Source organism: Bubalus bubalis, chromosome 2 (assembly GCF_019923935.1).
Source record: "Bubalus bubalis isolate 160015118507 breed Murrah chromosome 2, NDDB_SH_1, whole genome shotgun sequence".
Classification (NCBI taxonomy): domain Eukaryota; kingdom Metazoa; phylum Chordata; class Mammalia; order Artiodactyla; family Bovidae; genus Bubalus; species Bubalus bubalis.
Window position 1 is genome coordinate 40,602,943 of NC_059158.1, and position 144,179 is coordinate 40,747,121.

Genomic DNA, 144,179 nt, shown 5'->3' on the forward strand with positions numbered 1-144,179 from the left:
GGTATTTGTCTTTCTCTTTCTGACTTACTTCACTTAATATGATAATCTCTAGTTTCACCATGTTGCTGCAAATGGCATTATTTCATTCTTTTTATGCCTTAGTAATATGCTATTGCATATATATATACACCACATCTTCTTTATCCACCAATGGATGAATTTTATGGTGTGTGAATTATCCTCAACAAAGCTATTAATTAAAAAACAAACAACTTTAGACTCTTTCCTTTGATTCTCCAGCATAGTCTGGTAACTGCTCCCTGTAGTAACTACGTCTGTTAATAACTCAATGCCCCCTTTCATCTTTTAATTTTTCGGTATGTGGTTAACAATTTTCTTAAATTCTGTTGGCAGAAAATATGTATACTAAATAATGAATCATACAAAATGAGATAGTAAATGGCTAACACATATTGGCCTTTTATACAGTTCATGAGATTCTCATGGCAAGTATACTGGGGTGGTTTGCCTTTCTCTCCTCCAGTGGATCATATTTTGTCAGAACTCTCCTCTGGGACCTGTCCATCTTGGGTAGCCCTTCATAGCATGGCTCATAGGTTCGTTGAGTTATGGCAAGCCCTTTCACCATGACCAGGCAGTGAAGGAACTAGAGATCAAATTACCAACATTCGCTGGATCATAGAGAAAGCTAGGGAATTCCAGAAAAACATCTACCTCTGTTTCATCAACTACGCTAAAGCCTTTGACTGTGTGGATCATAATAAACTGTGGAAAGCTCTTAGAGAGATGGGCATACCTGACCATCTTACATGTCTCCTGAGAAACCTGTATGTGGGTCAAGAAGCAACAGTTAGAACCCTATATGGAACAACTGATTGGTTCAAGATTGAGAAAGGAGTACAACAGGGCTGTCTGCTGTTAGCCTGTTTGTTTAATCTATACATTGAGCACATCATGAGAAATGCTGGGCTGGATGAGTTAGAAGCTGGAATCAAGATAGGCGGGAGAAACATCAACAACCTCAGATACGCGGATGATACCACTCTAATGGCAGAAAGTGAAGAGGAACTAAGGAGCCTCTTGATGATGGTGGAGGAGAGTGAAAGAGCTGGCTTACAACTAAATATTAAAAAAATGAAGATCATGGCATCTGGCCCCATTACTTCATGGCAAATAGAGGGGCAAAAGTGGAAGTAGTGACAGATTTCCTCTTCTTGGGTTCTAAAATCACTGTGGATAGTGACTGTAGCCATGAAATCAGAAGACAATTGCTTCTTGGCAGGAAGGCTATGACAAATCTAGACAGTGTGTTGAAAAGCAGAGACATTACTCTGCTGACAGAAGTCTGTATAGTCAAGGCTGTGGTCTTCCCAGTGGTCACATACGGTTGTGAGAACTGGACCGTAAAGAAGGCAGAATGCCAAAGATTTGATGCTTTCAAACTGTGGTGCTGGAGAAGCTCTTGAGAGTCTCTTGGACAGCAAGGAGATCAAACCAGTCAATCTTGAGGGAAATCAGGCCCGAATACTTGTTGAAAGGACTGACTGATGCTGAAGCTGAAGCTCCAGTATTTTGGTCATCTGATGCAAACAGCCAACTCATTGGGAAAGCCCCTGATGCTGGGAAAGATTGAGAAGGAGAAGACTGAAGATGGCATCACAGGATGAGATGGTTAAATGGCATCACTGATGCAGTGGACATGAACTTTGGCAAACTTCAGGAGATGGTGAGGGACAGGGAGGCCTGGTGTGCTGTAGTCCATGGGGTCACAAAGTGTCAGACAGGGCTGGGTGACTGAACAACAACAATAATATTTACTGAGAGCTAAGTGTCAAGTTCCAGGCCAAGCACCCTATGCACTTTATCCTGTTTGCTTCTCATATAATTTCTACTTTAGGAATGATGAGAAAAGGGGCACAGAGAGGCTTAATAATCTTCCCAGAGTAACAAATTACATAGTGGTGAAGGCTGCCAGTTCGGGTCTATTTCCAGAAACTGGTTTCCTAACTAGGTTTCAGTCCCAGCCTGGAACATTTTGTCTGTGTGCCTTTGAGTCAGGAAAATTGGTGGGAGATGCACCTGCACTCATGGAGATGCCTCCCTAAGCTTTGAATGAGTGTCTGTCCCCCCTTCTCATCTTAGTGTTCTGTCCCAGGAGCAGCAAGTGCACCTGAAGGCCAGCCTGACATTTAGTTATCACGTCTCCTTAGGCTCTTCTTGGCTGTGACAGTTTCTTGGACTTTCCCTATTTTTGATAAATTTGACAGTTTCCAGGAATATTGGCTAGGTATTGTGTAGGCTATTTCTCACCTGGGACTTGGCTGATATTTTTCTCATGATTAGACTGGGGTAATAGGTTTTGGGGGGGATGACCACAGAGATAAGTTGCCGTTCTCATACCACATTAAGGGTACATGCTATCAATGTGAATTATTACTATTGATGTTAATCTTGATCACCTGGCTGAGGTGGTGTTTGTCACGTTTCTCTACTGTGAAGCTACTCTTGCCTTTCTTTTCTATACCCATGTTCTTTGGAAGGAAATCATTGCAAAACCCATACATGCATTGAGAGTTATGCTCCACTTCCTTAAGGGCATGGTATCCACATAAATTACTTGAAATTCTTCTGCAAGAGAAATTTGTCTCTTCTCCCCCACTTATTTATCAAGTAATTTTTGACATCAGTATGAACTCGTGAATACTTATTTTATACTTCGTGCTATAATCCAATACCACTTTGTTACTCAAACTGTTCCCACTTTGGCTGTTGAGAGCTCTTTCTACTGGCTACATTGTTCCTTTGGCATACTTCCATCATTGTGTTTTACTGAGCACTTGACTTCCTAGTGTAAGATGCTCTCAACCTGGTATGAGCCATTTCCCCAAGGAGCGCTGGTTCCTTTTATTGGAATATGGTGTTAGAAACCAGGATCTAGGCGCCAGGTATGCTCATTGCTACTGGGATGTTCTTGGCTTCTAGGTTCTCTCAACTGGCAGAGCAATGAGTATATGTCCTGGGAAGCCATACATGTGAATACTAACCCTTTTATATCCATATAGGCTTCCCTGATAACTCAGTTGGTAAAGAATCTGCCTGCAATGCAGGAGACCCTGGTTCGATTCCTGGTTCAGGAAGATCCCCTGGAGAAGGGATGGGCTACCTACTCCAGTATTCTTGGGCTTTCCTTGTGGCTCAGCTGGTAAAGAATCTGCCTGCAATGTGGGAGACCTGGGTACGATCTGTGGGTTGGGAAGATCCCCTGCAGAAGGGAAAAGCTACCCACTCCAGTATTCTGGCCTGGGAATTCCATGGACTGTATAGTCCAAGGGGTCGCAAAGAGTCAGACACGACTAAGCCATTTTCACTTATATCCATATATCAATGAATATGTATGAATGCAAGCATGTATGCTGTGTGTCTATGTAATAACATATGTATACACATAAACATGCATATAAACACAAACATACATATAAACATAAACATACATATATATCTCCATCTGTGAGTTAAACATGTGCATATTGATGTCTTACAATGCTAATGCATTACTGCTGAATCATTCTTGCTTACCTGTGACCTTCCACTACTCCAAAAGTGAGAAGCCTGGCTCCCACCATGTGCCATCCATTTACTTAATCATCAGTTCCCGTATACATGTACAGTGGTTTCAAAATTGTAAACCCATACACCCATGGAAAACAACTTTATCAGTTACACTATACAACTTACATGCAGGTCTTTTGCCTTTAGTCTCAAAGACTTAACTCATTTCCAAAGTTACTTAGGTCAGCACCCTTTTCCCCTACCCCCTTCAGAGAGGCTGTTTCATACAGTTAGATTCTTTTGCCACCATCTGCATTCTATCTGACGGAGAAGGCAATGGCAACCCACTCCAGTACTCTTGCCTGGAAAATCCCATGGACGGAGGAGCTTGGTGGGCTGCCGTCTATGGGGTCGCACAGAGTCGGACACGACTGAAGTGACTTAGCAGCAGCAGCAGCAGCATTCTATCTGAAATCCCCGACTGCCTAAATGATTTTTTTTAATTTATATATATTCAAAGGTTCACTCTTTTGAATGCAAAGTTCTACAGGTTTTGGCAATGTCTAGTGTCATGCATAGCATCACAGAGAATAGTTTCATCACCCTAAAAAGATCTTCCTTGTTTTATGCATTCAACCTTCTCCCACACCTGCACCTTACTTGTCTTATTTAACAATATATCACAGCCAGCACTCCATAGCAGTATATGCATACAGTCCTCCTTCCCCTTTGCAGATGTGTGTTCCTCTACTGTGCTGATATACCACTGTTTATTGAACCAGTCCCTTACTGATAGACAGTTGGGTTATTTTCAGTTCTTTCACTATCACAGATAGCCTTGCAATGAATCAGTAGGTACATTTTTGAGTACCTATTACATGATTTTTGTATATTATCTTACTTGATTCTCATTTACCATCCTGCATCCATTTACCTGTGAGGAACCTGGGGCTCCTGGGTTGCCCTCGATCTCATTACTATGAGCTTCTTGAGGGGTTATGTCTTGTTTTCCATTGCATTCCTGGCATTTTTATTGAATCAATGAGTGAAACTCTACTAATAAATGGCAGCACAGGGGACTGAAGCCAGGGCTGTGAGATTGGATCTATCTAGCCCCAAAGCTGCATTCATTACAGTCCAGCAGCGGTCTCTAAGGTGGGATGTCCATATCTCAGGGAGCACACAAGATGAGCCCATTTGCTTGTGGAAAGAATATATCAGGATATCTAATTAGGATTTTATCCTGTTCTTTTAAAAATGTCCACTTGGGGGACTTCCTGGTGGTCCAGTGGTTAAGAATCTGCCTACCAATGCAGGGGCCACAGGTTGTATCCCTGGGCTGGGAAGATCCCATAGTTATGGGGCAAGTAAACCCTTGTGTCACAACTTCTGAGCCCACACTCTAGCCAGTGAGCCTCAACTACTGAAGCCGGTGCACCTAGGGCCTGTGCTCCGCAAAAAGAGAAGCCACCGCAATAAGAAGCTTACGCACCATAACCAAGAGTAGCTCCCTCTTGCCACAACTAGAGAAAGCTTGCACGTACAGCAACAAAGACCCAGCACAGCCAAAATTAAATAAATATTTTAAATGTCCACTTTTGTGAATACTTTTTACTTACATAAAAGAACGTAGAGAATATGTGTAGACTTTACATGAATAAGTAAATATTCATATGTCAGATTGTATGCTCAGACTTTGTTCTGATACTAAGAGTGCATGGTGAAAACACTTTGGAGTTACTGTCTTCTAAGATTTGAGGAATTTATTAACTCCACTTCTTCTGTGAAGTGAAAGTGGCTCAGTTGCGTCTGACTCTTTGTGACCCCAAGAACTACAGTCCATTGAATTCTCCAGGCCATAATACTGGAGTAGGTAGCCGTTCCCTTCTCTAGGGGATCTTCCCAACCCAGGGATCGAACCCAGGTCTTTCACATTGCAGGTGGATTCTTTACCAGCTGAGCCCCGGGAGAAGCCCCAGAATACTGGAGTGGGTAGCCTATCTCTTCTCCAGAGGATCTTCCCGACCCAGGAATCAAAATACCCTACAAGTCACAAGATAGCCCCCACAATAAGAATTATCTAGTCCAAAATGTCAATAGTGGTAAGGGTAAGAAATTTTGCCTTATACTCATCCCAAGAGGGAGAAATGGAGAGAGCAAGAGAGCAGGATGCAGATAAGGAAGTAGGGTGTTATCTATATCTGTGGATCTAACACCTGTCTCATTACATACACCCAATTAATGCTAACTGAACAGAGTCGAAGAATGTTAGAGTTGGCAAAGGAGAGGTTTGGGGAGTGGGAAAGGAAAATGACAAGAAGAGGAAGCACAGGGCAGGAAGAAGAACGGGAAAAGGAGGGAAGAAATATGGAGAAAAAATGCAGCAGATTGTTTTCCAAGATGATTGCAACAAGATTGCCCATGCCCTGCATTTTCACAATGTGACATTGACATTCCTCACATTGCAAGATGGCATCTCTATTTCCTTCCCTTGATTCTGGTGGGTATGTGACTCCAGCAGAAGTAATGCTATGCCATCAAAGGTGATACAGCTTCCACCTGGCTTTTTGGGATGCTCTTAGAATCCAGTCAACCGTGAGGAAGTGGAGAGGTCACCTGATAAGGCCACATGTACATGTTCTGGCCAATAGGCTGAGGTCTCAACTAATATGCCAGCCACAGGATTGAAGTTACCCCCTAGAGGATACCAGTCTTTGAGTCATCCTGCTGAGGCCCCAGAAGTCATGGTCAGTCAGTTAGTTCAGTTAGTTCAGTCGCTCAGTTGTATTCGACTCTTTGCGACCCCATGGACTGCAGCACAACAGGCTTCCCTGTCCCTCACCAACTCCCAGAGCTTGCTCAAACTCGTTTTCATCGAGTCAGTGATGCCATCTAACCATCTCATCCTCTGTCGACCCCTTCTCCTCCTGCCTTCAATCTTGTCCAGCATCAGGGTATTTGGCCAAAGTATTGGAGTTTCAGCTTCAACATCAGTCCTTCCAATGAACATTCAGGACTGATCTTCTTTAGGATTGACTGGTTGGATCTCCTTGTAGTCCAAGGGACCCTCAAGAGTCTTCTCCAACAGCACAGTTCAAAAGCATCAATTCTTCGGTGCTCAGCTTTCTTTATAGTCCAACTCTCACATCCATGTGACTTTCCTGGTGGCTCAGATGGTAAAACGTAAGCCTGCAATGCGGGAGACCAGGGTTCAATCCTTGGGTCGGGAAGATCCCCTGGAGAAGGAAATAGCAACCCATTCCAGTACTCTTGCCTGGAAAATCCCATGGACGGAGGAACCTGGTAGGCTACATACAGTCCATGGGTTGCAAAGAGTCGGACACGACTGAGCGACTTCACTTTCTTTTTTCTCACATCCATACATGACTACTGGAAAAACTATAGCCTTGACTAGACGGACCTTTGTTGGCAAAGTAATGTCTCTGCTTTTTAATAAGCTGTCTAGGTTGGTCATAGCTTTTCTTCCAAGGAGCAAGCGTCTTTAATTTCATGGCTGCAGTCACATCTGCTGTGATTTTGGAGCCCAAGAAAATAAAGTCTGCCATTGTTTCCACCATTTCTCCATCTATTGGCCATGAAGTGATGGGACCAGATGCCATGATCTTAGTTTTCTGAATGTTGAGCTTTAAGCCAACTTTTTCACTCTTCTCTTTCACTTTCATCAAGAGGCTCTTTAGTTCTTCTTCACTTTCTGCTGTAAGGGTGGTGTCATCTGCATATCTGAGGTTACTGATATTTTTCTCAGCAATCTTGATTCCAGCTTGTGGTTCATCCAGCCTGGCATTTTGCATGATGTACTCTGCATGTAAGTTAAATATGCAGGATGACAATATACAGCCTTGACGTACACCTTTTCCTATTTGGAACCAGTCTGTTGTTCCATGTCCAGTTCTAATTGTTGCTTCTTGACCTGCATACAGATTTCTCAGGAGGCAGGTAAAGGGGTCTGGTATTCCCTTCTCTTTAAGAATTTTCCAGTTTGTTGTGCTCCACATAGTCAAAGGTTTTGGCATAGTCAATGAAGCAGAAATAGATGTTTTTCTGGAACTCTCTTGCTTTTTCTATGATCCAATGGATGTTGGCAATTTGATCTCTGGTTTCTCTGCCATTTCTAAATCCAGCTTGAACATCTGGAAGTTCTTGGTTCATGTACGGTTGAAGCCTAGCTTGGTGATTTTTGAGCATTACTTTGCTAGCCTGTGAGATGAGATGATCCTAAAAGATGACGTTGTGAAAGTGCTGCACTCAATATGCCAGCATATTTGGAAAACTCAGCAGTGGCCACAGGACTGGAAAAGGTCAATTTTCATTCCAATGCCTAAGAAAAGCAATGCCAAATAATGCTCAAACTACCGCACAATTGCACTCATCTCACACGCTAGTAAAGTAATGCTCAAAATTCTCCAAGCCAGGCTTCAGCAATATGTCAACCATGAACTTCCTGATGTTCAAGCTGGTTTTAGAAAAGGCAGAGGAACCAGAGATCAAATTGCCAACATCTGCTGGATCATGGAAAAAGCAAGAGAGTTCCAGAAAAACATCTATTTCTGCTTCATTGACTATGCCAAAGCCTTTGACTGTGTGGATCACAACAAACTGTGGAAAATTCTGAAAGAGATGGGAATACCAGACCACCTGACCTGCCTCTTGAGAAATGTGTATGCAAGTCAGGAAGCAACAGTTAGAACTGGACATGGAACAACAGACTGGTTCCAAATAGGAAAAGGTGTACGTCAAGACTGTATATTGTCACCGTGCTTATTTAACTTATATGCAGAGTACATCATGAGAAACGCTGGGTTGGATGAAGCATAAGATGGAATCAAGATTGCTGAGAAAAATATCAGTAACCTCAGATATGCAGATGACACCACCCTTACAGCAGAAAGTGAAGAAGAACTAAAGAGCCTCTTGATGAAAGTGAAAGAGAAGAGTGAAAAAGTTGGCTTAAAGCTCAACATTCAGAAAACTAAGATCATGGCATCTGGTCCCATCACTTCATGGCCAATAGATGGAGAAATGGTGGAAACAATGGCAGACTTTATTTTCTTGGGCTCCAAAATCACAGCAGATGTGACTGCAGCCATGAAATTAAAGACGCTTGCTCCTTGGAAGAAAAGCTATGACCAACCTAGACAGCTTATTAAAAAGCAGAGACATTACTTTGCCAACAAAGGTCCGTCTAGTCAAGGCTATAGTTTTTCCAGTAGTCATGTGTGGATGTGAGAGTTGGACTATAAAGAAAGCTGAGCGCCAGAGAATTGATGCTTTTTGAACTGTGGTGCTGTATAAGACACTTGAGGGTCCCTAGGACTGCCAGGAGATCCAACCAGTCCATCCTAAAGGAAATCAATCCTGAATGTTCATTGGAAGGACTGATGCTGAAGCTGAAACTCCAATAATTTGGTTACCTGATGCAAAGAACTGACTCACTGGAAAAGACCCTGATGCTGGGAAAGATTGAGGGCAGGAGGAGAAGGGGACAACATAGGATGAGATGGTTGGATGGCATCACTGACTCAATGGACATGAGTTTGAGTAAACTCCGAGAGTTGGTGATGGACAGGGAGGCCTGGCATGCTGCCGTCCATGGGGTCGAAAACAGTCGGACACGACTGAGTGACTAAAGTGAACTGAACTGAGATGAGTGCAATTGTGTGGTAGTTCTTTGGTATTGCCTTTCTTTGGGATTGGAATGAAAACTGACTTTTTCCAGTCCTGTGGTCACTGCTGAGTTTTCCAAATTTGCTGCCATATTGAGTGCAGCACTTTAATAGCATCATCTTTTAGGATGTGAAATAGCTCAGATGGAATTCCATCACTTCCACTAGCTTTGTTCATAGTGACGCTTCCTGAGGCCCACTTGACTTTGCATTCCAGGATGTCTGGCTCTAGGTGAATAACCACACCGTCGTGGTTATCTGGGTCATTAAGACCTTTTTTGTATAGCTCTTCTGTGAATTATTGCCACCTCTTCTTAATATCTTCTGCTTCTGTTAGGTCCATACCATTTCTGTCCTTTATTGTGCCCATATTTGCATGAAATGTTCCCTTGCTATCTCTAATTCTCTTGAAAAGATCTTGTCTTTCCCATTCTATTGTTTTCTTCTTTTTGTTTGCATTGATCACTGAGGAAGGCTTTCTTATTTCTCCTTGCTATTCTTTGGAACTCTGCATTCAGATGGGTATATCTTTCCTTTTCTCCTTTGCCTTTAGTTCCTCTTCTTTTCTCAGCTATTTGTAAGACCTCCTCGGGCAACCATTTTGCCTTTCTTTTTCTTGGAGATGGTCTCGATCACGGCCTCCTGTACAATGTCACAAACCTCCGTCTATAGTTCTTCAGGCACTCTATCATATCTAATTCCTTGAATCTATTTCTCACTTCCACTGTATAATTGTAAGGGATTTGATTTAGGTCATACCTGAATGGTCTAGTGGTTTTCCCTACTTTCTTCAATTTAAGTCTGAATTTGGCAATAAGGAGTTCATGATCTGAGCCACAGCCTCCTCCCAGTCTTGTTTTAGACATCATGGAGTAGATTTAAACCATCCCCGCCATGCCCCATTTGAGTTCCTGACCTACAGAGTTTGTGAGCATAATCCAATGGTTGTGTTAAGCCATTTAGTTTTGGCATAGTTTGTTATACAGTTTTAAAAAACTGGAACAGGAAGGGTGTGTGAGGGCTGCCTTAGGAGAATTGTCTGCTTTATACAGGCTTCCCAGATGGCACTAGTGGTAAAGAATCTGCCTGCCAATGCAGGAGACATAATAGATACAAGTTCAATCCCTGGGTCCAGAAGATCCCCTGGAGGAGGGCATGGCAACCCACTCCAGTATTCTTGCCTGGAGAAACCCATGCACAGAGCAGCCTGGCAGGCTACGGTCCATCGGGTCACAGAGAGTCGGTCATGACTGAAGAGACTTACCACGCACGCACTGCTTCATATACTAGTTAGGGTAATGCTTGCTGCTGTAATGTACAAACTCCAAATTTCAGTGGCTCTACACAGTAAAGGTTATTTTTTACTCAAATAATTATTCAGTGCAGTGTTCCTGATTGGTGGACAGCCTTCCATTAAATCACCCAGGAACTCCAACTACTTCTATTCTGTGGCTTCTCTATTCCCCAGGGCTTGGGTTCATTTGCATCCAGAAAGCAAAACAGGGGAGGAAAAATGGAGAAGGCACACCTGCTTAATTGTCTTGTCTCAAAAGGGACACATATTTTACTGGAGAGAACTAGTCACATGACACCATCTACATCCAAGGAAGGCTGGAAAATGTAGTCCCTGGTTAATCAGCCAGTTTCCAGAAACAGTTATATACTTTGGGAAGGGCAGCATGGATTTTGGTAGACAGCTGTTGCTGCAGACTTTAGAACTCAAGTTAATGAATTAAAATGGTTTGATCATGATGATGAAATTTTTCTCTTTCTCTCCATCTCTCTTATTTCCTTTTTTTTTTTAGGGACTCCCCTGGTGGCTCAGATGGTAAAGCGTCTGCCTACAATGTGGGAGACCCAGGTTCAATCCCTGGGTCAGGAAGATCTCCTGGAGAAGGCAATGGAAACCCACTCTAGTACTCTTGCCTGGAAAATCCCATGGACAGAAGAGTCTGGAAAAAAAAAAAAAAAAGAAGAGCCTGGTAGGCTACAGTCCACAGGGTCGCAAAGAGTCCAGACACCTCCCTGGAACAGAGGTAGCGTAAAAGAATGGAGTGTAAGTGGTTGCCTTTTGTTCTGTGTTTTTTTGTGAGGCCAAAGTGAAAGTGAAGTCGCTCAGTCATGTCCAACTCTTTGTGACCCTATGGACTGTAGCCCACCAAGCTCCTCCGTCCATGGGATTCTCCAGGCAAGAGTACTGGAGTGGATTGCCATTTCCTGCTCCAATTCCTTGGTAAACCAAAGGCTACTGCAGCATGGTAGTGAGGTGTGTGGAGTCTGGAGCCAAGTTGCCCGAGTTCAAATCCCAGTTTTGCTACTTATTAGATGTGAGACCATGAGCAAGTTACCTGACCTCTCCAACCCTCACTTTCCCCATTTATAAGATGAGGGTTATGAAAATAATAGCATTAAACTTACAGGGTTGTTGTGAGAATTGAATTGTTTTTGGCTGTGCCTCTTGCAGTGGAAGTGTGGAGTCTTAACCCTTGGACCACCAGGGAAGTCCCAGATTTGATTTGGTTAATTCCCGTAAGATAATTATGCTTGGTACATAGTAAGTACCAATAATTGTTAGCTGTTGCTATAGAAGATGGGCTTCCCAGGTGACTCAGTGGTAAAGAATCTGCCTGCCAATGCTGGAGATGCAAGAGATTCAGGTTTGATTCCTGGGTTGGGAAGATCCCCTGGAGAAGGAAATGGCAGCCCACTCCGGTACTGTTGCCTGGAAAATCCCATGGACAGAGAAGCCTGGTGGGCTGCCGTCTTTGGGGTCACAAAGAGTTGGACATGATTGAGCCATAGAAGAATGGTCATTTTCTGCAGAACCCAACCCCTGCAGGTAAAAATTTTATCTCCCTACACCTTTTCTATGCTCCCTTGTCCAGACATGAAAACAAGATGTTTTCTTCTCTTTTAATTGGCAAGTTATAACGTAGAAATCCAATCAATTTTAGGTTCTTTTATTACCCATCTCCAGCATGATGGGTTTTTTAAATGTCTAAACCAGAGTTCCCTCTGGGAGCAAGGGTTGATCCATTCTGGGGGCATAGCTCTGCCAACTGATTTGAAGCATGGTTCGCCTTTGAGAGGTTCAGTAAGGGCGAGGTGAGACTTTTTCATTGCGTTTTCAAAAGATAGAGCGGAGAAGAAAGGTGTCTTGATGTAGCATCTAAAGTGAGGTCCTGTATTTCTCTTTAAGGATTCTCTAACCTTGAGATCACAGGTCAATTTTTCAATAGACTGCTACATTTAGTCACCTTGGGGATGGGGTGAACAGTGAATGCACAACTGGTTCTCCTAGACTTGGAGGAATTCAGGGTGTGACTGTTGGAGAGTTAAGGCCCCAGATGGGGAGATCCAGCCTTTGTCTCTGGGGGTAGGGGGGCAGGGGTGGAGAGGTGGGGCTGACAGCTCTACATTCTCTATCATTCTACTTTTTTCTTATTCATTTATCCTCCCATCATCTCTTCTCTGCCCATCTCCAAAATGGAAGACTCAATGCTGAAAGAATCAAGGGAAGATGTCTTTTATTTTTGAAAGGGAACTTTTTAGAAAACCCGAAGTAGGCGAGGAGGGGGAAAGGCACCATCTGCTTTGGATGGCTTGTTTATTAAGTGCTACTTTATGTAAACATGGGGTTTCAAGTATAGAGTTACATGTCTGAAACCTTTAATCGTTTATTATATTTTGGAAGTACTCAGGAGTCATTGAATTTATTATATTCTGCAGTTATCTGTAATCAGTAATTAGGGTGGATGATTTGGAGGTACTTGAAATTAGTACTGTAGGAAACGAACTTCTTCCTTTTTTGTTTGGGCCCTGGCTGTTTCTTTAAGCATCTACAACCTGGTTCAAATATTTATTACCCATCTGATTCTATTAAAGGGGAGCATGGAGGTAGGAAAGAGAGAAGGAAAGAAGGCAGTGAGAATCAGGTATCAATAATTACTGCCTTGTTTTCCTCTCATTGCAGAGTTGGCTTCAGACTGTTTATTTTTGGACGTAATACATGGTATCAAGCATCTAATATAAAATCAGGCCTGGGGTGACTTACCGTTGAATCAGATCACTGTAAGTTGGCTACTCTGGGACTACAAAAATCACCAAGACTCGTAACTTAGTGCACCTTTGCCCAGGGTTGAGGAAAGGGGTGAGAGTGGGGCTGTTCATCATTTGCAGAAGCTTGAGTTCTACAAACCAAGGTAATAATGCAATTTTCATCACGGTTTTGGACTCATAAATTTATTGCACTATCAGCTCTAGTATTTATTATTCAGGACTTATTGAAATGTGGTGACACTTATCACAGCTAGTAGCAGCCTTCTCTATTTCCATAATATTTGGAGTTGTGTTTTTCAAACAGGTTAACACTCAGTAATGAATCTTTTAAAACTAAGTATTAAAAAAAACTAAAGATCATGGCATCCAGCCCCATTACTTCATGGCAAGTATAGGGGGGAAAGATGGACATAGTGACAGATTTCCTCTTTTTGGACTCTAAAATCACTGTGGATGGTGACTGCAGCCATGAAATCAGAAGATGATTGCTTGGCAGGAAAGCTATGACAAACCTAGACAGTGTGTTGAAAAGTAAAGACATTAGTCTGCCGACAAAGATCCATACAGTCAAGGCTGTGGTCTTCCCAGTGGTCATGTGTGGCTGTGAGAGCTGGACCGCAAAGAAGGCAGAGCGCCAAAGAACTCATGCCTTTGAACTGTGGTGCTGGAGAAGACTCCTGTCCCTTGGACAGCAAGATCAAACCAGTCAATCTTGAGGGAAATCAACTCTGGATACTCATTGGAAGGACTGATGCTGAAGTTCCAGTATTTTGGTCATCTGATGTGAACAGCTGACTCACTGGAAAAGTCCTTGAGGCTGGGAAAGATTGAGGGCAGAAGGAGAAAAGGGCATCAGAGGATGAGATGGCTGGATGGCATCACATGAATGGACATGAACTTGGGCAAACTTCAGGAGATGGTGAGAGACAGGGAGGCCTGGTGTGCTGCAGTCCATGGGGTTTCAAAGAGTCGGACCGGACTAGGTGACTAAACAACAAAGACTCTTGACCACTATTTTTGAAAAATGGAATACAATAGAACAGGTCAGAGGCCATCACAAATAGTGAGGGCAGGTGCTGTTTGTGAGATGTTGCTCATATTTGTGTATGTATCTATATGGGTCTTAACGTAAAATGTGTTGTCGGTGTGTTTTTTTTTTTTCACTAAAGGTTGGAAGGGTTTTTGGTTCTGGACAAGATGGAATAAGCCCACTGTAGTCTCTCTGCCAACAGTTACAACTAAATATTCTGGACAAAGTACAACTACCTGATAACTGTGCAAAGTAAACAAGCAAGCAAATCAGGGAGCTTGGAGAAGCTGTCTGTATTGGGTGTCTCAAAATTTTTTTCCTTTTTTCTTTCACAGCTTGGACCAGAGAGTAGGCCCTCTGTAGGGGAGTTAACAGTAGCAGAGTCAGCAAAAACTTCAAGAGAAACCTACAAGAAAACAACTCTTGTGTCTTCTACTCTTCTCACAGCTTTACTTCTGACACCAGACGTGTGTGGGTTTTTTTTCCACACCAACCAGTTCTCTTAACTGTCCAGACACCAACTGGGTGTCCTGCAGTTCAGTTCTGACACTAACTACCTGGAGTTAATGCAGACCTCAAAGATTCAGGGCTTATTCCCACAAGGTTGTCCATTTCAGATGCCAGTCACACGTCTCAGGATACCATCTTTACTTCTGAATAACTAGCTACCAATCAGGGGTTCCCATAACCCACCTCTTCCTCAGGTTTGATAATTTGCTATATCAGAAATTCAAGAAAACAGAACTCAAGGAAACACTTACTTACCTTTACTGGTTTATTATAAAGTAACAGCCAGATGAAGAGGTACATAAATGGAAGTCTGGAAAGAAGGGAGCTGAATGGAGCAATTTCTGTTCCTGTGAAGTTGGGGAGCACCACTCTACCAGCACATGGATGTGTTCAACTGGAATTTCTCTGATCCTCTTTGGTAAGGATTTTTTATGAAGGCTTTATCACACAGGCATAGTGAAAGTGAAAGTGAAGTCGCTCAGTAGTGTCTGGCTGTTTGTAACCCCATGGACTGCAGCCTACCAGGCTCCTCTGTCCATGGGATTTTCCAGGCAAGAATACTGGAGTGGGTTGCCATTGCCTTCTCCAGGGGATCTTCCTGACCAGGGATCGAACCCAGGTCTCCCACATTGCAGGCGGTTGCTTTAACCTCTGAGCCATCATAATTGACCATTAATTCAATCCCCAATCTTCCTCTCTTCCCCAGAGGATGGGTGGTGAGGCTGAAAGTTTCCAAGCTTCTAACCATGATATAACCTTTCTTGTGACCAGGCCCCCATCCTGAATCTATTCCGAAGCCCACCAAGAGTCACCTCATTAGAACAAAAGATGCTCTTACCACTCAGGAAATCCCAAGGGATTTAGGAGATCTGCATCAGAAACTAGGAGGTCAAGATCAAATGTCAGGAAAAAAGATAATCCTAACACCCCTTGTTGTTTTTGGGTTGCTAAGTCATGTCTGATTCATTGAGACCCAATGGACTATAGCCTTCTAGACTCCTCAGTCCTCTACTATCTCACAGAGTTTGCTCAAATTCACGTCCATTGAGTCAGTGATGCTATCCAATAACCATCTCATCCTCTGTCATCCCCTTCTCCTTTTGCCTTCAATCTTTCCCAGCATCAGGGTATTTTCCAATGAGTCAGCTCATCAGGTAGCCAAAGTATTGGAGATTCAGCTTCAGCATCAGTCCTTCCAATGAATATTCAGGGTTGATTTCCTTTAGGATTGACTGGTTTGATCTTCTTGCTGTCTAAGGGACTCTCAAGAGTCTTCTCCAGCAACACAGTTCGAAAGCATCAATTCTTTGGGTTCAGTCTTCTTTATGGTCCAACTCTCACATCCATAAACGACTAGTGGAAAAACCATAGCCTTGACTATACGCACCCCTATCTCTCAAAAAATTAAATGACTTAGAAGCTCTGTGGCAGGAACCGGAGGCAGAGACCAAATACGTGTTTCTTTCACAAACCCTGTCTCTCTGACCAGACTTGGGAAAAGGGTCGTTCCAAGTCAGAATTCTCATTAAAACTTTTTTCTCTCTCTCCTGGACCAGCCCCAAGGGCAGCCCTCAATTCTGCAGCAGCGGTGGCAGCAGTATGGGCAGCTGACATTTACAGAGAAACACTGTCCTTCTGGTTAACTGACTGGGAAACGAAGCCTTGGTGAGCCGAAGAGGACAGGGAGAGTCCCAGAGAGGGGCCGGCTAGAGAAGGGGGCTCCCCTAATTCTGTGTGTGAACTGGCACAACTTTTGCATCATCAGAAGAAATCCTAAACAGCCGAGCAAAGCTTCTGAAAAACTGAAATGACACTGGAACGACAGCCCACAGAAACAGAGACAGAACTTGCAGTTTGAACCTACCTGGATTGATTGCCTGCTAAAACAAAACCAAATCAACGTTTTCCAGAGCAGGGGTCAGCACACGGTTTCCATAAAGGGACAGATATTACATAGTTTAGGCTTTGTGAATCATACAGTCTATCGCAACTACTCAACTCTGCTGTTGCTATGCCAAAGCAGCCATAGGTAATGTAAACAAACAGGCAGGGTTGTGTTCCAACAAAACTTTACTTATAAAAACAGGAGGATGGAACTCCCTTGTGGTCCAGTGATTAGGACTCTGCATTTTTCACCAGGTTTAATCCCTGGTCTGAGAACTAAGATTTCAAAAGCCTCGCAGTGCAGCCAAAAACAATAAAGAACAAAACAGGAGGAGAGCTGGATTTTTAATAAGACCCAGAGTCTCATTCAGTAGATCAGCAGTAAAGAATCCGCCTGCAATGCAGGAGACGTGGGTTCAGTCTCTGGGTTGGGAAGATCCCCTGGAGAAGGAAATGGCAACCACTTCAGTATTCTTGCCTGGGAAATCCCATGGACAAAGAGTCTGGCGGGCAAGGAATTGGACACGACTTAGTGACTAATGACAATAAGAGAGTCTCATACACGGTACTCAAAATGTCCAGGATACAATCCAACATTGCTCAACATAAAAAAAAATTAAGAAATGAATTGAATTATGAAATGAAATGAATTATGAAATGAATTGGGTTCATGAATTTGGGTTTTAGAACCCAAAACCACAATATCTGAAATTAATATTCACTGTATAGGTGTAATAGCAGAATGGAGGTGACATAAGAGGAGTCAATGAACTTGAAGAAGAGAAACTATCCAGTCTGAAGAACAGAAAGGCGGAAAAAAAGATTAAGAGGGAGGCCTGGTGTGCTGCGATTCATGGGGTCGCAGAGTCGGACACAACTGAGCAACTGAACTGAACTGAACTGAATGAATAAGAGCGTTAGGGACTGTGGGTCCAACATTTTTTAGAATCCCAGGGGATGAGTAAGAGATTGGTGCAGGAAAAAAAAAAATTGAAGATGTAGCTGAAAGATTCTCAATTTTGGTGAAAGACAAGATTACAGATTCTTGGGACTTCCTTGGAGGTCCAGTGGTTAAGACTCTGTGCTTCCACTACAGGGGGCACAGGTTCAATCCCTGGTCAGGGAACTAAGATCTTGCATGCTATATGGTGTGGCAAAAATTAGAAAAAAAAAAAAAAAAAGTACAGATTCAAGAAATTCAGTGAATCCCAAACAGGATAAATGCCAACCAAACAAATAAACCCTCCAAAAACCAAAGAAACAAAATGACCCAGTCAGACACATAATTAAACCCAAAGGAAAGAAAAAATATCTTAAAAGCACTCTCAGAAACAAAACAATATGGTGGTTCCTCAGATAATTAAAAACAGAATTACTATATGATCTGTCAATTCTACTTCTGGGTATATACCCCAAATAATTGAAAGCAGGGTATCAAAGAGATATTTATATACTCATATTCATAGCAGAATATTCACAATAGCCACACACACAAAAAAGGAAGCCAACTGGTGATGAATGGAAAAACAAAATATATGCATATAATGGACTACTCAGCCTTAAAAAGGGAAGTCTAACATATGCTCGGAGAAGGCAATGGCACCTCACTCCAGTACTCTTGCCTGGAAAATCCCATGGACGGAGGAACCTGGTGGGCTGCAGTCCATGGGGTCACTAAGATTCAGACATGCCTGAGCGACTTCACTTTCACTTTTCACTTCCATGCACTGGAGAAGGAAATGGCAACCCACTCCTGTGTTCTTGCCTGGAGAATCCCAGACACGGGGGAGCCTGGTGGGCTGCCATCTATGGGGTCACACAGAGTCGGATACAACTGAAGTGGCTTAGTAGCAGCAGCAGCAGCAGCAACATATGCTACAACATGAATGAACCTTGAGGACCTTATGTTAAGTGAAATAAGCCAGTCACAAAGAGACAAGTACCGTATGATTCTACTTATATGATGCACCTAAAGTGGTCAAATTCATAGAGACAGAAAGTAGAATGGTGGTTTCTAGGGGCTGGGCAGAGAGGGAAATATGGAGCTATTAATAAGTTTCAGGTCACGATGAAAAGTGTTCTGGAGATGGATGGTGGTGATGATTGTACAACAGTGTGAATGTACTTAACACTACAATACACACACATACATACACACACACCCCTAGAGAAGGAAATGGCAACCCACTCCAGTGTTCTTGCCTGGGAAATCCCATGGGCAGAGGAGCCTAGTGGGTTACAGTCCATGGGGTTGCAAAGAGTTAGACAAGACTTAGTGACTAAACAACAACAATACTATATATATATAGCCATGCTGTGTGGTTTGTAGGATCTTAGTTCCCTGACCAGGGATTGAACCTGGGTCCTGGCAGTTTTAACTGCTAGACTGCCAGCTCATTCCCCGGAAATGATTAAGATGGCAAATTTTATAATATGTGTATGCACCTTTTACTACAATTTAAAAAAAAAAAAACAGTCTGATAAAAAGTTATTTAGATATAGAACAATGATTTCAATTGCTATGGATCTCTCATCAGAAACCGTGGAAGTGAGAAGACAGTGGGACATTGTTAAAATGCTGAAAAGAAAATAACTATATCTAGAGAGAACAAATTCAGGAATGAAAGCAAAATAAAGTCAATTTTCAGATGAAGGAAAACTAAGAGGACTACACACTTCCTCTAAGAGAAGTGCTCAAGGGAGTTTTTCAGGCTGAAGGGAAATAATAGCAGAGGGAAACTTGAAACAGAAGCAATCAAGGAAGAACATAAATGTAAATGTCTCCTCTTAAGTTCTTTAAAATATGTGTAACTATTAAAAGCAAAAATTGTAACAGTGTCTGGTAAGGTTTTCAATGTATCCTGACATAATTTACATAACAACTCTTACATAAAAGGGGAAGAATATATGGTTGAGAGGCATCTACATTTTACTCGAAGTGATAAAATATTAACTGTAGGGAGTTAGATTTGTGTATTATAATCCTGAGTGCAATGTCTTAAAAAACAGAGTTATAACCAAAAGTGAATAGACATATTACAGTGAAATACTAAAAAATATTCAAATAACCCAAAAGTGGCAGGAAAGGGGAGAGACAGAAACAAAAAACAAAGAGAACAAACAGAAAACAATAAAATGATAGATCTTAAAGCCAACCGCATCGATATCATTTGTAAATGGCCCAAATGCATCAAATTAAGAGACTTTCAGAGTGCACTGGAGATCAAGGCCCAGCTATATCCTGTCTCTAAGAATCCCACATTAAATACAGGTTAAAGGGATGGAGAAGGATGGAGACCAGTGGCTTGAAAAGAAGGTCTGGGTTCTCCTCTCTCGGACAGCTGGGTGGGGTAGGACAGGTGTGTTAAGGTCATTATAGAGACAGGCTTGGTATCCTCAGAGCAAGTAGCGGGGTCTCGGGGTCTGGCTTCCAGATTCCCCACCTCCAGCTATCAGTTCAAGAGGGGACTTTCACATTCATCACTCAGAAGCCACAGCTCACAGATCACCTGCTGAATCAAAATCAACATGGATTCTCCTTGCTTCTAAGAATTCTAATTCAGCCTTTGCCAAAATAAGGAGATGCTCTGATAGGCTCTAGCTGCAGCTATCCTGGCAAGTTGGCACAGGCTCGGAAGAGTGTGGTCACTTACAACATGCTGGATGTTCTCTGATCCTGTGTGAAACTCACCTTTTTCATCGTGAGTCTAATAAATTGACTTCTTGGCGTCTGCAGCAGCTTTCAAATGATCTCCAACCAGGAAGGGAGAACTGGAAGTCCTGAGGAGAGGTATGAAGGGCTCAGTTACTGGGCCTTAGGTTCTGACTCCAATCCTTGAAGCTTTACAAAGCTGTATCTGACGTGCAAAGTCCAATCCAAGACAAGCCAAACTCTCAACATGAGATTCACGCCTCTAGGAGCAACAAGGTGACTAGCTGAGGAATCTGTGCCACTTTCCTCCCCTCATGGATGAATAAAAACAGAAATAGGGCCTAGTTAAGTGGAACGGTAGAGGTTCTGATTGCAGAAAGAACAGATAAACTGCAGGTCAGAGTATGCCAAGATTCGTCTGAAAAGTTTTCACCAATTTCCTAACCATGATTAAACATATTTCAGAAAATGCTTAACTTTCTATATCAATGAAAAACAGAATTTTTGAATGAAGCCAAGTCTAGGTCAGTTATTTTCTCTACCAGCCTCAGGAACAATGAATGACCTCAGTCCAAATAATATATAGAAATACTGTCCACATTTTATGAAAAAAGTTAAATTCTAAGTCTGAGCATGAACAATCACTTGAGATTCAGTCAGATCCATCCCCTATACCCATATGCTTATCAGAAAGTCTGGTCTCCATTTTCACAAGTTCTTATTGTAAATAATGCCATCTGTTCTTCCCTTCCTCCATGGTTTCGAATCCTGATTCTGAGCCAGGCATACAGTGTCCTGGAATAGACTAATCCCCCAACCTCAGGACTAAGTCCTAGCCTGTGAGTTGCAAGAGGAGGTATTACGGTGTGGCCTTCAGGAACCTTATATAAAATACTGCTCACACATTTCCCTGCACTTTTTCTTGTCTCCTTTCTTTAATCCATCTTGTTGCTTGGAAAATGAATGTAGTAGCTGGAGTGCGAGCTACCACCTTGGCCAAGAAGACCTGGAGGAGTCCAGGTTCCTAAAGACTTTGTGAAACAGACTCATCATACCAGCCCTGAGTTGCCTTCTTTTGGACACTCATGGTAGCGAGAAGTAAATCCCCATGCTGTGTGAACCCAGCTGTTGTTTTTGGTTTCTGTTACGTGTAGCTGAATTTGATCCTAATATAGCTCCTAATGACTGAAACCAAGAAACACTCTCCAACGAATCCTAGGGAGATGTTCTTGGTGGAGAAATTACCATTCCAGTCCATTCTTTGTAGAAGAAAAATGCAGTCAGCTGCCTTTCTTAAGACATTTCACAGTAAGGTTACCAAGAGAAAAACTAACTACCACCACCAAAACCTCAAAAAAACCCAACCGAAACAAAATGACCCCAAACCAAAACCTAAGTGAAGGGCCAGGCTGTGGAAGGCCTGTCCTCTACTTCTTGCTCTTGATGACCCCTCCTTGGCCTTGGCCTTGGCCTGGGTGGGTTTTCCTCTGTGAACAATGAGGGTGTTGAACTAGATGTCTCCAGGCTTTCATCTAGTGCTGAACTTCCCATCCATTTTCTAACCTCCATTAGACTATATACTCCTTTTTGCATAAATGAAATAAACCTCAAGTGCTTTTCACAGTGCTTTGCACACGGCAAGGTGCCCTATACACATGAGCAATGAAGAATCACGAATCACGTGACTTGTTTGTGTCCACAGTATCTGCACAGAGGAGGTGCTCGCAAGTGTTTACCAACATTCTCTGAGGCTGCCTTCCGTCCTCCTGTTGATCCTGTGCCTGCCCTACAGAAAGCTCGTCCCCCATGCTTACAGGCATCAGCACGAACAGCCCGAGAAAAGGAGACTTTAGGTTCGGGGTTACGCAAATCCATGGCAGAAAAATCAGCAGTGGAGGAGGAAATACACTATTTATTTACAGTTCTTTCACTTTATCCACAATTTCCCATACAAACATAAAAACTAAAAAAATAAAACCACCACTTGGGAACACAAGTGTCTTTCTTTAATTAGTCCGGTCGAGGGAGGACCACAGCCCTCTCACTCTGTGAAGGAGGCTACTGAGGCACACGGACAGGGAGCAGGAGAGGGCTGGAAAGAATGCCTGAGAAACGGCTCCCGGTGAGAAATGTAAGATGCCGGCGCCGTGGGCGCCACTGGGAGACTCAGGGCCTCCCCGACAGGGGACAGAGCCCGGCTTCCCCAGAGGGTGCCGGCTGCCTGCCGCCTCCCCCTCCACCTCTTCGCTGCTGAACACCCAGCATCCAACACAGGTCAGCCGTCTGGTGAGCTGCGTGGGGCGTGATGGTGACAGTGGAGGGGACAACAAATGCCTCTCTCTGGGAAGAGCCCCAGGGCCCAGGAACACACAGGAAACCCCTCTCCCTTGGCACTGACAGTCAGTCACAGCTTATCTTGAATACCATGCTGCCTTGTAAAAAACGTGAAAACCAAAGCCCTCCCCCAATTCCAGGGGAAAGGCAGGGGGCCAGAAACCTGCAGAGGGGCTTCTGCCTCTGCAGCCCTGTCCCTGGGGGCCGGGGGAGCAGCTGCGGTGAAGAGAGGGGAGCTCTGACTGCTGAAGACGGGGAAGGAACAGGGCAAATGCGCCACGGGGGCCTGGGCCTGGGGGGCGGGAGGCGGGGAGGAAAAACTCGGAGACACTGATGCTCATCAGAGCAGCTCCAGCTGTCGGCTGTGCTCACTCTGGCCAACTCCGTTCACTTCCCTCACAGGAGGTGCGCCTAGGAACCAACCTGGAGGTGCCACCTGCCTGGCAACTTCATCTGTGCTAGTGACCTAGATTGCTTTCACATGTTGATGCACGTTATAAATATAAAAATCATATCTGCTACAAAGAAGACATATTTATACATCTTTACCCATATACATAATAACACAATTTACACATAATAATATCTTGGAGTGGGTCATCATGGAAAAAGTTGGGGGGTTCGGAGAGGTGATAAGCCCCTTTTCCCTCCCCTGACCTGATCCTTCTTAAGGGATGCGTGTATACTTGGTCACTGGGGCCCTTCCCAGATGGCTGTTTGACGGGGCTGGTCCAGACACATTTGGACATTCGGACGTGTAACTAAATGCTGATGGGTGTGTACACCCACATACACACACAGACGCCGGCACATGTACAGACATCTGTGTGAGAAAAGGAAAAATAAAATTCCTAGCCCTTGGGTGTCGGTCTCTCCCCAGAGTTATAAGCATCAGTGCCTCCTCTGACTGAGAACAAAGCTCCTAGGAAGTTGCCCCTCACTGGCTCAGACTTGGGCAGAAGGGGAAGGGCTAGGAGTTAGGGGTAGAGGGGAGGGGACAGGAGTCTTTTGCAAACATAAGGCATTTTTGACCTATGATCAAATCAAACTATGTCACAAAAAAAGCAACGGTGTCAGTTGGGGCTGGGAGGCAAGAGACAGCCAGTCCACGTAGGGCAATGTGAGTTGAGACCCTGAGCCTTCCCCTTCTTCCCTCTGGTTTCTTTTAAAGGGGCAGACAACCCTGTACCTCCTTTTCTGTCCTCTCCCAGAGCTGAGCCCATCCACGTGTCATGGAATACTGATAGCGGTCCAGGAGACCCGTCCAGAGACATGGAGTGGTGGACAGGCACGCCAGAAAGTTAAGACCTGGGCGGCGGATGTGAGCTTTTTACAGCAGGAGTGGTTCCTGGCCAGAGTCCACGGCTCGCACAGTGGCCACAGTGATCAGATTGCCATCAGAGATGGGGGGCGGTCTGGGTCCCCCTGGGGAGACAGCACCTATCGGCGGTAGTGATTGGGGGCGTCGGCGAACATGTACTTGAGTCTATAGGCCTCGGCGAGGAGCAGACCAATCTCTTCGTTGCCCCAGTGTATCGTAGGTAGGTTTTGCAGCAGCATGAGGAGACCCTGGAATGCAAGAAAGGACTTTTATCATTTGATCACTGTGGGACTACTGACCAAGGGACCCGCAGGCCGTGGAATGGAGCCCCTCCTGGGTCACACATCCCCAGGGCCTGGCCTCCCTCCTCCCATGCGGCACACTGCCCTTGGCCCTAGTTCTCCTTCAGGAAGCCTTGAAAAGCCTCTGCTGAGTCTCTGATCCACTAACACCTGCCTCTTCAGAAATATTATAAATAGAGGATGACAACAATAAATAAGCATCTTTAAAGGAGAAAAATAATCACTCATCCAAATATACCTCTCTTAATTTCAAAGTATTCCTGTCTTTTTTTCATATGCACATTTCTTAAATAGCTGTAATCATAATTATGATTTTACATGCTTTTTAATCATCCTTTTTTACTGTAATTTTTGTGTTTTTACGCACAGCCTTCAAAAAATGATTATTCTCAATGTTAGTACTCCATCCTGTGGCTATACTCTAATTTACTAAAACAGTTCCCTTTTATTAGATACTTCATTTATTTCCTTTAAGAAGAAAAAAAAAACCTTCATGGGGAAGACTGCTACGAACCTTTTTGCATTGGACAGTCTTTCTCCTAATCCCAATGTTTGCTTGTTAATCACTGTATTTATCCTCTGCTCTGTTCCCCAAAGACTGTCCTCAACCAACCTATCCAGCTTATTTCCCACTACTCCCAAGGTATGAGCCTCATCCAGCCAGGTCCACTTCAGCCACATTTACCTGTGCCTCCAGGGTTTAATTTAGGTGGTTCTTCTTGCTTGGAACACCTCCTCTTTTGCTCCTCTACCTATCTAAATCCTATTGAGTTCTCAAAGCCCAGCTCCCTCAATCAGCTCCACAGAGATGGCCTATTACAGAGGATATTAGAATAAAGAGTGAATGTGAAATCTTAGGTTATCTCTATAATTTAGTTGCCCTTGCCTCTGCTGCCACTTTGTGTTCTTTCTCCGCCTCTTTCTGAACTGGATCTTATTTTTCTGATTATAAAAGAAACAGTGGCAAGACAAAACCCAGAAAGAGACTGACAGATTTGATACAGTTTTGAAACCTCATTATATCAAGGCACAAAAACAAGGCTAAAATACAAGAAAACTGACTACAGGAAAATATTGATAACATTTGTAAAAGACAAAAGGTTAACATTTACAATAAAAAGGAAGTACCTAAAAATCAGTAAGAAGAAAAGGAAAACCACTAAATGGAAAAAAAAAAAAAAAACAGGTGCAAACAGGTAATGTACAAGATGCCAAAGGCCCATCAACATGCTGTAACCCTGCCACTGGCCAATGCGTGCCCTCTAGCAATGTTTCATAGTTCTTAGTGAAGAGATCTTGCGTATCTTTTACAACATTTCTTCCTTTAGTAACAGAAGTTTAGCTGGGCACAGAGATACTTGGGAACATCACTGCTGTGTATGGCCAGTATGATAAGTTCTGGCCAATCTGGGGGGGGGAAGTGTAACTCCTGGGTTCTGCCCTAAACTACTCCTCCCCTTCCTAGAAAATGGTGATGAATAGAGGAGTTTGAAGCAGTCCTCTTAGACCCTAAGAATAAAGCTGTGTGTTGAAGATGGCAGAGCAACAAGAGAGAAGAAATCCGAGTCCTTGCCACCCTGGAGCCATGTTAGCTCTGGACTCTTACACTCAGCCTCTTAATGGAAGAGAAGCAAACAACTACTTTGTTTTAAGCCACTGTTATTTTCTGGCCTTGGTTTCAGGAGACAAGTTTATATCATCTTAACAAACTCAGGCCACATCTGTCAAAACCAGAGATGCAGGGACTTCCCTGGCAGCCCAGTGGTTAGACTCAGTGCTTACACTTCCAGGGCCTGGGTTCCAGCCCTGGTTGGGGAACTAAGATCCTGTAAGCTGCACAGTGTGGCAAAAAAAAAAAAAAAAAAAAAAACACCCAAACAACACCCCTCTCCCACAAAACAGAACAAAAAAACAAAGGGGAAAAAAATAAGCACACATGGTCACTGATCCAGCAACTTAACTTCTTAGTACTTCTTGGGAAACATTTGCACTCCTGTACAAGGGTCAGCACCGCACCACTGCTTCAAAAATGGGGAAAAGGACATGAAGGAGGTGCCTGTCAGTACCGGGAACTTAGAGAAAACAACTGTCCAAATTACAAAATACAAGCAGCCACCTATAAAAAGAAGCAGGACTACATGTGTCAAGGTACAAAGATATCAAAGACATTTTTAGGGGCGAAACTAAGCAAGTTACAGAAAAAGTTATGATCCCACTTAGGTAAAAGAGAAAACACAACTATATGTTTGTATATGCATGTATGTATGTAAAATTTTTAAAAGGCTAGGTGGTGAAACTGTTAACACTGGTTACCTTTGGGGATTCGAGAACTTTTGCTTTCTCTCATAATATTTCTCTTCATTTTCAATTATTACAATAAAGTCTTTGTATATTACTTATGTTACAGAACATTTTCCCCCTAGTAATACACATTTTCCTGGACATTTGTTTACTCTGTTGAAAGTAATAGAGCACAAAGTAAACCACCCTTAACTTCATAATCAAGAGGAAGCTACTTTTAAACATTTTGGCATATTTCCTTCAAGTCCTTTTTCTGCACGTTTTTACAAAGATGAAACATTTTCTCTAAATACTTTTGAAACTGTTTAGCACTTAACATAAGCATTTCGTCTAATATTAAAAACTCCTTTTAGACATTTTCAATGGTCAAAGAATTTTCTATGATGCAGAAGTATCCTAATTTACTCAGTATCTTCCTGTTTTGAGCATTTAATCATTTCTGGTTTTTCACTATAATAAAATTATAATGAACAGCCTTGTGCATAAAGCCGTATTTTAGATTATTTCCTTGGGCTAAATTCCTAGGAATGAAATTACTGTGTCAAAGGGCATGAACACTTTAAAGGTACCTAAGACTCATCCAGAAAAAAATGCTCATGTCCCTGGATCTCTACCAGGGCTTAATACTCTCATTCAACAAACTTGGCTAATTGTAAACACTGTCCCTGGATTTCCAAGCCCGAGAATCGAACTGAAAGCCACAAGTCAAGGGAATTCCCTGGCAGTCCAGTGGTGAGGACTTTATGCTTTAGCTGTTGAGTGCACAGTTCGATCCCTAATCAGAGACCTGATCAGATAGAGCAAGCTGCACAGTGTGACCAAAAAAAAAAACAACAAAAAACAAAGATAAATCTGTAAAATGGAATACCCTGCACTCAAGTTATTAAGGCTTTCAGTTTTTGTATGAGCATGTATTCATGTAATGTGTGAAAAATACAAAAATGGGAAAAATTATACACATCTACGCATTCTGACATTATGGAACATCTACTATATTTTGTACCAATGATAAAAAGAGGTCACAAAAACAACATATTTCACAACATCATATGAAAAACCTGAACAGGACTTCCCTGGTGGTGCAGTGGATGATGAGAATCTGCCTGCCAGTGCCGGGGACATGGGTTTGATCCCTGTTCCAGAAAGAGATTCCACATGCTGTGGAGCCAACTAAACCTGAACGCCACAAGTACTGAAGGCTGCACGCTCTAGGACCCGCGAGCCACAAGTGATGGGCCCCTGAGCTGCAACTGCTGAAGCCCTGCGCCTAGAGCCTGCGCTCTGCAGCAAGAGAAGACACCACAATCAGAAGCCTACGCACAGCAACTAGAGAGCTGCCCCCGCTCTCCACAACTAGAGCCGCGAGTGTGGCAACGAAGACCCAGCATAGCCAAAAATGAATAAATGAAATACAGTGGTGTGTATGTGTCAAATAAGTAAATAAATAAAAACCTTAAAAAAAAAAAAGGAAGGAAAATCCAAACAAACTTTATGGCCAACCCAATATATGGAATATTTCCATTAAGGGTTACGTACAGACAATATGTATTTATTCACATAAATGTGCATGGCAAAATGTCTGGAAGGAGATATATCAGTATGGTAAGATTTCAAGTACCTTCTTTTTTCTTATTGGTATTTTCTAATTTTTCTATAACGGTTTCTGTTAGTCGCTCAGTCATGTCTGACTCTTTGCGACCCTGTGGATTCCACCAGGAGGACCCCACCACGCTTTGTCCATGGAATTCTCCAAGTGAGAACAATGGAGTGGGTATCCATGCCCTTCTCCAGGGGATCTTCCTGACCCCAGGATCAAACCTGGGTCTCCCGCACTGCAGGCAGATTCTATAATGGTTACATACACTTGAAAAACTCATAAGCAAAAACAACCAACAGTTGATGTGTCTAGAAGAGAATATTTTTTCCTAGGAGAGAATCTACCTGTAATTTCCAGTTTTTCTAGTCTTGCTAGAAACCTTCCTTGCTAGAAACCTGAAATAATTCTACCCTTGAACATGTCAGCTTCCTACTACCTCTCCCACCAACAGTTGAGGCTTAGGTGGGAGGAACCATTCTGCCACCTGGTGGCCGTACCCAGGAACTGCACCTCCCACACACAGCGCTGTGAAAATGGGAACCCTGTCCATGCTTTGGCAAATCAGGGATAAAGAAGTAGAAACTGAATTATTACGGGTGGGAAAAGATGCTGTCAATTACAAATCAGGTACGTCAATCAAGGGGATATAGAAGATACACTGGTGAGGTGGGAAACAACTGAATATGTGTTACAAAGCCAGCTCATGGGAGTACTAAGCATTAATACACAGTCAGGTGAAACACTGCAGGTGTGAGAAGATAGCTTATGGGGCAAGCAGCTGAGAGTGATTCCAAGTGAACGAGAAGAGGCAATGGCTCTCAGAGAAGACAAGCTCGAAATGGCTGAAAAATATTGAGAATCCAGATTCCAAAGGAAAAAGAAGAGGAAGAATGAGTCATGTGTGAGGGGGTCGGGGGAAGACAACAATTAGACAAGGGGGCCGAAGGAGAAGGGGTAGCGGGTAATAAGCAAAGTCCTTGGCAGGGAAACTCATTAGAGAATGTTCAACAGATGGAAGAATTGAAGAACAAGAGGGGGACCATCAAGGATAATCACCATCGTGGTGGTAATTACCATTTATTGAGCACTTGCTACTCACCAAATGGGGGTCTTCACATGTACTCTAGCACATTTAAGCCCCATATCAACTCTACGAGGCACATCTTCTTATGCCCACTTCACATACGGAAAAAAGTAAGGGTGAGGAGTTAAGGAACTTGCATAGGATCACAGAGTAGTGCTGGGCTAGGATTTGAACCTGGGATATGCAGGTCAGGAAGCAACGGTTAGAACTGGACATGGAACAACAGACTGGTTCCAAATAGGAAAAGGAGTACGTCAAGGCTGTATATTGTCACCCTGCTTATTTAACTTCTATGCAGAGTACATCATGAGAAACGCTGGGCTGGAAGAAGCACAAGCTGCAATCAAGACTGCCGGGAGAAATATCAATAACCTCAGATATGCAGATGACACCACCCTTACGGCAGAAAGTGAAGAGGAACTCAAAAGCCTCTTGATGAAAGTGAAAGTGGAGAGTGAAAAAGTTGGCTTAAAGCTCAACATTCAGAAAACGAAGATCATGGCATCTGGTCCCATCACTTCATGGGAAACAGATGGGGAAACAGTGTCAGACTTTATTTTTTTGGGCTCCAAAATCACTGCAGATGGTGACTGCAGCCATGAAAATAAAAGACGCTTACTCCTTGGAAGGAAAGTTATGACCAACCTAGATAGCATATTCAAAAGCAGAGACATTACTTTGCCAACAAAGGTCCGTCTAGTCAAGGCTATGGTTTTTCCAGTGGTCATGTACGGATGTGAGAGTTGGACTGTGAAGAAAGCTGAGTGCCGAAGAATTGATGCTTTTGAACTGTGGTGCTGGAGAAGACTCTTGAGAGTCCCTTGGACTGCAAGGAGATCCAACCAGTCCATTCTGAAGGAGATCAGCCCTGGGATTTCTTTGGAAGGAATGATGCTAAAGCTGAAACTCCAGTACTTTGGCCACCTCATGTGAAGAGTTGACTCATTGGAAAAGACTCTGATGCTGGGAGGGATTGGGGGCAGGAGAAGGAGGGGACGACAGAGGATGAGATGGCTGGATGGCATCACCGACTCGATGGAAATGAGTCTGAGTGAACTCCGGGAATTGGTGATGGACAGGGAGGCCTGGAGTGCTGCGATTCACGGGGTCACAAAGAGTCGGACACGACTGAGCAACTGATCTGAACTGAAAAATACTCTCCTAGTCACACAAGTTTTCTGTGTGTGTGCACGTGCTCAGGGTTCTTTACTTCTCACTGTGAAAAACCACATCTGAGGAACTGAAACCCCAGAAGGTAACCATGACAAAAACATATTAGGTGCTTTTTTTTTTCCTTTTTCTGAAAATGGTGACTCAAAGGCAGACTTGTAGACTTGAAGCTCGTAAGGAGACAGAAGCAACATGCAGCCTCTGAAGGGAATTGTTATAATTATTGCCTAAAAAAGTATACAACTATTGTCAAGGACATAAGACAAAGCACTACTTTAAAACTAGGATGACTGAACAGTTGGGTGAAAAACAGGTGAAACAGAAAAGGGAAACGGACTTAAGAATAATCTGAGTTGGGACAAGGATCCATCAGTCCTGGATGCGTCTGTTACCTGAATATCTTGAATCACAGGGTTTCCTGTTTTACCTTCCACAATGCCTTTGCTGAAATCTCAAATCAGCATTCTTACAGAAGTAACAGCTATCATTTTGTTAGGATTCAAAATTTCATTCCAGAAGCCATCAGGATTGTGAATAAATGCCAGGCCTTTCATTTTACCATCATCAGGTTTCTCTACACACTTGACTCCCAGTTTTTCAAACATTTTACAAGCCCCATGAACGTCAGGAACAGCAATTTCAATGTGACCAAATCCCTGAGGGTCTGAATCACCACTATGGTAACTCTGGTCCCAGTGTCTTCAGCGCTCCAATTGTGTGTCAGTTCAAGGGCAGCTTTTCCAGAGATGGCCCATGATGCAGCTTTTATTTTTGGCCACACCATGTAGCATGTGGATCTTCCCCAACCAGGGATCAAAACCCATGCCTCCAGCAGTGGAAGTGTGGAATCTTTACCACTGGACCACCAAGGAAGTCCTTTCCCTTATCTTCTGGGTGTCGTTTTTACCTTCCTAAGCCAAAGCAGTGAACATTTCCTAGTGGGAAAACCTAATTCTGGGAGTAGTCTCATTCTAAGAATTCTAGCACAAAAATCTAATGACTTCTTAGGATCCCTGCTGCTGCTGCCAAGTCGCTTTAGTCGTGTCTGACTCTGTGCGACCCCAGAGACTGCAGCCCACCAGGCTCCTCTGTCCCTGGGATTCTCCAGGCAAGAACACTGGAGTGGGTTGCCATCTCCTTCTCCAATGCATGAAAGTGAAAAGTGAAAGTGAAGTCGCTCAGTCGTGTCCAACTCGTAGCAACCCCATGGACTGCAGCCCACCAGGCTCCTCCGTCCATGGGATTCTCCAGGCAAGAGTACTGGAGTGGGGTGCCACTGCCTTCTCCGTAGGATCCCTAATTCGCAGGAAATCCTCCCTGCTGGGATCTGGGTCACAGTAGCAGCTGAGGGTGGCCATGTCGGTGAGGCTGCCAGATGCAGGCTGTGGTTCTGCCGAGGCCGCACTGCTGTATCGAGGTCCCTAGGAATGCTGCAGCCACCCACACTCATGCGGCTCCCTAAGTAAGTGTTCTGAAACAAATCCCTCTTGTTTTGAGAACCAGTGAAACAATTCCCTTGGTCTCAATAAAAACTTCCAAAGACATGTCCTTGTTATGTAAACTTTTTCAGCGTCACACTTATTCATAGGTTTCCCGGCGTCAAAAGTACCTAGGACATTTAGTACAAGACTCCCCCTATCGGACGTTTAGTACAGGACTCCGCCTAAAGGACGTTTAGTAGAAGACCCCCCCATAGGACGTTTAGTACAAGACTCCCCCTAGAGAAAGTCAAGTCCCGCTCCGATGTTTGCTTTGTTTCCATGTCGAGGAATCGTGTCCTTTCTCACACCCGCCTGCTCTGGGGGGAACATCTTTAGTTGCCAGGGTACTAAAATCTGGGCACTTTCTGGGGATGATTCAAACTGGCAATTTATTGGATGTCTCTGAAAGTGGGGCCTATGTTTGGGCAATGTTCCACAATCCCACCCTTGAATTCCCACAGAAGTGGTGGGTGGATGCCATCTGGTTCAAGGGCTTTATTTACTCTTTTTTTTCTTATTTTTTTTATTTTTAAACTTTACATAATTGTATTAGTTTTGCCAAATATCAAAATGAATCCACCACAGGTATACATGTGTTCCCCATCCTGAACCCTCCTCCCTCCTCCCTCCCCATACCATCCCTCTGGGTCGTCCCAGTGCACCAGCCCCAAGCATCCAGTATCGTGCATCGAACCTGGTTTATTTACTCTTAGTTGGGGTATCCAGGCCTGGAACAGCTCACGGGCTTAGCACTATTTCATTTAACAACTCTGACCTGTCTCCTGCAAAAGTCACTTTCAGGGTGGGAATCTCTCCAAGGTTTTCTTCTATAAGATGAAAGCAAAGGATTGAGACCAGCTGCTCCTCTGGTTTAAGAGTCATCAGCAGGTCCCATCAACTCCTCTGCCAGTTCCCTTTTTATGTATTTAAAGGAATTCTGGTTATTAGTCTTGGAGCTCCCTGCACGGGGCTTCTGAAGATCACTTCTGAGCCATCTGAGGGCTTGTCGGCACCTGCCCTGACATCTCTGTGGGGTCCCGTGCTCTCCTGGACTCCCAGAGATGCTGCTTTTCCCCAAGGGGAATTTTTAGGTTACTCTCTGACTTGCATTAAATAATGTATCTAGGAAATCATTACCTCCATAATAACGGAGGAGGGGGAGGAGGATGTCAACAGCTCCAGTGGCCCAGGAGGTCCCTGGCCAGGCCCTGAGGGAGCGGCAGGACGCACAGTCCATGCCCAGAGCCCAGCTTCTGGGTCTCCACCATTAGAGTCAACCCAGTACTTGACTCCCCCAGGTGACCTTGGCTTAGTCACTTCATCTCAGGTGTGACTAGGCACACACTGAAGTCATACTCACCATGACTCAGTTTCCCCATTTGTGAAATAGGGGTAGTTATTACAACTTTTCTTGTGGGATGGTTGCAATGAGCTAACACAGAGAAGCACTCAGGATACTGCCTGCTACATTAAAAGTGCTGTGAAGTCTCTATTATTAGATTGAACCTTATTAAACCAATACTTGACTGTGTGACCTATAGACAATTTCATAAAATGCAACTGGACATTATCATCATTATTCTATTCAGCCAGCCCAGGCTGAGGGCCAGAATCGCTGAAGGCCCTTTTACCAGGAAAGGGCCTTGGCCCAGCTCTGCCGGAAGCCCCAGTTTCAAGCGGCCCACAGCCCAGAAGACCGGGCCATTCTGCCCCTACGGCCCCTGTGCACGGACACGCCTGAGGTTCCCTTGCTCAAAGGTCTCTGCAAGGAAGCCTCTTGGAGTGTCCTCCTGTGTCCATTTTCAGTCCTCCACCCCAGGCAGCGTGACCCCAGACTACTGCTCGGCCAGGGAGAAGTGGGTGTCCTTCCCTCTGGGGGCTCACCATGGCTGGGTAGGCCAGTGACGCCCTTTGCCCCTGCACCCTCTGAACACCTCCTCTCCAGCCCCATTTGGTCATCCAGCTTGGTCTTACCCAGGATTAGCCTATCAGGGTTTACTCAGGTAAGTTAAAAGTCACTAAAAGACTTGGGTTCCTGAAGCTATCTTCATTTCACCACTTCCCAGACTCAGAGTACACTGCAGGAACTAATAATATTAGGGTTAATAAGCTCACTGCTTTGAAGGCCACAGGCTAAGTATACTATTCTGACAGCTTCAAGTGCAGCAATTTGTATAATCCTCATTAACAGCTCTAGAAGGTAAGTACTCTCATCCCATTTTACAGGTAAGAAAACTTACAGGGCCAAGTTAGTCAGATGAAGGTTGCAGACCTAGAAAAATGGCAGAGCTAGGATTTGACCCCAGGCAGACGTCCCAGAGACTGTGGCTTAACCACTGGACTATTGTGCATAGTCCCCAACTTTAGAAAGGGGTGGGGTCGCTGGTTCCCCTGATATGTGCTCCACTGGCTCCCTTTACAGCTGGCTCCCCTTCCCTGCTCTTCAAGGGTGATAAATGCCTGGTCTGCTGAAACTGCCACAAACTCATTTATTTCTGCAGCTACTTCACCTGATTCTTCTTTGGGCAGTGTGGGCCGTCTTTCTCTGCAGAGGTCATGGGCCCATATCTCGCAACACCACACCATGTTCTCCTGCCCTTACTGTGTCTCCTAAGGGACGCCACTGGCCTACCCAAGCACAGCCAGGCGCCCTTCTTCTTTCATTATTCATAGAATTATAGATCTGTGGAGTTGCGGGGAACTCTGCAGATTATTGTTTAATCACCACTCCGTTTTGTCTCAAGGAAAGAGGGGAGATTCCTCTACTGAGGAGGACCAGCTGAGGTGTTAATGAGTCAACAAAAAGCCCATTGTCATTCTGTGGGTTACTGCAGAAAGGCCTCAGATCCATCAGATAATCGAATGTGCTGCCCAGCACAGAACATCTCCATGTCTAACATAGTTTTAAAGTCTCAGACTATGGTCCTATACTGTCGATGTTGTGAATTGCTACGCACCATTCCAGGAGTCACCTCCACTCCCCCTGAGCTAATCTGGGAAGTGCTTCTATCGCATGTGACAAGGCCCTCTGAGTCTGGCTCATGATAAACCAAATTAGACTGCGGGCTCCCATAGCTGCGGCACTTCAGCCACAGTATTGAAGCTGACAGCTCACCCAGCGGGTGCCCAGCCCAGCCCATTCATCCCGGGGGCCACACATGCTTCTAGCTGGCAAAAGGCTCAGCGCTTTGCCCGCCACCCTGGCACCTACCCGCAGAGGCCCACTCCTCCCTTTCTCTCCCAAAGCCCTTCCTTGGGCAAGTCGGGTCCTGTCTTTCTACCTATTTGCGGGGCAAGTTTCTTGTGCTTTAACCACCTAACACCAATTACAGAGTGGGCTTGCCTGGGGGTCACGTGGAGAGGCTGCTGTTCCTGAGAACGCCCACGTATTAGTTAGAACTTAGAAAAATACCCAACCTTCTCTGGCTTCCCCGCCCCCTCGCATTTTTAAAAGGAATATATGCCCATTAAAACAAAAACACCCCCAAACCCCTCAGTTCAGCAACGTACAAAGCAGAAAAACAAAAGCCCACTGCCGCCGCCCCGAGAGATTATGACTGTCAAGTGCCCCCGGCCCTCCTCTCCGCAGACGGCAGAGCCCTGCAGCCTCTCCCCTCAGTCCCCACGCCCCGTCCCCCGCTCCTGGGCCCCCGCAGCAGCTGGCGGGCTTCCACCACCTCTTCGGTCTTCCTCGCATCCCTGCCTCGGGCTCCAGGACACTACACTCCCACTGATCACCCCCTCTCTCTCCTTGCCCGACCACCTCTCCTCCTTGACCTCCCATGGGGGGGGTGCGCCGGGGCTCAGGCCCAGCTCTCGTGTCTCCTCTGTTCACTCCCGCCTCCTCTGGATTTCATCCAGGGGCCCGGCTTCAAGGACCATCTAGCCAGAGGCTCCTAAACATACATGTCCAGTCCGGATTCCTGTCTCTTTCAAGCCCAGACTCACAGGATTTATCTCCCTACTCTATCTCTCCATTTGGATGTCTAACGGTGTTTAAAATTCATCATGCCCCAAAACGAACTCCTGATCTTCCTCCACAAACCGGTTCATCCTATAGCCTTCTTGCAAACTGTGGAATCACCCTGACTCATCCCTTTGGTATACTCTATATCTGATTTCTCAGAAATTCCTGTTGGCTCTGCTTACAAAGTGCATCCAAGACCTGGCCACTTGTCACATCTCCACTCCCCCATCCAGGGCCAGGCCACCCTTGTGTAGCCTCCGGGGTGGGCCCCAGCATCCGCTGGCCCTACCTCAAGTCCACACTAGTGGGGTCCCCTGAAACTGTAAGTCAGATGATGCCCCTCTTCTGCACAAGACCCTCTCCTGGATCCTCTTCCACTCGGAGTAAAAGCCAAAGTCCTGACTCTGGCTACAAGGGGCCATGACCTGAGTCCCCTGTGACTTCTCGGGCCTCTTTCTAACTCTTTCCTTGGGCCACTCTGCTCCAGGTAACACTGACCACCATCATGGTTCCACAGACAGCTCTGGCACACTGCAACCTTACTGCCTCTGCATGGCTGCTCCTGCTGCCTGGACACTCTCCCCGCGGATCCCCAGATGTCCACGTGGCTCCCTCACCTTCTCCCAGCCTTTGCTCATGTGACCTTCTCAGTGAGCCTATCCTGACTACTTTATTTGAAACTGCAACCTGTCCCTTCCCTACCACCTAGTAATCCTTTTTTCCTTTAAAAAAAAAAAAGTATCCACCTTAAAAAAAAATTTATCATCCTCTAATATTCTTTTTAATTTACACTGGTTTTGTTTACTATGTCTCTCCCCAACTAGAACTTAAGCTCTACAAGAATAGAGCTCTCTGTTCTACTTTCTATATGTCTTACTCCCTCAGTGGCGCTGAGCCCACTGCAGGCATTCAATAAATGCTTGTCAGCGAATGACAGGAAGGCCTCTTAGACCTGCCCAGGTGCTCTGCAGCCCTTCTGGTGCTAAGACCCTTTCACACTGAAGAACTCTGGGCCCCCAGAGCTTCCTGCTACCTGGGAGGGGCACCCTCTTCTGAACATCCCCTCACCTTTGCTCTTCCCAGCCAGGTACCTGCTGGGGCACCTTCTCCTTGCACAGCCCCACGAGCGGGATAACGCCCACTCTGACCCTCATCCCCAGCACAGGCTGAGCTCAGGCCTCTCACCTGAAAGTCCTCCTCATCCAGGATCTCTTTCCTCCACTTGATCAAGAAAGCTGCACACACGTAGAGATGAAAGTGGGAGAACCCTTCTGGTTCAGACTGGGAAGGGGGTAAAAAACCAGAAAGAGTTAGGTCTCCAAGCCCTGATGAGAAGCTGGCTCCAGCCCTCTCAGACCCATCCTTCTGTGCGGGGGGCAAGCAGAGCAGCACCCCCTCCATGGCTGGGTGCACTGAGGCCCTGCCCTCGAGGACAAGGCAGACACAGAGGCAGAAAGGAGGTGGGGAGGGCTTCCGAGCGGGTGCGGCAGGCAGGGAGCCGGGTGCAGCAGGCAGGGAGCTGAGTGCCTCAGGGACAGCCTGGCATGTGTGTTTGTTGGGGGGGAGGTCTTCCCATACCTGGTACGTGTCCCACAGGCGGATGGTGCAGCGCAGGGGAAGCTCCCGCATCAGCAGGTTGTTCATCCAACGGAAGGCAAACTGTAGGTATTCCACCTCGTACCTCCTGAAGTGATTATGTACCTGCTCTAAAACAGAAAGGGTCATTGGCCCCCTGAGCGCAACCTAGGGGATCAGACCCTGACTCACATAAACCAAAAAGGCAGTTTCTGTTTCCTTTTTTAATTTGTTTATATAGCTGTGTTGGATCTTCACTGCGTCATATGGGATCTTTCGTCGTGGCACTTAGGCTTGGTTGCTCTGTGGCATGAGGGATCTTAGTTCCCTGACCAGGGATTGAACCCATGTCCCTTGCATTCCAAGGCGGATTCTTAACCGTTGGACCACCAGGGGAGTCCCAGTTTCCATTTCTTTTCAGCTCCTCCCCCTGGGGAAGCCAAACCTGCACCTGACTGTCTGGTGTTGGATCCCACCACCTCATAGCACCGCTGCTTGGTTAGCTCAGCCCTGCACGTAGGAGAACTATTTGAACATCCCACAGTGACGTTCTGGGGGCCTCTCTTCCTTTGCAGGGTTGCTCGAGCCACCAAGCGAGGGAGACATAAGGCTCACTTGGCTGCCTGACCTTGTTACGCATCACAGAAGGAGACGCGATGGAAAAGAACTGTGTGGGTCACCTTGGCCATCCTCCCACCGGTGAGGATTCCTCTTCAGCATCTCTGACAGATGGCAGCCAGCAGGGACTTAAACAGCCGGGGAAAGAGGTTCACCGACTCCACTCAAGGGCAGCCTCTTCCACTGATTAAGTGATTCACCGGAAAGTGCTTCACCACATTCAACAGACACCAGCTCCCCCCACAACTCCCACCCGTGGCGTGGGTGTGGTGTTCTGGAGCAACCCAAACACACCTGCCCCCTGTTCCATACGGCAGCCCTTCAGATACTGCTTGATAAGATTTGTTTTGTTTTTTTTTTTAAATCACTATCCTCCTCAGTTTCCTAATCTATAAATGGGGATACTTATTCAAACCTCAGTCAGTCTGGGGGCGAATAAAATGAGAAAATAAAAGTGTCTACAACAGCACCCTCATGTGGAAAATATTACAGCTTTTGAGACAGTAACTATCAATAATGGTTCTATCTAGGGAGCAGAACTTAAAGAAGGGGAAGGATTTTTACTTTTGGGGTTTTTTTGGAATTGTCTAAATTTTTGTAGTGAGTATTACTTCTATAATTCAAAGCACTAAGACATATACATTTAAAAATACACTATATCCTAACATACTATGCCTTTTTTTTATCAGAAAATTTTGATGGCAGAAGAGGGGGAAAAAAGGCTGGACCAGACAGTGGCAGCAACTAGAGCACGGGCCCTCGGGGAGCCGGCCCCCGTCAGACAGCTCAGCACTCGCCTGTCCCAGGAGCCAAGCGAGGGAGGCAGGAGCGCGGGGTGTGGGCTCGGCACACGGTGCTGACCGCTGGGCCAGGCAATGAGGCAGAGAGCTAAAAGCATTCCCCATGCAATGCATGGGGAAAAAGCAGCAAATAATCAAATAAACTCCAGGGACTGAAACCCTAAGTTGTAAAAGGGAGCTGGAGTGAGTGGAACAAATTAGGGAAGGTTTTCAAGGGAAGAGAATCTGCGAAAGGAGAAAGATATGCAATCTCCATATGAGGGGTGGGGGGAGGGAGGGACGAGGAATGCGCTGGTAAAGCAGGAAAATCCATGATGGAAAAACAGTTAATGGGACTTATTAGTTGTGTCGCAACTGATAGAATTAACTGGTGCTGGACATTCCACTTAACAGAAGACCTTGCTGTTAGACCTGTGTGCGATCTTCATGAAACTTAATCTCAACTTCTCTCCCCGGGCCTCAGGTTCCTCATTAGTCAACAGCAGGGCTTCCTGACTTGCCTTCAGTTCTAACACTCCAGGATCCCACGGTGGGGCCAAAGACTTACTGCAGGGCTCCTGTTCCTCAAAGACATTCTGCTTCAGGAGGCCACGACTCCTGTTCCCCACCTAGATGGGTCACAGGGAGCTATGGGATGTCCTGCTGGGCTATCAGGCACACCTGAGGACCCTGCATCGAGCCCAGAAATCCTGAGTCACATCACAGCGGGAAGGACACAGTCAGACTACAGACTTGATGCTAAAAGCAACGGAGAACACAGGTGGGTTTGGGGCAGAAGCGGGATGTGACCGGAACAGAGCTCTGGAAAGACGGAGGTGTGTGACAGATGTGTGCAAGAGAGACGAGGATGGAGGGGGCGAGTGCTTCTAGGAGGAAGCTGCAGAAACTCAAGCATGGCTGGACCAGAGCTGTGGCTAGGGCCATGAAGAACAAAAGGGTGAATTTGAGGAGAGATGCTGAAGGAGGATTGGCAGAACCTGGTGACCGGAAACAAAGGCGAGAAAAGAATGTGACCTAACAGCAGAGTTCTCGCCTCACCTTCCCGATGAGATGTGGAAGGATGTCAGCATTGCCAACAGCACCGAATGAACTGGAAGGGGTCATGGCCAGGACAGGGGCCGAGGAGACACCCCCCACCCACCCCGCACCAGCATAATCACACTCTGTGTGATTCACACTTGTGTCAGAATCCCACTGCTAGAGTGTTCTTCCTCTGAACCTACCATCAATCCGACTGACAAGCTCTTCCAGCGCCTTGACCTTCTTCTGGATCCCTGGTTGCGCAAAGGTGTAGTTATCCTGCAAATGACACAGAACTCAGGCCGAGCAGGGAATGTCACACCATCGGGCCACCCCTCCCCCATGGTCACTGAAACATGTTTCAAAGCAGAAGGTGTTTCTCCAAAGCTGCTGCCAGTATTGTGGGGAACAAAGGAATCTCACAGAACAGCAGAGTGTGGGGGAAAGGCATGTGCTTTGGAGGCAAACTGCATGGCTGGGAGCACAGCAGAATGGGGGGACAGGGCCTAATGAGAAAGGCAGAGCAACATGGGGACTCCCCTAGACTCCAGGGGACATTAGACCATTGCCGGTTTTTTTTTTTTTTGCTGCACAGCACAACTTGCAGGATTTAGTTCCCCAACTAGGGATCAAACCCGTGTCCTCACGAGTGAAAACACAGAGTCCTAACCACTGCGCTGCCAGGGAAGTCGTCTAGGATCACTGCCTTTTGAAAGCTGTAAAACTAACGAACGAAGTAAAGATGGATGGACCAAAAGGGGAGGAGCCATGCTGGGGCCGGAGTCGGGAGGCTGTCTGATCCAGAAGAGCAACAAGGAACCCAAAGGGAGCCCCAAGCAGGGCATCCCGAAAGGGCAGAGTCGCTCACCTGGATCCCATCCAGCAGTTTGCTCATGCACCAAAAGCTGTCGGCTTCTATGCTTCGCAGCATGTCCTGAGACAAATTGGTCACATCAAAGTTCTCCACATCCTCTTCTGTAAAACAAAAGGTGAAGAAAGTCCAGAGGTTTTCTCTAAAAAAATGGATAGAGAAAGACAGAGTCTAGTATCTTCAATGGGGTCCTTAAGGCCCAGAGGGAGCCAGGCTCATGTGAGGCCAAGGAGCAGGGGCCTGCCCGCCACCGTCCCCTTGCCAGGTAGGCAGGCGTGTCCCAGGAAGGCGCTCGAGAATCTCATGACAACACTGCACAGGCCATTCCTCACACCGGGTGGGCTGGGTCCAACACATCTTTCTCTTCCACTGCATTTTTCATTTAGTTTGAGGAAAAAAAACAAAAAAACTTCAGGCTTCATGTTCAATGAGCTATATCCAGCCCCCTGGAGACAGTCTGGAAAAATTCTTTCATTTCAGAAATTCAGTAAACTAACACACTCACTCTTACAGGCAGTGAGAACAGCTGGGATCAGGGAGCCCCCACAGGTCCTTTTAAAGACAGAATCCCCCTGTTCTGACCAGGCAGACCCAGGGCCTCACGCCTCAGAAGTGAGGATGAGTTGTGTGAAGGAAGATGGCCCAAACCCATGAAAGCTTCCAGGATTTCATCTCAACCAAGCTGGCAGTTATCAAGCTGGGTTCTGCAAAAACCTCCATCCTATAGGATACTCAAGTAAAAAAGGTTCCATGGACAAACACAGCAGAGAAACGCTGCATTATATATCCTCATCTTGGAGATTCATAAAAGGAGTCGAGAAGTTATTAGGAATTCTGCATTAAGAAAATCTCCTTCATCTGGCTTACTCAGCACTTCCCCAGTTTCTTTAGCCTTGGCACCTCTTTTAAAGAGGCCTGCCTATGAGCGAGTCTTGGAAACCCCACACTAAGTGACAAGAGTGAGAGGTTGTCCAACTGGTCTGAGGTGCAAGAAGGAAGAACACAGGAGTCTTCTAGAAGAAGGAATGTATGATGTTTCCTTCCTGCGGGAAACAAGGTGGACAAGACAGGCCACCTCAAGCCACAGGCCCCTTGCATGCCCATGAGAGGCCACACACGGAGATGTTCGGGCCCTTGCGCTCTGTGTCAAAGGCAGCTTCTCTCCTTGGAGCCCTGTTTGAAAACAGCATGTTCACTGCAGACCCTGGTGCCGCAGAGACACAGGTATATGACAGAATGTATTCAGAATCCAGACCTTTCCTTTATGAGAATTATCACTCTTTCGAGACTTACAACTGGACCTTCTCAGGATGTTGTGGAACAACTCTCCGATTCTCATCCTATATAACAGTGTTTTTCTAATGGACCTCAAGGGCTGTAAAAACCCTTTTGGGGAGGGCGGGGTGCTTTGTCAGAAGAGCTATGAACTGGCAACAGTGTAAAAACCCCACAGTTAATACAAGTAAAGCGTCGACAACAGACCCTGGCACACGGTAGGCATGATACAGTTAATTTTAGGTGAGGTTTATTAGGAATTTGTAATGACATGGGGAAGCATGTCACAGCGTTGAGGGAGAGGAGTAAAGTACAAAGTTATTTATGGTTTACTATCAACTACTGTACATACAATATTTATGTGTTTGTATAAGCACAGAGGAAAAACAAAATATATCACAAGGGTTTACAGTGCTTATTCCCAAGGTAGTAGGGATAAAGAATTTTTATTTTCTTTAAGCCTTACTATTCAAAATTTCTACAGTAAGTATAACTTTTAGTCAAGAAAAAATGCACATGATTCTAGCAAAAAGGAGCTACCATGGACTACACCTGCCTTTTACTACCAGAAAGAGAACAAGATTTTGTAAAACACTAAGCCTGCAGAAATGAAGACTTCAGATAATATATAAAGGTCTACTTGAGAAACCACACAAAAAAATCCTTCCACGAAATACCATCTTTCTTTTTTTTCTAACTTAACCATTTATGTAGTGGGTGTTTTGCCAGAGTGGGGGGTGGCCAGATGTATACTATTAATTTAATCAAGTGATACTGGGCTCCAAGACCCAGCTCAGAATCTTCCTTTTTCTTTTTGCTTCATCTTACATTTCTAAGATCCTTCTGTGTTGCTGTTCAGACCTCCAGTTCACTGACCCACACAGGCCATCACCTCTTTACCTATCTGTTCCCCACCAAGGATGGATACCCAGGGGCCCCCAACACCCACTACCACAAATAATGGCTGGAGGAACCACACGAGAACTGCTGTGGGCCAAAGGACCTAATCACGGGTACCAGCAGACCACTCTCCAGGAGCAGACTCCCAGCAGTACGCTATGGAACCACGTGGACTCTCCCCTTTAGTGAGTGTGGTGGATCACACTAACCAGTCTGGGCAGTAGCTTCCCTTCCTCTGAAAGAAAAAAAAAAAATGAAGCCCATAAGGAAGGCTCGAGATAAAAGCTCTCCCACTATTTGTACGTGTTTCACAAATGAAGATCCCGAGCTCCACAATAATCTGAAGGGTCTTGTCCTACCTGAGCATTTCGGAACACTGCAGCAGAAATGTCACTGGGAATGGGAACCACATACACCAGAGTAACTGGGAGAGAGCGCCAGGCTCCCTGAGTACGATGGGGAGCAGGCTGCCACATGAGCCCTGGTGACCTGTGGCCTTTTTGTCAGACAGAACAGTCAGCGGTCAGGAGCACAGCCTCTGAAGCCGGATTGTGAGGCTAAAATCCTGGCCCTGTTACAAGCTCTGTGACTCTGGGCAAATGACTTTACTTCCTGAGCCTCAACGCCTCCTCTCTGAAGGAGGTAACATCCTACCACCAGTGGGGCACACTGTAAGGATTAAACAAGTCAATACATGAAAAGTACGAACAGTGCCTGGGATAAAATAAGCATTACACAAATGTTAAGTATTACTGTTATTAAAGCCTCTGTTATTTTAGATCTCTACTATTTGCAGCCAAACCTAACCTAATTCCAAACGTACCTTAAAAATAAAAGACAAATTTCAAAGCTTTCCATTTCTACCTCTGGCTCTTAAGGAAGAAAATCGAACAACATGAGGTTCAAGTTGATAAGAACCTGCTCTCAGTAACTGTGCCAGTTCCCAACCTTAGCTGTCCTCGGGAGAAGGGGGGTCAACAGAGGACGCTGAACCCTCTCTTGGGGCCTCGCGAATTGGGAGCTGTCCTTTGCCCATGTTCTGCCCTCATGCCCCGCCTGCCTGTTAGCTCTTGGCTTTCACAGACAGTAGGGGAGCTCACCAGCACTTCAGAGAGTGGGAGGAGGGTTTAGTTCTAGTGCTCTGCCTGCTGGGATGATAAAATTCACACATTCAGTCAAAAACTGTGAGCTAAGTGCACCAGCAAAAAGCAGCAGAGAAAGGGAGGCCCACATGCTCTCGGGAAGGGCTTCATTCAGCATCAACAGTCTGTTCAGAAGGATCATTAAACATCCCACTTGAGAAAATTCAACATATAATTGAAGCTGGAATGGGAAGCCATGCCAGCAATGCCGTCTCAGATGAGGGCAGCATCTCTGGTTGTCATTATGGAGCATTCAGCAGCCAGGACTCGGACTGGAGGGAATGATATTTTTAAGGGATATTTTATGGCTGTTTTAAGAGGCAAAGCATCCAAAAAGAGGAAACCCAACAGCTCTTTATAAAAATCGAATTGCCCACTCTAGGCTTGACAAGAACATGCTGTCAAGCCTAGCGTTATTACCCGATAAATGTACCCGAGTGGTGGCCCCAGTCAAGTGTTCATTTTTCTTAGAACTCCAGATCTCGGGCCTAAAACTAGCCTCTCCTGTGCCTCAAACACTCCCCAACAGCTTCGGGAAGAACTGGTTTTACTAAAACTGGAAAGAGTAACTTGTCCACTCAGTGCTCGAGGCATTTCCCAGAAAGCATCTGTGATCGCAGGGCAACTGCTAGATTTTGTGATCTGTTGGGTAGGAATCAACCAGCCCAACCCGCAGACACAAGAAGATTCAAGGCATCAGACTACAGACAGCCTTTCTATTTTCCAAAGCCTCTGGCTTACCTGATTCCTGTCTGTTTTTTTTAACTGGACTCATGAGAAGAGCTTACATAATATTTTCTGACCACAAAAGTAAACTGCTTGAGAAAAGGAAAAAAATAAATCTTTTCAGCCATACATCTAAAGAACCTCATAAAACAGGAATTAAATCTTTCATCCAGAAAAACACAGTTTTAAGAAGAGTTCCAAGGAATTCATCCGATCACCTGAATGTAATAATTTTAAAGGGGTTCAGTGCTATAGAAACTTGTTGGGTATTACTCATCTGGCATTTTCCAGGCAAGTATCTGTGACAAGGCCACCAGAGCCAAGTATGGACAAGGCGGAGGGACCCCTTGGTTAAACCCAGCAAAGTCAAACCACTTGACAAAGAAAGGACAGTGAGGAGAGGGAAGAGGTTTCTACAGAGCAGAAACCCACAGGAGCGGGTGGGTCTGTTTCAGGAGAACCCTGTTCCAGACTGTGAGAGGAGAAACGCTATTTCCAAGACAGAGAAGCAGCTGACGACAGAGCCCTCCCCAACACAGTGCCGGTCAATCAACGCAGAACCATCTCTGGCCATCCACTGCTCAGCATGGGGCACCTGGCTAAAACGAACTTTAAAAACCAACACACCACCAAACCGACTCCACTTTTCTGAGGTTCTTGTATTACTTCTACTTTTATTTAATGAACACTAATGGCTGCTGCTTATTTAACTTATATGCAGAGTACATTATGAGAAACGCTGGGCTGGAAGAAGCACAAGCTGGAATCAAGATTGCCGGGAGAAATATCAATAACCTCAGATATGCAGATGACTCCACCCTTATGGCAGAAAGTGAAGAGAAGAGGAGAGTGAAAAAGTTGGCTTAAAGCTCAACATTCAGAAAATGAAGATCATGGCATCTGGTCCCATCACTTCATGGGAAACAGATGGGGAAACAGTGGAAACACTGTCAGACTTTATTTTTTGGGGTTCCAAAATCACTGCAGATGGTGACTGTAGCCATGAAATTAAAAGACGCTTATTCCTTGGAAGGAAAGTTATGACCAACCTAGACAGCATATTCAAAAGCAGAGACATTACTTTGCCAACAAAGGTCCGTCTAGTCAAGGCTATGGTTTTTCCAGTAGTCATGTATGGATGTGAGAGTTGGACTGTGAAGAAAGCTGAGTGCCAAAGAATTGATGCTTTTGAACTGTGGTGTTGGAGAAGACTCTTGAGAGTCCCTTGGACTGCAAGGAGATCCAACCAGCCCATTCTAAAGGAGATCAGCCCTGGGTGTTCTTTGGAAGGAATGATGCTAAAGCTGAAACTCCAGTACTTTGGCCACCTCATGTGAAGAGCTGACTCTGGAAAAGACTCTGATGCTGGGAGGGATTAGGGGCAGGAGGAGAAGGGGACGACAGAGGATGAGATGGCTGGATGGCATCACCGACTCGATGGACGTGAGTTTGAGTGAACTCCGGGAGATGGTGATGGACAGGAGGCCTGGCGTGCTGTGATTCATAGGGTCGCAAAGAGTCGGACACGACTAAGCGACTAAACTGAACTGAACTGAATTGAATTGAATGGCTGCTGGTTAAATCAGCCTCTTGGTGCCTGGATTACAGGAACCCAAACTGTATGAGTATTTGTGTTAGAGGGGCAAGGGAGGGGGCAGGTCCAGCACACACTTCGCCTTCATCTTCTAGGACCTGCCCAAAGACCACCCACAGAGCCAGCAGCACGTCCCCGACACTCTTGTATGCCAACAGGCCCTGGGAAGTCCAGGGCTTGGACTGGTGGTGAGCTGCCCACAGGTTCCTCATCTAGGCTCAAACATCTTGACTATGTTGGCTACCTCAATTTCTCCTGTCACAGTGTCTCATTTATGCTTCGGTCAGATAAGAGAGACAGCAAGTGCACATGTCACTGGCTCACCGCCAGGGAGATGGCAAGCCACAGCTTGCCCTTGGAGAGCTTACCTCTACATGGGAGGAAATCCAGCCCTGGACATCCCACCAAACGCTCACACTGCTCTCAACTGCCCACTGAAAGTAACCCTGCTCAGCACTCTGACTAGGCGTCTCCACATATGTCTGTTGCTGGAAAGAGCCTCAAATATTCCTCAAATTTCTTAGCATGTACGAGGCTCCTTTTCTATGAAGATGGGGCCAGGAGGCACCTTGAGGAAAGGGGTAAAGTGCCAGACAGGGTGAGGGCTAAAAATTCAGCATTAGCCCCACTCCCCAGTTTCCTCCAAACCCAGAGCAGGAGAATGAAAGGTGGAATATTCTTATTCTAATGACTCAATTTATATAAAGTTTAGAGACAGGCAAACTAACTGAGGTGTCAGAAGTCAGTAAAACATCCATAGTTACCCTTGTGTGGGTGAGAAGGACTATATGCTTTTATTTTCTGTGAATAAACATCTAGAAGTGATAGGCAGGGATTTCTGTCCACTTTGTTTATGGTCGTATCCCCTGTGACTAGAGCAGTGCCTGGTACGGTGTAAGAATCAGAAAGTAACTGCTGAATAAGTGATGGTGCTCCATCTCTATCCCTTCCGAAAAAGAGACAAGGAAGAACTTTTGGCTAAATCAACACAGTATCAAAATGCTGTGATTCACTGCCCTCCAGTGGCCAAGGCCAGCAAAGCTGTACTATTTCCTGAATATTTTCATTCTCTCATTCATTCAGTGCTAAAGCATCTGCCTGCCAATGCAGGAGACACTAGAGATGCGGGTTTGATCCCCGGGTTGGGAAGATCCCCTGGAGTAGGCAATAGCAACTCGCTCCAGTATTCCTCCCTGGAAATTCCATGGACAGAGAAGCCTGGCAGGTTGTAGTCCATTGGGCTGCAGAGAGTCAGCACTCACTCTTCATCTAGACACATGTGGAATTTATGGACACCAAAATGAAAGCACTGGGAATGTTAAGATGTTTCAAATAGTCTCTGGCCTCAAAGAATCATAAAACCAGTGGCAGATGGCAGGACGGAAACATACAGTAGTTGGTCCGTCAAAGGGGAAATGCATAGTTATGGAAAGAGTGCCACTGGGTGGTGGTGGGAGGAGGGAGGGAGGAGGTCTCAGGGCAGGCTTCCAGGAGGAAGGGGAGCCGTAAGGAATGCACATGGATTAGCCCAGGGATAAAGAAGTGGTACAGGACCAGGCTTTAGGTTAAAGACTTCAGTTTTGGATTTCTGCCTTTAAGAGGTGAGGCAGAAGCAGAGGACACAGGGCCTTGCACAACAAGCTACAGAATGTGGACTTTTTTTGTCTGTGCTGTGTGGCTTGTGGGGATCTTGGTTCCCTGACCAGGGACTGAACCCAGGTCATGGCAGTTAAAGCCTAGAGTCCTAACCACTAGGCCACCAGGGAACTCCCGGGAATCTGGACATTTTAAACTGTAGGTGATGAGATGCTAGTGAAGGGATTTAAGCAGGGGGGCTGAACAGGCAGGTCTGTGTTTAAATGGTGTGAAAGATGGTTTTGAAGGGGATAAAAACCAGAGATGGGAAAACATACTTGGCCATTTCAGCAATCCAGGCCTGAGCTAGAGTAGTCATAGGAGGAATGGAGAGAGAAAGTGATTCAAGAAATAGTTAGAACACGAAACCATTAGAGCTTGTAACTGATCAGATATGAAAGAATGAGAAAAAAGAATTATTAATACAAACAAGTCTTAGCATTTCTGGGCTTCCCAGGCAGTGCTAGCAGTGAAGAACCTGTCTGCCAATTCAGGAGACATGAGAAATGCGTGTTTGGTCCCTGGGTGTGGAAGATCCCCTGGAGTAGGAAATGGCAACCCACTCCAGTATTCTTGCCTGGAAAATTCCAAGGATTGAGTTTGGCAGGCTACAGTCCATGGGGTTGCAGAGTCGGACACGACTGACTATGTACGCACACACGTAGCATTTCTGACTTAAGAGACAGGAAACGGTGGTGACTGAGAGAAAAGGGTGGCTGGGCACAGGGAGAAGAGGAATTAGTCAAACACTGAGTGTGAGGAGCCAAAGGATAGCAAAGATGTTGTTGTCCATAAATAGCTACTACCACTTCCTCCTCAATGAAATGACCCTTAAGGGTACTGGTCACCTGGGATACAGACTGTGTTTTCCAGGCTCACTTGCCAATGGGAAACGCCGCTAAGTCTAAATTCAGATGAGAGATTCAAAACCAAGTGTTATGTACTTGGGAAGTGTCTTCCAATGGAAAGAGTATGTCTTTCTTCTGTTCCCTCTCCATATTGGCTTGCATATAGATGTGATGGCTAGAGAACAAGCAGCTATCTTGGATCATGAGTAGGAAAACACACGCTGAGAATGGCAGGACAACAGAGAGAGGCTGAATCCCTGATCTCATGGAGCCTTGGACTGCTTACCTCCTGACTTTTAATGCGGGAGAAATAAACTTTTCTCTCTTGCTTACAGTACTGGTACCTGTACTAAAGTATAATAAAGTAGCCAAGCTAATCCTAATCGGTCATTTATGACATGTCATTGTTGTTCAGTCACTAAGTCATGTCTCTTTGTGACCACATGAACTATATGGCACACCAGGCTTCCTTATTTCCCAGAGTTTGCTCAAACTCATGTCCATTGAGTGAGTGATGCCATCCAACTTTCTCATCTTCTGCCGCCCCCTTCTCTGGCCCTCAACCTTTCCCAGCCTCAGGGTCTTTTCCAATGAGATGGCTCTTCGCATCAGGTGGCCAAAGTACTGGAGCTTCAGCTTCAGCATCAGTCCTTCCAATGCTTATTCAGGACTGATTTCCTCTAGGATGGACTGGTTGGATCTCATTGCCATCCAAGGGACTCTCACGAGTCTCCTCCAACACCACACTTCGGCATTCTTTATGGTCCAATACTTAACATCAGTACATAACTCCTAGAAAAACCATAGCTTTGATTAACCATAGCTTTGAGCTCTGTGGACAAAGTGATGTCTCTACTTTTTAATACGCTGTCCAGGTTTGTCATGGCTTTTCTTCCAAGGAGCAAGGATCTTTCAATTTTGTGGCTGCAGTCACCATCCACAGTGATTTTGGACCCCAAGAAAATAAAATCTGTTACTTTTTCCACTTTATCTCCATCTATTTGTCATGAAGTGATGGGACTGGATGCCATGATCTTAGTTTTTTGAATGCTGAATTTTAAACCAGTTTTTTTCACTCTCCTGTTCCACCCTCATCAAGAAGCTCTTTAGTTCTCCTCTTTGCTTTCTGCCATTAGGGTGGTATTATCTGCACATATGAGGTTATTGATATTTCTCCCAGTAATCCTGATTCCAGCTGTGAGTCTTCTAGCCCAGCATTTTGCATGATATGTTCTACATAGAAGTTAAATAAGCAGAGTGATAATATATAGCTTAGTTGTACCCCTTTCTCAATTTTGAACCAGTCCGCTGATCCACGTCTGGTTCTAACTGCTGCTTCTTGACCTGAATACAAGTTTCTCAGGAGACAGGTAAGGTGGTCTGGTATTTCCATCTCTTTAAGAATTTTCCACAGTTTGTTGTGATCCACATAGTCAAAGGGTTTAGTATAGTCAATGAAGCAGATGTTTATTTGGAATCCCCTTGTTTTTTCTATGTTCCAATAGATGCTGGCAATGTGATCTCTGGTTCCTCTGCGTTTTCTAAATCCAGCTTGTACATCTGGAAGTCCTCGGTTCACGTACTGTTGAAGACTAGCTTGAAGGGTTTTGAGCGTTACCTGTGACATATCTGAGCATAAATGTCATGCAGGGAACATGAGTCAGAAATTTTAAGACTTCCCTTCTGGGACTTCAATTGCTACTGTGCTTCTTAGTAAAACCTGAAATGAAAATCCTGCTGTACTATTTCATGCAGAGGAGAAGGGGGAGAGTTATTCGTTAGTGCTTCATTTTGCAATGAAAGAAATCACCAGGCATTGCTCTTCTTTTGAAAATAGGACATGTCATGGGTCCCTCTCTTCCAGACAACTCCTCATTCACAACACAGTTGCTGTTATGCAGCTTATTTTGGTGATGACTATATTATCAACTACATTATATTCTAAATTAGATCAATGGTGCCATCTAAGTCCGAAAGGATCTGAGAGAGTCCGGAGGTGTTTCACTGTCTCAGGGGTCACAGTCCGGAGACTGTGTTTCCCCAGGGCTGAATCCAGCACTGTCACGGCTGGACCCAGACATGCTGGCTTATCCGCAGAGGACCCACTTCAATGTGAGCTGCGGGTTTCAGCTCCCCATTTTCAGCTATTTTACAACAAACATGATACGAAGCATGAAGCAAGCTCAGGTGCTACTTTATAAAAGTAATGGAGAATAGGGACTTCCCTTGTGGTCCAGTGGTTAAAAATCTGCCTTTCAACGCAGGGGATGAGGATGATCCCTGGTCAGGGAACTAAGAGTCCATGTGTCGTGGGCAACTAACCCCCATGCACCTCAACTATGGAGCCTGTGTGCTCTAGAGCCCGATGCAGCAAAAAATAAATAAATACATATTTTAAAAAATGTTTTTTAAAAGTAATAGAGAACAGATAGCAGAGGAGATAGGAGAGAGGCCAAACAAGATCCTGTGGGTCCCACAGCTCTACTAGGGGACATCCTCCGTGCTACAGCTCAGGGAGATGAGGCGGTGGGTGAGGCTGCCTGGGGACACCTGCCTGGGATGACAAGGCCACCGGCCTGGCCTGTTCCCTGGGTGAAGGATCCCAGAGGCCTCCTGTAGCAGGGACAGTCATAACAAAACTCCTTTCACAGCAGCTGCCTTCCTAGGATACAGCACTATTAGACAAAGGGAGGAAAGCAGCATTGTTACTCAGACAAGAGAACTGTTCTTGGAGGCCACAAACAATGTTGAGTCTGTGTTTAGGAAAGGCCTTGAGGCTGGAGAGAAGTCTGTATGCCTTGTTTCTTTGAAGCTCAATTTATATCCAGCAACTGATGAACCGATAAATAAAATGTGGTATGTTCATACAATAGAATACTTATTTGACCATAAAAAGGAGCGAAGCACTGACACAGGCTACAACCTGGATGAATCTCAAGAGCAAGCTAAATGAGAGAAACTAGATATAAAAGACCACATATCACAGGATTCCATTTTTATGAAATGTCCAGAAAAGGCAAATCCATAGAGACAGAAAGTAAGAGCAGGTAGGAATAGAGGGGGTGGGGGGGCTTGGTACTGATGGATATAGGGAACAGAGTTTCTTTTGGGGTTGATGAAAATGTTCTAAAATTGACTGTGGTGATGGTTATAAACTCTATAAATATATTAAAAATTACTGAATTGTACATGTTAAATGGGTGAATTATATACGAATGACATCTCAGTAAGCTGCTATCAAAGAAACCCCACAAAACTAATTTGTAAAATTACTGCACCTCCAATAAAAATTCTTCTTACTTCCCGAAGTAGGTAGGTTCCCTATTTCCGGAACTTGGCAAGTTTATCCGGAAGAAGAGTCAAGACAATTTTTTAAAAAGGATGATGAAAGAGACCAGCCCTGAAATAATAATAAAACACCCTCTAAAGCTCAAATATCCAAGTTGTGTGGTACATGCATAGTACGTGTGTGTCTCTGTGTGTGTGTGTGCACGTGCGCACGCGCTTATTCGTGTCTGACTCTTTGTGACCCCATGGACTGCAGCCCGTCAGCTGTCCATGGAATTTTTCAGGCAAGAATATCGGAGTGGGTTGCAATTTCCTACTCCAGGGGGTCTTCCTTACTCAGGGATTGAACCTGAATCTCTTGAGTCTCCTGCTTTGGCAGGCAGATTCTTTACCACTGAGCCACCTGGGAAGATGCATAGAAATGGAGATAAATGGAATAGAAATAAGCAAAACCATGTAAATAAAGGAATTTATACTATATTATGAACAGAGATTTCACACCAGTGAAGAAAGTATGTACTACATATAAACAGTGATAAATAATGAAGTATCCAGTTGGAATAATAACTTTAAATATCAACCCCACTGTAAAAGAAAATAAATTTTACAAATAGAATTTAAAAATCTAAATGTAAAATCAGAGCCACAAGAGTACTAAAAGAAAACATGGAAGAGTATCTTTATAACATTGAGGTGGGGAAGGTAAAACTTCCTAAGCAATATACCAAATCTAGAAACCACAGAGGAGGAGGTATTTCCTTTGTGTCCTGCTTTGCAATGACTTACTTCTTTGTGAGCCCCTCAAGTCCCCACTAGATGGGATGCTCCACAAGGGGGAGCACACCTGTTATCTTATTCACTCTATCCTCTGGCATAGAGTAGGAGCTCAATAAACACCTGTTGAATGGACAGATTTGACTACATAAAAATTAGGAAGAGCTATATAAGGAGACATAATAAAAGTTGAAAAGATAGATGATGGTCTGGGAGAGAAAAAAATACTAGGTTGAACCATAAAGAATTCCCATGGAGTGGGTGTGTCAAAAAAGGTTGAATACTAGCAACACACAGCAGATGAAAAATGAGTATATCTAATCCACATACAGCTCTTAAAAAACGAGACCAACAGAAAAACAGAAGAAAAAAAAAGTGTAAATATCTGAACAAGCAGATGACAAAAGAAACAAATGCTAATACACAAAATAAAAGATAAACCACCTCGCTGACGAGTAAGTGGCAATAAAACTGAAACACAAACCGCGGTTTGTCTGCCAGACTGGTGAAACACAATTAGACTTGCTAACAAGGATATGAAGAAAAGCATACCTAAGCATCAGTGGCTGGAGCACAAGCTGCCATAAGCCTCTCTGCAGTGTAAGGCAGTGGTATCTATTTGGCCTGCTTTTAGGACTAGCAGTTTCACTTCTATGGATGCTCTTTCAGAAAATCATGTATTTCAAGACAAAGAATAAGAAAATATGCATAAGGATATTCATTAAAATGTTATCTATAATGGCTAAAAATTATAGATCATTTAAATGCCCTACTATAAAAGAACTGTTCACTACACTATAGTAAAGCTAAATGAAAATAGATGGAATTGCTGAAAATGATGACGCAGACCTGTATGTCTGAACCTGGAAAGCTGGCCAGATACTTGTGAGTGAAAGTAAGAAAGATTGAGAAGAGTATGGATAGTCCGATTCTATTTTTCTGGGCAAAACAAAGAAAAATAACATATGCAGGTCTGTTCTCACACAGGAAAAGGGTTGGAAAAATACACATCAAAGGGTGTTATCTCTTGTGGTGGAGGGTAGGGGTGAGGTAATAACACTTCTTTATTGTTTTGATCTTGTTTTTTAAACAAGCAAGTACTTCTACTGTAATTTTTTGCTTATTTTGGTTTTTTGTTTGAGGCAAGGAGTAACAAGAAATGTGCCATATGCTTTGCAGCAGAGAATGGAGAAGATACATCTAAACTGCGATACCACCAAGTCATATAAAGAGCACAAGTGAAAGTGAAAGTCGCTCAGTCGTGTCTGACTCTGCGACCCCATGGACTATAGAGCCCATGGGATTCTCCAGGCCAGAATACTTGAGTGGGTCACCTTTCCCTTCTCCAGGAGATCTTCCCAACCCAGGGATGGAACCCACGTCTCCAGGAATGCAGGTGGATTCTTTACCGCTGAGCCTCAAGGGAAGCCCAAAGAGCACAAGCATTCAGGTCAAAAGATGGAGGTTTGAGTTCGGGAAGCTCATTAAATCTCTGAGTCTTCGATTTCTCACTTGTAAAATGGCTTCATATATCTACTTTAAAGAGATACTGGGGGTTACTAAAGGAAATCAGGTCAAAGTACTTTGCAAATGGTCAAGTGTTTTAAAAATTATGGTAATATTACTGGTTGGCATGGCAAAGTCCCAGTCTGAAAACTGGGAAAATAAGAAAGATGGATGGGAATTGATAGATTGAGACTTAAGAGACATATCAACAAACCAGTAGAATGTGTGGACGTGATCTGAACCTTGATTCAAACAAAATGTTAAATATATTTATGGGAATCAAGAAAATTTGAATACTGCTGTATATCCGATGATATTAAGGAACTATTATAACTTCTTAGATATAATAATTACATTGTGGCTGTGAGTTTCTTTAATCATGATCTTCAAGTGACACATATGGAAATATTTATGGATGAAATTATACATTGCTTTACATTGAGGTCTGCTTACTCACAAAGATAAGCGAGTGAAGAATTGACAGAGGTGTGAAGTTGGGTGGCAAGTGTATGAGGATTTATGGTATTATTTTTTTCTACTTTTACATATGTTTAGAAAGGTAACATAATTAAAACTTTTGTAAAACATGAATGGGCCTAGCTAGGAAATGCTTTCCTAGCTCTGGGAGGAGGTACTAAAGACCCATCTGAAGGCTGCTGCAGAGGTGAGGCTGACTGCAGCCTTACTCAGAAAGGCCTCCTTGCTGAGGAGGGGCAGAGAAGCCCACACTGTGCTGTGTAAATGCTGTGGGCGAGCAATAGTCAGCAGGTGGGGCTGACAAAGCAAACACCCAGATCAGAATGCAGTCATATCGATCAGAGAAAGGCGCAGTGCACGGTGGGGCTGACGGCGTTAGGGTAGTAATGGGATGGGTGCCTATAGAAGGTGGAGGAGAATCGGGGACGAAAAGAACAAATGACAGCTCACAAGACAATTAACAGCCAACTAGAACCGCAGCTGCTGAGGATTTCCTAAACTGGCATAATAACTGGCTGCATGCCAGCACTTAGACCTCAAATGCAGATTAATGAATGGATTAATAATATCTTCCTGAGCTCAACCTTGGGCTCCCCTGCTGGTTCAGTGGTAAAGACTCCATCCGCCAATGCAGGAGACCTGGGTTCAATTGCTGGGTCGGGAAGATCCCCTGGAGAAGGAAATGGCAACCCACTCCAGTAGAAAATCCCATGGACAGAAGAGACTGGTGAGCTACAATCCATGGGGTCACAAAGGAGTCCGGACATGACTTGGCAACTAAACAATGACGACAAGGCTCATCCTTTAATACCATTTCAGAAAAGAACTCCTGCAAGAATCAAATCCCAAAGCATCAGCTGCACTGCTCTTTATAATTAAGTTAAACACACAGAATGAAGGCACTTGCAAAAACTGATCAATTGATAAGAGGGGAAAATAAAAGTTCTCCAGCAAAAGCTTTATTTATATGCTTTTGCTTAGGGTCACTTAACAGTGTGGACAAGAGTGTGACTTTCCACCCTTACTCCCAGTTCTGCCCTGGTTGCTGTCACTTAAGGGAAACAAGGAATGACATCCTTTGGTTGCCTTCCTTTTCGAGTCATTAAAAAAAAAAAAAAAAGCTGCCTCATGAAAGACCAAAACACCATCCCTTTGGTCCCACCGGAAAACCTGCCAGGGAAGGATCAAGTGAGACATCTCTCATGCCCCCCACTCCAAGGGGCTCCACGCCAGCCCCCTTCTCATGACTGACCTACCCTCTGCGATGGCATCATCTCATTACCTACCACCCCCAGGGCCTGAAGAGAAGGGTTCTAGTCCCAGCCCTGCCACTAATGAGGCAAGAAAAGGGGCAGAGGAGACAGATAGTTTCCTAACATCCTTTCCCACATTCTGATTCCCACATGAACTTCTCTTTGACCGACTAAGAGAACAAAAACATCAGGCCATATGACAGATGGGTTTTCCTGTGACTCTCGAAGCACAAGTGTTAGGGAAGTTAAACAGTCCTGTTTGGCTTCAGAGACAAAGCAGAGCAGGCCTCTGACCTTGTGTCTATCCTGCCTGGACACAGCCCTGACTGCTTGCTGTGAGTGCAAGCCTGGCAGCACCAGAGATAAGATAGGGGCTGAATCTTGAGACTGTTGAGCCCATGGAAGGGGTCTGGCCAACCAAGCCCCAGGTTTAATGACATTCCAAGTTTTACATGACAAAACAAACAGCATTAAAATGAAATAAGAGCTGCAATTTGTTCACAGATTGATGATATCAGTTTGCATCCTGGGATTATAAGCGGAACCCAGAACTGCAATTTTTGAAGTCTCACCATGGAGGGGATATGCTGCCTGGACCTTTGCCCAACTGGGACTGCAGATGTGCTGTGACACAGGACTTCCAGGGCTGTTTGAGTTTATGGATGTTGGTCAAAACCCAATTTGATAATGTATCCTCTGCTGTTTCTATTTCTCTTTTCTTTTAATGTTAGAATATTGAAAGTAAGTGACATAATTCTCTAATAAATATTGAAAGTGAAAGGCACTCAGTCATGTCCGACTCTTTGCAACCTCATGGACTATACAGTTCATGGAATTCTCCAGGCCAGAATACTGGAGTGGGTAACCGTTCCCTTCTCTAGGGGATCTTCCCAACCCAGGGATTGAACCCAGGCCTCCCTCATTGCAGGCGGATTCTTTACCAGCTGAAACACCAGGGAAGCCCAAGAATACTGGTGTAGGTAGCCTAACCCTTCTCCAGGGGATCTTCCCAACCCAGGAATCAAACCAGGGTCTCCTGCATTGCAGGCAGATTCTTTACCAGCTGAGCTACCAGGGAAGCCTAATAAATACTGATATTGTTTATTTGAATATAACGAGTGGCTTCTTTTGTTAACAAATCCTTTGAACCTGAGACAAAATTGAAAACTTTCTTCAAAACAACAAGAGATTAAGGGAACCAACAGGAGAAGCAGAGAATCCTCAATGCCTTTTGAGACTGCCTGATTCAGGCCTGGCCTGAGTAGTGTGGCTGGCACTGTAAGAAAACCTAACTGCCAGGGACTTCCTTGATGGTCCAGCGGTTAAGAATCTGCCTGCCACTGGAGGGGACGTGCATTTGATTCCTGGTCCAGGAAGATTCCACGTGCCGTGGGGCAACTCAGCCCATGAGCCACAACTGCTGAGCCTGCGCTCTAGAGCCCACGAGCCGCATGCTGAGTCCACACGCCACAACTACTGAAGCCCCTCGCGCTCGAGAGCCCATGCTCTGCAACAACACAAGCTTCTGAAGTGAGAAGCCTCTGCAGCGCAACTGGACAGTAGCCCCCACTCGCTGCAATGAGAGAAAGCTCACAAGCAGCAATGCAGGCCCGGTGCAGCCATAAATTAATGAACTTTTTAAAAAGAACCATCTTCCTTAAAAAAAAAAAAAAAGTGACAAGAACCCAGTGAGGTAAGGGGTGAAGAAGGAAGTGGGAGAAACCAAGGTCCTGGAGCTCTCCTTGGCCCATTTCATCACCTCCCACGTGAGCTGGAACCTGGCACCACCCTGCCTCCTCTGCAGGCCCATACCCTGCTCTAAGATACAGCATGAGAACTAAAGCACGGAGGCCTGATGTATAATCTGAAATTCCAGCTTTCACAGATGAGGGCCTGTGTTACAGCCAAGTTCAAAATAATCCTAAAAGAACCTCAGATAAAGCATCAAACCATCTGTTTATGGTGGAACATAAATATGTCAACTTGGCCATTCTTGTGGCAAAGCAGGTCTTTTAGGTGAGATCTGTGACCATCTCGAGAGAGAAATTCCAGGCTGCTGTTGCTGTTAAAACAGGTTCAGCTGTGTATTTTAAAGCCACTATCTCTTTTTTTAGCAAGATGTGCCCACTGGCTGCACTCTTGGGAAAAACAAATAGACCACGGATAAAAAAAGAGCAATAGCTTGCTCAACTTGGTACTCATGCTTCTTACCCACATATTCTGAGAGGAAGACGACAAAGAACGGAGTGACCAGGTCATTAATTCCCTGGACATACCCACTGGCAGGGTGTCGGATGGCCCAAATAAATAGAATTCTTTCGAAGATCTAGGAAAATGAGAAAGAAAGATGTCAGGACATTAAATCACGGGGATACTCTCCCTCCCTCCGTTTACCGCCCTCACAATTTAACTCAGCACTGCCGCAGAATTTGTAGGAAAAATTTAAAAATTACTGTGGGACAAAGGAAGTCTGTAAATACAGAAAGTTTTGAAGATACAAATTGCTTTTAAACAAGGATTGGTAAAGAATCCATCCACCAATGCAGGAAATCCAGGTTTGATCCCTGGGTCGGGAAGATCCCCTGGAGAAGGGAATGGCAACCCACTCCAGTATTCTTGCCTGGGAAATCCCATGGGCAGAGGAGCCTGCGAGGCTATAGTCCATGGGGTTGCTAAAGAGTCAGATATGACTTAGCAACTAAAAAACAACAACAGGTACTTCTTGCCCTTTACTTCTCTTTATAGTATTTAGTCATCGTGATATAAATTTGGGAAACAGAAAGGAGAGTGACATGGGTGGCTTAGGGAAAGGGTTGCTATGGATGTCATTAATTCAGGCCACCGTGCTCATTTGTAGATGCTGTTTCTCTATTTCCAGGAGCAAGATATCGGAATATCTAAGTTCTGATACATTTTCCAAATCTCTTTTGCTCATTACAGTACATAGAGAGGAAATCTCTTCTCTACCACACTCTTCTTTCTCCCTGCTGAGACGGAAAGAAATCTAGATCTGGATTTACTTCTAACCCAGCCTGACTAGGAACCAGTGACAGACAATAATACATGCAGGAGGTCGTCTCACATATCAGGATGCAACCTGGACGTTCGCTGGGGATAGGAAGTCAAATGAACCAAATCCTACAGCTGGGAAAGCCTCTGGGGTTAAGGATATTAGCCACAAGAGGCCAGAGGCTTAGTCTGGAGAGAAAGAAAAGACCCTTAGGATCCCTTTACAGAGTCCCGACCGTTCCTTTCTCTTACCCTCCTGTCCGCTTTCACTAGACGCTAAGGGCTTCCTGTTTCCTCTCAGCCTGCTGGCACCCGTCCTGGCTTCAGCCTGCTGACCACAGCTCCTGGGCCCAACACATCCCTCAGACTGGCTCTAACTGGACTGTCTCCTGTCTCTGGAGCACACCAGAGGGATGACAGAGGTGACAATGACCACGTGCAGCGGGGACAGGAAATGCGGGGGCCTCCACCACACCTGTACTCTGCGGAGCCCCATCAGTCAGCTCTACGGGCAGACTGAAGAGGCCTCCCGGAGGTCAGGAGCGAGGGAGCAAAAACTTCCCAAGGAGAAAAGTGAAAAAGAGATGGTTGTATGGTTTTGGAGTTGATTAGCTAGTGTAGGAGAAACGTGGAGAATCTAGCGACACAACAAAGGATGTTTCCCAGCCCAAATCCCGTGCTGAGTCTGCCTTCTAGCTGGCCAAGCCAGCCGACAAAGACTCCCATCATCAACACCCCTGTGCTAGCAGGCAGTGTGAGCACGGCCCTGTCTGGAAGGAGCTGGCCTCTCTGCCTCCCCTAGAGGGGCCTGCTTGCTCCCTGGGGCTGAGGGGAAGGGCGTGGCATCCTCATCTGAGTCAGGCCCAACATTCCAGTGGGGCCCCTCTGACATTCTTTCCTCTGCTGCTAAACGCCCTCCTCCCTCCCTTGAAACTAGGGCTCAAGCTAGACCCACCATGTTCAGGAAGCTCTCAAGAGTTCCCTGCCCACTCTGTCTCCTCACACCTCCAGTGGCCTGTGTCTGACTGGACGTCTCTATCAGAAGCTCCTCCAGGTCAGCCCTTCTGAAGGACTTATCAGCGCTTCTATTTCAAACTATCAGTTCCTCGTAAATACACACATCCCTGGTGAGTAAGGGCAGGGAAGCTAGCCATTCAGAAGCAGGAGACCTGCAGTAATCCCTCTCTAGTAAGGATGGGACAAGCAGACATACTCACGCCATGCAAGTGGAAATGCCAAAGAGATGGAAATGGAAGAGCACCACGCCCGGTGACCTGGGGAGACCATGGAGTCTTCACTACAGAAAAAGTCTGGGACAAGCCTCTCTACCTCTGAGATGCCTCTGCTACTAGTGTGGGTAATTCTCACTCTTCTCAAGTATCTTTCAGGTTTGTAAAGCAAGTCTCTCAATATTCAGTGTTACTTAATTCTCTGCTCCCTGGTTGGCAATTTATTCTGTTTATGATGACTATAATCTCCTAGATGGAAAGGTGATTCAAGGAAAACTGGAAAGATCGCAGTTTGAGTTTCTTTCTCTGTATGCCGGTTCCACTGCCTGGAGAATCCTTTTAAACGAAGTACTTTGCCCTATCTCTGAATTTAAAGGAAGCATGCACAGGTGAAAGATCTGAACATCTTCAAGTTAAAATGAGGAATAAGTAGGGCTGAGCCAAGGGAAACTGAAAGGGAGACACAAAGATACCCTGAGTGGGTTTTTACCTCCCTTTAAGCTGATTTTTACAGGCAAAACAACAGCATGACCCTCAAAACCTTCTTTACGCTACTGCTAAGTTATGAGGGATCCCGTCATTAGATACATCTATATTTAAACAGAATTGTGAATATAAAGTCAAAAAGAAATTATTTTGAGCATTTAAAATCACATTCTTTACTATGAGGATGAGTGAAAACATAATTCGAAAAGCACTTCCACCCAGAGTCCTAGCTACTATTAAGTTGTAAAGGAAATCCTTCATCTTGAGGAGTTTATACTTCTTGCTTGGTCAAAACATAATAGTCCCACTGAAACCTTTCAAGTGCTTTGCTAACTGCTAAACTGTTAGGTCTCAACATATCACTACTAATTTGACTTCTGGGTATGTACCTGAAAAGAACTTAAAATAGGGACTCAGATACTTGCACACCCGCATTCACAGCAGCACGGCTCACTATACCCAAAAGGTGGAAGCAACCCCAGTGGCTGCTGACAAACAGCAGACCAACAGTGTCTCACACACACATAATGGAATAGAAGTTCGTTTTCAAAAGGAAGGAAATTATGACAACATGAACGAACCTCGAAGGTATTATGCTAAGTGAAATAAGCCAGTCACAAAGGGACAATTACTGTGTGATGCCATTTATTTGACATACCTAGAATAGTCAGAAAAACATCTATTTCTGCTTTATTGACTATGCCAAAGCCTTTGACTGTGTGGATCACAATAAACTGTGGAAAATTCTGAAAGAGATGGGAATACCAGACCACCTGACCTGCCTCTTGAGAAACCTATATGCAGGTCAGGAAGCAACAGTTAGAACTAGACATGGAACAACAGACTGGTTCCAAATAGGAAAAGGAGTACGTCAAGGCTATATATTGTCACCCTGCTTATTTAACTTCTATGCAGAGTACATCATGAGAAATGCTGGGCTGGAAGAAGCACAAGCTGGAATCAAGATTGCCGGGAGAAATATCAATAACCTCAGATACGCAGATGACACCACCTTTATGGCAGAAAGTGAAGAGGAACTAAAGAGCCTCTTGATGAAAGTTAAAGAGGAGAGTGGAAAAAGTTGGCTTAAAGCTCAACATTCAGAAAACGAAGATCATGGCATATGGTCCCATCACTTCATGGGAAACAGATGGGGAAACAGTGGAAACACTGTCAGACTTTATTTTTTTGGGCTCCAAAATCACTACAGATGGTGACTGCAGCCATGAAATTAAAAGATGCTTACTCCTTGGGAGAAAAATTATGACCAACCTAGATAGCATATTCAAAAACAGAGACATTACTTTGCCAACAAAGGTCCGTCTAGTCAAGGCTATGGTTTTTCCAGTGGTCATGTATGGATGTGAGAGTTGAACTGTGAAGAAAGCTGAGTGCCGAAGAATTGATGCTTTTGAACTGCAGTGTTGGAGAAGACTCTTGAGAATCCCTTGGACTGCAAGGAGATCCAACCAGTCCATTCTAAAGGAGATCAGCCCTGGGTGTTCTTTGGAAGGAATGATGCTAAAGCTGAAACTCCAGTACTTTGGCCACCTCATGTGAAGAGTTGACTCATTGGAAAAGACTGTGATGCTGGGAGGGATTGGGGGCAGGAGGAGAAGGGGACGCCAGAGGATGAGATGGCTGGATGGCATCACCGACTCGATGGACATGAGTTTGAGTGAACTCTGGGAGATGGTGATGGACAGGGAGGCCTGGCATGCTGTGATTCATGGGGTCACAAAGAGTTGGACACGACTGAGCGACTGAACTGAACTGAACTGAGAATATTCAAACTCATAGACACAGGAAGTAGAATGGCAGCTGCTGGGAATGGAAAATTATTGCATCATGGGTACATAGCTTCAGTTTGGGAAAATGAAAAAGTGTTGTAGAGATTAATGATGGTGATGACTGAACAACAATATGAATGTACTTAATGCCACTGAACTATATGCTTATAAATGGTTACAACAGTAAATTTTATGTCATGTATTGTTACCACACACACACACAAATCACTACTCCCAGCTTTATCAAGTACAGCAAACACAGGACTAGGAATTCTAGCAGCTTCCAGTCTTCATTCGGTCACCAGGTGGACTCTGAGTCTGGGCAAGTCCCTTAACCTCTCAAAGCGCTACTCAACCCACAGGTTTGTTACGAGGATCGAATGAGAACCCACAAGAAAGTGCTCTGAAAAACCAAAGCTCCATCTGTGAACCCAAGGTACCATCATGATTAGCCATAAACCTGCCCGAGGTTGGAGGCGGGGGCAAGCACTCACCCACACGGACAGTGCTGCAGAGGTGTGTGGGGGTTGGGGGAGGGCCAACAGTGTTAAGCAATTCTCTCACCTCCTGTACAAGAGGCTGCTGGAACAATGGAATGAGAGGATTTGTCCTTGGAATGTCAATGTGAATCTGAAAAAGAGAAGCCATTATCCAAAAACACAAATGCCAGTTTGTTCTTTTGAGAAGTTATTTTCTTAGGATCTGGGAATCAAAGGGAGTAAGAATGAGAGTCAAATTTTCTTTAGAAAGAACTTTAGAAGGCTTTAGAAACCTACCTGTCCATGTGGAATACATTCCCATGACAGCAACAGCTAACTGAACAGTAATGAAACCTCCCCGAACAAACCACTTAACACCAAACAGCAACAGGCTTCACAACTTAGCAGAACCAGCTGCTTTTCCCTATTGTCTGCCATCTGTTTTACTCTGGGCCTGTACTTAAATTTAACAGGTAGGATCAAAATGTGTATGCCTCTTTCAGATTCTTAATCCTCAACAGTCCGTAAGAACTAAAAGAGCTTGGAAAGCTCCAAAACTGTACCAGGAGAGGGAACCAGAGGGAGCTGGTGTTGAATGCCTGGCACTGAGAGTTCTGGTTTCTGTTACCAAAGATGTCACAATGACTGGTTTTGGCCTTGGGATTTACCGATGTCTAATAACCCACAAGGCTTCCCTGGTGGCTCAGTGGCTAAAGAACCTGCCTGCCAATGCAGGAGACGTGAATTCAATTCCTAGGTTGGGAAGATCTCCTGGAGAAGGAGATGGCAACTCACTCCAGTATCCTCGCCTAGAAAATCCCATGGACAGAGGAGCCAGTTGGGCTACAGTCCATGGGGTCGTGAAGAGTCGGGGACGTGACTGAGGGACTAAACGACAGCAACAGCCCTAAGGACTGTCTCAGCAGCAGCTGAGGCTACTTCTGCTCTTGGGGCATGTTGTAGACAGCTGCACGCACCCAGGATCTTCCCCTCTGCAACCATCAGGCTCCTTTTCACACCTTCCACCTTTCCACAGGTGGTGTGGACTGCTATGGGCGGTGGTAGGGCTCTCCCGGCTAAGGCTGCTGATGGCTATGGCTCCAACAGACAGACACACAAGCCAAAGAGACACTGCAGCTCTCAGAAGGACACACTGATGTCACAGGCCAGAGGGGTGGACTCACTGAGCGGACTCATGCTTCACCTTGTGTCCCACCACCCGACTATTCGCAAGGGCGTCTGTGGACCAGCATGGCTGGCATCGCCTGGGAGCTCACTGGAAGCCAAGGGCTCACCCCAGATCTCCCGAACAAGAATCTGCATTTTACCATAACCCCGAGTCAGAATTTTATCAAAATCCTAGGCCGTTTCTATGCATATTCAAGTCCAAGAAGCACTGCTACTGACCAGGGACTCCCCAAAATCTATCTATTGAAAATGTCTAGGGACTTCTGTGGTGGTCCAATGGTTAAGACGCCATGCTTCTGCTGCATGGGTTTGATCCCTGGTTGGGGGACTAAGATCTCACATGCCGTATAGCACAGTCCAAAAAAAAAAAAAAAAACAGGCTAAAATCAGAGCTACTGAATTAGAAAGAGAGGATGTAGTTCTGGGAATAAATTTAATTCCTAACCACTGTAGCCTGAAGACTTGGCAAACCTGTACCCCGAGAGCACTTTTAGGAGCTGCACCTGAAGATTATGACTAGTGGGCAAAAGGGCAGCAGGTGATGACGTACCTGTCTGTAGGTATCCTGGTGATGTTCCTCATTTCGAGAGTCATAATACTGTTCAATGAAGCCAAAATACTCCTCCCGCTTCCGCTGCAAGGTCAACTTCCTCCTCTCAGTGTTTGCTGGGAGATAACCCTGTAGACAGGACCGCTTGTCAGATGGGGACAGGCACTGGCTGGATGCATCCTTAACTTTTATTTTAGCCTGAACAGTGGCTTTGAAACTTTCAAAGGAAGGGAAAGAAAGCTGCCAAGAGGACAAGGGTAAATCCCTTTTTGGTTTTGGCCACCCAGGGTTTGCCCTGTCCTCATTCAATGAGATGCACATGTGGGCAGATGAAGCCCAGCCGGGTTTCTCGGGGTTATGTACTCCTGCAACGCTGGGCGTGGGTCCTGCTGGGGAGCACTGCAGAGCTCTGGGCTTGGCACAGTAGAGCAGCAAATGTAGGTCAGTGGGAGGGAACTGGATCCAAGTCAGGACTCCTGGGGCTGCGTGTGTGCGAGGCAATCCTTCCCAGGGTCACGGAGAGGTGGCCGCCTCCACGGCGCATCTCAGTGGCGAGCCGTGTGAGCCTGTGCTAGTTACGTAATTCTTTCCCGCAGTAATGTTGAGAATTACCAACTTAGGAGGCTGAATGGAATCTGTGACCCAGCAGCTGAACGTCCACACATAGAACTTCTGGCAGCAGCCCCTCGCTCCTGGCCCCAGCTCCGGGCCACCCCTGATCTAGATCCCACTCTCAATTCTGACATCTCTTGTTCCCCTTCCATTCTCACTGCAGCTACTTCTAATAGCATTTGGACTTCTTAGAAGGAGCAGGGGCAGTGACTCCACGGCTACGAGAGTCGGGGGTGGGGGCCGATTAGGAGCAAGAGTTGTCCTCTCGCAGGCAGGGAAGGGACACGTCCACAGAGCGAGCAAGTGCCTGGTGAGCCGGAGCTGTGCCGGGCCCACCTCTGTGCATCCTCACAGCACCTGGCATCGTGCCCGGTAAACAGCTTGCCCTCAATAAATCCTTATGAATGAATGGATTTTATGGGCTCAGGAGATCAAAGTGTTCCTACCACAGCGGCTGGCACAGGGCTCCATGACTTAGTGAGCGTGGGATGAGTGCAGGCTTCTGAGGGAGGCCCATTTATCAACTCTTCACGGTTGGGAAGTGGGTTTCAACCCCCTTAGTCATTCCCACTGAGAAAGGAGGGAAGCACAGGGAAAGTGGGACCTGCCCACAGGACAGCTGGCTCACCCAGCCTCACTGTACTCCTCCTCAGTGCTGAGAAGGTGCGATCGGGACTATCCACACAAACCTAAGCTCTTCCACACGAGTGGGAACAAACTCTCGAGGATGTGATTCTTTATGCAGAGACAGGACTTCAGTCCCATATCGGGTAGGACCAGAGAAGTCTACGGGGCAAGACTGAGGCGCCCAGACCAGCCACCGCAGGCGGGGGGCGCCTTGTGAGGCTTGCACTTCTCTACCCAGCGCGCAGAACTCACCGACAGGAGTCTCCAGGTTACAGGCCGAACCTCCCTGGGAACCCCCGGCCAGCTACACTTCCTCAGTTCATCTGCAAAGAGATGAAGGTGTGGTTGGACTTAGCCTTTCCCGTGGGTGCCCTGAAACGAGCCTCAGCCAGCGCTGCCTGGTGCCCCCCCAGCGTTTCAGGAGGATGACCGCCATCGCCACTGCCACCACCGCCGCCAGCTACCGACAAGCGCGGGTGAAAAGCCCAAAACAACAGCCCTGAGCAGCCAAGGTCAGAGCTCTGCAGCAGTGATCCAGTCAGCTCAGAGATTAGAGTTAGAGGGAGGAGGAAGACCAGAAGTGTGGATTTCAGGAGGAATCGCCTGGAGGCAGAGGAGACCGAAGCCAGAATGGGTGCGCTAGGCTCTACAGGCCACGGAGTCCAGTCCCGTCTAGTTTGGCCCCTGATTTCTAGTTAACGTATTTCTGACTGCGATACCTGCGTGTCACTTCAATGGGCACCAGATCAGGAGATGCTGGAAAAGTAAAAGAAGGAAGAATAAAGAGCAATAGCTTCCGGGTCTCTGAGAATTCCAGTCACCGAGAGGTCCGAGTTTGCCCAGGGCTCACAGGGGCGGGGCGGGGGTGACTCACCCAGGTCGGTGTTGTGGCTGGAGAGAAGCTGACGGAACTTTTCCAGGCGGGTTTTCTCCCGGACAGTCATCGGGGGCGCCCCAGAAGCGTTCTGGTCTGAGATGCGGGCGACGAGCGGGATGACGGGTCGGAGAGGGAGTGACTGCTGTTTGTGGAGCGGGTTCCTCAGGCATGAGTCACCTGAGGGGTCGTTTGCAAGAGAAAGAGGACAGGCTGTGTGACAAGCACAGATCCAGAGACACCTTAGACCTGACTGCTGGGCACGGGGCTCCTCCAGAGCTTCGGCTGCCAGGTCGCCCAGGGCAGGGCCACCAGCCAGTGGGTGGAAACCCAGCCGCCCTCCGTTCGCTCCGGGGAAGGGCTGCATGTTTATCATACATACCAAGGCACCTTCTGCGCAGAGACTCCAGCTACTGCAGCAAATCTGACAAATTTTTTGTGACTTCATGGGAAAAATCTATTGTTTTCTTTTTATCCCAACCTGGAACTTTTCTTGGGTGTCTAATAGTGAGTTTGGGAAGGGGGGGTGGGGCAACGTAGTCAAAGGCAGTATTTGCCTTCCCTTTCCTCGTCTCAGAGCACATGGAAAATGACACTGTAAAAGCACATCACGAAAAAAAAGGTGATGGCTGCTCTCCCAAAGCCCCAGGCCCCAGCCGGCTGCCCCGAGGGCTAAGAGGGTCAGCACCCCTCGCACAACTCTCACCTGTTTTTGGCTCACACGTGAGAGGCTCTGACCTAAGGCGGGTCCTCTGTGCTTCGACATTTCTCACCAAAATGAACTCGCTTTTAGTTCTGCCGGGATATGACTGAAATAACAGGCACATGGACTCAAGCTGAACTCTATGTCTGGTTCTAGACACTTCTGAACAAGATGGTGGCTAGGAGAAGTGAGCAGGAGAGTGCTAACATTCACTGACTGCTCACTAAGGCACTGAGCTGGTCACAGTTACCTACGTCCTCTCATTTGACCCTTACAACATACTACAGCAGGAATCTATCACAATTTTGAGGGAACTATAGCTCAGAGAGGTTAAGTAATTTGCAAGGGAGAGCTGAGTTATCTTGGGTCTGTCTGACGCCAAAACCCTTATTTATTTTACTCCCCCAAACAAAACTCAGTTTTAAATTCTGACCATCCTTTCATGACTGTTTCACATTCTTTACATATTTTGGGCCTTAACAAGTAGTCAGCACAACAAGAATTAAACAGGGAATCCTCATCAACCAGCACTAGGAGGTTTACAGATTCAACGGCCACAGGGTGCTTGGTCTGGATGCCTAGTGCGACATAGGGCTGAGAAAATGCAGACCACACGCTACAGAGCTGAGACTGAAGGCCGCTTCCGGTTATCAGTGACTGGCTGACCGACATTCACAGGAGGGAACCCTGTAACGGGAGTGCTCTGGGTGGTCCTGGCTGCACAAGGGTAGCTAGTCAGGGATCGTGGTGGGGCCTTCCCTCACAGTGGGACCCTCTGGAGACCCTCGGTCTCATGTGAAGACACTTTCCTCAGCCAGGAGCTGTGGTCACTTGGCACTGAATGCCTGTCTGGGTGCATCACTGGGGCCCAAATCAGAGATGTAAAGTGACGGTGGAATGATTTTCCAGGCCTTACAGCCTCATTTCTGGAGCACATCCTTGTCTGAAACTGTAAAAGTTGTTCTCCGAGAACAGGAGCCAGGACACGCACCAGGGCTCTGACATTCCACTTCCTTTTCACCCTTTACCACAGTCAGCTGTTTTAACTCTCACCAGCACAAGGGCACTTCCCCCTCCAGCTCAGAACGACTGACTCCCATAAAACGCTTTAGGACAACATTAGACATAGCAATGGATACTAAAAAGAGTACACTGAGGTGTCTCCAAGCATCTCATAAAACCACCATCATCTCAACCGGTTACTGGTGCCAGTTTCCTGAAAAGAAGGTGGGATCTCCTCCCGCCCCACCCAAACCTGGCAGGCAGGGAGCTGTGACACAGGGACTCTGCTCCTGAGGAAGAGCAGAGAGACGACTTGCTGCTAGGGGCTCTTCCCCAGAACGGAGGAACGATACCAAACATGCTTGAAATTCAGCCACTAACAACTTCAACTACATTTCGTCAACACACTTCAACCTGACCAGGTCCAAAGAAATGTGAAGCAACCACACCATAAGCGTTCTGGACCCCAGCACAGGGAAAGGAAGGAGAGAAGGGCAGGCAACACGGGGGTATCAGAAGTGAAGCCCCAGGTCCCAGGGCCAGGCAGCCATCCAGGCGGGAGGATCGAGCATAGCTCCTGACCAGTGAGGCCCTCTGAGGACCCTCAGGCTCCAGCTCACTTATTTATTATCCAGTGGACGATCCAAGGGATGCCCCCCCAGAACCTGTTTTTATTTAAAGTGCGCTCTGCTGAAAAGGCTGAGCCTATGGCGGGGAGCTGGATGGACTTACTGGAATTTCTGGACAGCTGGGCGTCACTGCTGGACTTTATGACCTTGTAGCTGGCAGGTACATCAGATGTCGTTGACTGGGACCGTTCTGGTTTCACCCTCAGCTTGCTGTGGTTTTCTAGCACTTGGGCAGCGGTTGCCAAAGCAACTTTTGAGTTCAGAGTTTGGAAAGCAGGGGATGAAAAGTCCTCTTCCTCGTCATCACCAATGTCCCAAGCATCACTGGTGTTCCGGGCAAACTCGTGGAAACTGGAGGCCTTCTTATTTTTCAGAGGAACCGTGCTGACTTTTGACCGTTCTTTAATGAAGCTTTAAGAAAGGAGACACTGTTAACCAAGGAACAGTCTGACATATCCAACCACTTTCTCTTAACAGATTATTAACAGTATTACAAATTATCTCATACACAATCATTACCCTCTTCAAATAAAAAATATCCACATCCATTCCTTATCTAGAAGCGTCTAGACCAGCATTATGCTGCAGTACCAGATGAAACAAAGACACCATCACTCTCCAAACATTCCACATGCTCCTCTGTACGTCCCAGCCCCTGCACTTAGGTGAGGCTACTGGTTCTGACCAATGAGCTGAGGAGAGAAGTGAGGCCGTCCCTTCTGAGCCAAAGTGTAAGGAACAAGTGTGAGTTCTCCCTTTTTTTTTTTTTTTTTTTTTTTTGCCAAACAATGTGGCATGCAGAACTTCCCCTGCCAAGGATCGAACCTGTGCCTCGTGCAATGGAAGTGCAATGAACCATCAGGGAAGTCCTACGTGTGAGTTCTCTGTAAGCCTTGTTCTGCTGTGATAACTGGTGAGGCTCCAGGCGGTGGCACCTCCTTCAGCCTGGATGACAGAGTGACTATGTGGAGCAGAGCCTGCCTTCCACACCCACTTTACCCTCACTTGGTCTGGAAGCACGAGTGAGAAATAAGCATCTGTTGTGTCAATCCACTGAGATTTCAGAGTTAATCTGTTACAGCAACATACCCTAAAATATCTTCTAGAGCAGGACATTAACTACTGGTAGAACAGGAGATGATTTTAGGTAGCCCAGGTGTATTATTATTAAACACTGAGTTTCAAAATGAACAAGTTGTTCTCTTTTTATTCTGTTAAAGTCCTGCTGCCCCTGAGGAGGGATCTGAGTTTGACGCCACTCTGTCTTTAGGATTATTTTTTAACAAAGTGAGGGCAGCTTCAGGTTCAACATTTTGTAAGCAAGAGGATCTGGCTTAGAATTTAATTAATGAGACTGTTTTGTGTTTCACTGTATTTCTAAGGTTATTTTCTATTTTGGGCAAATGATACTGGTTTTCCACTTACAGAACTAGTAAGATTTATTTTAAAAGTAAATCTAATTGAGTACATAAGTTTATTTTTTCAAGTGCATTTAATAAATAATAGTATAAAATATTGCAAAAAAGTCGTGAAGACGGTACATGACTTGAGTTTGGGAAATACTCAGTTAACTTGTTGAGGAAAGAGAGCCTAGTCCTAAGAGTCAGGTAGACCATTCCAACTTTCCTGAACGTTTCCTCTTTTTTTGGCTGTACCATGCGGCATGCAGGATCTTAGTTTCCCAACCAGGGACTGAACCCACGCCCCCTGCACTGGAAGCATGGAGTCTTAACCACTGAGCCGCCAGGAAGTCCCCCTGAAGTTTTCTTCTTTCTGTGAATCCCTTAAGGTCTGGTGGCCCTTATTCTGGTTCCAGGGGACTATGTGGTTGGGATGTTTCTATAACTGAGTCTTATCTAACATCCTTCATACCTCAAGTAGGGAATCAAAGAATACAGCCTCAAGTAAATTTACACCTGAGGACTGGAATGTGACTTCATTAAAATGCCTCACTATTTCCCTCAGCAAGGTAGGGCAACTCTAGTCTAAAAACGAGGCTCTGCCAGAAAAGCTGAAGTCCCCAATTTCCAAGAGATATTCTTCCCTTTAGGGGCTGGTCTAATACCTATGACACCTCCCAAGATATGTCCAACAGTCATTCTGAAAGATAACTATTGTTAGCATTGATAAAGAAAGACTGGTAACTCACACAGCTCATCAGAATGACCCTATTATTAACACCAAAAAAGGAGTAAGATATGACAGGCATATTTTCAAACACTGGCCTCACAGAGAAAAGGAAAATGCATCACACGAGATGCAAGAGATAACATGAGATTACACGATGTAACAGCTCAAACGTGATGGAAACGAGAAACCATTTTCCACCCACTAAATTAGCAAAGATTCAAAGACGTATCCTCTCCATGCTGACCCAGGTGTAGTGAGACCAGCTCTCTAATAGCACAGGTAGGGTGTATATTGTTCCACTTTTCGGAAAACAATCTAGCAATACACATGCCATCAGCCTTAAAATGACTCATAATCTCTGACCATAAGAAAATAATCAGACGAGGACCTATCGTGTAGCACATGGAACTCTGCTCAGAGTTACGCGTCAGCCTGGATGGGAGCGGGGGTTTGCAGGAGAATGGATAGATGTATATAATGGCTGAGTCCCTCTGCTGTTCACCTGAAACTATCTCAACATTGTTAATCAGCTATACTCCGATACAAAATAAAAAGTTTAAAGTCTGAAAAAAAAGGAAAAGAATCAGAGAGTCAAACAAAGGTGATCTGAAACAGTCTATAATGGTATTATGCATTTTGGTTAAAAACTGCAAACATAAACATCTAGAAATTACAAATGATAAAATATACTACTGTTCAGCCACCAGATGCCACTGAAAATCATGTCGTGAAGGCTATTTAATAACGCTAGAAAGTCATCTCAATAAAGTGAAAATTGAACCAAAATTATGTATTTTTTATGATCTCTATATTTCTTAAAAAGTATGTGCACAGAAAAGACCAGGAAGAAAACACATCAAAAATGTTAACACTGCTTATCTCTGGGCTCTGGAATGATAGCTGACACTTAATTTTTATACTTCTCTGAATTATTCATGTTTTCTACAATGAGCATATTATTTTTATTAATCACTGGAAAAGGTGGTTTTGTTGGCTCTCGTCAATCCCCAAAGAAAGAGTACTTCTAAACCTACTGAAAATAAAAATAAAACTGAGGAAATGCAGCACAAAAATCTGCTCGTCAAGAAATCCACCCAGAGGCAAATTACTCCTCTGTAGACCCACTGAGGCTGTATGTTCTGGACTTGTCATTATGACGGCTTCTCCTCTGTGAAAGGGAACCCAGATCCACAGCCTGCAGTACTCACCTCAGAGGGTCCGCTGTCAAGAACAAACAGGCAGATGTGTCAGAAAGAGCTGCCATCAAAAAAGAATGGAAAAAAGCACAGGAGGCTGTTGTCTTCCTCCTTGGAGACCACGTGAACCTCAAAACTGCGCATGACAAATTCAACAGTGATGTGAACTGCTTGGGAGCCCAAGGTTATTATTTGTTTTTCTCCCGGTTGATGTTTCCTAAATACCCTCTTGAAGTCGTAAGGATTCTTTAGGGATGTACGGCTGAGTCCCTGCATTGTTCACCTGAAACTAACACAGCATTGTTAACTGGCTATACCCAATACAAAAGGTTTTGGTGTTATTTAATAAATAAATAAATGAATAAAATCTGAAAAAAAAAAAAAAAAAGAATTCTGTAGGGAATTCCCTGGCGGTCCAGTGGTTAGGACTTGGCGTGTTCACTGCTGTGGGCCCAGGTCTAATCTCTGTTAGGGAACTAAGATCCCAAAAGCTGCTCTTCATGGGCCAAAAAGAATCCTTTAAATAAACCATGAATCAAGAGACTCAAAATCAAGCTGGATTTTGATTCAAGTCAAAGAACTGACTGGATACGGTTAGTCTAACACTAGGTAAAGCAATAGGGAGACCCTGGAATGGATTAAAACACGGCACCAAGAGATGGGTCACGCTGAGCACTGGGTTCTGACAGATGCTGAGCTTTCTATACAAGTGAAGAAGGTAAATTAGCTGAGTGGTGGGTACATGAGTGTTTGTTATCTTTTTCCTTTAACCGTTTAATGCATTTAAAGTATTTCATTATATTTTTGAAGCAGATGAAGGTTCAAAGTAAGTAAACTAGAATAAGAATTGGAATTACTCAGATGAACACTTTGCAAATAGACATTGGAAGGAAATATTCCAACACAATGGAGAGGAGAGAGGGAGGAAAGGCTGCCTTTCCCTGTGGTAAGAAGACACGAGAGAGTCCAAGCTGCCCATTTACAGTCTGCTAGAAATTAGAGATACCTACCTCACAAAAGCCCAAACTCAGTCATCAGCCAGTTAAAGAAGTCAGCTCTGTCCTTAGGAAAGAGACCTTCATGGAGGAAGGGGTTGGCATCACCTATAGGGGAAGGAGTCTGAGGACAGAATAAGGTTGTAAGGACCGCTCTCAAGAATGAAAGAGGAGGGAATTCCTCAGTGGTCCAGGGGCTAGGACGCTGTGCTTCCACTACAGGGGCTCGGGTTCACTCCCAGTTGGGGAAGTAAGATCCTGCCAGTCACATGGCACAGCCAAAAACAAACAAAAAGAGAGGAGCGTGACAGTGAAGAGATACCTCTCAGAGGAGCAGAAAGAACACAGCCCTGCAACAACGATGGCAAGGTTTAAAGGCTTCGACGCTTTCCTATGTTTATTAACATTGTTCTCCACAGGGAATCATGTAAATTCACACATACGTGGTTCCTCTGTTGTTGTTTAGCCTCTAAGTTGTATCCAACTCTTTTTGCGACCCCGTGGACTGTAGCCCGCCAGGCTCCTCTGTCTGTGGGATTTCCCAGGCAAGCATACTGGAGTGGGCTGCCATTTCCTTCTCCAGGGGATCTTCCTGACCCAGGAATCAAACCCGTGTGGCAGGCCGATTCTTTACCACTGAGCCACCAGGGAAGCCCTTAATACATGGTAGTTAACATTTGTTGGCTGTTCACCAGGTGCCAGGCTCTGTACTACTGTTTATATATACCCATTTTTCTTACTAATGCTCATTCATTAGCCTATGGAGGTACTATTATTATTATTCCTATAGACAGATGAGGAAACTGAGGCTTCCTGTGGTCATGAGCAGGCAGGGAACTCTGGGCCCAAATCCAGGTCTACCTGTACTTTCTAACCACCCTGCCTGGAAGAACTGGTTAAAAAGATGAATCGAGATGAGGACGACTAGGATCTGCAGCCTGGGAAGAGGAGTCACCAGCAAACTGAGCACACTGCACCACAGCTATAATCTCCACGTGCCCGTGGCTGGCAGCCCCAACTCTGTAGGGAGACTCTCCTCTACATCCAACAGGCTGTGTGTGCTGGTAGCCAGAAAGGGAAGAAGCCACATCTGGGGATGTGGCTCTTGGAGGAGAAATGTCTCTCTTTCCCTTTGACCCCAGCAGTCACAGTAAAAAGTGAATCCAGGTGATTCAAACTGGGGATGCCTCTGGCATACAGGCTGCCTCATTTTAACATGGTCCCAACTTAACCTATAACTAACCCAAGGCACAATAATGCCACAGTGTGGCTTCAAGTTTAACCAAAATTATTTAAACAGAAATACACCAAAGTTACAACCAAACTGGCCTCATACAAACACATCCTTACAGCTGTATGCCACATTATAGTTTAAAAAGCACTTTCACAGATACCTCATTTAATCCTCACAGCAACTTTGTGAGGGGAGTCTTATCATTTCTACTTCATGGATGAGGAATCTAAGGGTCAGAAAGGTTGAGTAATTTGCCCAAGATCATGGAGTTAGTAAGTGATGCATAAAAAGAGATTCAAGAAGTGCAAGTGACACTCAAAACTCACAAATACATAATGACTGACCCACTAAGAGAAACTCTGTTGTTTGATGATTAATAGCTTGTTAAATGGTAACATAAACCACAGGATATTTTGGAGAAGAGTGGCTACAGGTTATAGGGGTTAAGAAACAAAAGGTCACTCACTCTGTGATTGCATTAATGCTATACTGTTTTTACTGATATGGCTGTTCACTTAGCAGAAATATGACAAAAATTTATTTGACACTGGTAAGGGATGTAAGCAAGTGGGGAATTCGGTAAACCCAGTCATTTCAATAACTAGAGGGGCTTCGCGTGAACTAGGATTCTAACTCAGAAGTAGGATATCAATTCAGAAAACAATAAATTTAGAAGCCTGTCATACCACCAGGTGGCCAATGGGGCCACTCTGCGGTAAGACTAGTTTTATCTGAGCAATAAAAATTATTGCAGGCAGTATTATCACTAATGGCAATAATTTGGCAAATGGAAGTCAATATACACAGACGGGGAATAACTGGTTGTGCTTGTGCAGTTTAGATGATTGAAGATCCAACGTAAAGGCTTCTGCTGTGATGAGGATTAACCACTCAGTAATTAATGGCCTAAAGTGGAACGATAATCATGTATCAGAGAAAGTAATAAAAATGTCCCAACAAAGGTACTAAAATAAGGGCAATAAATGTTTTATAGTAACAATCTGGAATTGTAAAATGGTCCAGTGCAGACCTACGTGTTGTCCCTTACTGCAGAGTGCTAACACCAAACCACCGTGTGCGCACACAAAAAAGGGGATGCAGTGTATTCGGTGACAATTATATTCCTCCCAAATCACAGAGCTAAATAACTACTTCTACTGGTTACATGAATGCAATTCTGCTGAATGACCCATGGAAACACTCATGGTTTTATATTGTTAACAGGTGCAAAACAAGAGTGTATAAAGTTTGCCTTTGCAGTTTGGGATATGGTGATATTTTAAGACCCATCCTAAATACAGATTCAAGGAAAACTCAGCTGATGACAGGTGCAGGCAAGGTATGGTGACTCTGAACCAAACATAAAACAGGATAGTACATCCCACTGCCTTACAAACACGGACAAATCTTGGCTGTGAACAGAATTGGCTAAAAGGAACAGAATACTCAACTCTGACACTTAAATTGTAAAGACTGTGACATCAGGGTACTGAGCTGGTGTCTCTGCAATTCTCTTGTCTTTCCCTCAGGTTACAAGTTAACTGTTAACAGTTTTTGGCACCTTATTTTCACATTAACACATGCAAAAGTAGGAAATGTGAGTGGAGGCAGAAAGTGGCTTTCTTCACAAAATCATCTCTTACTGATTGGAAAAGAAAATCCTGCTAAAAACCCTCCTTCAGACTTTTCTTTTACAGCTCACTGGCCAGAACCAATGAGATGAGCCCATCACAGATTAGTCACTGGTATTACCAAGGAATTATTATAAAAGGCTTAAACTAACCCAGATGCCTACTCTAAGTACACTGTTGCCTGTTCAAGAGCTGAATGAATCTATGGTCTTGAGCAAGGAAGAAGCAGGGGCCGGGAAGGCGGCTGGGTAGGTAATTAACAACGCCTGCCCCACTGGCCAACAAACCAGACAGTCCACTGTGAGTAAAACTGGGAAATAGAACCCATCATACTTAATGGAAATATTATGCAAATAGCACAGAAAACATGTATCCCCTTGAGAAGATCTAATACAAGATACATACTAAGAAACATTAAAGAAGAATCTACTAAGTAAATGGAGGGATTTCATTCCTTCTTTCCAAAAATATTTACTTAGTAACTTAGGACCTAAAATAAGGACAATAAACATTTTATAGTAACATTTACTGAATTTTCTTTTCTGCTTGTCTGGGTGTTAAGGCACATTGGTGAACAAAAGCAGGTGTTAAGGCACACTGGTGAACAAAACAAAGTCCCAGCCCTCAGAGAGCTTACACTGGCAATTTCTGATTAAAAAGACAAAACAAAACTGCATTTTACAGAAATGAACAGCAGTCATGCTTCACAGTATTTCAGAAGACTATACCTTCTACATATTAGCCAAATTGAAAAAAGAATGGGTTGGTGGAATTAGAGAAAAGTTCAGCACACATTCAGTTAAGTTATTAAAAGAATATTAAAATATTGACAATGCATATTTGTAAGGTATTTTTCTAGGTATTCAAAATACTTTAATGTATATTCTCTTTACTTCCCCACTGACTATGAAGGAAGACAGGGTGGCTATTATGACACAGGCCCCCGAAGGATGAAATCGAGGTCTCTTGTACCTCTTAAATCATTCAGCTCTCACTATGAACAACAGCTTTCCTAGAGGTAAGTCTCTAAGATTAAACCTGCAAAAAGAGAGAGGCCAAAGTTCTTAGAACACGTGAGAAGATGACCCATCATTTAAACTTATTGTGACTGAACGATGGCCTATGAGAGAAAGGTGGGATAAAGTGATAATTGGGGGTATGAATACACACCCACACATCTGGGATTTAACTAGGGCTCTTCTGTGTTTGAAAATAATTAGAATTTTACTAGAAGAAATAGCCTCCAGGGATCTTTTAACTCCACCGTCTGGCTGGGTTTCGTTGAGTGTGTCAAAGAGAAAAAGGACCTGAAGAATGCCAGCTCCATAGTTAAGTTCTGTTTGCCCCGGTTCTCAGAAAGTAAGTAAGGAAGAGGGGCGGTCTACCTATCTATCTATCTATATCTTCAGAAGCATGGTCTCCAGAAGCCAGAAGATCATCAATCAACCAATTTTAGGACAATATTTACCAAATAAAGACCTTCTCATAGAACAGAGACAAACCCTATATAAACCACCTTCCAACGTAAGAAAAAGCTCTCTGATGTAACTTAATTTTATACTTAGTAACAGACTGCTTAGAAGTAAGAAGACTGTTCATCTTCTGATCCAAAACAGAACAGGGGAGAAGCTAGAAAAGGTCAAAGCAGAAACTGTCACTTCTACAAAGTAGGGAAGGGTTCCATGGGTTTAAGAAGAAGTACATGCATGAGAGGAAAAATATCTTGACTTACTTTTTGGTGAGCCGAGGGTCCAGAGGAGGGTGCTGTGCTCCATACACGGGCTGGATGCTAAAAGCGAGAAAAAAAAGGAAGACACGAGTTGTCAGGAAGGTAGATATATTGGGTGAGTACCACCTGCATCACAACGTTGGAAGGGACTGAGAGAAACAGGTGACCTCCAAGAACAACTATGCCCAAGCCAAAGGACAGCAACCTACTCTTTAAAAAAAAAAAAGTTCATCTTCTTCCCTGGTGAGGTTTCAGCACCCTACACAATTATCAGAAAGTTCTATCTGTACAGGCAGCATGGGAAGGCTTACAGTTGGACAGAATACAGTTCATATGTAGGTTGTGGCATCCACTATAAACTTTCACTAAATGGCCTGACCACTTTGAACATGCTTTCTTATCTGTAAAACTGGAATATCGCCTACCCCAGAGGACCACTTGGACTACACGACAGTGAAGCAGCCCCACAGATCAGGGGAGGAGTGACCCAAGGGGTTCTCACAACTGCCGACGGGGGTAAAAACTGATACAACCACTTTGAAAAAGTTTGGCTATATTGAGGAAGAACAAAGTATGCATACCCTAAGACTAAAGATACATACATATACATATATATACATATGTCTTTAGAAAAACAAAGATATGTGTATCAGGAAACATATATAAAAGTGTTCATAATCTCAGATATGCAGATGACACCACCCTTATGGCAGAAAACAAAGAACTAAAGAGCCTCTTAATGAAAGTGAAAGAGAGTGAAAAAACTGGCTTAAAACCCAACTTTCAGAAAAATAAGATCATGGTATCCAGTTCCATCACTTCATGGCAAATAGATGGAGAAACCATGGAAACAGTGAGAGACTTTATTTTTTGAGGCTCCAAATCACTGCAGATGGTGACTGCAGCCATGAAATTAAAAGACGCTTACTCCTTGGAAGAAAAGCTATGACAAACCTAGACAGCATATTAAAAAGCAGAGACATTACTTTGCCAACAAAGATCAGTCTAGTCAAGGCTATGGTTTTTCCAGTAGTCATGTATGGATGTGAGAGTTGACTATAAAGAAAGCTGAGCACTGAAGAATTGATGCTTTTGAACTGTGGTGATGGAGAAGACTCTCGAGAGTCCCTTGGACTGCAAGGAGATCCAACCAGTCCATCCTAAAGGAAATCAGTCCTGGGTGTTCATTGGAGGGACTGATGTTGAAGCTGAAACTTAGATGTTGAAGCTGAATCCAATACATTGGCCACCTGATGTGAAGACCTGCCTCATTTGAAAAGACCCTGATGCTGGGAAAGATTGAAGGTGGAAAGAGAAGGGGACGACAGAGGATGAGATGGTTGGATGGCATCACCGACTCAATGGGCATGAGTCTGAGTAAACTTGGAGAGCTGGTGATGGACAGGGAGTCCTGATGTGCTGCAGTTCATGGGGTCACAGAGTTGGACACGACTGAGTGACTGAACTGAACTGATAGCATTATGGATCCTTTTAGCTCCAAACTAGAAATAACCCTACTGTCTATCAATAGAGAAATTAACTTTCATGTGTTCATATAATAAAACACTTTACAGCAATGTAAATAAATGGAGTAAGGTTGCAAGTAATGTGAATGGATCTTACAAATGTCATGTCGAACAAAAAAAACAAGCAAAGGATGAAACAGTAAATAGTGTATGATTCTATTTACACATACATCACAAACTGGCAAAATGATTTCTATTGCTTGGGGATCATCCATATAGTAACACAATAAAGGAAGCACAGAGTGATTAGCATGAAAGGATGTGGTTATCTCTTGGGGAGAAGGAAGGAGGTGTGATCAAAGACAGACACGGGGGCTTCCGGGGCGTTCACTTTCTGATTATTTATCGAGTTTATCAAGTTACCATACCACACACTTGTTTTATGTACTTTTCTACAGTAGTTTAGTTTAAAAAAAATGAAAAAAGAGAGTGACCTGAAATAATTGTATACTAAGCCAAACTGTGGTTTAAGTACAAAGGCAACAGAAAAGCATGCTTCAGCATGTAAGAACTCAGGGAATCTGGTTTCCTTTACTCCTTCCTGAAGAAACTACTAGAGGAAAAACTTCAACTGATAATATAATAAATGGAGACACTATGGCAAAAGGCTGGTCGTGGACAAGAATCCACCTGCCAAGGTAGGGGACATGGGTTCGATCCCTGTTCTGAAAAGACTCCACATGCTTCCCCTTGCCCCGGCGCCACTAAGCCCGTGTGCCACAACCACTGAGCCCAAGCTCCAGAGCTGGCGAATCGCAACTACTGAGCCCACACGCTGCAACTACTGGAGCCCGCCCGCCCACCTAGAACCTGGACTCTGCAACAAAGGAAGCCCCTGCACCACAGCTAAAGAGTAACCCCCCATGTAGAACCAAGACCCGGGGCGGACAAAAGTAAATAAGTACGTAAATTTTTAAAGCTTTGTAAAGATTGAGCCTTAAATTTGAGGCTTTCTGGTTGCAGAAGAGAATGCAAAAATAATGTAACTGGCAAATGTTAAAGTGGGATGGAGGAGAAGTGGACTGAAATAAGTAGACTGATTTCCTCATCTTTTACTGACAAGGCTCAAAAAGACACTTATAACCGGTAGTTCAAGTAATATATAGGTATGTTGTTGTTGTTGTTGAGTCTCCCAGTCGTGTTTGACTCTTTGTGACCCCAGGGACTGCAGCATGCCAGGCCCCCCTGTCCCTCATCATCTCCTGAAGTTTGCCCAAGTTCATGTCCACTGCATTGGTGATGCCATTCAGCCATCTCATTCTTTGATGCCCTAATATACAGGTATGTTTAAAGATATAAAATAAAACTAAGAAAAATAACTATAATCAACTAAAAGCAGGTGGAAAGGAGGCAGGAAATAGTACTAATTTCATCATTACTCATGGTAGGGAGTCAACAGATACTATCGGAAGAAACATGGTATAAAGTTACACACAATCACTAGAATAAAAAGATAACTCTTTCAAATCATCAGAACCTACACCAGGATATACCCACCTCCCAAAGCAAGTACAGTCCTGATAGTGAAAGCTTTTTAAAAGAAAATATTAAAAATAGAACTAAAACCAAATATATCAGTCACTCCAATAAATATATATGGGTTGAACTTACCTATTAAAAGAAAAGGGATTATTACCAATGGGACTGGTAAAATCAACTACAGTACATCTGTTAAAAAGAATGAGGTAATTCTATATCCACTGACATGAAACACGCATTGAAAAAAAGATGCAGAATTATATGCATAGTAATAATTCCATTTTATGTAAAAATCTTTAAAATAAAATATATCCACATACTGACATATGATTGCGTTTATGTATTTACAGTCCACTTCTGAAAGAACACATAAGACTCAGAAGCAGTGGTATGGAAGTGGGACTGATGATGGGAGGGCCCTGTGGTGGAGACTAAGTTTTCAGTGCAAACCTTCTTACACCTTTCTCAATTAGTACTGTATACATGATCACCTTTCTAAGAAATAAATTAAGCAATCTTAAGAGCACTGGGAAGTTTAAATGGGATAATGTGTAAAAGGTCCTTCAGCACAATTCCTACAGGTAGTTAAGCAATAATAGCAGGTGGTGAGGTAAATGCTGCCCGGCACACACTCAGTGCTTAAGAAATGTTGGTTTTCTTCCTCCCCCCGATTTTTGTAATTTATTTCTTACTAACATTTAGAAAACAGAACAAGTAGGTTTACCAAGTACCTTTGACATAAAGTACTTTGACATAAAGATGTGATCCTAAAGTTGCTTTTAAATGAAAATGGAGTCAATCTGATCATTTTCACATTGATTTCTACTAAGATTCCAAAGGGAATATTTGTGTATCAATTTTTAGCTATGAGTAGGGCCCTGACCCTTTTAGTAGTAAGATTTCTGAACATCTATGGAAGGTTATTAAGTAATTTTAAACAAGCCATCACATGTACTACCACAGAAATACAAACAATGCTACTTGAATGTGTTTACAGTTTCCCAGGCAGAGGAAAAGAAGAGAGAAAAGAAGGATTAAAGAATACAGGAAAGTTTGGCTTAGAGAGAGAAAGCTTAGACAAAACAAAAAGCACAAACTAGAAAACCCAAAGGGCCATCTGTATTTCAGCATTTGCAAATACTCTTAAGATGAGTACACTTGAACTCTCTAAGTAAATAAGCTTCTATGTTAGCAAAATATAAAGATCAGAGAATAAACTCTGCAGGAAGATATTAATGGGAAAGTTGGGCTGGGTGACTGAGTAGCAGAATAAGAAAGAATCCTGAGATTCTCTCCATAAAAGAGTATTACCACCTGCCAGTAATACAGCAAGAAAAAAAGCAATTCTAATGGTGCAGGTTTAGGAGCTAAAGGCCATTAATAATCACCTAGGAAAAGGAACTTAACACCACTGTAGACTATTTTTTAAAGACATCAGCCCCGAGTGCTGGCATAGCCAGAAAGGCCAAGATAAACGATGGACTTTATCAGCAAAGGTATCAGAACCTAAACTGAACTTATTTCTGAACTGAAACCATAATGTATCTGTTAACATTTTTAATTAACATATTCCTGAACTAAACCATAATGTGTCTGTACCTGGAACACCTGGGTAATTTATCAGTTTCAGTTCAGTTCAGTTCAGTCACTCAGTCGTGTCCGACTCTTCGAGACCCCATGAATCACAGCACACCAGGCCTCCCTGTCCATCACCAACTCCCGGAGTTCACCCAGACTCACGTCCATCGAGTCAGTGATGCCATCCAGCCATCTCATCCTCTGGCGTCCCCTTCTCCTCCTGCCCCCAATCCCTCCCAGCATCACAGTCTTTTCCAATGAGTCCACTCTTCACATGAGGGGGCCAAAGTACTGGAGTTTCAGCTTTAGCATCATTCCTTCCAAAGAAATCCCAGGGCTGATCTCCTTCAGAATGGACTGGTTGGATCTCCTTGCAGTCCAAGGGACTCTCAAGAGTCTTCTCCAACACCACAGTTCAAAAGCATCAATTCTTGGGCCCTCAGCCTTCTTCACAGTCTCATTGTCACATCCATACATGACCACTGGAAAAACCATAGCCTTGACTAGACGAACCTTTGTTGGCAAAGTAATGTCTCTGCTTTTGAATATGCTATCTAGGTTGGTCATAACTTTCCTTCCAAGGAGTAAGCATCTTTTAATTTCATGGCTGAAGTCACCATCTGTAGTGATTTTGGAGCCCAAAAAAATAAAGTCTGACACTGTTTCCACTGTTTCCCCATCTATTTGCCATGAAGTGATGGGACCGGATGCCATGATCTTCGTTTTCTGAATGTTGAGCTTTAAGCCAACTTTTTCACTCTCCACTTTCACTTTCATCAAGAGGCTTTTGAGTTCCTCTTCACTTTCTGCCATAAGGGTGGTGTCATCTGCGTATCAGAGGTTATTGATATTTCTCCCAGCAATCTTGATTCCAGCTTATGCTTCTTCCAGTCCAGCGTTTCTCATAATGTACTCTGCATATAAGTTAAATAAGCAGGGTGACAATATACAGACTTGACGTACTCCCTTTCCTATTTGGAACCAGTCTGTTGTTCCACGTCCAGTTCTAACTGTTGCTTCCTGACCTGCATACAGATTTCTCAAGAGGCAGGTCAGGTGGTCTGGTATTCCCATCTCTTTCAGAATTTTCCAAAGTTTATTGTGATCCACACAGTCAAAGGCTTTGGCATAGTCAATAAAACAGAAATAGATGCTTTTCTGGAACTCTCTTGCTTTTTTGATGATCCAGCGGATGTTGGCAATTTGATCTCTGGTTCCTCTGCCTTTTCTAAAACCAGCTTGAACATCAGGAAATTCACGGTTCACGTATTGCTGAAGCCTGGCTTGGAGAATTTTGAGCATTACCTTACTGGCATGTGAGTAGGAGAGGCAAGAAGTTAGAAAAGGAAGAGAAGCCCAGATGACTAAATGAAGACAAACTGAAAGAGCCTGGTGATTAAGGTGCTCAATTTCCGGGCATGTATAATTCACCTATCGACCTGTGCAGTACACTTCCACTAGACCCAAACTCAACTCTAGAGGAGGCTGGTCTCCACACACCCTAACCTCAAACGCTAAGCTGGGCTCTTCTCCCCATCTCATTTAAAAAATCTTATCCATCCTGAAACATTCCTTCAAACTCTACACCCTCTGCCCCATGAGACTTTCTCTGAGCCTATCCCCAGCATCCACTAACCCATGCCTTTGCTGATTCCCTAAAACACAGAAATTGAGGCTTACACTGCTTTTAAAGAATAAACTATTTTTTAAAACAGACTAGATTTAGAGCATAATATACAGTATACCCAGGTAGGTGCTCAACACCTACGTAAGAAATAATACATTATGGAGTCGAAACCCCAGCACAACCCTTCTCAGGAAACCACTGAGTCTGGTGTTTTTCATCCTCATTTTTGTTTTTATATTTCCTATGCATGTATCCTGAAACAATATAGAGTATTGTTCTGCATGTTTGAAAAACTTCATATAAATGGCATCACACCATATTCACAACTTACTTTGATGCTAAATTATACATGCTACTTTAAATCTTATTTAATTTCATGGCTGGCTGGCTGATTTCTCCAACACACATTTAAAAAACATTTGCTTTACCACAAGAGCAAAAGGCATTTAACTCACATTTTCAGAAACAAAGAAAAGTATAAAGATACAACAAACACCCACGAACCCATCACTCTGACTTAACAAATAATTAACACCTGTCACATTTCTTTTTCTTTTTTTAAGAAAATAAAGTGTTAAAGAGACTTCTGAAGTTCCAGTTGCAGTCCCCAGCCCCGTTCCCCCGCCTCCCCAAGAGATAACCACTATCCTGAAGTGGATACAAAATCCTTCCCATCTGTTTTTATACTTTTACATATATTCATGTATCCATAAACATGCAATATCTTTTTTTATGTTTTAAAACTTCTACATGAAAGACTGCACACTGTACATATCGGTCTACATCTTGCTTTTCTCACTCAACAGTGTGTTTTCACCCAGCTCCGCTTTTCGGTTTTTCTGATTACAAAAGTAACATATGCTTAAGTGGCAAAACCAGAAAGACAATAACACTGAGCATCCTCTCCATGGGGAAGCTGAGCTGCCGAGTACCTTCAGATTCTCCAGAGCAGTGGTGGGGCCATGTCTTTTTCTGTAGTCCCCTCACCACCTGGCAGAGCATGACACACACCAGCAGGCGCTTAACAACACTCAGTGAGTCAAGCCTGGAACGATGAAGAACCCAGGCCTCTGTTTAAGCTGACTCCTGTCTAGCTACACCTAAAAATGAAGAGGCAGTCACACTGTGTCTCAGAGAAACCAAACCGCATATACAGAGAAAAGAAGGCCACGGGCTGTGCCACAACAAAGGAAAAAATGAAGCAAAAGTCTCGGTCAACCTCCATTGTTCCCTTCAATAAAACAACACCGCAGAACGTGTTGGCAGAGCTGGGTAGTTGGAACAGAGCAAAAAGCTTGATAGGAAAAAAGATCAACAGGTGTTTGTTCAGCGCTGGCAGAGGAGCTAAAGCAAACATGGGAACAGAGCTATCCACTTTGAAGCCAAACACGCTGGCAATCAACGCAGGGTCACACGCTCACTCAATGGAAGTCTTCCAGAACTGGGGATCCATGCTGCTGCAGTGATAATTTACTATCTCCTAGTCACTGACTTAATCAGTAAAGCATTTCCAAGCTAAGAATAGGTTGTAGTGTACCTGCCCAGACAGGCTGGGACCATTATACTGTGTCTACTATCAGATTCTTTAAAGTTACAAAAAACAACCAAATGACAGAGAAGGTTTCAGTTAAAAATCTACGGGCTCCTAAGTAATTCAAGGAATCAGACACTTCTCAGAGTCACTGAATACTAAAAGAGCTCCTTGACTTTAATAACACACGTGCGTGTGTGCTAAGTCACTTCAGTTGTACCTGACTCTTTACAACCCTATGGACCGTGGCCCATCAGGCTCCTCTGTCCATGGGATTCTCCAGGCAAGAATACTGGAGTCGGTTGCCATGCCCTCCTCCAGGGGATCTTCTGACCCAGGGATTGAGCACCCATGTTATGTCTCCTGCATTGGCAGGCAGGTTCTTTACCACTAGTACCACCTGGGAAGCCCACTTTTCCTTAAACAGAGGGAGAAGCCCTTCCCAGAAAGATTGGGGATGAGATTGTGGGGAATTAGCCAGGCTTTGGCTCACATTTGTCTCTCCTATTCCAAGTCTCATCCATACTTTCACTGGAAGCATCTACATCCTTGAAGCAGATGAGGTGCTTGGACAGAGGGTTATTTCAATCTTAGCAGAGACTGAGGGAAGGGGGAGGCAGCAGCAGAGTGCGGACCAGGCGTCAAGAAATTTGCAGTGTGATTTGGGGCTACTTTCCCTCTCTGGCCTCAGTTTCCTCAATCGGCAGTGCTCTCAGGGTCGAATTATAACATTCTATAATTTCGTGACACTCAGATGTGCGGTGGGGCCAGAAATTCACCACTTTCCAAAGCACAAGACAGAAAAACTTACCTTCAGCGCTCCCTGCCCACCCCTGAGCTATTCTTACCTATCAATCATACCTCTGTGACTGACAGAGCAGAAGAGAAACATCCAGTGACATGAGTTGGAGTTGCCAAGTTTAACACTCAATCTCAGAACCAGTAAAAGCCTCAGAGCTCATTTAATCCAGATTTCATTTCATAGATAAGGAAATTGAGCGTGGAGTAGTTAGCATGTTGTCCTAAACTGTGGCTCTTTCTGAGGATAGGATACCACAATCTTACCTGACCACCTAAGCCAGAAACCTGAGGGTGACATCCCTTCAGCCCCCCTTTCTCCCTTACTTCCCAAATCCAGTGATCTACCAAGTCCTATAGATATTCCCAAACTTGTCCTTTACTGTCATTACCCTAGTCGAAGACCTCATGGCCTGTCCCTGTACTAACTGCAGCAGACTCTTAACTACAGCTGATTTGAACAATGGGGGTAAGGGGCATTGACTCCACTCACAGCCCAACCCAGGGATGGAACCCAGGTCTCCCACATTGCAGGTGGATTCTTTGCCAGCTGAGCCACAAGGGAAGCCCCCACTCACAGCACGGAGACCAATGAGGAAGGTACAGCAGTGGCCCAGGAAAGAGAGGACTCCGCTTGATCCTGAAAGTAGGGAGTAGAAGTGATGAGAACTGCTCATATTCAGGATATATTCTGACAAGCCAACACAGAACCTGCTAATGAACTGGATGTAGCAGGAACAGAAAGAGAATGAAAGACATTAGGATTTTTGGTCTGAGGGACTTGGTGAATGGCTGGACTATTTACGTGAGACTGGACAGAGTAGATTTGCAGGAGTGGGCAAATGTGGAAATCAAGAGTTCTGCTTGGATGTGTTACGTGAGAGATGCTATTAGCAAAACAGAGATGCATTAATTGTTCAGTATCCAGGGACTTCCCTGGCAGTCCAGTGGTTAAGACTCCGTGCTTCCACTGCAGAGGGCACAAGTTTGATCCCTGATCCAGGAACTAAGATCCCACAGGCCACACAGTATGGCCAAAAAAAAATTTTCAGTATCCACTGGGGAAAAGCATCCAGCATCAGAAATCGGATTTCTTTCAATCTAATTCAAGGCTCTCTACTCAGTGGTTCTCAAAGTGCAGCTCCCAGCTTAGCAGGAGTGGTACCCTTTAGGAACTCCTCAGAAACTCCACTTCTGGTGCTCCACCTCAGTTCAGTTCAGTCGCTCAGTTGTGTCCGACTCTTTGCGACCCCATGAATCGCAGCACACCAGGCCTCCCTGTCCATCACCAACTCCCGGAGTTCACCCAGACTCACGTCCATCGAGTCAGTGATGCCATCCAGCCATCTCATCCTCTGGCGTCCCCTTCTCCTCTTGCCCCCAGTCCCTCCCAGCATCAGAGTCTTTTCCAATGAGTCAACTCTTCACATGAGGTGGCCAAAGTACTGGAGTTTCAGCTTTAGCCTCATTCCTTCCAAAGATATCCCAGGGCTGATCTCCTTCAGAATGGACTGGTTGGATCTCCTTGCAGTCCAAGGGACTCTCAAGAGTCTTCTCCAACACCACAGTTCAAAAGCATCAATTCTTTGGCACTCAGCCTTCTTCACAGTCCAACTCTCACATCCATACATGACCACAGGAAAAACCATAGCCTTGACTAGACAGACCTTTTTGGCAAAGTAATGTCTCTGCTTTTGAATATGCTATCTAGGTTGGTCCTAACTTTTCTTCCAAGGAGTAAGCGTCTTTTAATTTCATGGCTGCTGTCACCATCTGCAGTGAATTTGGAGCCCAAAAATTAAAGTCTGACACTGTTTCCACTGTTTCCCCATCTATTTGCCATGAAGTGATGGGACCAGATGCCATGATCTTCGTTTTCTGAACGTTGAGCTTTAAGCCAACTTTTTCACTCTCCACTTTCACTTTCATCAAGAGGCTTTTGAGTTCCCCTTCACTTTCTGCCATAAGGGTGGAGTCATCTGCATATCTGAGGTTATTGATATTTCTCCCAGCAATCTTGATTCCAGCTTGTGCTTCTTCCAGTCCAGCGTCTCTCATAATGTACTCTGCATATAAGTTAAATAAGCACGGTGACAATATATAGCCTTGACGTACTCCCTTTCCTATTTGGAACCAGTCTGCTGTTCCATGTCCAGTTCTAACTGTTGCTTCCTGACCTGCATACAGATTTCTCAAGAGGCAGGTCAGGTGGTCTGGTATTCCCATCTCTTTCAGAATTTTCCACAGTTTATTGTGATCTACACAGTCAAAGGCTTTGGCATAGTCAATAAAGTAGAAATGGATGTTTTTCTGGAACTCTCTTGCTTTTTCCATGATCCAGCAGATGTTGGCAATTTGATCTCTGGTTCCTCTGCCTTTTCTAAAACCAGCTTGAACATCAGGAAGTTCATGGTTCATGTATTGCTGAAGCCTGGCTTGGAGAATTCTGAGCATGACTTTACTAGCGTGTGAGATGAGTGCAATTGTAATGGACAGAATTAGAAACTCGGAAGTGGGGCTTGGCAATCTATGTTTTAACAAGCCCTTCCAGGTGATTCATTAAAGTTTGAGAAGCACTGCTCAAACCATACTCCTCATTGCTAATGAACCCCTGACAGTCACAGTGATCCTGCATTAGGCTCTTTCATGCTCCCATAAACTGTCTGCCTAATCAACAACAGGCAGTATTTTTTCCACCCAGGACTCACTGTGGGGCTCCAGACATACCATTGATCAGAGTTCTTCGAGTTTCTGAAACTAGAGCAAGGAGAAGAAACAAATAAAAATAGAAGCTACTGTAATCACAACTAGCATTTTCATAATGGCTAATGTTACTGAGTACATTCTATGTACTTTCCATGCATTGAAGTGAAGTGAAGTGAAGTCGCTCAGTCGTGTCCGACTCTTTGCGACTCCATGGACTATAGCCTACCAGGCTCCATCCATGAGATTTTTCCAGGCAAGAATACTGGAGTGGGTTGCCGTTTCCTTCTCCAGAGGATCTTCCCAACCCAGGGATCGAACCCGGGTCTTCCACATTGCAGGCAGATGCTTTACCGTCTGAGCCACCAGGGAAGCCATGCATTACCTCATTTAATTCTCATTAACAGCCTTATAAGGTAGACACTCTGTCCTCACTTTACAGGAGGAAACTAAGGCACCAAGAGGTTAAGTAGCTTGCCCAAGGTCACACAGAAAGTGGCAGAGCTGAGACTTGAAACCAGGTTGCAGAGCTTGCATTCTTTTCCATTTTTTCTCCCTTTTTGGAGATATCATTGACACATAATCTTGTGTAAGTTTAAGATGTACATTCTGTTGGTTCAGTACACTTATAGTCTCTCTCTGAAGTTTGGTCCACAGTTCGTTGAATTTGTGGATGGATACAAAATCCATAGATATGGAGGGCCAACTGTACCACCACCTCATATAAAGGACATGAACATCTGCAGATCTTGGTATCCAAGGAGGTCCTGGAACCAATTCCCCCCAGACACTGAGGGACAACTCTACTGCAACATGATTACTACTGTCGCATTGGCTAACACTTCTATCATGTCACATAATTAACATTTCTTCTTTGTGGTAAGAACAATTAAGATCCAGTATCCTAGCAACTTTGAAGATTATAATACAGTGTTGTTGACTATAATCACTATGCTGTCCATTATCTCTCCAGAACTTATTTATCTACTAGTTTCAAGTTTCCAGAGCCTGTATTTTTAACCACATGGTACATACTGCCTCCTGTCTTCCTAGGCATCCACATAAGGACCATTTGAAATATTAAGCACATGGGGCTCTTATGAATAACTGAGAGCACTTATAAAGATGTTTAATTCCATCAAATTACTATATGAAGCAATTCCACTTCTACATATAATCAAAGGAGTGGAAAACATACTTTCACACAAAAAACCTACACACGGATTTCACAGTTTTATTCATAAGAGCCCAAAAGTGGAAACAACTCTAACGTCCATCACCTAATGAATGGATAAACAAAGTGAGGTACATACATACAAGGACTATTATTCAGCTGTAAAAGGAATGAAATACTGATACATGCCACAAGAATAAGCCTTGAAAACACTACATCTAAAAGAAAACCAGTCACAAAAGGCCTCTTACTACATTATTCCATTTATACAAAATGTTCAGAATAGGTAAATCCATATAAACAAAAAGATCAGTGGTTGCCAAGGGCCAGAGAGCAGGGGGGAGGGGGAGTGACTACTAATGGATATGAGGTTTCTTTTCGGGGTGATGAAAATACTCTGAAATTAATGTTGATGGTTGCACAAAACCATTTATACTCTAGATGAATGTACTAAATACCACCAAATTATACACTTCAAAAGGGTGAATTTTTATGATATGTGAATTATCTCAATAAAGCTGTTATTTTACAAAAGGATGTTTAATTCGTTTTGAACTTGAGGCTATTTTACTACATAAAATTCCTATTTGCTGTAATTAAGGTTGCTGGATCATGATCAAAGAAACTGAAAGTCATCTGCTACCGTTTTGAATTTTTACCTTTCAATTTGCAAAGAGGAAGCTAGTCTCACTTCTAAGTTGCCATGGACCTAGACAGTTATCTGTGTCATTTCTCCACCCAAAGTTTTTTTCTTCACTATGACCGAAAGAGTACAAATGCAAAAGTTCTATTCTTGAGAAAAATGTACTAATATTTTCCTTACATCAAAGCACTTTCTCTCTAAAAGAATTTTTATTTTCTCCCATAACCAAGGGCTCCTAGGGCTTCCTTGCTAAAAGCGCATAGTTGAACAATATTTCTCTTCAACAAGCAAGGTACTAAACACCATTATGAATCATGGCAACATTTTAATGTCTTAATATAAACAATGAACATAAATACCTCTTACTGGAATAAGGATCAGAGAAATATTCTTTTAAATGTATACTTCCCCTAATAATAACAGAAATATTAATAATTAGTATTGAGCAACTATAAATAAACATTGTTTCAGGTTCTTTACAAATAGATGTTTAATTCAATCCACACTGGAATCTTGAAGAAAGTATTTTTATCCTCTTTTCACAGATAAGGAAACTGAGGCTTAAAGAGATTAATTGTCCTTGATCACACAGATAACACTCCAATAATAATCCAAAGCTTTCAGAATTCAAAAGTTCTTTCCTCTATCCTTTTGTATTTCTCTTCAAAATGAAAAAGGAAGCCACAAACTTAAAGAAACTGAAAAGATTTCTCTTCCTATCTCACAAAAAATAGTGCTCTGCAAAAAAGATGACTGCTTCTACATTCCAAAAGAGGAAATATAGAAAATAAAAACTGTTAGTAACAACCAGCAGTTGGTAGGCACAAAAAGATTATGCCATATCCCACATATCAAATACTGCTTCCTGATTTAACAGTTTTCCTATAGATTCTGATTATAACTTTTGATGTCAAAATTTAATGATCTCACCATGGAAAACCCCAGAGAACAGCAGTTAGCGAGACTGGAGAGCTCCCTAGACCAGGAAGGAAAAGGAATCAGTAGGCAGGAAGTGGTGCCTATCTAAAAACACAGAAGTCTTTAGCATTAACAGTTATTCCACAACATTTCAATCTGAAGTTATTTCTGAATTCCCTTAACCTACTTTTTACTATATTAAGAAAAACTGATCCCCAACTGTCTAACAGGATCCTATCAATAAGTAAGTCCACTATATAGCCACCACTGTCCCTGATTTCTCTCTTGCTATTGATAAAACAAACAAAAAAAGCTACAGGTTTAAAGGATTATTTCCCTTATCAATCAGCTAGGAAGGGTAGCACATGGGGTACAATCAATCATGAATTTCATCGTCAAAGAGACTGTGGCTGGCCGAAATCTTAAATTTAAGATTGAAACATACACTCCTCCTTTTACTTCTCAGCACTACCCCCAAACAAATTGAAACTATAAACCAACATTAGACTGATGAATGGACAATTGTTAAGAGTCTCAACCTATACCAAAAAGGGGTGGGGCAAGAGTGGAGATTATCTTAGAAATAATCTGTTCTCCACCTAAACAACTCTAGAATGAAAGAATTTAATGCATTTGCACAAGAAGTACATTACCAGGCAGAGGAGAAGAGGCCACTGGGGTATGACAAATCTTTAGAAGATGCTAAAGAAATCATCTCGATTCTAAGTTACCCTGTAATAATTCCTAATGGGAAAGGACCAACTCAAGATATCTTAAAGTGAGGTCGAGTTGAAGAATTTCCCTCACTTTTCTTGTCCCCACCCCCGCCACGCAGACGGTCTCAAGCTCCCACCAGAACCCTTCTAGGAGTCCAGGAGGAATATTCGTACGAGGTTGGGGGTGGGGGGGGGTCAAGTGAAGGGGCCATCCTCGTGCAAACAACCACCTGTGCTTGGTGAAGACCCCCGCCCCCTCAAGAAGGAGTTCTTCGTAAAGTGAGAAGCAGCTCTGAGGATAGCCTTCCAAACCCAGAACCGACGCTGATTACTCACCCAACTCCACTGTCCCCTATGCGCGAACTCCGGCCACCTCCCGGCTGAGGGAAGCCCCTCAAGGGCCCGACGGCCCCGGACCCGGGTCTGCTCCCACACCCAACCATCTCCAAAGCTCGCCGCCCACTCCTTTGCCTGACAGCCGTCCTGCCGCCACCAGGCAGTCCCAGCTCCCCCCCGCCCCAAGCCCAGGTTCTCCAAACCAGCATTCTTGGATCGCTGGCGCCCCAGGCCCGTGGGATTTAGGGTTTAGGATTTAGAAGGGTTTGGTCCAATCTCCTCTTCCTCTCAGCGTCCTGGGCTCACCTCCCCGGCAGCTTGGCGCTCCTCTTCCAAAACTGCTTGCTATTCTCGGCGGCCATTGCTCCGGCCCGGGGAAGGCCTTGTAGGCGGGCCAGGGTCTACCCAGAGAAATGCCCCCAGGACCCCGCAATCGCAGGGCCAGCTCAGGCCGCTTCCCTGCTGCCGGTCACCCGCTCCCAGCTCCCGGGGGCGCCATCTTGGATGTGGGCACCCCCCAACCCAGCGCCGCTGCCATTGGTGGGCTGCGCAGGCTGTGGGAGACGGACCAATCGGGAGCCAGAATCCTGCAGGCCGCTGAAGCCGAACGGTGACGTCAGGGGCTGGGCACACAGGTGAACCGAGAAGGCGGAGTTTGGACGAGCTGGGAGGCGGGGCTGAAAGTTCCTTCTCCTGGGCCGGGGAAGAAGCAGGTAAAGAAAGGGACCTATGGGAAGAAGGAGAAGGTGCTGTTTTCTTTGGGGGTAAAGAGGTTCTTGAGTCAAATATTTTTTATGTATTTATATATATATTTATGTATATAAATCTTTGACCTAAATATAAATAGGGCCCATGTATTGGTTGCTGCCCGTTTTTAACATCTCCCAATTCAATGACACTCTGGTTATTATCCTTCCCACTCCCCTCGTTCCGTTCGGACTCCCATTTTTTCAATCGGTGGAGGAAAATCAGTAACTGACCCGACGGTGCAGAGTTGCTAACTGTTCAACACAACACGTGACTAACGGTTGGTTCATAAGAGCCTCTCTCTCCTGAGATAATTGATCCCTGTGAAAGGACTTGTGCCGTGCCTGAAATTCAGATGATCAAATCTCTGTTTCAAGCAATAACCGTCACTTTCTGACCAAGAGATGTAGACAAACTGTTCAGGAAATATTCTTCTTTTATCTATCCAATTCAGACCGCCAATGGACATCTTTAATCCTTTATTAATCTACTATAAATCTTCACCCTTGATTTTATTTTCGATCCAGTTTTGACTCAGAATGAGATTTAATATTAGCATTTTGAATCCTTTGAAAGTCTTGTCAGTGTTTTTTGCCCTTTTTGAGTTTCTGTGCTTGTATACCACAGTGATGGGGGGCTGGGGAGGGCAGGAAACACACCCTAGTCCACATAATTTCTGTCCCATCAAAGGACTCTTGAAGTGGGCTGATTGTTCCTCACCCCTCGCTCCTGGTTATTGCTAGCACAGTCCTTCCACATATTGGAAGGTCTAAAGGACCTTTTTTTTAAAAAAAAAAATAAATTTATTTATTTTAATTGGAGGCTAATTACTTTACAATATTGTAGTGGTTTTTCCATAATTGACATGGATCCCCAACAGTTGTACATGTGTTCCCCATCCTAAACCCCCCTCCCACCTCCCTCTAAAGGACCTTTTTAAATAAGCCCACTAATGGCCTCTTCCTACATAGACATTACCCCCGTTTTTAAGTTGTTTTTGTCCCCTAATTTCACAATCATGAAATTACATGAAAAGGACTATTTTAATTTTCTCTGAACGTCTCATGTTTATGTAGACATTCATCTTATTTTGTCTTATATATTCATATTTATAGACGTATCTTCCATCAAACAATAAGTCCCTCTACCCTTTTAATCATTTTAGTGGCTTTTCCTTGGCTGTTATTTTTCACAGGATGCAGTGACTAGCACTGCATACTGAGATCCATAAGGGAGTTCCTGAGGTTTTTGTTGAAGCTGATGTTTTTGTCATTATTCTGAAACCACCAGAACTTTTACTGGCATTTTGGGTTTTATAAGAACTGATGTCTTGAAGGAATAACCTACAGCAGCTTCTGATCCCTTTCCTTGGGGGCAACTGGCAGTTCAGAGTTCATTGTCTTAAAGATGTCACCTGAATTGTCTCCTGTGTGAACTGCCTTAGACTTGTCCACATGGCAAGTCATCTACCACTTTCCAGCCTGCTCATATAGCTTTAGAAACGTTCCAAGAGGCACTCCCAATTGACTTGACATTTCACTATGTGGAAAGCAGAGTATAATTTGTGTACCTAGAAAAGTCTCAAAGTATTCCTTTTTCTTAATCATTTATGAAATGTTAAATAACACTGATTCCCAGAGGATGCTATTAACATTGTTCAACCCTGAGAAGCCATTAATATTCCTACTTTTTATTTTCTACTTCTAAGCCAGTTTCCCATCCAAGATTAAAAAAAAAAAAGTTGTCTAGTGATAACTTTTAAAATTGTTTTTGTTAAAGAAGTTGAAATCCTTGAGCCTTTTTTCACCACCACCACCACTGTGACCAACGAAATCTAAACCAACCACATCCTTACAGCAGCCTGCTAGGAGACCTCTTCCACTCTTGTCCCCTTAGAGTCTATTCCCCACACAGCAGAGGGGGAGAGAGAGAGCCTGTTAGGTCAGTCAGGTTATGTCACTCCTCTGCTGAATACCCTGCAATGGCTCTTTCTCACTTGGCGTAACATTCCAGCTCCTTAAAGACTCTCTGTGATTTGGTTCCACTCTCTTCCTCGCTTAATCTGCTCCAACCACACTTACTGGCTTTTTGCTGATCCTTGAACACTCCAAGCATGTTCCTACCTCAAGACTTTTGCATTAGCCACTGCCTCTGCTTGGGATTCTTTCCCCTCAAATATCTATTTTTCTTTAAAGTGTTACCCCTACCTGCCATATTTTATACCTGTTTCTTGTCCATCTCCATCCCCTAGAATGTAAATTCCACATTTCCAGAATGTAAATGTAAGGCAAGGATTTTGTCAGTTCTGTCTCTGCTCTTCTCGCCTAGAATAGTGCTTGGCACATAGTAGGTGCATACTATTTGCTGAATGAGAGAATGAAGAGTATAAACTATTCTTGTCTTTTGGTTCTATGTTGTTCACGTGCGTTTTTTGTTGGAAAAGATGATAGAAACCATTTTTCCAATCCCTGGCAGGTGTGTCCACCTTACCAAAGAGCCTATAAGCTTATTTATGCTCTTTGTTGAAAAACAGCCTTCCTTTCCTGGGAAAGAATGTCCTCTTCAAACCCTTTTGCAGCTTCAGAGGGATGAACTTGTACCTAAAATGATGAGGGACGGAGGTCACCTGCCTAGCCACCTGTCCATCAAAAGGTGATAGCTGTGGCGGCAAGACCACCCTCACACCAAACTTAAGGTGAAAATCATTGGTTTGAGGTTCCCAAGGGGTGCATGGAGCACTTGGTAGAGACCCTTAGTGATACGCACTGACTGGTCCATTATACTGGTGCTTCTTATACTTTTAAAAATTTATTTATTTTTGGTTGTGCTGAGTCTTCGTTGCTGCACAGCAGGGGCTACTCTTTGTTGCGGTGTGCATGCTTCTCATTGCTGTAGTTTCTCTTGCTACAGAGCACAGGCTCCGGAGTGCCCGGGCTCAGTAGATGTGGCCCAAGGGCTTAGCCGTCCCATGGCATGTAAGATCCTCCCAGACCTGTGTCCCCTGCATTAGCGGGTGGGTTCTTAACTACTGGACCACCAGGGAAGTCCCTCTCATACTTTAATATACATGTGAGTCACCTGGAGATCATGTTATAAGTCTAGATTCTGATTTAGTAGGTCTGGGGTGGAACTTACGTGATAGAGGATGAGATGGTTGAATGGCATCATTGTCTAAATGGACATGAGTTTGAGCAAACTCTGGGAAATGGTGATGGACAGGGAAGCCTGGCGTGCTGCAGTGCATGGGGTTGCAGAGTTGAATATGACTGAGCGGCTGAACAACAGCAACAGCCACCTCCAGGTGACCCTGATGCTTGTAGACCTCACTTTGGAAACCTTTTGTTCGTGGAACAGAGTGACCTATGATCCTTAAATTTATTTCAAAATTTATTTATTATTTTGAAACTGTAAGTAGAAAACTCTCAATGTTGTTTGGCTGCAAGTTTTTAACTGTTCCCTCTCTAACTTCATCTTCATTCAGAAGAGACTAAAACAACTTAGATTGGAGCAAAGAAGAGTTTGGAGCAAAGGGAATGAGCTATGTCTGGGTTGCGTGTGGACTCAAAAGAGGTGATTCTATCTCATTTCTTAGAGAAAGTTCCATGGAAGAGTTAAACCAAGAATGGAGATATGCAGGGAAAGAAAAAGACCCGAAGGACCTTTCAGAGTAACAGCTACAGAGGGAGATAAAAATCAAGTAAAAAAAAAGCCTTTGGACTAAGTTCCAAAAAGATCACTTAAAGTGAAAGTGAAGGGTCTGACTCTTGTGACCCCCATGGAATAGCCCGCCAGGCTCCTCCGTCCATGGGATTTTCCAGGCAAGAATGCTGGAGTGGGTTGCCATTTCCTTCTCCAAGGGATCTTCCCAACCCAGGGATCGAACTCAGGTCTCACACATTGCAGGCAGACTCTTCACCATCTGAGCCACCAGGGAATCCCAGAGATCACTAGCAGACTTTAATCTTGGCATAGGAGTGGAGTGGACCCTGTGCTGAGAGAATTAAGAAATGAGAGCAAGAAGCAGACTTCACAAGGTACTGCAGAAAGTTGGACCACCAAAGGAATGGTGAGGTCAGACTGGGATCCAACAGCTAAAGGGCTTTTTCAGCACCTAAACAACCACTGAGAGAGTCAACTGGGAGAGATCAGTTATGTCAGGGAAGGCAAAAGGCTAAGCAACAAGACTGAAGAAGCAAGAGGTTGTAGGAGTAAAGAAAGAGAGAGTAGACTTTGAAGGGGTGGAAGGAAGATAAAGCTTTTCTTTCCTAGGAATTTATTCTAAGAAAGTCAGTTAAAAAGAGGGAGGGGAAAAGCTCTGTATACAAAGGTGTTATTTGCCTTGTAACCAATAACAAACGGGGCAAATCAAAAGATTACAAAGGTTTAAACATGAGAAGATGGTTATACAAATTATGGCATGTGGTTTGTAGACTTGAACCAGGCTATGTCATTAAATCATGCAAATTTGCATGCTACATAGCGCGTCGGAAAAGTTTATGAAGTGATGTCCAGCAGGGAAGAGGCAGAATGCAAAAAATCTTTGCCTGATTTCAATAAAAATACATTTGACTCTTATCAAAGAGTAGAAGAAAACATGGAAAATTTTAGCAACTTTTGTTAGTAGAATTATACATCTTTTTCTTTCTAGAATTCTTCTCTAATGCTACCATATTTTTATCATTATAAAATATATGTCATATAATAAATTAGGGGGTGTTGAGACTTCCTTGGCAGTGGTTAAGTCCAGTGGTTAAGGCTCTGTGCTTCCACTGCAGTGGGTATGGGTTTGATCCCTGGTCAAGGAACTAAGATCCCACACCCCACATAGTGGGCCAAAAAATATAAGTAAGTAAATAGATACGTTAGAGGGTAGCAGACTTTTTCTATAAAGGGCCAGGCTGTAAACAGTTTTCAGCTTTGCAAAATTATCAAGGCTGTGTTCCAATAAAACTTCATTTGTAATTACAAAAATTGGAATTCTATGTGATTTTCCCAAGTTAAAAAATATTCTTCTTTCAATTTTTTCCAAATATTAAAATCTGTAAAAACCATTCTTAGTTCACAGACCATGCAAAAATACTGTACCAGATTTGGCTATGGATGCAGTTGGCCAACCCTGCAGTAAAGAATAAAGAATAAGTAGCATTTGAGAATAAGATTAAGAAACAAAAAAACCTTCCAAGTCCCCATTTTGCCCCTCCTCGATCCCATCCCCCTTCCTCTCTCCAGTGGGAACCACAATCCGCTCTCTTCCATGTTATACACTTTCACTATATATGAGCCTGTCTATAAACAACATGTTTTTCATGTTTTGAAACTTTATAAATAGCAACACACTGTACATATGCTTCAGCAACTGGCTTTTTTCACTGTGCATTCTGTTGATACAAGAAGCTCTAGTTTGCTCATCTTAACTGCCCTATTGTGTTCCATAATGTAAATATTCCTCGATTGCCATCACCAGTTATTTCTATTTTGAGCTGTGCTCAATTAACATTCTTCTACACATTACCATGCGCACAATTTTCTCTCGTGTGGTGTTATTCAAAGGACAGTTTGTCAACTGTTATAGTGAGTTGAAATACATTTAGAAGTTGGAACTTTTAATGAAATAGAAAAAATGGGGACATTTATACCTGATACACAAAATTGACAATGTTGTGTCAATTATATCTCAATGAAAAAAGAAAAAGAATAGACAGGATTAGAAAAGATCAGAGTGTTGCATGTAATAGGAAAAGGCATTATTGTGCAAAAATTTTATTTCCACTTTTTACACACTTACACATATGTGTGTATGTGTGTACTTGATTGTAATGTAAAACATATATCTCAGTAAGAGATTGTTGTCACAAAGTTTGAAAAACCGCTGCTTTAAGGTGCTGAGGGATACCCAGGAAAAACATGCTGGATCATAGAATGTGCACAATTTCTACTTAACTAGATACTGAAAAATGCTCTCCAAAATGGTTTTTCCAATTTACACTGGTCCTCACGGCAATGGGTAAGAGTTACCATTGCTTCACATCCTCACCAGTAGTAGGTTTTTCTTATGGGATATTAAATATACCACATACACAAAAGATTGTATAACACTAATATGTATAGTTTGATGAATAATAGTAACATTTCCCTGAACGTCCCCCACTCCCCACGCTATGCAACAGAACATCACCTGTACCTTAGATACCTCTTGGGAGTCCCTTCCTCTGGGCATTCCCCTGCCTTCAAGTGTAACCACTGTGCAGAATTTTGTATTAAACATCCTCTGTGTATGTATATTTTTGACCTGTTTTTGTAACCTTAAATAATGTATTGTTTATATTAATGATTTAATGATACTGTATGGTATTCATTCTCCTGTTGCTTGCTTCTTTTAGGCAACAGGATGGTTTTGAGATTTATCCATGTTGATAGATAATAGCTGTAATTCACTCATTTTCAATGCTGTATAATATTCCATTTTATAAATAGCTCCACTTACCTATGTCAGGTCCATGAATCAAGGCAAATTGGAAGTGGTCAAACAAGAGATGGCAAGAGTGAATGTCAACATTCTAGGAATCAGCGAACTGAAATGGACTGGAATGGGTGAATTTAACTCAGATGACCATTATATCTACTACTGCAGGCAGGAATCCCTCAGAAGAAATGGAATGACCATCATGGTCAACAAAAGAGTCCGAAATGCAGTACTTGGATGCAATCTCAAAAACGACAGAATGATCTCTGTTCATTTCCAAGGCAAACCATTCAATATCACACTAATCCAAGTCTATGCCCCAACCAGTAACGCTGAAGAAGCTGAAGTTGAATGGTTCTATGAAGACCTACAAGGCCTTTTAGAACTAACACCGCAAAAAGATGTCCTTTTCATTATAGGGGACTGGAATGCAAAAGTAGGAAGTCAAGAAACACCTGGAGTAACAGGCAAATTTGGCCTTGGAATACGGAATGAAGCAGGGCAAAGACTAATAGAGTTTTGCCAAGAAAATGCACTGGTCATAACAAACACCCTCTTCCAACAACACAAGAGAAGACTCTATACATGGACATCACCAGATGGTCAACACCGAAATCAGATTGATTATATTCTTTGCAGCCAAAGATGGAGAAGCTCTATACAGTCAGCAAAAACAAGACCAGGAGCTGACTGTGGCTCAGACCATGAACTCCTTATTGCCAAATTCGGACTTAAATTGAAGAAAGTAGGGAAAACCACTAGACCATTCAGGTATGACCTAAATCAAATCCCTTATGATTATACAGTGGAAGTGAGAAATAGATTTAAGGGCCTAGATCTGATAGATACAGTGCCTGATGAACTATGGATGGAGGTTCGTGACATGGTGCAGGAGACAGGGATCAAGGCCATCCCCATGGAAAAGAAACGCCAAAAAGCAACATGGCTGTCTGGGAAGGCCTTACAAATAGCTGTGAAAAGAAGAGAAGCGAAAAGCAAAGGAGAAAAGGAAAGATCTAAGCATCTGAATGCAGAGTCCCAAAGACTCGCAAGAAGAGAGACGAAAGCCTTCTTCAGCGATCCGTGCCCAGACAGAGAGGACAACAACAGAACGGGAAAGACTAGGGATCTCTTCAAGAAAATCAGAGATACCAAAGGAACATTTCATGCAAAGATGGGCTCGATAAAGGACAGAAATGGTATGGACCTAACAGAAGCAGAAGATATTAAGAAGAGATGGCAAGAATACACAGAAGAACTGTACAAAAAAGATCTTCACGACCCAGATAATCACGATGGTGTGATCACTGACCTAGAGCCAGACATCCTGGAATGTGAAGTCAAGTGGGCCTTAGAAAGCATCACTACGAACAAAGCTAGTGGAGGTGATGGAATTCCACTTGAGCTATTCCAAATCCTGAAAGATGATGCTGTGAAAGTGCTGCCCTCAATATGCCAGCAAATTTGGAAAACTCAGCAGTGGCCACAGGACTGGAAAAGGTCAGTTTTCATTCCAATCCCAAAGAAAGGCAATGCCAAAGAATGCTCAAACTACTGCACAATTGCACTCATCTCACACGCTAGTAAAGTAATGCTCAAAATTCTCCAAGCCAGGCTTCAGCAATATGTGAACCTTGAACTTCCTGATGTTCAAGCTGGTTTTAGAAAAGGAAGAGGAACCAGAAATCAAATTGCCAACATCCGCTGGATCATTGAAAAAGCAAGAGAGTTCCAGAAAAGCATCTATTTCTGCTTTATTGACTATGCCAAAGCCTTTGACTGTGTGGATCACAATAAACTGTGGAAAATTCTGGAAGAGATGGGAATACCAGACCACCTGATCTGCCTGTTGAGAAATTTGTATGCAGGTCAGGAAGCAACAGTTAGAACTGGACACTGAACAACAGACTGGTTCCAAATAGGAAAAGGAGTTCGTCAAGGCTGTGTATTGTCACCCTGTTTATTTAACTTATATGCAGAGTACATCATGAGAAATGCTGGACTGGAAGAAACACAAGCTGGTATCAAGATTGCCGGGAGAAATATCAATAACCTCAGATACGCAGATGACACCACCCTTATGGCAGAAAGTGAAGAGGAACTCAAAAGCCTCTTGATGAAAGTGAAAGTGGAGAGTGAAAACGTTGGCTTAAAGCTCAACATTCAGAAAACGAAGATCATGGCATCCGGTCCCATCGCTTCATGGGAAATAGATGGGGAAACAGTGGAAACAATGTCAGACTTTATTTTTCTGGGCTCCAAAATCACTACAGATGGTGACTGCAGCCATGAAATTAAAAGACGCTTACTCCTTGGAAGGAAAGTTATGACCAACCTAGATAGCATATTCAAAAGCAGAGACATTACTTTGCCAACAAAGGTCCATCTAGTCAAGGCTATGGTTTTTCCTGTGGTCATGTATGGATGTGAGAGTTGGACTGTGAAGAAGGCTGAGCACCAAAGAATTGATGCTTTTGAACTGTGGTGTTGGAGAAGACTCTTGAGAGTCCCTTGGACTGCAAGGAGATCCAACCAGTCCATTCTAAAGGAGATCAGCCCTGGGATTTCTTTGGAAGGAATGAGGCTAAAGCTGAAACTCCAGTACTTTGGCCACCTCATGGGAAGAGTTGACTCATTGGAAAAGACTCTGATGCTGGGAGGGATTGGGGGCAAGAGGAGAAGGGGATGACAGAGGATGAGATGGCTGGATGGTATCACAGACTCGATGGACGTGAGTCTGGGTGAACTCCGGGAGTTGGTGATGGACAGGGAGGCCTGGCGTGCTGCGATTCATGGGGTCGCAAAGAGTCGGACATGACTGAGCGACTGATCTGATCTGACCTATGTTACTACCAGTGAGTATTTAACTGTTCCAGGTCGACCTGCAGCCTGAAGCATAGTGAGAAAAATAGATGCTTGTGGTTGTAAACCACTGGATTTTGCATCATTAGGGTGACCATAACTGATTATTACAGAGTGAAATGGAAAAAAAGTAGAAGGGGAAAGAGAGCTAGGAGTACCCTTTCAAGAAGCTTAGCTGTGGGGAATTCCCTGGCAGTCCCCTGGTTAGGGCTCAGCACTCTCAGTGCTAGGGACTTTGTTCAGTCCCTAGTTGAGAAACTAAGGTCCCATAAGCAATGCAGTATGGCAAAAACAAACAAACAAATGAAAAACAGCTTAGCTGTGAGGAGATTGAGAGGCTAGTTTCCTCCTCTTCCTCCCTGCCATCATTGCTGTTCTGTTGTAGTTCTTTAGATGCCTATAATATAAATGCCTTTCCCATGTATGGAGAATTTTTCACTCTATGAAACCTTGTGGGAAGCAGAGCCCACCTACCAGTAAAATGGCAGCTACTTACTTCCCCATCCTTTCTTGTGAACTAAGTCAAGTGCACATGTCATAGGCTCTGCTGATGAAATTTTCCCAAAGTGTACTTTGAATCATCAGGAGCTTATGATGCAAAGGAAAACGAGAAGAAGAGAATTCATTCTTGGTGAGCAGTACCAGTTGTGGCAGCAACACCCAACTTAAGGGAAAAGCTCTGGCAGCGGCAATACCTCGAGTCTTGTGCCAGAAGGCCTCTCAGTGTAACTTCGGCATCAGATGCTCATCACTGGCAGCAGCAGAGTCTTCAGTGGCCCAGCTCTGTGGCATGATATTGGCTGCCATCCTGTAAGCAAAACCTCCGAGTGTGGTGTGATAGATGATGGTATCAATGCCCCAATTCTTCACCTTTCCCTGCATCTGTGTTATGTTGTGGGACCTTCTCATTCTAACTCTTGACTCAGTCTTGTGACTTGCTGTGATCAAGGGATTTTTAGCAAGCATTAAAGAAGCAGAGGGCTTCCCATGTGGCACTAGTGATAAAGAACCTGCAGGCCAGTGCAGGAGACATAAGAGACTTGGGTTCGGTTCCGGGGTCGGTAAGATCCCCTGCAGGAGGAAATGGCAATCCATTCCAGTATTGTTGCTTGGAGAGTCCTATGGACAGTAGAGCCTGGCAAGCTACAGTCCATAGGGTTGCAAAGAGTTGAACTCGACTGAAGTGACTTAGCATGCATGCAGGCATACAAGCAGAAGCTTGGAAAACATTCATGTGGCTGCACTTGCTGTCTGTCTTAGTCTGTGTGCGATTATATAACAAAATTCTCCAGACTGAGTGGCTTGTGAACAAAAGATATTTATTTCTCACATTTCTGGAGGCTGGAAGTCTAAGATCAGAGTGCCAGCATGTCCTGGTTTTGGCAAAGGCTGTCTTCTGGGTTGCAAACTGCCAACTTCTTGCCATGTCCTCACACAGAGGAAGGAGCAAGGGATCTCTCTGCTACTTGTTCATTCAGGAAGGCTCCACCCTCCTGACCTAATCAATTCCCAAAGGCCCTACCATCTAATACCATCTCAATGGGCATTAGGTTTTCAACATATGAATTTGGGAAGGACAAAAGCATTTGGTCTGTAGCACTCTCACTGCTGGCCTCTGCCATTGCAACATGTCTAGGCTAGCCTGTTGGATGATGAGAATCACATGGACCTAGGCCAAGTCTCTCTGAGTTATCCCAGCTGAGGCCATCCTAAGTCAGCCAACAGCCAGTTGACCCTCAGGCATATGAATGAACTCAGCCAAAATCAACAAAACTGTCTAGTCAACCAACAGTTGACCCCAGACGTCAAGTAAGTCCAGCTGAAATCAGCCCAGCTCAGCCCAGCCCCAGAGAAGCTGAACCCCACAGACTTGTGAACTAAGTATTGTTCATTGTTAACATGCCGCTGAGGTTTTGTGGTTATTTATGTAGCATTGTTGTGGCAATAAATAACTGACCCTTTGCACACATCTATGATCTATGACTTTTCTGCTTAAATCAGCCTCAAGAGCCAGTATTTGTTGCTTGCCCTGACACCAAGACTGAATGTAAATGAGAGAGAAACACAGGGTCAAAGGAGAGATTGTTTGAGCTGGAAGAGACTTTGGCACGCTTACAGGCAAAGGATTGGAGGCAGTTGTATTTGTTAGGACATGAGTTTGGGTACAAAATTAACAGTGCTTTAACCATGACAGAGGGCTTCCCTGGTGGCTCAGCTGGTAAAGAACCTACTTGCCAATGAAGGAGACACAAGAGACAAGGGTTCGTCCCCTGGGTTGGGAAGATCCCCTGGAGGAGGGCATGGTTACCCACCCCAATATTCTTGTCTGCAGAATTCCATGGACAGAGGAGCCTGACAGGCTACAGTCCATGGGGTTGCAAAGAGTTGGACACAACTGAGTGTGCACATGTGCACACACACACATCACCGTGATAGAAGTTTGTAGTTTCCCTTGGTCATGTAGGAGCCTGAGTAAGAGTGGCAGCCCTGCTCTGTGAATCTTCAGAGGCCTAGATCCTTCTGTGTTTATCACGTCCTTGTCCAGTTGGCCCAAGGTCACCCTCTACTCCCACTACTCCATCCACATTTCAGCTGTTGGAAAGAGGGAAAGGAAAGATTTTCTCCTTAATACGTGGTGTGTGCATGCTTAGTTATGTTTGACTCTTTACCACTCAATGGACCGTACGTAGCCCTCCAGGCTCCTCTGTCTGTGGGATTCTCCAGGCAAGAATCCTGGGTTGCCATGCCCTCCTCCAGGGGATCTTGCCGACCCAGGGATCAAATCCTTGTCTCCTGCATTGCAGGCGGATTCTTCACCCCTGAGCCACCAGGGAAGCTGGTCCCATTCATTTCTCCCCCTTTCAGCCTATTCTCAGGAATTGGTCATATGGCCACACTCAGCTGCCAGGAAGGCCAGGAAAGGCAAACCTTATTCTGGCCAACCGTGTGTAAATTCCTACTTCTGTGGAAGAAGGGGAAAACAAATAATAATAGTTCTTCCCATGTCAATGAGGAAAAAAGGATAATTAATGGAACAGGATCTCTGTGGTTGACTTTATTAGCCATTTCCTTCCTCCTTCCTTGGGAAGGGGATTCATTGTTTTTGGAAAAGTTGGGCAACTGTGTTCCCAGTTGGCATGAATCATGATATCTCTTAACCAGTTATGGCAATCCTACTGAGCTTGTCAGAAACTGATTTCCACAGCCTCCCCTGCAGTGTTGGGTGACCATGTGACCCAGGTCTGGCCAGTGAGCCAGGAAAAGAAGGCTGCTGGGGGTTTCTGGGAAGTGGTTTCCTTCCTAGGAAAGAGACAAATGCAGAGGAGAGTTTGGCACTTTCCTGCTTGTGGTACTGATGTGAGACTTCTTACCACAAAAGAAAGGTCAAGAGAATCACAAATGCCAAACTAGAGCCCTGGCACCTTCTTGAGGATTCACATGACCTTGAGAGATGAGTATGAGCGAGCCAGGTGGAGAAGGGGAGGAAAGACATTGGAGGAAATGAGAGTATTATGTACACAAGAAGGAATGCACAGAGATGTTCCTGGAAAATTGGATTGGAGTCAGATGGTGAGGACTTTGTAAGCAGCAGTGTGATTTATTGTCCGAATCGCCTCATTCATAGCTGGGACTGGTTTCCTGTTTGTTGACTGATTTACCACAAAGCATGACAGGCATCTTCCTTTTGTAGGTTTAAGAGGACTGCCCATCTCTTCCCCTATTAGAGAGTTAAAATACTTTTGTTTTGGAAAATCTAGGCTCTCAAAGGCAAAGATCTTGATTACGTGGGTTGGTGGGTGAGGGTATAGATCTGAAAAGATGAGCGAGCAGGGAATCACTTCCGACTCCTACTGTGAATGGGGTTTCCCTACCCTCAGGGAATGGAGAAGTGCCTAGTTCTGCCCGCATTGGGACCCGTGTTTGAACCCAGAGCAACAGGATGATTGATGGGTTGGCTGCGTGGACCCCAGGCTGGGGACTGAGCTGTGAGCCACAGCCTTTGGGGCTATGAGCAGTGGGACCACTGAGGCTAGGACATCAAGCCTCTCACACTCTCACATGACTGACCACACGGCCTGAAGTCCAGAGCCCTTCCATGAGATTCTAGAATTGGGTGAACCTGGGAATTCAATGTGATTCCATCAAGGGGAGAGAGAAAAACACTTGGAGTTAGAATTTTCCCCTAACTCCTTGAGGAAGACGACTGAGTCCGATTTTATATTATTATTTTTTTTTAAGGGGTGATTTATTTTTTTTTAATTTTATTTTATTTTTAAACTTTACAATATTGTATTAGTTTTGCCAAACATCGAAATGAATCCACCACAGGTATACCCATGCTCCCCATCCTGAACCCTCCTCCCTAAAAAATAAAAGATAGAAGAGGGGGCTTCCCTGGTGGTTCAGTGGTAAAGAATTTGCCTGCCAATGCAAGAGACATGAGTTCGATCCCTGGTCCAGGAGGATCCCACATGCTGCAGAGCAGCTAAGCCTGTGTGCCACAAATATTGAGCCTGTACTCTAGGGCCTGGGAACGACAACTGCTGAGCCTGTGAGCCCTAGAGCCCGTCCACAACAAAAGAAGCCACCACGATCAGAAGCCTGTTCTCTGCAACTGGAGAGTAGCCCCTGCTTGGCGCAACTAGAGAAAAGCCCACACAGCAATGAAGATCCAGCATAGCCAAAAATAAGCAAGTAAATAATTTAAAAATAATAATAAAACTGCTTTCTTGCACTAGAGTGTCCGATTATGGTACAAATTCCTTCTGTGGTATATATACAAAGCCAAAGGAGAGGGAGTGAGAAGGGTTCATAAATTATCTCAGCAGTTCTTTTTTTTTTTTAAGTTGATAGATTTATTTTAAAGAGAATGTAGAAGATGTATCTCAAAGAACTCAGGCTCCTATATATGCGAATTATCCAATTAAATTGGCCTGATACTGCCAGGCTAGGAGGAAATCCAACCTCCATTATGACCAGAGCTCCTCTGGCTCTCAGGGATGCCTCAGAATCCAGAGGTGGAACCTGGTGCCAGAAACAGGGGCCAAGCTCTTACCCACAGCCATCATGGGGCTGTGGGCGGCTGCCTTGTGAAGCCCACAGAACAGACTTGAAGCCCACCAGCCCCTGTTTTAAACCCCACGTAAGGTGTAGGCATTTTTACTGAGGTGTTAAAAAAAAATTCTTGAGGGAATTCCTTGGCTGCCCAGTGGTTAGGACTCTGCACTTTCACTGCTAAGGGTAAAGGTTCCCCAATCCCTGACTGGGGAACTAAGATCCCACAAGCCGCATGGCACGGCCAAAAAAAAAAAAATTATGACAAATATGTTCTAAACCAGGGCTGTACATTTACTTCTGGTGGGAGAGTGAATTTGTAACAAGCATTTAGTGTTTTGCTTATATCTAGTATTTTTACAATTATCCCATATATCTATCTATCTATCTATCTCTGGGACTTCCCTTCCTATACAGAGTGTGCAGATTTGGGCCCTGGTCAGAGAGCTAAGATCCCAATGACTCATGCCAAAAAAACCAAAACCTAAAACAGAAGCATTATTGTAACAAGTTCAATAAAGACTTAAAAAAAAATGGTCCACTGGGACTTCCTGGTGATCCTTGCAGTGCTGGGGACTCAGGTTCAGTCCCTGGTCGGGGAGCTAGGATCCCACGTGCTTCGGAGCAGCTGAGCCTGAACACCACAACTCTTGGGGCCGTGTGTCTCAGTGAAGGACCCTGAAAGATGCAACGCAGATTCCAGATGCCACAGCTAAGATCTGATGCAGCTAAATAAATAAACAAATATATTTTTTAATGGTTCACATCAAAAAACAAAACAAAACCTTTTAATTGACGTAGGTGACTTAGGCTCTTCTTTTTCTTTTTTATTTATTTGGCTGCACTGGGTCTTAGTTGCAGCATGTGGGATCTAGTTCCCCGACCAGGGATGAAACCTGGGCCCCCTGCGTTGGGAGCACGGAGTCTTAGCCACTGGACTGCCAGGGAAGCCCACTTTATAATGTGCTCATTGCTATTAGTTATTTCCCTGCCTCAACTCAATAATGCCAGAGATCCAGCTGAAGGGAGCTGGTAGCAACATCCTCTGTTGGAACCACAAGTCGAATTGTGAAAAGAACTAAAAATATTGAGGGAATTCCTTGGCCGCCCAGTGGTTAGGACTCTGCGCTTTCACTGCTAAGGGTAAACGTTCAATCCCTAGTTGGGGAACTAAGAACTAAGATTCCCCACTAAGAACTAAAGTTCTTACCATTATTGTGTAAGTCTAAGATATTATCAAATGCAAGATGCATTAATATTTCAGATATCACTGAGAGAAAAATACTATTAATTAAATTATGCCTTCACGCTTTCTTGCCACTTTGTATTTTTTATTTTCTACTTATCAAAATGATTCTAGACTTATTTATCTTTTATTTATTTTGGCTGCACCAAAGACCTGCATGAAAGGTCTTAGTTCCTTGACCAGGGATCAAACCCATGCCCCCTATATTGGGAATGCAGAGTCTTAACTAATGGACTGCCAGGGAAGATAGTTTTAGACTTATTTAGATGTAGATTTTTTGTTTATTTATTTATTTTTGGCTGCACTGGGTCTTTGTTGCTTTGCAAGGGCTTTCTCCAGTTTTGGCGAGTGGGGGCTACTCTTCTTTGTCATACACAGGCTTCTCAATGCAACCGTTTCTCTTGATGCAGAGCCCAGGCTCTAGGTGCATGGGCTTCAGTATCTGTGGCTCACAGGCTCTAGAATTTGGGCTCAGTAATTGTGGAGCACAGCCTTAATTGCTCTGTGGCATGTGGAATCTTCCTGGGCCAGGGATTGAACCCATGTCCCCTGGATTGGCAGGTAGATTCTTATCCACTGAGCCACCAGGGAAGTCCCTAGACAGAGATTTTTAAATCACATATTGATATTTATAAAAATATTCAACTTTAGAAGTAATCAATAAAATACAAAAAGATGCTCTCTCGGTGTTGACATCCTTAGCATATTTGCTTTTGTCCCTATGCCTGTTGCCTCATGGTAACAAAATAGCTGCTGAGGTTCTAGGCATCATACCACATTCAAGCTAGGAAGAAAGAAAATGTAGAGATAGTGTTACCTAAAAACTGAGTTTGCTTCTTGGTAGGTGCCAATAGACACAACCAAGCCAAAGATAGGGAGAAGAAAGGATTTATTATTACTGGCAGCAAATAAGAACAATGGGGATCTTTTCCAAAGCAATGTCTCCCTGAACAGCGGATTGGGGAAGTTTTAAGCTCGGAGGTACATGCATATTCATGAGAGAGCTTGAGCAGAGGAGAATTCAGCATAGAATTGGGGCCAAGGTTGACAGGGTCCAAGCTTTAGTTGACCTAAAGTAGACTTCTGTTAGCAAAGAAGAGGAAATGGGTATTGGGAAGGAAGCTGATGATATCTTCTGCAACACAACTTAATAAATAGTAGTTTTACATAGATAATAAATAGTAGTTACCCCTTGGCATAAAGCAAAAATGACAATAGCAAAAACTCTTATATAGTACAATGCTTACCACGTTCCAAGCTCTGTTTTGAATGTTTTAAATATATTAACTTGTTTAAGCCTCACAGCAGCCTTATGAGGTAAACACTGTTATTATCCTTGTTTTATTTTAGTGTTTCTTTTATCATACTTCATATGCTCACGGTTAGACTTATCATAATCTTTGGTGCATGACATAGCCCTAACTGATCCATGCATAACTCCTTTATTTACTTGAAAAATATTAGTTATTTTTAATAAAGTAACATTTACCCTCAAATCCTCTACCCAAAGTAAAATTAGGATCTTGTCAGTAAATCAGATCTGACTATATGATCTCCCCAACCCGTTTCACTTCCTCCTCTGGCCCGAGGTGATGGTCATTTAGAATCCTAAGTTCATCATTCCTTTATTTTCCTTATATAGTTTTGTAGTTTTATCGCATCTATATATAGAGTCCAAAAATTGTGTATGTGTGTGTATAACATAGCTATAGTTGCTTTTAACTGTATATCTTCTTTTGGTACTTTTTCATTTGCTATTACATTACTAAGATTCATTCCAATTGTTCTGTGTTGCTACAGTAATTCATTTTGATGACTGCTTGACATGCCATCGTGTGAATATGTAGCAATTTATTCATCTTCAAACAATTCTTTACTGAAGTACCTATTATGTTCTTAGTGATTTTTTTCCTTTTCTGGTTATCCACTGGACTAACTCTATCATATCCAGGATTGCTAAAGGCTTCATGTAATTTGAGCAGTTTTCTTCATCATTTTTAATCACTGCATGAGATCTTGCAAGACTCGCAATGATGCTTTGCAAATTATTTGCTTTGTGTCATCAGTTATTTACACTGGGCTCTCAGAGAGAGGCTGAACAATAAAGACTTGATTTGATGGGCTGGGTGCACACATAGAGCCCTTAGTTTCAGCCTAGAGGAATGTTGTGGTGATAAGGGAAAAAGGGGAACATCAGTTCACTGGTGAATATTTCCTTGTTATGATCACTTTTCCTTCCCTGGTCAGCCTGGCAAATGTGGAAGTTTGGATTTTGACCACTGAGATAACAAGAATCCCCTGCACCTCAGAAAATTCCCTAACACTCCTGACGCAAAAGGTAGAATCCATTTCCCCTCCCTCTGAAAATGGCCCAGCCTTGGTGATTCACAAGAATAAAGTACAGCATTATTTACAATAGCCAAGACATGGAAACAACCTAAATGCCCATCAACAGTTGACTAACTAAGGAAAATGTGATATATATATATATATATGATATATGCATATATAGCATATATAATGGAATACTATTCAGCCATCAAAAAGAATGAAATGATGCCATTTGCAGCTACATGAATAGACCTAGAGATTATCAGAAAGAGAAAGACAATACCATATGATATCACTTACGTGTGGAATCTAAAATATGACACAAAACCAGCCACAAAACAGAAACAAACTCACGAACATAGAGAATTTGAGGGTTGCCGAGGAGGAGAGTGGGATTGAGAGTTTGGGATGAGCAGATATAAACTATTCTATATAGGATGGATAAACAAGGTCCTACTGTATAGCACAGGGAACTCTATTCAATATCCTGTAATAAACCAAAATGGAAAAGAATATGAAAGAGAATGTATATACACACACACACACACACACACATAACTGAATCACTTTGCTGTATACAAGAAACTAACACAACATTGTAAATTAACTATACATCAAAAAAAGAGAACAGAACAGAGTCCAGTAGAAGCAACCCTGTGCAACTTCCAAGGCCAAGTTGAAACAAGGTGGTACAGCTGCCCCTACTTCACTCTTCTGGGGACATGCACTCTGTAGAAGCCAGTCAGCAAGAGGTGAAGAAACCCAAATGAATCCACACAGAGAGACCCCCAACTGACAGCTGGCAGCAATTGCCAGACATGTACGTGAATGGGTCTTCAAGGAGAGGTCCTCCAAATTCATGAGTGGTGACAAGATCTCCTGGATGTGTCCCGTCCAAATTCCTCATCATGTACAGTGTTAAGCTGACCTCCAGAGTCCTCCATGCACAGAATCCAAGTGCATAATAAATAGTTGTCTTATTTGTCTTATGCTTCTAAGTTTTGGAGTAATTTGTTATGTTGTTGTTGTTTGGTTGCTGAGTCGTGTCCGATGCTTTGGCAACCCCATGGACTGTAGCCCACAAGACTCCTCTGTCCATGGTATTTCCCAGGCAATGATACTAGAGTGGGTTGCCATTTCCTTCTCCAGGGGATCTTTCCAATCTAGGGGTCCAACCCTCGTCTCCTGCATTGGCAGGCAGGTTCTCTACTGCTGAGCTACCAGGGCAGACCATAATTTGTTATAATAACTAGTAAAATTACAGAAAGAGAAAAAAGTAACCAGTATACCCAATTTTAAAGATGTGGGGACTTCCCTTGGTGATCCAAGGGAAGTGAGCTCCCACTGCAGGGGGCATGGGTTCAATCCCTGGTTAGGAAACTAGGATCCTACAGGCTGTGTGCCACAGCTGAAGAAAAAGAAAATGTGGAGGGAATTCCCTGGTGGTCCAGTGGTTAGGACTCCATGCTTCTATTGCAGGGAGTACAGGTTCCATCCCTGTAGTTGGGGAACTAAGATCCCACAAGTTGTGCAGCAAGTCCAAAAAAAAAAAAAAAAAAAATAGATGTGGAAGCCGAGGCCTGGCAAGGATAAGTACACAGTAAATGGAGAAGCTAAGCAGAAATAACAGTATTCTTGGCTGGGAAATCCCATAGACAGAGAAGACTGGCAGGCTACAGTCCATGGAGTCAAAAGAGTCAGACAGGATTTGGTGACTAAACAACAGCTTATACTTTAAAATGGTTAAGGTGGTGAGTTTTATGTTATGTGTATTTTACCACAGATAAAATTTAAACATTTAAATAATTCCAGAAAATGTCATAACCATGCTTGTTTCATAATGTGGTATTTTTGTAGTTCTGTTGCTCCTCCTGTTCTCCCAGTGCCTCGTTCCTTATATACTCAGGTATTTTTCACTATGTACTAGTCATTGTCCCTGGAGAATTACTAAGGTAATTCTTTAAGGACCAGCACAAAGATGTATCCCTCCAGAGAGGATGTGAGCTCATTTCTCCCAGGCACTTAGAGACACTTCCAGTTTAGGACTGCTTTATTTTTTATTTTATTTTTGGCTGCGCTGGGTCTTCGCTGCTGTGAACGGGCTTTCTCTAGTTGTGGCGAGAGGGGCCGTCTCATTGCAGTGACTTCTCTTGTTGCAGAGCACGGGCTCTGGGACACGCAGGCTTCAGTGCTTGTGGTTCATAGAGCCCTGGCTCAGTAGTCGTGGTGCAGGGCTTAGTTGCCCTGCCGCATGTGGATCTTACCAGACCAGGGATTGAAACTGTATGCCCTGCATTGGCAGGCAAATTCTTAACCACTGGACCACCAGTGAAGTCCTAGGACTACTTTAAACTAGATTTATTACTTAAAAGATTTTTTTAAGTACTTCATGTAATTTGGGCTCCAAATCTGTAAAAAGTTAGCTATAGTGACAGTGTCTCAAGGAGCATTTTCTCCTGAAATGTTCAGTTAGTACTAAGTTAACTTTCCTTGGAGTCTCCTGGGAGAAGATGGGGGCAAGTTTACTTCTGATTCCCCTTTATTGTAATCATAACCCTTTGGGGCCATGACTAATATAGGGAAGGCCTTCTAATAGACTTCCCACCTTGGTGGACCCTGAGCTTTAATTTCATTCCACGTTACCGTGCAGAGTTCTCCTAATGAAATTCAAGTTTGCCCAGATTGGCAAAGGGGCTTCCCAAGTGGCGCTAAGTGGTTAAGAACCTGCCTGCCAATGCATGAGACTTAAGAGATGTGGGTTTGATGCCTGGGTGGGGAAGATCCCTGGAGGAGGGCATAAAAACCCACTTCAGTATTCTTGTCTGGAGAATTCCATGGACAGAGAAGCCTGAGATCACAAAGAGTCAGACAGGACTGAGGCGACTAAGCACGCACTCACAGATTGACAAATACCCTCAGAGCAAATTTGACTTTCATGCTTACTTACCTGTCCCAGTTCCTGAAGTCCTATAGTCTTTTGCCTCCTACTTCCTATCTTGTCAGCACTTCTGTACTTTCAAGAATATTTAAAAACTATTTTATCCAGCAATTTTTAGGGTTTTTTTTTTTTTAATCAGCAAGTTGGCTCCACTAACCTTAGCAATCAGAAGTCCTTCTACTTTATCTTTTCTTTCTTTTTATTGATTTCTGTTCCTTTATTTGTTTTCTTCCTCCTATCTTTTTTTATTCTTATCATTGGTTGGATTTTTTTCCCCCTAACTCCCTGAGTTGAATGCTTAGCTCATTATTGTCTTTTCTTTTTCCATGATAAGGCTATTCTATTTTAAGGTTTTAAATTTCCCTTAAAGTACACCTTTCATTGTATTCCTCAAGTTTTGATACATAGTGGAGGAGTGATTACTCAAAACCTAATGTTTTCATCCACTCACCCAGCAAGGCTATTGTGCTGCTACCCTGACTTTTCTCCTGAGATACCTGCACAGAAGGTCTGGACAATGCAGCCAATTTTCCCCTTCAGGGGCAGCGATGATAACCCAGGGCAAAACCGGAAGAGAGAAAGAGCACAATTTAACTTTCTTTATTCAGTATTTTAGGCTTCCCTGGTGGCTCAGACGGTAAAGAGTTTGCCTGCAGTGCGGGAGACCCGGGTTTCATCCCAGGATCGGGAAGATCCCCTGGAGAAGGAAATGGCAACCCACTCCAGTATTCTTGTCTGGAAAATCCCATGGATGGAGGAGCTTGGTCAGGTACAGTCCATGGGGTTGCAAAGAGTTGGACATGACTGACTCTTTCTTTCTTCCTTATTCAGTGTTTTCCAATTCTGGCTACAGATGAAAATCACTAGGAAGTTTTTAAAAATACTGATATCTGGGTCATACCCAGAGAATGTTCTAGCTGGTGTGGCATGGGGACTGTCAATGATTATAATGGGAAGCCGGGGTTGAGGACCACTCCTCCAACTTATCTGCTCAACCAGCCTGGGACTGCCTCTTCCTTCCTCCCCACTCAAACTCCCAAACAGTTTTAAACAGCCTTCTGTCTTCTCTAAGCTGTTACTGCCTGGTTGCCCACATTTCTCCCTATTGTTTCTCCAGGTGAATTGGGGGAAGGAGGCAGAAGCCCTGGGTAATTTACCACATTGGCAGGAATCAGAATTATCCCCGGCCCCGCTATTGTCTGTCTTCACAGGAAGTCTCAGCATGAAACAGCAGCACTGGTGTGGCATGACCGCCAAAATGGGCTCCCTGTTGTCAGGGGTCTTTACCATCACGGCCGTGGACTTGTACCTCATCTTCGAACAGAAGTACTTAAGGAGAAGCAATTGCACTGAGCAAATGTCACAGATCAAGAACACAAGTATCCTGATAAAAGTGTTCATCATCTGCTGGAGCCTGACTATCGTCTTCCTCCTATCTTTCATCACCATCCTCATCAGCTGCTTGCTCCTATACTCAGTGTACGCCCACATGCACAGGGGCCTGGTAATCTACATCGTCTGGATCCTTTTCTACGAAGCTGTAAACGTTGTGGTACAATGCCTCACCAATGACAATTCTTCCGTTGCGGAGGTCAGAGTCATGCGCTGGTTTGGTCTGGTGTCCCGTATATGCATGCACTCTTTCTGGATGTTCTTTGTCATCACTTACGCCTACATGATCTACAAAAATAAAAGCCAGGGCAATATCATCTCCTACAACAGACGTATTTCTACCAGCAATGGAGACTTCCTGCCGCGGAAATCCAAGATAATCAACTTTTCCCGCCGCTACAGTGAGTAACACGGCCCTGTTCCACAATAGGGTCTCATGGTAGTTCATTTTCCGTCTCATTCACTTTTCAGCAAGCAGAGACTCTACTGTCACCCTTTTGGGAGAGATACGGTGAGAAAACAGATTACCATCGCAGCTGGAACACCTTGCTCGTAGAGGATGTTTAATTAGAGGACATTGTTATTTATCAAGCTCTCCTTGACTTCCTCTTTCCTTTTCTTGTCAGTACCACCTTATTGGTCAAAATGAAGACAGGCAGGGATGAAATGAAGCTGAATTGCTGTCTGGCAATCCTTTCATCTTATTGTGTCTTCATCAGCCTTCAACTCACAGCCCTCTGATGTAACCCTAGAATAGGCAAACCTGTATTTATATCTCAGATTGTTGTAGCAAAAAATATATCATTGGGGTCTTGAGGTGGTTTTTTGCTGCTTTTTCTCCCTGTGTCATCTATACTATATTCCAGATAAGTAAAAGAATAAAAATAGAGAGAAATCATACTTCATTTTCTGTCTTGACCCTTCCATCCTCTCCCCCAATAAAAACTGTCAAGGAGCACAAATGCACTTGTGATTAATCAAAGGCTATTTGTTAAACTCTTCTGTCGATAACTGTGTAGGACACACTGTGTATATCTCCACTGCAGGAGGATACAAAAAAGTATAGGATATAATTCCTGACCTTGAGGATTTTTCAGTTTAGTGGGAGAGATTAAATCATGTTTATGTTTATGAATTGATTAGCCAACCACATAAGATGGTACAAGATTACACATGATCACATATCAACAAACTTCACTTTGAGCTCAGGGGTCAGGAAATGTCAGAAGCAGTTTAAGCCAGAATGGAAGACGCACTGAGGAAACTTCTACTTCAAACATTATAGACATTATGTTGCTGCTGCTGCTAAGTCGCTTCAGTCAGTGTCTGACTCTGTGCGACCCCAAAGACGGCAGTCCACCAGGCTCCCCCGTCCCTGGGATTCTCCACGCAAGAACACTGGAGTGGGTTGCCATTGCCTTCTCCAATGCGTGAAAGTTAAAAGTGAAAGGGAACTCACTCAGTCATGTCCGACTCTTAGCGACCCCATGGACTGCAGCCTACCAGGCTCCTCCGTCCATGGGATTTTTCAGGCAAGAGGACTGGAGTGGGGTGCCATCGCCTTCTCTGACATTATGTTAGAGGTTTACTAATAGCTTTCTTGGAAGGACTGATGTTGAAGCTGAAACTCCAATACTTTGGCCACCTGATGCGAAGAGCTGACTCACTGGAAAAGGCCCTGATGCTGGGAAAGATTGAAAGCAGGAGGAGAAGGGGACGACAGAGGATGAGATGGTTGGATGGCATCACCGACTCAATGGACATGGGTTTGGGTAGACTCTGGGAGTTGGTGATGGACAGGGAGGCCTGGCGTGCTGCAGTTCATGGGGTCTCAAAGAGTTGGACACAACTGAGCAACTGAACTGAACTGAACTGAATAGCTTTCTTGAGGTATAATTGATATACAATATATAGCACAGGCTTCCCTGGTGGCTTAGATGTTAAAGAATCTGCCTGCAGGGCAGGAGACCTGGGTTCAGTCCCTGATTTGGGAAGATCCGCTGGAAAAGGAAGTGGTAACCCATTCCAGTATTCTTGCCTGGAGAATCCCCATGGACAGAGGAGCGTGGAGGGCTGCAATCCATGGGGTCGCAAAGAGTCAGACGCGACTGAGTGACTAAACCACAACCACAACAAATACATGTTTAAAGAATGCAATTTAATAAGTTTAGGCATAAGTATATCCCAGTGAAACCATCACCATAATTGAATACATGAACATGTGTATCACCCCCAAAAGTTTCCTCTTTATCCTTATCTCCTGCCCCTTCTTGTACTACCACCCCCCACCCTGCCACCACAAAGCACTGATTTGCTGATTTTCTGTATATGTTAGTTTGTATTTTCTAGAACTTTACATAAATGGAATCATAGAGTATATAATCGTTTTTGCCTGACTTCTTTTGCTCAGCCTAAACCCTTGAAGATTCGTTCATGTCATTATGTGTATTGCTAGTTCATTATTTTTTTAAATATTTATTTGGCTGCCCTGAGTCTTGGTTGTGGCATGTGGGATCTTTAATTATGTCATGTGAACTCTTAGATGCTGTATATGAGATCTAATTCCCTGACCAGGGATGGAACCCAGGCCCCCGGCATTGGGAGCTTGGAGTCTTAGCCCCTGCACCACTGGAGAAGTCCCTATAGCTCTTTCTTTATTGCTGAGAAGTGTGCCATGCCAAGAATGTACCACAGTTAATCCATTTGCTCACTGGAGGACATAGAATGGTTTGTAATTTGGGGCAATTAAGAATAAGAACAGTATAAACACTTGTGTATAAAACTTTGTGTGGACTTAAAAATTTCGTTCATCTTGAGTAAAGGTGGTGCTAGTGGTAAAGAACCCTCTGGCAGTGCAGTAGATATTAGAGACGAGGGTTCAATCCCTGGGTCCAAAAGATCCCCTGGAGGAGGGCATGGCAACTCACTCCAGTATTCTTGCCTGGAGAATCCCATGGACAGAGGAGCCTGGCAGGTTACAGTCCATAGGGTAGCAAAGAGTCAGATGTGACTGAAGCAACTTCAGTTCAGTCACTCAGTCAAGTCTGACTCTTTGCAACCCCATGGACTGCAGCACGCCAGGCCTCCCTATCCATCACCAACTCCCAGAGCTTACTCAGACTCATGTCCATTGAGTTGGTGATGCCATCCAACCATCTCATCCTCTGTCGTCCCCTTTCTCCCACCTTTAATCTTTCCCAGCATCAGGGTCTTTTCAAATGAGCCAGTTCTTTCCATCAGGTGGCCAAAGTATTGGACTTTCAGCTTCAACATCAGTCCTTCCAATGAACACTCATGACTGATCTTCTTTAGGATGGACTGGTTGGATTTCCTTGCAGTCCAAGGGACTCTCAAGAGTCTTCTCCAACACCACAGTTCAAAAGCATCAATTTTCGGTGCTCATCTTTCTTTACAGTCCAACTGTCACATCCATACATGACCGCTGGAAAAACCATAGCCTTGACTAGACGGACCTTTGTCGCCAAAGTAATGTCTCTGCTTTTTAATATGCTGTCTAGGTTGGTCATAACTTTTCTTCCAAGAAGCAAGTGTCTTTTAATTTCATGGCTGCAATCACCATCTGCAGTGATTTTGGAGCTCATAAAAATAAAGTCTGTCACTGTTTCCACTGTTTCCCCATTTATTTGTCATGAAGTGATCGGACCAGCTGCTATGATCTTCGTTTTCTGAATTTTGAGCTTTAAGCCAACTTTTTCACTCTCCTTTTTCACTTTCATCAAGAGGCTCTTTAGTTCTTCTTCACTTTCTGCCATAAGGATGGTGTCATCTGCATCTCTGAGGTTATTGATATTTCTCCTGGCAATCTTGATTCCAGCTGTGCTTCATCCAGTCCAGCATTTCTCATGATGTACTCTGCATATAAGTTAAATAAGCAGGGTGACAATATACAGCCTTGATGTACTCCTTTCCTGATTTGGAACCAGTCTGTTGTTCCATGTCTAGTTCTAACTGTTGCTTCTTGACCTGCATAGATTTCTCAGGAGGCAGGCCAGGTAGTCTGATATTCCATCTTTTTCAGAATTTTCCACAGTCAAAGTTGTGATCCACACAGTCAAAGGCTTTGGCATAGTCAATAAAGCAGAAGTAGATGTTTTTCTGGAACTCTCTTGCTTTTTCGATGATCCAGTGGATGTTGGCAATATGATCTCTGGTTCCTCTGCCTTTTCTAACTCCAGCTTGAACATCTGGAAGTTCACGGTTCATGTACTGTTGAAGCCTGGCTTGGAGAATTTTGAGCATTACTCTGTTAGCGTGTGAGATGAGTGGAATTGTGCGGTAGTTTGAGCATTCTTTGGCATTGCCTTTCTTTGGGAATCAAATGAAAACTGACCTTTTCCAGTCCTGTGGCCACTGCTAAATTTTCCAAATTTGCTGGCATATTGAGTGCAGCACTTTCACAGCATCATCTTTCAGGATGTGAAATAGCTCAACTGGAATTCCATCACCTCCACTAGCTTTGTTCATAGTGATGCTTCCTAAGGCCCACTTGACTTTGCATTCCAGGATGTCTGGCTCTAGGTGAGTGATCACACCATCCTGATAATCTGGCTCATGAAGATCTTTTTTGTATAGTTCTGTGTATTCTTGCCACCTATTCTTAATGTCTTCTGCTTCTGTTAGGTCCATACCATTTCTGTCCTTTATTGTGCCCATTTTTGCATGAAAAGTTTCCTTGGTATCTCTAATTTTCTTGAGGAGATCTCTAGTCCTTCCCAGTCTATTGTTTTCCTCTATTTCTTTGCATTGATCACTGAGGAAGGCTTTCTTATCTCTCCTTGCTATTCTTTGGAACTCTGCATTCAAATAGGTATATCTTTCCTTTTCTCCTTTTCCTTTTGCTTCTCTTCTTTTCACAGCTATTTGTAAGGCCTCCTCAGATAACCATTTTGCCTCTTTGCATTTCTTTTTCTTGGGGATGGTCTTGATCATTGCCTCCTGTACAATATCACAAACCTCCATCCATAGTTCTTCAGGCACTTTGTCTATCAGATCTAATCCCTTGAATCTATTTCTCACTTCCACTGTATAATCGTAAGGGATTTGATTTAGGTCATACCTGAATGGTCTAGTGGTTTCCCCACTTTCTTCAATTTAAGTCTGAATTTGGCAATAAGGAGTTCATGATCTGAGCCACAGTCAGCTCCGGGTCTTGTTTTGGCTGACTGTATAGAACTTCTCCATCTTTGGGTGCAAAGAATATAATCAATCTGATTTCGGTGTCAACCATCTGGTGATGTCCATGTGTAGAGTCTTTTGTGTTGTTGGAAGAGGGTGTTTGCTATGACCAGTGTGTTCTCTTGGCAAAACTCTGTTAGCCTTTGCCCTGCTTCATTCTGTACTCCAAGGCCAAATTTGCCTGTTACTCCAGGTATTTCTTGACTTTCTATTTTTGCATTCCACTCCTCTATATTGAAAAGGACATCTTTTTTTAGCATGCATACAAATATCATTTTAACTTTTTAAGAAACTAGCACTCTTTTTTCAGAGGGGCTGTACCGTTTTACTAATAAATTTCCATTGGTTGTGTATGAGAATTCCAGTTTCTCCACATCCTTGCCAGTACTTGATACAGACAGTAAGATTTTCATTTTAGCCATTCTAATAGGAATTTCATTGTGGTTTTAACTTGCATCTCTCTAATAACAAATAATGTTGAACATCTTTTCATGTGCTTATTTAACATCCTTATATCTATTTTGGTGAGGGTCTGTTCAAATTTTTGCTCATTTTTAAAATTATGTTCACTAGTTTATTTTTTATTTTCCACATATAAATGATAACATGGAGTATTTTTCTCTCTCTGATTTCACTAAGCATAATACCCTCCAGATCTATCCATGTTGTTGCAAATGACAAAATTTCATTATTTTTTAATGGCTGAGCATAATAATATTCCTATATATAGGAATACTATTATATATATTATTATTGTATATATTATTATATATATTCCACATCTTTATCCATGTCTCTGTTGATGGACATTTATATTGCTTCTACTCTTTGACTATTGTGAAAACTGCTTCTCTGACTATGGTTGTCCTCAAATTCCATCCATTGTTGTAGCAGGGTCAGAATTGCCTTCTCATCTCACACACTAGTAAAGTAATGCTCAAAATTCTCTAAGCCAGGCTTCAGCAATACGTGAACCATGAACTTCCTGATGTTCAAGCTGGTTTTAGAAAAGGCAGAGGAACCAGAGATCAAATTGCCAACATCCGCTGGATCATGGAAAAAGCAAGAGAGTTCCAGAAAAACATCTATTTCTGCTTTATTGACTATGCCAAAGCCTTTGACTGTGTGGATCACAACTTTGACTGTGGAAAATTCTGAAAAAGATGGGAATATCAGACTACCTGGCCTGCCTCCTGAGAAATCTGTATGCAGGTCAAGAAGCAACAGTTAGAACTAGACATGGAACAACAGACTGGTTCCAAATCAGGAAAGGAGTACATCAAGGCTGTATATTGTCACCCTGCTTATTTAACTTATATGCAGAGTACATCATGAGAAATGCTGGACTGGAAGAAACACAAGCTGGAATCAAGATTGTCAGGAGAAATATCAATAACCTCAGATAGGCAGATGACACCACCCTTATGGCAGAAAGTGAAGAGGAACTAAAAAGCCTCTTGATGAAAGTGAAAGTAGAGAGTGAAAAAATTGACTTAAAGCTCAACATTCAGAAAACGAAGATCATGGCATCTGGTCCCATCACTTCATGGGAAATAGATGGGGAAACAATGGAAACAGTGTCAGACTTTATTTTTCTGGGCTCCAAAATCACTGCAGATGGTGATTGCAGCCATGAAATTAAAAGACGCTTACTCCTTGGAAGAAAAGTTAGGACCAACCTAGATAGCATATTCAAAAGCAGAGACATTTCTTTGCCAACAAAGGTCCATCTAGTCAAGGCTATGGTTTTTCCTGTGGTCATGTATGGATGTGAGAGTTGGACTGTGAAGAAGGCTGAGCGCCAAAGAATTGATGCTTTTGAACTGTGGTGTTGGAGAAGACTCTTGAGAGTCCCTTGGACTGCAAGGAGATCCAACCAGTCCATTCTGAAGGAGATCAGCCCTGGGATTTCTTTGGAGGGAATGATGCTGAAGCTGAAACTCCAGTACTTTGGCCACCTCATGCGAAGAGTTGACTCCTTGAAAGAGACTCTGATGCTGGGAGGGATTGGGAGCAGGAGGAGAAGGGGACGACAGAGGATGAGATGGCTAGATGGCATCACTGACTAGATGGACATGAGTCTGAGTGACCTCCGGGAGTTGGTGATGGACAGGGAGGCCTGGTGTGCTGCGATTCATGGGGTCGCAAAGAGTCGGACACGACTGAGCAACTGAACTGAACTGAATATTCCATTGGGCTTCCCTGGTGGCTCAGTGGTAAAGATTCCGCTTGTCAATGCAGAAGATGCAAGTTTGATCCTGGGTTGGGAAGATACCCTGGAGAAGGAAATGGAAACCCACTCCAGTATTCTTGTCTGGGAAATCCCATGGACAGAGGAGCCTGGCTGGCTAAAGTTTATGGGATTGCAAAGAGTTAGACGTGACTTAGCAACTAAACCGGAGAAGGCAATGGCACCCCACTCCAGTACTCTTGCCTGGAGAATCCCAGGGACGGGGGAGCCTGGTGGGCTGCCATCTATGGGGTCACACAGAGTCGGACACGACTGAAGCGACTTAGCAGCAGCAGCAGCAGCAGCAACTAAACAACAATATTATTATATGTATACACCACATTTTATTTATCCATTCATTCATTGATGGGTATTGGGGTTGTTTCCACATTTTGGCTATTGTGACTAGTGCTTCTATGAATGTTGGTGTACAAATATCAGTTAGAATCTCTGCTTTTGGTGGGAATATCCTCAGAAGTGCATATGATAATTCTATGTTTCATTTTTAGAGGAACCACCATCCTGTTTTCCACCACAGTGGTGCATCCCCCCCCAATAGTGCACAAAGGTTCTAATTTCTCCTAATCTTCCCCAGCACTTATTATTTTGAGTTTTTGATAGTAACTACTCTAATGGGTATGAGGTGGTGTCTCATTGTATTTTTTAATTTGCATTTCCCTAATGTTTAGGGATGTTGAGCATTTTTTTTCATGTGTTTATTGGTCCTTGTATATCTTTGTAGAAATGTCTATTCAAGTCCTTTGCCTATTTTTAGTCATTATTTACATCATTGTTGGCTTATAGAAGTTCTTTATATATTCTTATTTATCATATATTTGATTTGCAAATATTTTCTCCTGTTCTTTGTGTTGCCTTTTCACTCTATTGATGTTTCTTTCATGCATAGAAGTTTTTCATTTGGTGTGGTCCCATTAATATATATACATATTTTTTTTCCTTTTTTCCCCTATACTTTTGGCATTATATTCAAGAAATTATTGCCATACCCAATGTTATGAAGCTTCCCTTAATGCTTTTCAAGTTTCATAGTTTTAACTCTTACATTTAAGCCTTTGACTGATTTTGAGTTAATTTTTATGTATGGAGTAAAGGCAAGGGTCTAGTTTCCTTCTTTTTTGTGTGGATATCTGATTTTTCCAATACCATTTGTTGAAAGGACTGTCCTTTCCCCCACTGAATAATCCTGCAATGCTGTTGAAAATCATTTGACCATATGTATTAGTCTGCTCAAGCTGCCATAACAGAATACTACAGACTGCACGGGTTAAACAACAGACATTTACTTTTACTCTCACAATTTACTGAGCTTTACTCTCACAATTCTGGAGGCTAGAAATTCGTGATCAAGATGCCAGCAAATTCAGTTTCTGGTGCGAGTTCTCTTCCCAGCTTGAAGACAGCCTCCTGCTCTCTGTCATCATATGGTTTTCCTTCTGCACATTGGCTGGTGTCTCTTCCTCTTTTCATAAGGACACCAATCCTACTGGGTTAGAACCCTACTCTCATGGCTACATTTAAGTTTTACAGCCTCCCTGAAGGCCCTGTCTTCAAATATAATCACATTGGGGGTCAGGGCTTAAACACGTGAATTTAGGGGAGGAGACACAATTTTGTCCATAACACCATATACGCAAGAATTTATTTCTGGGCTCTCTATACTGTCGTATTGGTATATATGTCTGCCTTTATGCCAGAAATTCACACTATTTGATTAGTGTATTTAGCTTTGTAATAATATACTTTGAAAGCAGGAAGTGTGGCACCCTCAACTTTGTTCATCTTTTTTGAGATGTTTTGGTTATTTGGAGTCCCTTGAGATTGTATATGAATTTTAGAAAGGATTTTTCTATTTCCTAAAAGAAAGTCTGTTGGGACTTTAACAGGAATTACATTGAATCTGTATATATCTTTAGGTAGTATTGTCATCTTAACAGTATTAAGGAGTATGTTTTCCCATCTATTTTTGTATTTTCTTTAAAAACTACCAGCAATGTTCTCTAGTTTTCAGTGTAGTCTTTCACATCCTTGGTTAAATTTATCCCTAAGTGTTTTATTCTTTTTGATGCTATTGTATAGACCTGTCCAGGTCAAGAAGCAACAGTTAGAACTGGATATGGAACAACAGACTGGTCCAAAATTTGGAAGGAAGTATGTCAAGGCTGTATATTATCACCCGGCTTATTTAACTTCTATGCAGAGTACATCATGTAAAATGCTGGTTTGGATGAAGCACAAGCTGGAATCAAGATTAATGGGAGAAATATCAACAACCTCAGATATGCAGATGACACCACTCTTAATGGCAGAAAATGAAGAGAAACTAAAGAACCTTTTGATAATGGTGAAAGAGGAGAGTGAAAAAGCTGGCTTAAAACTCAACATTCAAAAAACTAAGATCATGGCATCCAGTCCTACCACCTCATGGCAAAGAGCTGGAGAAAAAAATGGAAACAGTGGTAGATTTTATTTTGGGGGGCTCCAAAATCACTGCAGACAGTGACTGCAGCCATGAAATTAAAAGACACTTGCTTCTTGGAAGAAAAGCTATGACAAATCTAGACAGCATATTCAAAAGCAGAGATATCACTTTGTTGACAAAAGTCCGGGCAGTCAAAGCTATGGTTTTTCCAGTAGTCATGTATGGATGTGAGCTGGACCATAAAAAAGGCTGAGCACTGAAGAATTGATGGTTTTGAACTGTGGTGTTGGAGAAGACTCTTGGGAGTCCCTTGGACAGCAAGGAGATCAAACCAGTCAATCCTAAAGAAAATCAACCCTGTATATTCATTGGAAGGACTGATGCTGAAGCTGAAACTCCAATACTTTGGCCACCTGATGTGAAGAGGCAACTCACTGGAAAAAGACCCTGATGCTGGGAAAGATTGTAGGCAGGAGGAGAAGGGGGCGACAGAGGATGAGATGGTTGGATGGTATCACCGACTCAATGGACATGAGTTTGAGCAAACTTTGGGAGATGGTGAAGGACAGGGAAGCCTGGAGTGCTGTAGTTGATGGGGTGGCAGAGAGTCAGACACGACTTAGTGATTAAACAAGGGGATTGAAACCCACCATTTTCCAAGCTGTTCTCCTCCTCATCTTCTCCACCCCTGCACTCAGCGTGCCTTGCCTCCACCTCGGCGCTCTCCACCTTAGTGCAGGGGCCACCCTCCAGCTGGTGCTCATTCCAGACTCCTCCCACAGCCCCAGGTCCCAAACACGCAGCCCCACACCCCTCTGTTGCCTTGCTTCACCCCATTTCTTTCAACAGCCTCTCAACTGCTCTGCTTCCATCCATTCTTGCCCCCTTTCTGACTCATGGTCCCCATAGTAGCAAGAAAGATTTGTCTTAAATGCTCTGGAAGGTGCTCTGTGAGTGGGGACGAGGTGAGGCTTGGTTGATGGGGATAGGGAAATATCCGTGCATCTATCCACTGCCCAGCATACTGCCTCCCCCGCCCTACCTGAAGCCCTTCAGGGCCTGGGGTACAGTGAGAAGTTTGTGTTTCAAGACCTAAACTATGGAATCACAAGCAGTTGGGAGGTTAAGGGGGAATAAGGTGTAAAAATATTTGGACTAAACCTTGAAAATACTATGCTGGGTCAGGGAAGGGATAAATTGAGAAGTTAGGATTGACTTATATAGACTACTATATATAAAATAAATAACTAATAAGAATCTACTGTATAGCACAGGGAACTCTACTCAATACCCAAAATGACCTATATGGAAAAGAAGTTAAAAAGCAGTGGATGTATGTATATATATAACTGATATGCTTTGCTGTATAGCAGAAACTAGCACAACATCATAAATCAACTATGTGCTAAGTCGCTTCACTCGTGTCCCACTCTTTGTGACCCTATGAACTGTAGCCCGCCAGGCTCCTCTATCCATGGGATTCTTCAGGCAGGAATACTGGAGTAGGTTGCCATGCCCTCCTCCAGGGGATCTTCCCAACCCAGGGATCAAACCTGCATCTCTTATTAAGTCTCCTGCATTGGAAGGTAGGTTCTTATCCATTATACTCCAATAAATTAAAAAGATAATAATGAAGAAGAAAATGCTATGCTGTGAAGTAAGCCAGACCCCAAAGGACAAATACTGTATGATTCCATTTATACAGGGACCTTGGAGGTAGTCAAATTTATAGAGACAGAAAGTAGAATTAATGGGCTGGGGAGCGAGGAGGGAGGAAAAACTAGTGTTCGATGAGTACAGGGTTTTTTCTTGGAGAATATGAAAAGGTCGAGGCGGGTGGTGGTGACCTCTGCACAGGAGTGTGAATGGGCTTAATGCCATTGGGTTTATGTTATGTATATTTTGCTGTTGTTGATTAGCAGCTAAGTCAGGCCTAACTCTTCTGTGACCCCATGGACTGTAGCCCACTAGGCTGTTCTGTCCATGGGATTCTCCAGGCAAGAATCCTGGAGTGGGTTGCCATTTCCTTCTCCAGGGGATCTTCCTGACCCAGGGATCAAACCCACATCTCCTGCTTGGCAGGTGAAGTCTTTACCACTGCACCGCCTGGGAAGCCCTATATATATTTTACCATAGCAATAAAGCAATTGAACTGACCCAAAAAAAGAATATTTGGGATTGATGCAGTGAGTGAGGAGCAGAAGGCTGGAGGGAGGTGACTGGCAGCACATCTCTGCTCTGACAGAACTGAGGAGGAGCCCTGTCCAATCATCTTATAAAGAAGCCCTGCCGCCTTCCACCTGGCTGTCCCTCACTGGCAACACACCAGTCAGAGGCCTGCCTGTGTTCCTCTCACGTGTGACTCATCCCCGTGACTTCTACCCTCTCAGTGGTAGCTGACCAGTGTGGTGAGTGAAGAGAGGCAACTTTGCTCTCGAGTTCTCCAAACTGGAAGCTGCTAAGAAGGCAATTCAAGCAGGGAGGGGTGTTTGCTCCAGGGTCCTCTGCCATAAACACCCTCAGCAGGTCTGTGTGGGTGCTGGTCACCTCCACCCTGGCTGGGGGCAGCCCCTAGAGTTCAGGTCTAACAGGCCGGGGGGTCTGCCTGCTTACATTGCCTGGCTTACTGCTGTGGCACCTTCCACCCGGGCAGACAAGAGAGTCAGCCTTGCACCCGTCAACCATCTCCCCATTCCACTCACTGCTGGAGGAATCCTGTGACTTGGGACGATTCTGGGTCAGACCCAAGGAGTAAAGCTGGGAAATTCCATTTCTAAGGGCTTGGACAAAAAGAAATGGACGCCCAGGGGAAGGTCAGGGGGTGATTCTAGGCTCTTGAAGAGCCAGGCTGGTTTCCTGAGAAAAAAAAATTTTTAATCTATTTATTTTTGGCTGCAGTGGGTCTTCATGAACTCCACGTGGGCTTTTCTCTAGCTGCGGTGAACAGAGGCTCCTCTTCTCTGTGCTGCCCATGGCTTCTCCTGTTGCAGAGGATGGGGCTCTGGATGCATGGGTTTAGTTACCCTGCACCATGTGGAATCCTCCTGAACCAAGGATCGAACCTGTATCCCCTGCATTGGCAGGCAGATTCTTAACCACTGGACCACCAGGGAAGTTCCATCCTGAGAAAATTTTATTTATTTTCAGAGAAACAAATATCCCAGAGAGAAGCCCAGAACTGACTCTTCCAATATTCCATTTTTAAAATTTATGTATTTATTTACTTTTGACTGCCCTCGTCTTTGCTGCTGCACACGGGTTTTCTCTAGCTGTGCAACCAGGGGCTACCCTCTAGGTGTGATATACAGGCTTCTCATTACAGGGGCTTCTCTTGTTGGGGAGTATGGGCTCTAGAGTGCATGGGCTTCAATAGTTGCTGCATGTGGGCTCAGTAGTTGTGGCTCGAGGACTTAGTGGCCCTGCAGCATGTAGAACCTTCCTGGACCAGGGATGGAACCTGTGTCCCCTGCATTGGCAGGCAGATTCTTAACTATTGTACCAGCAGGGAAATCCATCTATCTTTATTCTAGATACTTCAGTTCAGTCTCTCAGTTGTGTCCAACTCTTTGAGACCTCATGGACTGCAGCATGGCAGGCCTCCCTCTCCATCACCAACACCTGGAGTTCACTCAAACTCATGTCCATCGAGTCGGTGATGCCATCCAGCCATCTCATCCTCTGTCGTCCCATTCTGCTCCTGCCTTCAATCTTTCCCAGCATCAGGGTCTTTTCAAATGAGTCAGTTCTTCACATCAGGTGGCCAAAGTATTGGAGTTTCAGCTTCAGCATCACTCCTTCCAATGAATATTCAGGACTGATTTCCTTTAGGATGGACTGGTTGGATCTCCTTGCCGTCCAAGGGACTCTTGAGAGTCTTCTCCAACACCACAGTTCAAAAGCATCAATTCTTTGGTGCTCAGCTTTTTTACAGTCCAAGTCTCACATCCATACATGACCACTGGAAAAACCATAGCCTTTACTAGACGGACCTTTGTCAGCAAAGTAATGTCTCCGCTTTTGAATATGCTATCTAGGTTGGTTATAACTTTTCTTCCAAGGAGCAAGTGTCTTTTAATTTCATGGCTGCAATCACCATCTGCAGTGATTTTGGAGCTCATAAAAATAAAGTCTGTCACTGTTTCCACTGTTTCCCAATTTATTTGTCATGAAGTGATGGGACTAGCTGCTATGATCTTAGTGTTCTGAAAGTTGAGTTTTAAGCCAACTTTTCCACTCTCACTTTCATCAAGAGACTCTTTAGTTCTTCTTCACTTTCTGCCATAAGGGTGATGTCATCTGCATATCTGAGGTTATTGATACTTCTCCCGGTAATCTTGATTCCAGCTTGTGCTTCATCCAGTCCAGCATTTCTCATGATGTACTCTGCATATAAGTTAAATAAGCAGGGTGACAGTATACAGTCTTGACGTACTCCTTTCCCGATTTGGAACCAGTCTGTTGTTCCATGTCCAGTTCTAACTGTTTCTTCTTGACTTGCATACAGATTTCTCAGGAGGCAGGTCAGATGGTCTGGTATTCCCATATTTTTCAGAATTTTCCACAGTCAAAGTTGTGATCCACACAGTCAAAGGCTTTGGCATAGTCAATAAAGCAGAAGTAGATGTTTTTCTCGGAGAAGGCAATGGCAACCCATTCCAGTACTCTTGCCTGGAAAATCCCATGGACGGAGGGGCCTGGTAGGCTGCGGTCCATGGAGTCGCTAGGAGTCGGACACGACTGAGTGACTTCACTTTCACTTTTCACTTTCATGCATTGGAGAAAGAAATGGCAACCCACTCCAGGGTTCTTGCCTGGAGAATCCCAGGGACGGGGGAGCCTGGTGGGCTGCCGTCTATGGGATCGCACAGAGTCGGACACAACTGAAGCGACTTAGCAGCAGCAGCAGCAGATGTTTTTCTGGAACTCTCTTGCTTTTTCCATGATCCAGTGGATGTTGGCAATATGATCTCTGGTTCCTCTACCTTTTCTAAATCCAGCTTGAACATCTGGAAGTTCACGGTTCACGGTTCCAAGCCTGGCTTGGAGAATTTTGAGCCTTACTTTGCTAGCATGTGAGATGAGTGCAATTGTGCGGTAGTTTGAGCATTCTTTGGCATTGCCTTTCTTTGGGATTGGAATGAAAACTGACCTTTTCCAGTCCTGTGGCCACTGCTGAATTTTCCAAATTTGCTGGCATATTGAGTGCAGCACTTTCACAGTATCTTCTTTTAGGATATGAAATAGCTCAACTGGAATTCCATCACCTCCACTAGCTTTGTTCATAGTGATGCTTCCTAAGGCCCACTTGACTTTGCATTCCAGGATGTCTGGCTCTAGGTGAGTGATCACACCATCATGATAATCTGGGTCGTGAAGCTCTTTTTTGTACAGTTCTGTGTATTCTTGCCACCTCTTCTTAGTATCTTCTGCTTCTATTAGGTCCATACCATTTCTATCCTTTATCAAGCCCATCTTTGCATGAAAAGTTTCCTTGGTATTTCTAATTTTCTTGATGAGATCTCTAGTCTTTCCCATTCTATTGTTTTCCTCTGTTTCTTTGCATTAATCACTGAGAAAGGCTTTCTTATCTCTCTCTGCTATTCTTTGGAACTTTGCATTCAAATGGGTATTTCTTTCCTTTTCTCCTTTTCCTTTTGCTTCTCTTCTTTTCATAGCTATTTGTAAGGCCTCCTCAGATAACCATTTTGCCTCTTTGCATCTCTTTTTCTTGGGGATGGTCTTGATCACTGCCTCCTGTACAATGTCATGAACCTCCAGCCATAGTTCTTCAGGCACTCTATCAGATCTAATCCCTTGAATCTATTTCTCACTTCCACTGTATAATCATAAGGGATTTGATTTAGGTCACACCTGAATGGTCTAGTGGTTTTCCCTACTTCCTTCAATTTAAGTCTGGATTTGGCCATAAGGAGTTCACAATCTGAGCCACAGAGGAGCTTCCTAATTCCCACAAGCCTGACACCAAAAGGAGTACCCTCTATGCCACCTTAAAGCACAGCTGCTACTGGAACAGCAGAGCTTCCTGAGAAGTATCCCAGGTCAATGACACCCCCACTTCCCAAGGATGTGCTCCCCTTTAGCTAACGAGGCCAGAGCCCACGTGCCTCGACTTCCAGCCTGTTGCTTGTTCATCCATCACTGTTGCTGTTAGCTCTTCCATTTACATCTAGTGGCTTGAGGCTTTGCCCCAGGCCAGCTCTGCCCTCTCATCGGGTACCTCCACATTTTTTTTTTTCCCTGCAGCCAATGTCTCTGGTAAAACAAGTGTAAAATGAATGACAGGAAGTACTCCATCATGATAGGCACCTTCTGTTTCCTCAACACCGTCCAGTTCCTCATCTTTGAAGTGAATGAGTTTGCCTTCTTTGGCTATGAAGAGAGGTTCAGCGTCTACCAGAAGACCAAGTCTGAGCTGGTCTCTTGGGTTGTGACCCACAAGAAGAACATCGGCATCAGCCTGTCCAGCGTCACCCTTCTGGTCTGCTCCTTGTTCCTCTACTGCATCCACACCAGCAACTACATGGGCATGCTCTGCTACAGCGTGTGGATTATCATCTATGAGCTGCTCAGCCTCTCCATCATCCTGCTCACCAACACGGCCATCAAAGAGCAGTTCAAGGAGCTGAGGTACCTGCACTTGATCTTCCAGATCTCGCGGATGCTCCTGCACTTGTTCTGCCTGCCCTTCGTCACCAAGTACGGATACTCCGTCTTCAAGGACCCCAGGGCTGTAAGCAAGATTGGCCAACGCAGACGCTCTAGCATCAGCACAGTCGAGTCGTGGCCACCTGTCGGGATGGGAAGCTTGTACTGCAAGCTGAACTGAACCGTGCCAGGAAGAAGGAAGCGAGGGCAACAGCACTCCCCAGCGATGCCTCCTACTGCCCTGCCTGCCTGGGGTCGATTCTGCTTGCCTTTTCAGGGTGCTTGAGTTTTAAGTGCTTAAGAATGGCTCTTGGGGATGCGGGTGGGGGAAGGGAGGATTGAGTGGATCAATTATTGTACATGTGTGTGTTTGTGACTTGTTTTAGCCTTTAGTTGAAGACCGCCTCTGTGCTTGTTTAATCATCTCTTTGGTGTATGCTGTGGTCTCTCTTAGTACCCTGCTCTCTGCACAGCCTCAGTTTCTAACTTTTCTCTGATGGAGTGCCCCACCGACACCTAGTTCTGCTGAGTCCTCTATGAGCAGTGCTGCTCGATAGAAAAATCTGTGCTGATGTGACTGTTGGATGTCAGTGCTGTCCACTGGTCACATGTGGCTGTTGAGCACTTGGGATGTGGCTATTAAGATCCAGGAATCAAATTTAAAATTTTATTCCACTTCAGTTGGGTTCCATTGCAAGAGCCACAGGTGGCAGGCTTGTGGCCACCATATCAGACATTTGCAGTAATCTTCAGCCTCATTTTACTCCTGAGTATAACTGTAAACCCCCTTCCAGCTTCATGCATCACTCTGCTTTCCTCATGGTGTTCAAAAAGCAGTTCCTCATGTTGGTTCCTAACACGGCAAGAAGAATCCCCATTTAAGAAAGTTCCATGATTTCTCAACTTAAGCACTCTTGACATCTTGGACTGGATCATTCTGTCTCATAAGGGCTGTCCTGTGCATCATAGGATGTCTAGCAGCCTCCCTAGCCTCCATCCACTAGATGCCAGAAGCATCCCCCAGCCTTGTGGCAAACAGAAACATCACCAGGCAATCCCAAACATTCTCTGGTGGGGGCAAAACTGCCCCCAGTTGACAACAACTGTTTTCAACAAATGTACCCCAAGCCCACTGAGAGCTTATGCCACTACCCTAATGGAGACCATCTTTTACTGAGAGCTCTTTACGTTCACCACCGTGTATAATTTTAACCCCAATGTTCCCATTTTATGACTTGATGAGATTTGAGACTCAGCACTTAACTGATATGATCAAAATCATACAGTATCAAAAACCAACATTTGAATCTAGATCTTGTAACTTCTCACGTGAATGTCCTACTTGGTTCCCTGAAGTACTCTTCAATTTCAGTTCAGTCGCTCAGTCATGTCTGACTCTTTGTGACCTCATGGACTGCAGCATGCCAGGCCTCCCTGTCCATCACTAGCTCCTGGAGTTTACTCAAACTCATGTCCATTCAGTTGGTGATGCCATTCAACTATCTCATCCTCTGTCATCCCCTTCTCCTCCTGCCTTCAATCTTTCCCAGCATCAGGGTCTTTTCAAATGAGTCAGTTCTTCACATCAGGTGGCCAAAGTATTGGAGTTTCAGCTTCAGCATCGCTCCTTCCAATGAACACCCAGGATTGATCTCCTTTTGGATGGACTGGTTGGATCTCCTTGCTGTCCAAGGGACTCTCAAGAGTCTTCTCCAACACCACAGTTCAAAAGCATCAATTCTTCGGTGCTCAGCTTTCTTTATCTCTCACATCCATACATGACTACTGGAAAAACCATAGCTTTGACTAGATGGACCTTTGTTGGCAAAGTAATGTCTCTGCTTTTGAATATGCTATCTAGGTTGGTCATAACTTTTCTTCCAAGGAGCAAGTGTCTTTTAATTTCATGGCTGCAGTCACCATCTGCAGTGATTTTGGAGCCCAGAAAAATAAAGTCTGTCACTGTTTCCACTGTTTCCCCATCTATTTGCCATGAAGTGATGGGACCAGATGCCATGATCTTTTCTGAATGTTGAGTTTTAAGCCAACTTTTTCACTCTCCTCTTTCGCTTTCATCAAGAGGCTTTTTAGCTCTTCTTTACTTTCTGCCATAAGGGTGGTGTCATCTGCATAGCTGAGGTTATTGATATTTCTCCTGGCAATCTTGATTCCAGCTTGTGCTTCATCCAGCCCGGCATTTCTCATGATGTACTCTGCATATAAGTTAAATAAGCAGGGTGACAATATACAGCCTTGACATACTCCTTTCGCTGTTTGGAAACATGTTGTTCCATGTCAGTTCTAACTGTTTCTTCTTTCTTACCAAGCTAAGAAGGGGGCTCTCCTTTTAGAATAATTCCTTTTCCTTCCAAAAATGGTAGAAGTGAAGTTGGGTCCACTGTTTTGACCACACTCCTCCAAACAGATGGCAGCCCACTTTTACTGAACACAATTTGTGCCTGGTAGTATTTGAACAATTCGCTCAGCTCTTCCCACCACCCTGTGCACAGATTTAGATCTAGGCCAGGTCCCAGAAGGGTTTCCCAGGTGGCATTAGTGGTAAAGAACTCACCTGCTAATGCGGAAGATGCAAGAGATGTGGGTTCAATCCCTGGGTTGGGAAGATCCCCTGCAGGAGGGCACAGCAACCCACTCTAGTATTCTTGCCTGGAGAATCCCATGAACAGAGAAGCTTGGCAGGCTACAGTCCCATGGGGTTGCAAAGAATAGGACATGACTGAAGCAAGTTTATTTTGGGGGGCTCCAAAATCACTGCAGATGGTGACTGCAGCCATGAAATTAAAAGACGCTTACTCCTTGGAAGGAAAGTTATGACCAACCTAGATAGCATATTCAAAAGCAGAGACATTACTTTGCCAACAAAGGTCCGTCTAGTCAAGGTTATGGTTTTTCCAGTGGTCATGTATGGATGCGAGATTTGGACTGTGAAGAAAGCTGAGTGCCGAAGAATTGATGCTTTTGAACTGTGGTGTTGGAGAAGACTCTTGAGAGTCCCTTGGACAGCAAGGAGATCCAACCAGTCCATTCTGAAGGAGATCAGTCCTGGGTGTTCTTTGAAAGGAATGACCCTAAAGCTGAAACTCCAGTACTTTGGCCACCTCATGTGAAGAGTTGACTCATTGGAAAAGACTGTGATGCTGGGAGGGATTGGGGGCAGGAGGAAAAGGGTACGACAGAGGATGAGATGGTTGGATGGCATCACTGACTCGATGGACGTGAGTCTGAGTGAAGTCCGGGAGTTGGTGATGGACAGGGAGGCCCGGCGTGCTGCGATTTATTGGGCCGCAAAGAGTCAGACACGACTGAGCGACTGAACTGAACTGAACTGAAGCGACTTAGCATGCAGGTCCCAAAATGACCACCAGATGGCAGTCAGCAACAAGCTTTTGCTTAGTGCTGTTTGCCTTCTAAACCAGATCCTCTAGGGGTGGCTAATCTGGGACTTAGGGAACCTCAAGCTGATGACTAAGGATTCATAGTGTGTGTCTACGCTCTAGTCTACAAGATGTGTGTGTATGTGTGTGTGTGTAGAAGTGTGGAGCAAGAAGCAGAGTTCTAAGAATCAGCTCAACTAAGAGTCACTTGCTGCCTCAGCTACAAGGCTGTGCTCCTGCTTGACACCAAGGGTCCTTGGAAAGTGGACCTCCACTTCCCAGCCTCCTGTTCTCTCCTGAATCCCTTCCACTCCACCGTGACCACTCTCGCTCTTGTTTTTCAATCTATATCTGTTGATTTGCCCGAGCCGGGTCTTAGTTGCGGCACGCGGGATCTTCGATCTTCACTGCGGCATGCGGGCTCTCAGTTGAGGCATGTGGATCTAGTTCCCTGACCAGGCCCCCTGCAGGGATTCTCAGCCAGTGGCCCACCAGGGAAGTTCCGAGACCACTCCTGTGAAGGTGACCTCCACACTACCCAGTCCTGAGCTGAGCCTTCTCTTGCCAGGCCTCTCCATGGCTTTTGACCAGCTGATCCCTCTCTGACCTGCAAACAGATCTCTCTCTTGCCCTTTGAGACACCAGGGTCACCCCTCTCTGTTCACCACCCACGTCACTGGCCCTTCTTCTCCGTCTCCTTTGCTGGCCCCTCTGAACCTCCCCGACCTGCAAGCATTGGCAAGCTCCCGGGCTCAGCCCTTGGTCCCTTTCTCTCCTCCATCTCAGTCATTCCCGGCTCTCCTCGTCCAGGCCCCTCATAAGTAGCCTCCATACAGACATCTCTGGTCTGACCTCTCCCTGAAACATGTACTCATTGGTCCCGCTGCCTCCGTGCTGTGGCAGGTGCCTCTACGTGGTTCCCAAAGGTCCCTGCCAATTGATATTCACACTCATCACTTCCCCTTGAGTGCGAGCTGGACTAGCAACCCTCTTCTAACCAATCAAACACAGCAGAAGTGATAGGGTGTCATCTCTAGGATTAGGTTACAAAACCGCGATGACCTCAGGGTTGTTCACTCTCTCTGAAGGAAGCCAGCTGCCGCACTGGGAGCATCTGGAGAGGCCAGCATGGTCAGGAAGGACGTCACTAACCAACAGCCCCCAGGGACCTGAATCCAAGCAACAACCTCCTAAGTGAGCTTGGCAGCAGACCCTCCCTTAGTTGAGTTTTGAGGGGGCCATGGCCCTGGCCAGACACCTCCACTGCAGGTGAAAGCCCCCAAGTCAGAAGACCTGTGCCAGCTGCCCCTGGGTTTCTGATCCACAGAAACTGTAACATAAATGTGTGTTCTCTTAAGCTGCTACATTTGGGGGTAATTTGTTACCAAGCAATTGATTACTAATACGTGCGTCCAGGTGGCACTAGTGGTAAAGAACCTGCTGCCAATGCAGGTGACGTTAGAGACTTGGGTTCGATCTCTGGGTCAGGAAGATTTCCTGGAGGATGGCATGGTGACCCACTCCAGTATTCTTGCCTGGAGAATCCCAAAACAGAGGAGCCTGGTGGGCTACATCCATAGAGTCATACAGAGTTGGACACGACTAAAGTGACTTAGCACACATGCACACATATCTCAAAACGTGTTGAGGGCTTCCCTGGTATCTCAGTGGTAAAGAATCTGCCTGCCAATGCGGAAGACATGGGTTCCATCACTGATGTGGGGAGATCCTACATGCCTCAGAGCAGCTAACCATTGAGCCTATGTCTAGAGCCTGGGAGCTGCAACCTCTGAGCCCATGTGCTGCAACTATGAAGCCTTTGCACCCTAGAGTCCATGCTCTGCAACAAGAGAAGCCAACTCAACAAGAAGCCCACGCACTGCAACTAGGGAGTAGCCCCCAGTCACCACAACTAGAGAAAAGCCCACGCAGCAGTGAAGACCCAGCATAATCAAAAATAAATAAAAAGGTGTCACAATCCATACTGTGGTTTTCCCCCAGAAAGCTGCCTTAACTCCCAGTCTTTGTCACCTCCACCCTTCTAGTTGCTCAGGTCAAGGACCCAGGAATCATCCTTGGGCTCTCTCTCTCTCTCTCTCAGCCTTTATCCAACCCCTCAGCAAACCCTCCCAGCCCCACCTTCAATGTGTACTCAGATCCCACAGCTGCTCCTCACCTCCGCTGGCACCGTCCCGGCCCAGGCTGGCACCATCTTTTGCCCAGGTTATTGCAGTAGCAGCATCCGGTCTCCCTGACACAGCTCTTGCTCCCTCTGCAGTCAGTTCTCCACCCAGCAGGCAGAGGGATCCTGTTGAAACCCAAGGAAGATCACGTTCCTCCTCTACTCTGCTATTCATATCCCGCCAGGGCCCCCTGCCACACTCAAGGAAAACTAAGCCATTGTCATAGAGTGTTGAGAGCTGAGTGATCCATTTCCCTGTCATCTGTCTGACCTCCTTCCTCACTGCCCTTCTCTCCCTCCCTCTGCTCCGGCTGCCCGGGCTGCCTTGCAGTCCCCCTTAAACACCCAGCACACTCCAGCCCCAGGGCCTTTGCACCTGTCTCTTCCTTACTCCAGGTGTCCACTGGCTTTCTTTCTTGTTTCTGTCGGGAGTCTGCTCAAAAGCCATCACAAAGGTCTTCCCTGCCAACCCTTGTGAAGCAGCCCTTCCCCCACCCCCTCCAACCCACTTACGCTGCTTTACTTTTTAAAAAAAAGATTGCTTTATTGTTTTTGTTTGTTTGCCTCATGACTTATGGATCTTAGTTCCCCGACCAGGGATTGAACCCTTGCCCTCAGCAGTGAAAGCGCAGAGTCGTAATCACTGGACCACCAGGGAATTCCCTACCCTGCTTCACTTTTTCCTTCACACATACTATCACCTGCCTTACTGTATATATTGGGTTTCGTCAAAAGGTTCTTTCAGGTTTTTCCATACGATGTAACTGAAAAACCCAAATGAACTTTTTGGCCAGGCCAATAGTTATGTTCCCCCCAAAATGTAAGTGCCATATTTTCTTCATTGCTATTTTCCCAGCACCTAGAACAACACCCAGCACACAGCAGGTGCTTGGTAAATATCTGTGGGGTCAATGGACCCACCCCCTCAGCAGAAGAGGGTGTTCCTTGATTTTCAAATGATGCTTATGGTAGCTGGGCTGGCGAGGGGTGGGTTACGATCGCTCCTTTGACCTCCTCTTCCTACTCCTTTTTTTCTCTTCTCACTCACATCTGGAGACGATGGTGAAGACTGTGGATAGTCACAGAGTTACATGTGGGGAAATACCCACAAAGGATACAAGAAGGTCAGCTTCCTTGTCCCTTTCTTCCTCCCCTAATCCTCTCTCTGTACCAGCTGCTGACACTAGAAATACCCCCTCATCTCCCAGCCTTTTGAACAACGCAGGAGTCCCTGGGAAGGGAGGTGCCCTGAGCTCTGCCCCTCACCCCAGTGACAACCTCTGACTTTCCATCTTCGCTTTCTTCACCACGTTTGCTGAGTATTTACTGCATAGAAGGCTAGAACAGGGGATGCCCTAAAAAGTAAGTCACAGCCCAAAGGACTATGGACACATTCCAAAGGACTCCCAACCTACTGAGCGGTGGGGGTCCTTGAGGGGCCATTTGGACCCCCAGTATGATCGGTACTGAGGGGAGAGCACTGGGGGCCACAAGAGGAGTCCAAACTCTTAGAGGTGGGAGAGTCAGGGAAGTCTTCCTGCAGTAGGAGACATTTAAGCTGAGCCCTGGAAGAAAGTCTGATTTAGCTCTGAGAGGGGAGGGGAGGAAATGGAAAGGTGGGAGCCTGAGAAGGTGCAAATCCCCCGGGGACAGTAGAGCTGTGTCCTTTTACGCGGTTTCCACATCAGGGTGAAGGCTCTGCACAGGGGAACAACGGTGTCAAGAGGAAGCCAGCAGGTCGGAAGTTCCCCAGAGAAAAGGGGGTCTCCCCTTTTCCCACGGCCTCTGCTGGCCGTTCCCAGGGGCGCCTGCTCTTGAGCATAACAACCACGGAATATTTCTGAGCATCTGTCCCACCTCACCGCTGTCACCTGTAAGTCCAATGTCCAAAGGAGGACAGACTTCATTCTGTGTTGACTTCTCCCCACCGGTTTCAAGATGTGTAAATGTTTCCATAGGTCTTACTTCTTTTTTCCTCCCAGCCCTGGTCTCCATTTCCCCTGCTTTCTTTCGCCCCAGAAGTCCCCACATTGAGCATTGCTGTTCTTGGGCTTTAAAGCCCTCATCTTTCCCTTTCTTCAGTCTCTTCTGGCTATCACGGGTCTTGACGCACAGGCTGATGCTATACTTTCCTTGTTCCAATTACCCTGCCCCCCGGCAAGTGGTTAACGAGGGCCCCTGAGAGCCAGCTGCCAGGTGAGCCTGCCCTGGTGACGAAGGCTGAGCCCCCGACCCTTGGGACAGCCTTTCACTGAGCGAGCTGCCCCGAGAAACGCTCCTCAGCTTCCTTCCTCTTCTCTCTGCCCCTCACCACTTGTTAGTAAAACTGATTTTTTTTTTTTTAACCATTGAAGTGTTTAAATTAAAAATAAATAAATTAGGATTTTCTTCCCTGGCAAACAGGTTTTACAAATAGCTTCTGACTGTGTTAATTTTGTTTCATAAACAAGGGCTTTGCTTAGGTGTGCCTATTTGTGCATATGATTGTGTCTGTGTATCCGTGTTTGTGAAGGCATGTGTTTGTGTATGTTGTGTGTTTGCCCAGTTATGTATGGAGAAGGAAATGGCAACCACTCCAGTATTCTTGCCTGGGAAATCCCATGGACAGAAGAGCCTGGCAGGCTACAGTCCATGGGGTGGCAAAGAGTCGGACACAATTGAGCGACTAAAAAACAAAAAGGCTGAGGTAAACAATTATTTGGTGATTGTCAGAAATAACTTACATATTCAAGATACAAAAAGGTTTAAAAAATCATTAAGGCTTTATATTTTTCTAAAATCTTCTGCCTCCTACCAATGCTTCCTTTCCTTTCCAAAATACATCCTACAAGGGGAAACACTGGTTGCATCCTATTTAAAAGGGGATGTCTGGGGACTTCCCTGAAGGTCCAGTGGTTAGGACTCCAAGCTTTCACTGCCATGGCCTGGGTTCAGTCCCTAGTTGGGGAACTAAGATCCCACAAGTCATGCAGTGTGGCCAAATAAAAAATAAAAGGGGGATTTCCCTGGTGATTCAGTGGTTAAGACTCCATGCTTCGAATGCAGGGGGCATGGGTTTGATCCCTGGTTGGGGAACTAAGATCTGACATGCTGTGTGGCAAAACCAAAATAAAAATAAAATACATGAAAGGGGATGTTTGTTTTTCCTCTTACCCCGACAGCATGACTCACGTGTATTTTATGAATGATATGGAGAATGGAACTTCCATCTGTCTTGCTTCTCAAACAATTGGGAACAAAAGGATCCCATTCAAAAGAATTGGGAGAAAGCAGTTGTAAAAAGTATCCAAGCAACTAGAGGGCCTATGGAGTCCACTAGTAGACACTCAGCAGCTTCTTTTCAAGGATTCCCAGCTTCTGGCATTTTCCTCTGCCCAGGCTGAGCCTCCTACTGGCTACCTTGACTCAACCTGACCCCACCTGCCCCTCACTCTGATCCAACAATCACTGGCATTTTCTGGCCTGATTGAGATGATTTTATTTAGCATTGGATCACTTTTGTGCAATAGCCACCCTCCTTCTCCACATTCTGACAACTCGGAACATACTTTTGCTTCCTAAACATGTTCATTCACGCCTTCTTTCTCATTTATCCATTCATCAAAATGCAGGGCTTGTCAACTATGTGCTGGGCTTTGTGCTAAGAAGTGAAACAAAAATAAAAAACAAGATACAGTCTTGGCTCTGAACCAAGAAGGGTGCCCGTGAGGGAGTAATTACAATATATGATAAATCAAGTAACAGAGGTAAGTCCAAAGTGCTATGTCCTCTCTATTTCTCAGTGGTTAGTTCAACAAATGTTTATTGAGCACAGGTATGTTAGATGTTGGTACAGGAATGAAGAAAACGAAGTTCCTACTCTCATGAAACTTGCATTCTGAGGAGGGAAGACAAGTGATAAGCTGGTGAACAGGTAAGTGTATATATATTAAATTCATGGGACTTCCCTGGTGGCTCAGTGGTTAAGACTCCAAGTTTCCAATGTGGGGGCTATGGATCTGACTCCTGGTTGGGGAACCAGGATCCCACGTTACACATGGCCTGGCCAAAAATATATATATATAAATAATAATTTCAGCTAGTAATAGCTACTAGGAATAAAATTAAGCAAGGTGATATAATAGAGTTTTATCCCAGATAGTGAGATTTAGCCATTCTTAGTAATTCTATCCTCTTATGATTGACTGTTTTAGAAACAGGCCCAAGACCCAGTAGAGAGGGGCATCTAGAAGGTCTTTGACGAATGTCTCTCTGGGGAGGTGGTGCTTTACAGGATGGGGAAGATCTATGAGAAGGGCTTTCCAAGCAGAGAGAAGACAAATGCAAAGATCCAAGCACAGGGAACAAGTTTTGTTGTCAAACTCATGTCCATTGAGTTGGTGATGCCACCTAACCATCTCATCCTCTGTCGTCCCCTTCTCCTCCTGCCCTCAATCTTTCCCAGCATCAGGGTCTTTTCCAATGAAGAGTTGGCTCTTCCCATCAGGTGACCAAAGTATTGGAGCTTCAGCTTCAGCATCAGTCCTTCCAGTGAATATTCAGGGCTGATTTCCTTTAGGATGGACTGGTTTGATCTCCTTGCAGTCCAAGGGACTCCCAGTCTTCTCCAACACCACAGTTCAAAAGCATCAATTCTTCCACTTTCTACCTTCTTTACGGCCCAACTCTCACATGGGTACACGACTACCAGAAAAACCATAGCTTTGACTATACAGACCTTTGTTGGCAAAGTGATGTCTTTGCTTTTGAATATGCTGTCTAGGTTCATCATGGGTTTTTCTTCCAAGGAGCAAACATCTTTTAATTTCATGGCTGCTTAGCATGTTTTAGGAACAGCCAGAAAGCCAGTAACCGGAGCTCAGTGAGTGAGGGGATGGGGATATATGGATCAACTGGTCCAGCTTTGCTCCCAAGCCCTCCATTGTACCTTCCTGAGTATCAGAGGGGAAAGCCATAATTAAGTGCCTCCCTTGTGGCTGTGATCCTGAAGGCTGGATGTGGATCGTGAACTTGGGAAGGCAGAAGTGAGGTAGAGGCCATCTTCTTGCCACTTTTGCATCTGACAAACAAGATCATGAGTCACCCTGTTTCTCTGCAGCCACATTCCAGTGATCTGTCACTAGCTTGTGGGCAGCTGTAACCTCCAGATCCCTGGATTACTATTGTGGTGGAGTTTTTTGGAAATCAGTAATTCCAAAAGTGGCCTCCTGATTGCCACCTTCCAGAGCAGGGTGGTGGAGCAGCTCTCCTGGCAGACAGGTTCAGCAACGCTATTCCAGAGGTCATCCCAGAGACCTAGCACAGAGCCTCTTGTCCTCTTCCAAAGATTTAGAAGAAACCAGTTCCTTATTCAATCCCCTTTTGCCTCAAATACCTGGAAAGGTCTCTGCTTTCCTGCATTTGGTCCTGAGATACACGGGGGTTTAGGAAACCCGGCTCTCCGCTTTGGGATGTGTGTGTGTGTTAGTCACTCAGTCCTGTCTAACTCTTCATGACCCCATGGATGGTAGCCCTCCAGGCTCCTCTGTCTGTGGAATTCTCTAGGCAAGAATACTGGAGGGGGTTCTCCACGGGATCTTCTCGCCCAGGGATCAAACCCAGTTCTCTCACACTGCAGGCAGATTCTTTACCATCTAAGCCACCAGGGAAGCCCACTTTGGGATCAGTTCAGTTCAGTCCAGTCACTCAGCTGTGCCCGACTCTTTGCAAGTCTCACCCCACATTTA

General features: G+C 44.4%; 2 protein-coding genes across 4 annotated transcripts; one reads left to right on the forward strand and one right to left on the reverse strand.

Moving 5' to 3' along the window:
• Window positions 1–22,221: 22,221 nt before the first annotated feature.
• Window positions 22,222–93,821, reverse strand: TBC1D22B (TBC1 domain family member 22B). 2 transcript variants are annotated; one of them, XM_006079831.4, is made up of 13 exons: window positions 93,617–93,821; window positions 78,285–78,341; window positions 69,470–69,777; window positions 67,033–67,212; window positions 66,411–66,481; window positions 64,920–65,048; window positions 63,267–63,332; window positions 58,400–58,514; window positions 40,768–40,874; window positions 40,103–40,178; window positions 37,465–37,592; window positions 37,072–37,167; window positions 22,222–24,232 (listed from the first exon to the last, which is right to left on the reverse strand). In XM_006079831.4, the coding sequence occupies exons 1-13, from the start codon at window positions 93,670–93,672 to the stop codon at window positions 24,104–24,106; spliced, it is 1,518 nt and encodes a 505-aa protein (XP_006079893.1). In that variant the 5' UTR covers window positions 93,673–93,821; the 3' UTR covers window positions 22,222–24,103. The 2 variants fall into 2 exon arrangements, with proteins under 2 accessions (XP_006079893.1, XP_025126472.1); XM_025270687.3 differs by lacking the exon at window positions 93,617–93,821 and adding an exon at window positions 93,311–93,455.
• Window positions 93,822–93,906: 85 nt separating this feature from the next.
• LOC102390410 (transmembrane protein 217) lies at window positions 93,907–117,310 on the forward strand. Of its 2 annotated transcripts, none has more exons than XM_025270702.3 (2): window positions 93,907–94,023; window positions 116,164–117,310. In XM_025270702.3, the coding sequence occupies exon 2, from the start codon at window positions 116,175–116,177 to the stop codon at window positions 116,751–116,753; it is 579 nt and encodes a 192-aa protein (XP_025126487.1). In that variant the 5' UTR covers window positions 93,907–94,023; window positions 116,164–116,174; the 3' UTR covers window positions 116,754–117,310. The 2 variants fall into 2 exon arrangements, with proteins under 2 accessions (XP_025126487.1, XP_006079894.1); XM_006079832.4 differs by having other exon boundaries at window positions 93,952–94,023; window positions 116,070–117,310.
• Window positions 117,311–144,179: the final 26,869 nt, after the last annotated feature.

Excerpts from the sequence above, each read along its gene's own strand:
- TBC1D22B (XM_025270687.3), bottom strand. The coding sequence starts at position 93,417 with ATGGTTGGGTGTGGGAGCAGACCCGGGTCCGGGGCCGTCGGGCCCTTG. Across the intron at positions 69,778-78,284 it reads GACCCTCGGCTCACCAAAAA|CTTCATTAAAGAACGGTCAA; the intron begins GTAAGTCAAGAT and ends CCTTTCTTAAAG. Across the intron at positions 37,593-40,102 it reads GCTTGTCAGTCGGATTGATG|AGCAGGTACATAATCACTTC; the intron begins GTAGGTTCAGAG and ends TTTCTGTTTTAG.
- LOC102390410 (XM_025270702.3), top strand. The coding sequence starts at position 116,175 with ATGAAACAGCAGCACTGGTGTGGCATGACCGCCAAAATGGGCTCCCTG.